This window comes from Taudactylus pleione, unplaced genomic scaffold (assembly GCF_031769625.1).
Source record: "Taudactylus pleione unplaced genomic scaffold, aTauple2 ptg000130l, whole genome shotgun sequence".
Classification (NCBI taxonomy): Eukaryota; Metazoa; Chordata; class Amphibia; order Anura; family Myobatrachidae; genus Taudactylus; species Taudactylus pleione.
The window spans coordinates 1,332,400-1,476,578 of record NW_028284532.1 but is presented as its reverse complement, the minus strand read 5'-3'; the positions used below and the strand labels follow the sequence as shown (position 1 = coordinate 1,476,578).

General features: G+C 43.5%; 1 protein-coding gene across 1 annotated transcript; it reads left to right on the top strand.

Moving 5' to 3' along the window:
- The first annotated feature begins 38,513 nt into the window (after positions 1-38,513).
- ERBB3 (erb-b2 receptor tyrosine kinase 3) lies at positions 38,514-141,743 on the top strand. Its single transcript, XM_088473059.1, has 28 exons — positions 38,514-38,805; positions 88,496-88,647; positions 94,619-94,805; positions 97,858-97,983; positions 103,455-103,517; positions 104,202-104,320; positions 104,412-104,550; positions 105,238-105,351; positions 106,570-106,690; positions 108,374-108,447; positions 108,543-108,633; positions 109,872-110,074; positions 112,692-112,824; positions 113,109-113,199; positions 113,286-113,440; positions 114,393-114,449; positions 119,528-119,669; positions 120,242-120,361; positions 120,460-120,558; positions 122,081-122,272; positions 122,389-122,544; positions 123,702-123,777; positions 123,918-124,064; positions 128,918-129,015; positions 130,396-130,563; positions 134,027-134,098; positions 138,328-138,595; positions 139,613-141,743. Exons 1-28 carry the CDS (start codon positions 38,727-38,729, stop codon positions 140,185-140,187), a joined length of 4,017 nt encoding a protein of 1,338 aa, XP_088329185.1. The 5' UTR covers positions 38,514-38,726; the 3' UTR covers positions 140,188-141,743.
- The last annotated feature ends 2,436 nt before the right edge of the window (positions 141,744-144,179 follow it).

Genomic DNA, 144,179 nt, shown 5'->3' with positions numbered 1-144,179 from the left:
TTATATCAGCTAGGGTGCAGTCTGATTGGTTGGCCATTCAAAAATGGAGGATAAACACAGGACATTTGTTGATTTAATACATCTATAACAACACAACACCTAGCATACATCATGTGACTCACCTCATTCCACAGGTAGGATATGCCTGTGCGGCCAGTAGTACACTCCCAACACAACGCAGCTCCTTGTGAAAGTGTTTGGAATTGTGAGGTGCGCTTTTAAAGGGTGTGTTGGTCGCTTGTGCATTGCGTAGTGCACTCATGGGAGGGCACACAGTAGCAGGTGCGTACACATATTGCTATAAATAGCAACGCCAGGATTTTTAAAATTTGCAGTCATGGATTCTGACGAGTCCAGTGTAGAGGACTGCATGATTGATATACATGATTTTCTGGACGAATTTGGTTTGGGAATAGCATCTGAATTTGAAGTTGTGGACACACTTCCAGATGTGGCTGGGCAAAGTGTGCCTGAACCCACACCAGATGATCCTCCTCCAGCACCTACAAACACATCACCTCCAAATGTGGCTGGCCCATCAAATGGAATTGCTAAAAAGGCATGTATTTACTCTGGAATGGCATGCTGGGATGTGCAGTTCCACAAGAAAAAAACAATTTCACTTTAAAAACAAAAAACTTGTATTTGTGAACTTTAAAAATATAGGGACTATTGTTTGTGAATCAAAAGTTTTTTGGGTTTGGTATCTTTCTTAATATCCAAATAACAAACAAAAAGAGTAAAAAAAAAAAAAAATATGCCAATTTACGCAGCCACTTTGCTATTATACAATGCAATGAGTAACACCTGCTACTCTATTAATTGACTACATACATCGGCAGAGGAAGAAACAATCGGCTACACATGTAGGACCTCATTCAGAGTCGGTCGAAGCGGCCGCACGGTCGTACGCCATCGATGTTCGCTATACTGCGTATGCGTAAAGTTCGCAATGCACGTGCGCAAACTAGCCGCTACGATCAGAAATATCTCTCTCCTTGAACACAGCCAGGTCGGTAGTTTGAGTGACAGATTGAGGCGTTTGTGGGTGGTAACAGGGGAAGGTGCTTGAAACCGGGGGAGTGGAGATCCGAACGCAGGCGTGCCTCATTATGCGAACGGCGTTTTATGGGAGTGCATACGGTTTATGGGAGTGCATAATTAACAAAGTAGCGTCATGGCACATGTGACATGGGAGGCTTTTACACTGACATGATCGTAGAGCTTAAGAGAGGGTATGGTCAACCTTAAGCTCTACGACCAGTTCCGATGGTTCCCGATAGTCTCGATTAATCCTTATATGCCCGGAGATGACATGCAATGCGTACGAGAAGGGGGTGTATTTTTTTTAATTCCGGCCGCTTCCTCCCCTTGGTCGGCCAGCTAACGATCCGAACTTAGGGACACAACTTGCGAGGGAATCATTTGCATATCCGGCCCCTTTTCCCGTACGACCGTGCGGCCGCTTCGACCGACTCTGAATGAGGTCCGTAGTGCTTGTGGTAGACCCTGGGCTACCGAAAGCACTGCAAGTATTTCCATCGTAATAGATGCAAACTGACGTGTACAATGACGCGGCCTTTAAATTATTCACGCCCTCAAAACTCCGTCTTGATGGTTAGACACACCTGCGTTAGCAGCACCACTCCCCCGTTCACAAGCACCTTCCCCTGTTACCATCCAAATGGCACTATCTGTCACTCAAAGTATCGGCAAGTCTGTGTACTATGAGCACATGATTCCCCATCGCTGAAGTTGGCTTGCGCACACGCATTGCAAATTATGCGCATGCGCACTGAGCAAAAATCGCCCAGCAGCGAGCGATCGCCCCTTAGCGAGCGGGTCTGAATCAGGTCCAATGTCCTCTAACAATAACCCGTGAAAAGTGAAGACTTGCTAGATGCCATGATCTCACTGACCCTGAATGCCCCCAAAAACGCAACCACAAAAGCTAAGTGGAACAGAGAAGCTTCGAAAGAATCAGAAGCCACCCTGTCAATGACGCCCAGCAACCTGACGAGAAGCTGCAAATCAATGGGCCTACGGGAATCAGCCCTGGCGGAAAACTCCTTAGCCCAACCTTTAAGGGCTTTAGAGATCAGAAACGACTTAGAAGGGTCCAGAAACCCCGTCAGCACTGAAACCTCGTCAGCGCCGAGGCCATGGAAGCCTTGGAACGGCCCAGCTGGTAATGCCCCCAAACAAACATTGAAAGCATATCCCAGGAAGACTTACCCGCCTGAGAACCCTGCGCACAGAAAACCTGGCAGTCCTGCCAAGCCGCAGAATAAGCCCTCAGAGTTGCTGGAGCCACGACAAATGGAAACAATTCTGACAATAGTAAGATGGGCTGGAACCCGAAAAAGGCAGGAGGTGCTGTGCAGGGGATACCAGAAAAGGCGTGGCAGGATGCTGATGAAAAGAGAGAGGAGGGAGACAAGATTGCCAGGGTACAGAGCTGGTATAAGGTGCAGGCTGCTAATAAGGAAAAGCATAAGGAGACAGGGAAGGGGATGAAAAGGAAGGATAAACAGAGGAAGGGGTACCAGCGGAAACAGAGGAAGAAACAGGGGGAGCAGTGCCAGAGCTCCAAAAAGCCTGAGGCCAGGGGGAAAAAGAAACAGAGGACACCTGGTGAGGGTTGAAAAAAGAACTGTGAGGCAGAGTAGCATGCAGTAAAGGTACAGGCTATGGAGAAGGAGAGGTAAAAACACTACCAGGGCCCTGTTTAGCTCAAAAAACAGCAGAAGACTGTGCACTGGGGCTGGATCCCACTAAGGAAGTGGGAACCAAAATGCCTGCCAAAGTAGTAATGGCCGCCGGGCCGGCTGCATAAGCAGGGCCGTGGGACCACCTAGGGGGAGGCAGGACGGATGCGGTAGGGGTGGGGCTAACGGAAGCAACGGCCGCGGGGGGGACAGGAGCAGAGTGACCAGCGGCAGCCTGCTGGTGCAGAGGAAGCCAAGGAGGCCAAAGGGCCAGACGGCAAAGCCAGGCTCTGGGCAGAGGAAGTAGTGGACTGGGGGTAAAAGGCTGGCACTCAGAAGCGTGGGCAGGAGTGGCCCTAAGCGGCCAGGAGAATTCAAACAGGCGCAGGGAGGGGGGGGAGTGGACCTCCTAGGATGGGCATGTCCAATAGCAGGTAAAAAGCAGAGATGACAGGTAATTAGAAAGCCCCACAGGCCACGATACTTATCGCTGGACTCCAGAAATGAAAAAGAGACTGAACACATATAAATCCACCTCTTTTATACATCCACTTCAAACACACCCACAATCCACTCATTGGTCACATAATCAACCACCTGACCAAAAACTCAGCTAATCTACCTAGCAACAAGGCTGTCAAGCAGTGGCGGATTTACCGCTAGGCAACGCAAGCGGTTGCCTAGGGCCCCAGGGGGTCCGCTGACAGGCTGTAAAAATAGACAGCATTTTTTCTTGCCCATGGCTTGTTAAGTACTTCCGGCCCCGGCAGGCTCTCAGTGCATTGATTTGACAGCTGCTGGGTGTCTGTTCTCACGCCGCTCTTTGGGAGTGAATCCCCCGTTGAAGCAAGGTGTCATTGCTGCCATCAGGCAGTGAAAAAGTGATGTGGGTGGGGCTACCAGCGATGACGGGAATTTGGGGGCTGGTGCAGTGAAGCCCGCCCCCAGAATTGATGCCTGTGCTGTGGAGTTCTCATCAGTCCATCTCTACCCTAACCCGGGCCCCGGCGCTGTGACTGCTGCCTGTGAAAGAAGAGTAATATTGCCTGTCACTGATGCAGTGCTCTGCGGTGGGTGCCGTGCTACTCTGCCATCACAATGGAGTTGACACAACTCATGGTATGTGACCTGCTTCTCTACTGCCCGAGGCGCTCCCCATCCCCCGCCAGCACCATTCCCCCTCCTGTTGTTCATGTACGTTATCCTACCTGGCGCAGTGTGTGAAGCCTCTGTGAAAGAACTGCTGCCAGATGTGTGCAGGAGTCTCTGCCAGTCCTTATACCCATGTGTGCCTCTCACCGTATCCGTCCCCTCACCAACTTTCTTTGCTCCATACTTATTTGCCTCCCTCCACAGCACTATCGGCATATGAGCCTTACTTTAGTTGCCCAACACACCACATATTCGTTTTCCCTGTCTCCCTCCAGAGCTCTCCCTTCCTGACTGACTGCCTCTATGAAGAGAGAGGGGAGCTGACTTCCTAGCTGTTTCTGTCTGGGGACTCAGGGCCTGATTCAAAGCCACTCGCACGATGTATATGCAAATTGCATAGGCAGTGTTACCACACAGCAATGCATTAGCACACCCAGTATTTCTTAGCAGGGGCATATCTATCCATTGGCCAGGATGGCACTCGCCAGGGGTGCTGGCCAAAGGGGGGGCGCCGTCCAGCAGTGCCACCAGCAGCCAATGGGTGGACTACCCCGCTAGTCCCCCAGTGTAGGGCAGACAGCAGTGAGAGCGGTCTTCCCTACACAGTTCACAAGTGCACAGCCACCAGCGGCAGCTGTCTGTCTGTTATAGCAGCCAGCCAATGAGAGTCAGACAGACTCTCATTGGCTGCTGTGTCCACGGAGCCGGCTGGAGCTCCTTCCGGCTCCCCCCCCACAGCGGGTGATGGGAGAGACGTCATGACGTCTCCCATCCCATAGTGCAGAGCGAGAGCGGGCCCAGAGGAGTGGACAGCGGCGGTCGTCGGCGGGATCAGGTAAGTTGCTTTTTTTTCTGGCAGCACAATGGGGGAGTGTGACTACTAGGGGGCACTGTATAGGGGGTGGCCGCTACTGGGGGCACATTATGGGGGGGTGGACGCTACTGGAGGCACTGTATTGTGGGGGCACGTTATAGGGGGGAGGGATGCAACTGGGGGACACTATTGTGGGGGCCGCTACTGGGGGCAATGCATAAGGGGGACTAATACTGGGGGCACTGCATAGGGTGGACTACTACTGTGGGCACTGCATAGGGTGGAGTACTACCAGAGCCGTAGCTTTACTTTTTGGTGCCCTGTGCCAGAAGGAGCATTGGCACCCCCCTCATTTTTCAAAGGGACATAATGCACCCAAAAAAGGGGAAGGGCCAGGGAAGAGAGAGGGGAGGCCAGGAGATGCTGGGGATGAAATTAGAGGAAGCTACAAGTGAGAATGATAATAAACAAATTTGACAGGCCAAACAGCGCCCCCTGACCTGTGGGATGGCACCAGCCGCACTACCCTAGCTATGGCCCTGAGTACTACGGGGGCACTGCATAGGGTGGACTACTACTGTGGGACACTTCCTGAAAATATGGGTGGAGGGGGGGCACCAGTCGATTACCTTGCCAGGGGCGCTTGGATCCCTAGATACACCCCTGTTTCTTAGCGATCACATAGTGTATGCACACACTCACAAGCCACCAGCCTGTTTTAAGAGAGGGAGGAGGAGAGATATGAATGGCGATGAAATGCAATGGCAAAGAGATTATGTTCCGAATTCTTTTTTAGACAAAGGTTACCATCACGGGATGAGATGGTAGCATACAAAACTCTAAGAGGAAAAAGAGAAAGAAGAACAAAATTAGGATTAAGGAAAAGAAGAAGTTAAAAAGAAAGGGTGAATTGAACGATATGACGAAGGAAGTACAACAGGAGGAAGAACAAACATCTGGAATTCCAAAGGATGAGAAAGGAAAAATATATAATTTAAGTAGGAGGATTTTAACAAAAGATGAAAAGAAATTGATATTAAAAGGACTCAAGTTTGCACCGAGCAAACAAATTAATCAATTCAATACTTTTATAGATATAGAGAAATTCGTAAGAAAGTTAACAATTAGAAAATTCTTTGATGGGAAAGAAGTGGGAGAAGAACCTGAGGAGGAAAGAAATGGAGAGAAATTCAAGAAAAAATCCACTTTCTATCCCAAACAAGGGATCTTTGATAGATAGTTTCCAGAGGTCAGTTTTGGATGATATGGAAAAGTTTGAAAAAATCTGTCTGAAAAAAGTGAATTTGACAAGAAAAGAGAGAATGGCTTTGAAAGATCTACAGAAGGATGACACGATTATACTAAACCATGCGACAAAGGGGGAGGTATCACTATTATGAACAAAGAGGATTATATCGCAGAGATTGCAAGACAACTCCAGGAAGGAGATACTTACCAGAGATTACGTTGTGATCCTACAATGAAGATTAAAAACAATCTCTGGAAGTTTTTAGAAGATTCAGAGAGCAAAGGTATTATCACGAAGAAAGAGTTTGCATTTTTAAAGGTGGAAGATCCAACTATTCCCACCATGTACGTTCTACCAAAGGTACATAAAAATCCGATCAAACCACCTGGTAGACCGATAGTGTCAGGAGTCGGGAGCCTCACGACAAATTTATCTGAATATATTGATGCTCATCTCCAACCGATAGTCGGTACAACTAAGTCATATTTAAAAGATACTACAGATACACTCCGAAAAATAGAGGATGTAATCTGGAATGAGAAGATGATTTTAGTGACCGCGGATGTATCAGCTCTCTACACCAATATTCCACATGATAAGGGTATAGAGGCTGTGAAATGGTACCTCAACAAAACTGATCTAACAGAAGAGAAGAAAGAATTTTTATTGAAAAGCATTGAATTCATTTTAAATAATAATTATTTCTATTTTAATGGTGACTACTATATACAGAAGATAGGTACCGCAATGGGGACCAAATTCGCTACCAGTTACGCCAATTTATTCATGGCGTACTGGGAGGAAACACGTATGAAGGAAATCTTTGATGGAATCTTTTTTTAGAGTTCTTAATGATAACAATTTTAACATTAGTTTTAGTTTCCAATTTAGCCAACAGGAGATCAATTTTTTTGGACCTCACATTGTATGTGGAGGATGGGAAATTGGAAACGAAATGTTACAGCAAACCGACGGATGCTAATAATTTTATATCGTATTTTAGTGAACATCATGAGAATTGGCTTAGAAGCGTGCTGAAAAGCCAGTTCTTAAGGTTAAGGTGTAACTGCAGTAAGAAAGAAGTATGTGAAGAACAAATGACCATCATGGAAGGAAGATTTAAAGAAAAGGGTTATGAGGATGATATACTAGATAAATTCAAGAAGGAAGTGATGGACAATGACAGAAAGATGCTTTTACAAAGCAAACGTAAAATGAATAAAAGAAGTGAGACTTTTAAACATGCATTCATTACTGAGTACACAGGACAGTATAAAAAAGTGGAAGGGATTGTATAGAGACACTGGCATTTATTGCTGAAAGATCCAGTACTAAAAAAGACATTACCCTTGAAACCGGTCTTCATCTATAGGCGAGCACCTAATTTGAAAAACCAATTGACAAAGAGTACACTTAATACGGAAAATTTGCATCCCATACGAAGTAAAGGATTTTTTCGCTGTGGTAATTGCATTGCGTGCAGAGAAATTAAAGTTGAAGAAACAAAATATGTCGACTTTACTGTTAAAGGAAATACATATAAATTGAATCAATTTATGACATGCAATACGACAAGCGTAGTATATCTCATTGAATGCGGTTGTCACCTGATATATGTAGGAAGAACCAGTCGAGCCTTGAAAACAAGACTAGGAGAACATCTCCGAAATATTCGGAACGGGTTGACGACACACTCCCTATCAAACCATTTTAAATTAATGCATAACTGCTCCACAAGAGAGATAATACGGTTTTTGGCTATTGAGAATATTAAGAATACGTGGAGAGAAAGGAATGAAGAAAAAAACTAGCAAAAAGTGAAATGCAGTGGAATTTTAAATTAAAGACAATGATACCAAGAGGACTTAACTCAGATTTTGAGTTAAAATGTTTTTTATAAAATATCTTTAACCTTTATCATTTTAGATTTTGCATTACCATATGTTTTATATAGAACTGCATTAGTCTCCCCACTGTGGTTTTATATATATGTAGTCTTTTTACCCATTCTAATATTTTAATATTTTACACTTATTCACCCATTCCCTCTTACTACACATTTAATTCATCAATCTCTCATATTGCACTAGTCACTTTATTATAATTTGTATTTGTTTATTCATCTCTATTTTCATCTTTTTTGCCCTCATGTTAGGGATAAAGGATTATGTGTGTAAATCACCCATAGTTAAGATGGCGCCTGGTTGGAGGAAATATCGGTTTGATTAAGAAAAGTGCCAAACACAAGATGGCCACTCTAAACAAATGATACACATGGGCTGCCAGTTTTGAACACTAAGATAATCATCTCACCAATGATGGCCGCTCAATAACAAGAATAACATATGGAGGAGTTTTGAGCCACAAAAAAATGGCCGCCGAAACCGGAAGTAGAACAGGGAGTATGTGCGTTCCACACACAGGAAGTGGAGACGCAAATAAACTAGGTAGCCGTGACTAGATAGAATACAGGGAAGGAAGATGTACTTATCCTATGTGAAAGTGGACGGGGCTCTTTGCGGGTGAACAGGTGCGCGCCGAAACCGGAAGCAAGGATGACGTACTTCCGGTGATAAATGGATTATAGTGTTGAAAGTTTATTAGACACTTTTAGTAGCTTTGGTTATGTTATATGAATGAAGGACATTGCGACTATAGATATATAATGTTTATATGTTACTCAATTTAAGTCATAAGGGAAACTTAAGTCATATTACATCCCCTGACCTTTGACCAGGAAGTGAATTAAGAAAAGAGTATAAAAAATGATCATTTCTGCACATGTCACTTTACCTTGAGGAAGGGAGCAGCTGACTCCTGAGACGCGTTGGTACACAGTGACAGGATCATCTAGAAGGGAGGAACTACACAAGATTATCCCTTGAATAAGGACCCTGAGACAGAGGTTATCCGGAAGCCTCCATCTTTAAAAACTACGGGCCCTTGTGAGGGGGACTTCTGGTAATTCTCCAATTTTATTAGATGGAGGAGGATTAATCCTCATGTAGGAAGAAACCATCTAGCACATAGTATTTGTGGTATTACTGTTGGTGGCATTGGTGATCATATGCCCTGATTTTATATTTATTTTTATGTTTATTTTTTATTGAGTGTAATAAATTGCATTTTGATTGTATTACACTATGTCTGGCCGATTTTATATTTTTCATGTGTATGGAAACTCCACCACTGCAGCCTGACAACTATATACTGAATCCCGATTGGAGTTGTGGGGAAGTATTGTGGTATTTATTTATTCATATTGTGGTTTGGAAGCTCCGTGCGCACTTAACTAGACGTAATCCCATTATATACGCCCACTTGTGCACGTCATGTCCAGGAAGTGTATGCAACCATGGGCACATCGGATGCTATCGCAGCGCTTGAGGTTGACCATACCCTGCCGCAAGCACTGCGAGCACTTTTTAGTGTAAAAACAAGCCAGGTGACGTGTACTATGATACTGTCTTATAATTACGCACACCTCTAAAATGCCATTGAGATGCTCAGGCACGCCTGCGATTGCACTTCCACTCCCCCATTTTTAATGGCCAGCCCCTGTTACCACCTACAAACTGCTTCCCCTGTCATTCACTGCTGGGCTGTCTATGCGCAGCGAGCGAATGCATTGTGAACTTTCGCTAAGGTATGCGCGTGCGCACTGCGATGCATACGTATGCACACAATGCATACACACTGTATACCATTGGCAGCAGCAAGAGTATGCATCTTAGCGAGCGGGTCTGAATGAGCTCCTCACTTCCTAACTGTTTCTCTAAAGGTTCCATTCCTAGCGGTCTCCGTGGGGTATACCTTCCTAGCTGTCTTAATATGGGGACTCTCTTCCAAGCTGTTTGTCTCTGTGAGGCTCCAATTCTTTCTCTCTTTCTTGGGGCTGCCATCTTCTGCGCTTTCTCACGCAGCCAAAGTATGCAAATCCCGCGATCGCACGGCAAGACATTAGCACTCTCACTATGTCTTGGCATGCAGTCGCGGTAATTATTTAGACGCCCACCAGCCTGGCACAAGACGCCCAACAGCCTGGCACAAGACTCCCACTTTCCCTTAGTAACACACATCATCTCCAGGAAGTGTATGAAACAATCGGTAACATCGAGTAACATTGGACCCATACCCTACTGCAAGCACTGCGAGTGCTGCTGTGTGTAATTTAGCCATGTGACGTGTATGCTGACGCCTGTCTTAATTATGTACACCCTTGAAACAGCGTTCAGACGCACAGACATGCCTGCGTTCCCACCACCACACCCCCATTTCAATCGACCATCCCTTCACCACCCACAAACAGCTTGTCCTGTAACTCATTCTAGCGAGGAGTCTGTGTACAAGGGATGATCGCTTTGTGATCACTGACTGATTCGTACACACGCACTGCGTCTTATATGCATGCACAGATTGCAAATATTGCAGATTGCTATGTGTGAACGCATCCTAGCGAGCGGGTCTGAATCGGGCCCTCACTTCCTTGCTGTCTAAGGGCTTGATTCAGCAAGGACTGCAATTGCAAAGCTGTACACAGGCAGCTTTGCAATTGCGATCCTTGCAATTATGGTACTGCAGCAGGAGGCATCACGTCTCCTGCTGCATTACGTATCTGAGCTGCGTTGTCCAACGCAGTATCGGGTACTCTGCAGACCATTGGGCACAGATTAGTGTAAGAGACAAGGAAATCTCCATCAGCCGACAGAGATCCTGGCCTCATCCCTCCCCCCCAACGGCGGCGAAATGGAGGCCATCGCCGCCCCCTTCTTCCCCACAAACCCCAGCAGACTGTCAATCACTGACAGTCTGTTGGCAGTCTGCATCGGGATCGCAGACCCATTCTACACATGCGCACAGCGGGTCATGTGCCTGCGCAGATTCCCGATCCCCAGGAATCTGCGTTCAGCACTGCACTTACATGCATTGCTGAATTAGGCCCTAAATCCACAAAACTCCCTGCTTAATTCTCCTTCGAATGTAGTGATGGAGAGAGTAGTTTATCATCGGTGGGGGCACAAGTGTGGACACTTAACCTTGGAGGGCTAATCAGAGAAGGAGGTTGGGGCTAAGAGATGAGTAAAGAAAACTTAGCGCGTTACCGTCGGAACTCAGCCACGAATGGTGGAGAAACATTGGAACTCCGCAAATTGATGGCAAAAAAATAGATAATCAGCATCAAACCATCAGCATTTACTAAACAACACTGGCCAATGGGCCTGATTCAGCAAGGAACGCAACCTTGAATTTGCATGCACCCGGTCGGTGTTTTCACTCTGCGCATGCGCGAACCGGCAACTGCAATCCAGAAGTGATCGCAGGCTATACGCAGACCCAGCCCATAGTGATTGACAGGAAGTGACCATTTGTGGGTGGTGACAGGGGGGTGGTTGGCCGAACACAGGCATGCCTGTGCATTTGGACACCATTACAGGGGTGTGCATAAACCCGTGCAGCAGCATACGCAGCCTGAGGTCTACTTGCACTGAGAAAGTGGCCCAAATCCTGAATTAAGTCAGGTCAGCCACTATTGTGCTTATGGGTCCGATGGTTCTCGATGTTACTGATGTTTTCACTATCTTGCTAATTTCTCAAGGTGTGAATACAGGTAAGGGTGCAGCATTATATAGTGCTGGGCGACTGCATCTCGTGCTGTGGCAGCGGTGCGTATGCATTCATTAGCATATTTTCACAGCAGCTGGGAGCGTGCGTGTGCAGACTTGTGATCTGTGCAGAATCTGGCCCAATGTCCCTAGCTGCCTGTATCTGGGAGGCTCCCTCCCTACCTGCTTTCTCTGGGGGGACTCCCACTCTAGCTGTTTATCTCTAGTGGCCCCCTTCCTTGCTGCCTCTCTCTAGGAAGGTGTCACGGCCAGGGTTTTTCAGCATGGTAGTCACCGGGTATTACCTGTGAGGTCGTTATGGCCGGGGTCTCTGATAGCGATGCTGGTGTTTGGCGAGGGGCAATGGCTGCACGTGGTTCTGTGCGGGCACATTATCACTAGGCCTGGTGGGGTCTGGCGGTGTTTCCGTTCCATTGGCATGGGTGCCGCCATCTTGCCTGCGGCCATGTGATTCTCAGCTGCGGGTGAGAGAGAGTACCTGTGCCTTACCTGTCTCCTTGGAAGCGCTCTAGCTTGAACCTTGCCTGCTCCAACCTGCTGGACTTAGGCTGCACCCTCCACCTACCTTCTAACCTGCCTGAGTACCTGAACCTGCTGTTCCATGCACCTTGCCTCCCTTCACTCCCAGCTGGACTTCATTACCTCTGCCTGCATTTGTTACAGCTTCCCATACCTGCATTCTGTTACAGCTCACCATACCTGTATACTGGACTGTTCCTGCCTGTCACTATCTGGACATTCTCCCATTAACCCCACTACAGTTATCAAGTGCACTTTAGTGCTATACCTGGACTTTTTTCGTTTGCCATTCCCATGTCTTCTAAGCCACTTATTAAAAACTCCACTTTTTCATTTAAGTCTGCTTCTGTGTCTGCTCCTATCACCACCCCGGGTCCACAACAAAGTCAACACCTCACAGTTTGCACTGGCCCCATGGATCCGGCCACGGAACAGGAGTTTGTAGTGGATTTATTTCGCTGTATTGCTGGTCGTTTATAAAACCTGGAAGCTATGCAACATCAAATTGCTCAATTTCTACAAGAGATGTCTGCAAACCTCATTAATCACCCCTGGGGTATCAGCAACTACACCTCCTGTGCCTGGTAATACAGGGACCAGGGTATCCCCTCATCGGCATCTACCTATGCCAAGCAAATTTGACGGCAATCCTAAGCTCTGTCGTGGTTTCTTAAATCAGTCTGACATACACTTTACATTGCAGCCTGATAACTGTCCCACCACTAGAACTAAAGTGGCATACATCGTGTCTTTGTTGACTGGCTCGGCTTTGGATTCGGCCTCCCCACTCTGGGAGCATTCAGACTTGCTGCTAGATAACTATACAGACTTTGTATCTTCATTCAGGAGGATTTTCGATGAACCTGGACGCACAGTGTCAGCATCGTCCAGCATCATGACCCTGAGACAAGGAACCCGTCCTGTCAGCCAATATGCCATACAGTTTCAAATCTTGGCATCAGAGCTTAAGTGGAATGAGGAGGCCCTCACCTCAGCATTTTGGCATGGCCTGTCTGACCGATTAAAAGATGATCTGATCACCCGTGAGCTTCCCACTAATTTAAATGATATGATCTCTGCAACAAAATTGACCTACGCTTCAGAGAACATCAGGTTGAAAAACAGAACTGACCGGCAAAGGTCATTTACGCCTCCCCTTCCTACCCGTCCACCCCATCCTCCTATAGATGAGGAGCCTATGCAGGTGAACCAAATCCATCTCTCCAAAGAGGAACGTTAGAGAAGGATGCTAAAAAACCTCTGCCTGTACTGCGGAGATTCGGGTCACCTGGTGGCCTCCTGCTCCCGTAAATCAGGAATCGCCCATTCCTAACTGACCTTGGGGACATCAAGTTAGGAGTTATGAGCCCGTCCCCAAATACTAAAGATTTCAAGATATCCTTAGCTTTGGATATCAAACCCAACCCTTTCTTCGTCTCTGCTCTATTAGACTCTGGAGCAGCTGGAAACTTCATGACTTCTAGCCTAGACGATAAACTACAGATTCCTTGTTCATCTCTCAAGCACGCAATTTCCCTGACTTCTGTAGATGGACGGCCCCTAGCTAAAGGAGTGGTCACCAAGGAAACTCAACCAGTATTAGTTTGTGTTGGGGCACTCCACTCTGAGGGAGTCATTCAGACCCGGTTGTTAGCACCGATGCACTTGGACCGGGTCGATGGCCCCCCACAGAGCATGTGCACGCCGTCGTGCGCATGCGTGAGACCCGCTACGACCGCCAGCGCCGGTCGTAGCGGGTCTCGATCCAAAGGAGGCGAGCTGTCGATGTTGATTGACAGCTCGCCCCGTTTGGAAGGTGGGCCGGGGGGTGGCAGCCCAAACGGAGGCGTTCCCATGGGAACACCTACCGTTTGGGGGCGGCCCCACTGACATCACTAGTGATGTCAGTGGAGAGCTTCCGGCTCAGACAGAGCCAGAAGCTCTCCGGGGCTTACGACAAGGGAGACCCTACCCTAGGGTCTCGTCGTAAGTCACGATGGTCTCTGACCATCGCGACCATCACCGGAGTGGTCGTTAGAGCTGTGGGTGTTAACCCACAGCCTAACGACCGCAACAGAGGCGGGCGGTCAGGATGCAAGTGGCCGCCCAGTTTCTGAGCGACCGCTTGCATCCTCCGACCTCCTCTGAATGAGGCCCTGAGGAGTCTTTAAAGTTCTTAGTGATACCAGAGGCTTCTCAAGAAATAATTTTATGGCTACCCTGGTTACGCCAGCATAATCCCAGGATAGACTGGTGTTCAATGCAGATTCTTTCATGGAGAACTGACTGTCAGAAATCCTGTCTTCCCAAGATACGACCTGTAAGAAAGACAGCTTTGTTAACATCTCCAGCTATTCCCAGGGAGTACCAGATTTTCTCTGATGTTTTTTCTGAACAGGCGAACGTCTTACCTCCCCACAGAGAATGGGACTGTCCTATTGAGCTGCTGCCTGACAAGATGCCACCCCATGGTCGCACCTATCCTCTATCCGTGCCTGAGACTCAAGCCATGTCTGAATACATCCAGGACAACCTAGCGAAAGGGTTTATTCATCCTTCCACCTCCTGCTGGAGCTGGCTTCTTTTTCGTTGGCAAGAAAGACGGTGGCCTAAGACCGTGTATAGATTACCGGGGACTTAATGATTAAGAACCAATATCCTCTTCCCCTGATCACAGAGTTGTTTGACAGAGTTAAAGGGTCCATCATATTCTCAAAGTTGGATCTGAGAGGGGCTTATAATCTCATCCGTATTCGCGTTGGTGATGAATGAAAGACCGCATTTAATACCAGAGATGGACACTTTGAATACCTTGTGATGCCCTTTGGGTTGTGCAATGCCCCTGCCATGTTTCAGGGCTTTGTTAATGAGATTTTCCATGACTTGTAGTATGTCTCGGTTGTAGTTTACCTGGACGATATATTGATTTTTTTCTGTAACAAAACATCATGAACATGCAAAGTATTGTCTCGTCTGAGAAAGCACCACCTTTACTGCAAACTGGAGAAAGGTGTCTTTTGGGTACCCAGTGTGCCCTTCCTTGGTTACGTCGTCTCTGGCTCCAGTCTAGAAATGGATCCCAAGAAGGTGCAGGCGATTTTGGATTGGTCCCGTCCTCAAACTTTGAAAGCCATCCAGAGATTGCTTGGGTTCGCCAACTGCTATAGACGTTTTATTAAAGGATTTTCATCATTATTGGCTCCCATCACCGCGCTGACCCGAAAAGACGCTAATCCTGCCCTATGGTCACCCGAGGCAGAGACTGCCTTCCGACTTTTAAAACAGGTGTTTATTTCTGCTCCAGTCTTACGACAACCAGATCTGGATAGGCCGTTTCTATTGGAAGTGGATGCGTCATCAGAGGCTGTGGGTGCAGTTCTTTCCCAGCGTTATGAAGATAATCGAGTTCATCCCTGTGGGTTTTTCTCCAAGAAGTTTTCTCCTACCGAAAGAAATTATGCCATTGGTGAACAGGAACTCTTGGCAGTGAAGTTAGCATTAAAAGAATGGAGATACCTGCTGGAAGGGGCCAAGTTTCCCTTCACTGTCTTCACAGACCATAGAAATCTTCTCTTCCTCAAGAATCTTCAATGCGTGAGTCCTCGTTTGGACCGATGGGCATTATTTTTGATCGGTTCCAGTTCACCCTGACTGGTGCTCTGTCCAGATCTCTCCTCTGTGATGACAAATATCCCTGTTTTGGAATCAAGAGTGTTCGCCACCTTACAGTTACAGCCTCCTATTGGGAAGTCCTTTGTAGCCCCAGAGTTAAGGAAGCAGCTCCTTAACTGGGCTCATTCCTCTTGCTTTGCAGGTCACAGGTACCCGGAAGACCTTGGAATTTTTAAAGAGAGGCTATTGGTGGCCATCCATGAAAGCGGATGTGTCGAAGTTCATCTTTTCATGTTCTTCGTGTGCCCAGCATAAATCTTCACGCCAGGCACCGGCTGGTGAGTTGCTACCACTACCTATTCCATCACGTCCATGGACGCATCTCTCCATGGACTTTGTCACGGATCTGCCGCATTCTCAAGGGTTCACTACCATCTGGATCGTAGTAGACCGATTCTCCAAAATGGTCCACTACATACCACTAAAGAAATTGCCTTCTGCTCCTGACTTGGGTCACTTGTTTTTCCGTCTCCATGGTCTTCCTGCTGAGATAGTCTCTGACCGTGGTGTTCAGTTCACAGCGAAATTTTGGAGAGCCTTATGTTCTGTATTGCAAGTGAAGCTAAATTTTTCTATGGCTTATCACCCACAAAGCAATGGTTCCACTCAGAAGGTTAATCAAGACCTTGAGACCTTCCTGAGGATTTTTATGACATCTTCCCAAGACAATTGGTCTGTATTGCTGCCATGGGCTGAATTTGCACATAATGCTTCCTACCACTCTTCCACGAACCAAACGCCATTCCAAGTGGTCTACGGACTTCATCCTCGGGTCCCTGAATTTCAAGGCCTGTCCGTCTTTGATGTCCCAGCTGTAGAAGACACTGTATGGAAATTTACATCAATCTGGTCTCAAGTTCGTTCTGACCTGTAGAAGGCGTCCTCCCGTTACAAATTTCAAGCTGATAAGAAGCATAGGAAAGTAGCACGTATGTATTGTAGGAGACCAAGTCTGGTTGTCCACCCGGAACCTACGACTTAGAGTACCATCTATGAAATTTGCTTTGCGCTTCATCGGGCCCTTCTCCATCATAGAAATCATTAACCCTGTGGCTTATCGCCTTCAGCTACCCCTTTATCTGAAAATTCCCAATTCCTTTCATGTCTCCCTGCTAAAACCCCTGGTGCTAAACAAATTCCACAGAGTCCTGCCTGCTTCTCCCCGTGTCCAGACTGAATGGGGCATGGAGGTTGAGGTCTCCCAGGTCTTGGATTCCCATCTCCGTAGAGGACATTTGCAGTACCTGTTGGACTCGAGGGGCTACGGCCCAGAAGAACGTTGTTGGACCGATGCCCAAGATATCCATGCTCCTGCACTCATCAAGAGGTTCCATGCTGCCCATCCAGAGAAACCTGGTGAGTGTCCTGAGGCCACCCATAAGGGGGCACTGTCACGGCCAGGGTTTCTCGGCATGGTAGTCACCGGGTATTACCTGTGAGGTCGTTATGGTGGGGGTTCTCTGGCAGCGGTGCTGGTGTTTGGCGAGGGGCATTGGCTGCGTGTGGTTCTGTGCGGGCACATTGTCACTAGGCCTGGTGGGGTCTGGCGGTGTTTCCGTTTCCGTTGGCATGGGCGCCGCCATCTTGCCTGCGGCCATGTGATTCTCAGCTGCGGCTGAGAGAGAGTACCTGTGCCTTACCTGTCTCCTTGGAAGCGCTCTAGCTTGAACCTTGCCTGCTCCAACCTGCTGGACTTAGCCTGCACCCTCCACCTACCTTCTCACCTGCCTGAGTACCTGAACCTGCTGTTCCCTGCACCTTGCTCCCAGCTGGACTTCATTACCTCTGCCTGCATTTGTTACAGCTCCCCATACCTGCATTCTGTTACAGCTCACCATACCTGTATACTGGACTGTTCCTGCCTGTCACTATCTGGACATTCTCCCATTAACCCCACTACAGTTATCAAGTGCACTTTAGTGCTATACCTGGACTTTTTTCGTTTGCCATTCCCATGTCTTCTAAGCCACTTATTAAAAACTCCACATTTTTCATTTAAGTCTGCTTCTGTGTCTGCTCCTATCACCACCCCGGGTCCACAACAAAATCAGAACCTCACAGAAGGCTTCCTTCCTAGCTGTCTCTTTGGGCAAAAAAACCCTGTTGGCAGTAAAATATGGCAGATTTGGCCAGTGAAGCTTCTCCATATGAACAGCACAGGTATTATGGCGGTACTTATATTGCCACAGTACCTGTTCTTTCAGAAGTTTAACAAGACGCCCACTTTATAAAATGCGCTATTCCATGCAGTATATTTTTAGTTTATGTAGAATTTTTATTTATTTTTTTCTTGTAGGGACAGGTGAGGGGGGCCTCAGACCAGTAACTTGCCTAGGACCCCATGAAGTGTAAATCTGGCTCTGCTGTCAAGCCAGCCAATCAGCAAAAAACCCAGGACTCTTATCTATTCTCAAGTCTTTTCAGCTATCGCCCTGTCAAAATGAATCCAGAATGATATAACCGAGCCAATTAATACCCCAGCTAACAGCTATTCAAACTAAACATCCAAAAAAAACCACAAAGCTAAATACATTCCGGCATATCATCTCATTCAATCCTTTAGGCAGGACTGTGACCAGTCTTAGGATCCATTTTGCTTCAAGTTTCAAAACAATAATGTTTCTGTCACCTCCTCTTAATATCTCAGGCACATGATTGATGATCATGTACCTCAAACAGGATAACGTGTGATTCCTATCGATAAAATGTTTCGCGACTGGCGGATCGATTTCCAGATTAGAAATGGTAACTCAATCACTGACCAGTGCACCGCCATGCGTTATTTAAAGGACCTGGAGGTTTTGCCCACATAGTACAGTCTACATGGTCACCGGATGATATACACTGTCACCACGTGGGTTGTGGTACAAGTAACCACATGGCGGATAATAATATACTTTCCACTGTGTGGATGTCGGAACTTTTGTCCAGTATCCAGGTATCTACAAGTAATGCAGTTTCCTCATGTACGGTCTCAGTGTCCTACGAACAAAGTTGGTAATATCCATTTTTGCAACCATATCCTTTATATTCCTGGCCCTTCAGATGCACTCCATGGGTGTTTTTTTTTTAAACGACCTTAAGTCTTTGTCGGTAGCTACTATAGGCCACAATGCCCTAGTGGCTTTTTGTACTACAGGACTACTAGTTGTAAAGTGGCTCGCCCACATAATTCGATTTTGTTTTTAACGTTATCTTTACTAGAATGCAGCAATTGATCCCTTGAAAATGTAAGCATTTTCTCCTTATGTTTGAGTAGCAGGTTTTCTGGATATCCCCATGTCTTAAATCTTTGTATCATTTCATCCAGTTGTTTGTTCAGAGAATAGCTCTCATTATTGATCCTAGCTACTCGAAGCATCTGGGAGTAGGGTAATCCCGATTTCAACGCTTTAGGATGGAAACTGGAGTATCTCAGCAGTATGTTGCGGTCAGTATCCTTCTTAAACACCATAGTGCGTCATTTTTGGTCTTTAATTTCTATCAACACATCTAGCTATTCAATTTGATGAGGGCTGGTCTTATTCGTATATATTTGATTGAACCCTCCTGCTGGTTCACATGCTCAATTTGTTCTTAAAAACTTGCAATGCTACCCATCCAGAATATGAATATATCATCTATGTAGCGCAAGTATAATAATACATGTTTGCTGAACTCATGATGACCAAGAGAAGTAGCTTCTGTTCTTGTATGAACATGAAGATGTTCGCATATCTTGGTGTGACATTTGAACCCATGGCTCAGCCAGCAACTTGTAGAAAAAAATTCCCATCATCAGGAAAATATTGCAATGTAACACCAGGGACAATAATGTAAGCAAGAAGTCCGAATCCGATCCCTTGTAATGAGGATTGTCCGTAATGAATTCTTTGACTGCTTGTATTCCCTCCTAGTGTGGAATTGACGTGTACAAACTGTGTACATCTAAGGTACACAGTATTGTGTTTTCAGGCAGCGATGTGAATAATTGCTGTAGTTGTAATAGAAAGGAAGTTGTATCCTTCAAGTACGTCTTTTCTGAAACAATACATGGTTGGAGAACCATGTGTTAAGTATTGTGAGACTGGTTGGTATATTGAACACTAGGCAGACACAATTGGATGCCCTGGTGGTCTAGTGGCATTTTTATGTATTTTGGGGACTGTAAATAATAGTGGCACAATAGGATATTCCTGAATCAAAGCTTTCATGATCTTATTAGTAATTATACCATCCACCATTGCCAGAGCCGGCCCTAGGCATAAGCAAACTAGGAAAATGGCTAAGGCATTTAGAATGACTAGGGGCATGCATTCCTAGCCTTGGGCCGGCTCAGCTCGACAGCGGGCAGCAGCGGTACCGGGAGAAAGCGGCTCTGCTCTGGCTGCCCTACTGTGATCGGAGCTCTCAGGTCAGCTCCGATCGGGCGGCAGCTCATACAGCAGGCAGCAGCATGAGTGGGGGCAGTGGACAGTAACGAAAATGGCCACTGGAGGAGGGCTGCTGCTCATGCCCGGCCACAGCAGCATCTCCTCCCATGGGCCTTGTGACTTCAATCTCTGCAGTGTCCAGGCAGGCAGTGATGAGGTCAGTTTTATTGGCCGGGTGAGTGCTGTGCAGGGTGTACGGGAAGGTTGGGGTGTAATAATGTGTGGCATTATGTGTATAATGGCATTACTAATGTGTCGCATAATGTGTAAGGGGCATTACTGTGTGTACATTATATGTATAAGGGGTGCTACTACTGTGTGGCATAATGTGTACAAGGGCACTACTGTGTGGTGTAACGTGTATAAAGGGCACTACATATTGGTGTAACATGTATAAAGGGCACTACAGTGTGGTGTAAAATGCATAAAGGGTACTACAGCGAGGTGTAATGTGAATAAGGAGCAATATGGTGTGGTGTAATGTGAATAAAGGACAGTAGTGTGTGACATAACGTGCATAAGAAACACTATTGTGAGGCTTATGGTGAACAAAGGATACTACTGTGTGACTTCATGTGAATAAGGGACACTATCTTTACGCCACTACTGTGTGGTGTAATTTGAATTGGGGGTACTATTGTGTGGTCACACCACTTTTTTTGGGGGGGGAGTGCCTTTGGCACACGCTGCCTCTATTTAAAGGATGGGGGGTGGGAGCTCCAGTGCTCTTGCTGGCACAGGCCACCAAAATGTCTAGGTAAAGCTCTGTGGATGTTGATTGCTATGGGTGAAGGGTTATGGGTGTTGCTGGCTGCTGCTGTGATCTGTGCTGCTGGGTGATGGGTGCTATGCTGGGAGAGGGGTGCTGGGTCAGAGGTGGAACTAGAGGCGGTGCTAGGGGAAACCAGCCAAAATCTTGCCTAGGGCATCAAATTGGTAAGGGCCGCCTCTAACCATTGCCTTGTGAAGGGTTTGTTCCAATTTAAACCCGGCCTTAGGGTCCCTGTGTAATCTGTTATAAACATCTTGATTGGTAAGTTGACAGATGTGTATAATAATTACAGAGGAGGGCCCCCATGCTGCTGATTCATCATTGGAGACAGAGTGCCGCTCTGATTGGATTATTTTATATTTTTATATAAACAGTACCAATCAAAAGTTTGGACACACCTTCTCATTCAATGGTTTTTGTTTATTTCAATTATTTTCAACATAGTAGATTAATACTGAAGACATCAAAACTATGAAAGAACACATATGGAGTTATGTTGTAAACAAAAAAGTGTTAAACAAATCAAAATATGTTTGATGGTCCCAGTAAGCGCTAACCAGATGGGATGGCATGGCGCTGCAGAATGCTGTGGTAGCCATGCTGGTTAAATGTGCCTTGAATTTTGAATAAATCATCAACAGTGTTACCAGCAAAGCATCCCCACACCATCACACCTCCTCCTCCATGCTTCTCAGTAGGAACCACACATGCAGAAACCATCCGCTCACCTTCTCTGCATCTCACAAAGATACGGCGGTTGGAACCAAAAATCTAAAATTTGGACTCATCAGAACAAAGTACAGATTTCCACTGGTCTAATGTCCATTCCTTGTGTTTCTTGGCCGAAACAATTCTCTTGTTGTTGTTGTTCATCCTCAGTAGTGGCTTCTTCGCAGCAATACGACCATGAAGGCCTGATTCACGTAGTCTCCTCTGAACAGTTGATGTTGAGAATTGTCTGCTACTTCAATTCTGTGAATACTTTATGTGGTCTCTAATCTGAGGTGCTGTTAATTAGCGGTTTCTGAGCCTGGCAACTCTAATGAACTTATCCTCTGCAGCAGAGGTAACTCTTGGTCTTCCTTTCCTGGGGCTGTCCTCATGAGAGCCAGTTTCATCATAGCGTTTGATGGTTTTTGCAACTGCACTTGAGGATACATTCAAAGTTCTTGAAATTTTCCGTATCAACTGACCTTCATGTCTTAAAGTAATGATGGACTGTTGTTTCTCTTTACTGAGTTGAGTGGTTGGTGCCTTAATAAGGATTACAACTGTAGTCAAAAAGTGATGTCAACTGTGTACTAACCCTACCTCTGCACAACACAACTGATGGTCTCAAACACATTAAGAAGGCAAGTAATTCCACAGGTTGACTCTTGACAAGGCACACCTGTTAATTCAAAACCATTCCAGGAGACTACCTCGTCAAGCTGATTGAGAGAATGCCAAGAGTGTGCAAAGCTGTCATCAAAGCAAAAAGGGCTACTTTGAGGAATCTAAAATCTAAAACATATTTTGATTTGTTTAACACTTTTTTGTTTACAACATAACTCCATATGTGTTCTTTCATAGTTTTTTTTTTAAACAATAATTTTTATTGCATTTTTTTGTTTTTTTTGTTTAGGGGTACAGAAATAAAAGAGGTAAAAAAGTGCAGGGGGGGGGGAACAGGCAAATAGCATACAAAAAGATCAAGATGACATATTAAATACAAAACAGTATCAAAATCAGTGTATGACATACAGAAGCAGTAGGGAACATTCTACATCTTCAACTCTTTAATGGCCAAACCCAGACACAAACCATAAAAGGATCCCCAGAGACTCAATGTGTGGTAGCAGAAAGAGCTGGGCCCACCGAGGTGTACACATGCCAGTTCTTTCATAGTTTTGATGTCTTCAGTATTAATCTACTATGTTGAAAATAATTTAAAATAAACAAAAACCATTGAATGAGAAGGTGTGTCCAAACTTTTGACTCTTATTGTGTATGTATATATATATATATATATATATATATATTGTGACACAGTTAGGTTAGGGGGTCCCTCTCCTGGGTAGAGGACTCCTTCCTTTCACACACACACAGCAGCAGGGAAGCAGCACACCAGTCTGGATGCAAGTACAAGATGGTCGGCGCCAGTCTTTATTGTACAATGTCAGAAATAACATAAAGAAAACATAAACATAAATCCTAGCCCTGTCGGGGCACTAACTTCACAGGTAGTTCCCTCACTACCAGAACCTGGCAGGGCCTAATGCCCTCACCAGCAACAAAGCACAGCACAACACTTACAGTTAGGTTTTTCCAGTGTCTCTGAGCAAACTCCCTGTCTGCTCTCCCAGGTGAGACACTCAGCCCTAAACACACTAGGCTTATATTGGCCACTCTCAGGTGGAAAACTAACAAGCCTGTTACCAGGCTGCGAGAACCAAAACCTGGAGTGGCCGTGGGTGGAGCCCTCCCTCTCCTCTCACCCACAACCCCCAGGTCCCAAACGGCTTTTCAAAAAGCCGAGACTCAAGCCTGCTACACTGCAGACTTTCTCCTGGGGATTTTAAACACAGGACAGGAATCTGGGATAAATGTCCCTGTCACAGACCACTTTACCAGTGATCCTATCACAATATATATATGTAAAAGCATACTCCCAAATTGCTTCTAAGCAAAACAAACAGAGGCAAACCAGCACACCTTCCAAGTAGCAAAAAATATCAAAACATTTATTTAGAAACATATAATGCTCTGTAAAATCGTCATAATACTCATCAAGATCATATGGTTAGAATTTCAGGCATAATGATAGCTCCCAGCCCCGACAGCTGTTTCGGTGTGTCCACCTTAATCAAGGGTCAGCCATAATAACTGCGTCAGCAGAGGCTCTATAAGTACTATAATCAATCATGGTGAAGCCACTCACCTGTGCACCACACCTGGTGGATATCAAACCAGGATCCGGTAGCGCCCATCCACGGACGACAGAACACCCGCATCATCCACAGGGAACAGTGGCATGCCGTAGGGTTCCGCCGGACCGGAAGTGACGTCACAGACCGGCCAAGTCCTCCAAACCTCCCCCACATGGTCCAGCGAGTCCGCATCTGGCAGGTGGAATGCACGGTAGCAATCCACAAGGTTCGCAATCCCATTGCACTCTCTAACCGGAAGTGACAACACTGCCCATCATTAGTAAACATTGCACTCAGTGTGGGCAAAAATGCCCAAAATAAGAAGTGAAAACAGAAAAGGAAAATAAAAATAAAACCCAATAAACAACATATAATGAAGAATCAAATAAATAAATATGAAAAAATTAAATGTTAAAAAAAATATTACACAGTAATGTTTGAATAAACTAACTTATCCAATTTAAACTATAAAGCATTATTAAAAAAAAAAAAAAAAATTGGCTATAATTAAATACAATAATAAACTAAACATATTCAATAATCATGCAAAAACTGAATCAGATAAAAGTATTAAATATAAGTGCAGGTGTAAAGATGCACAGTATAGGGATAAATCATGCCAAAATCAGAAATAGTTCATGAAGAACACTTTCTCATATCATGTTCCAAAAACGTATTGGTTAATTGCTCTCGACAGAACCACTCAAGCATCACAAAAAAGATGAAAAATTGAACTCCTCGTTCCAGCCAGATGGTGATAGTGAATCCAGCTTGTAAATCCATTCACATTCGCGTTGTAACAATAATTTGTCTATCCCCCCTCTTCGCAGTGGGGGAATATGGTCAATTGCCATAAATAAAAGATTGTTCATTTTATGACCATGGTTTATAAAGTGTTTCGCTACTGGAGGTGTGCTGTTATCAATAGAGGAAGCTGCTTTTTTAATAGAGGATCTGTGTAATTCGATACGTTCTTTTTACCCATGTAAATTTTCTTGCATGGACAGATAATTATGTAGATGACATATTTAGACTCACATGTCATATGATGTCAGAGCTGGTAGACCACATCAGTAGTAAGATGGCAAAAACTTTCTCCCACTCGCATATATTGGCAGTTTATACAGCCCGTACATTTAAACGCACCCACTTTAGGTTTGAGCCAGTTGGTCTTAGAGTTGACCCTATGACTGATGTCTGAGTAAGTAATACATTCCTTTAAATTGGAGCTACATTTGTATCAAAAAAGTGGATCTTTTTGACAATATGGTCCTAGTACTGGATCTGTGCGTAAAATATACCAGTGTTTCAAAATGACTTTCCTCATAAATGATGATGTTATTGAATAAGTGCTTGAGAAAATCATCCTCTCATTATCTTCATCATTCTTTTTGGGATTCAAAAGATTGTCTCTATTTAGTAACGTAACCCCTTTTGATGAAGTTTGAGCCCATTTTTTGTAGGGCTTCTGGAACTTTGTTGGGATCATAGGTAGTTCTTACAACATGTATCAATTGAGAAATTGGTAAACCTCTCTTTAGAGGTTGTGGATGAAAACTACTAGCCAATAAAAGTGTATTTTTATCAGTGGGTTTTCTGAATATTTTGGTGGGAAATATACTAGTTTCAATTGAAATCAAAAAATCTAAAAAAGACATGCTGAGTGGACTGCTAGAGCAAGTGAATCTAATAGATACAAGTAAAGTGTTTAGAAAATCAACAAATACTTCAAATGCAAGGGCACCACCTGTCCATATCAAAAATTAATCTATATACCGTAAATAAAAACTGTTAAATTTAGAATACAGACGATTAGACATAATATGGTCCTTTTCGTAATCATACATGTAAAGATTGGCGTAAGCTGAAGCTGTATTAGATCCCATAGCAGTACCCTTGCGTTGGATGTAAAACATGTTGTCAAACAAAAAATAATTCTTGTGTAGGATGATTTCCATCAGAAGAAAAAGAAACTCACTTGGTGGACCATTGTAATGGGTGCACGTGCCTATCACTCTTTTCATGGCATCCATTCCTTCCACATTGTCATTATTAGTGTACAGGCTATTGACATCCATTGTGACAAGTTAACACTGTTCCGGTGGCTGTCCAAATGCTTTCAGTTTATTACAAAAATCTGTGGTATCTCTCACATAGTAGGTTGTCTCTTGCACTATCGGCTGTAAATAGTAGTCTACGTATTGTGATAGAGTCTGACTGAGCAAGCCTCTAGAGGAGATAATAGGTCTTCCCAGGGGTTGTACTAAGGATTTGTGTACTTTTGGTAATATATATAGATGGGGTACTTTATGGAAATCCTGTGTAAGAAAATTAGCAGTCTGTTCATTGATCCACCCATTAGACAGTCCCAATTGAATAATAGAATCTATCTCGTGTTTGTACAAGCCTGTGGGATCATAGGTTAATCGCTGATAGCAAGTGATGTCAATTAGCTGTCGTAAAACCTCAGTGACATCATCCAGTCAAATTAAAATTACCACCCCACCCCCCCGTCTTTATCAGCGGGGCGAATTATGATGTTGGGATTATTCCTTAGAGCTTGTATCGCATCTTGAGGTTTTAGATTCTGATAGTATTTATTCTTATGCTTTAATTTGGGTAATGTGTCGGTTTTAACCAATCTAACGAAGGTATCTATTGATGGATTGTTTGATGGGGGATCAAAGGAACTTTTAGATCTAAATGGTAAGACTGAATTACTTTTTGTGGGTTGCTTAGCAAAAAAATCTTTACGTTGCAACTGTGTGTGAAAACGAAAAAAACTCAGTTTCCAAAGTAAATGCATTTTGTTTATGCGTTTGAACAAAAGATAAACTTCTAGATAAAATTGACATCTCTGCTGGTTGTGGTGTATAGTCAGTTAGATTAAAAATTACTATCTCTTCATCCCCCGTTGGGATTTCTCTGGTTTTCTTTCATGCCCCTTTGCCTACAGGGTTTTTTATTTTGTTTCTGCTGCGTGTGTAGACCTTTTCTTTTAAAAAATGACCCTTTTGGGTAGAGGCATTATTTGAATCGCTCATAGATGTATGTGTTTCTATGTCTGTGTATGTATTATCAAATCTCCTATCCACCTGACCCCCTCTCCATGGGTGTCTGGCAGTCTATTTTAGTAACCAAGGGAGGGTACACCCTCAGTTCCTTGTAATCCTCCCTTACTTTTTTATACTTCATTTTTTTTAAAAATGAGTAAATCAGATCTGAAAGCTGAAATGTAATTTTCCAATTTGGACAACCACTCGGTACTAGTGTCACTCTTCAAAATCTCTAAGCCATATGATTCGCATGAAACTATTTCTTTCTTAAGGTTTTCAGTGTTGGAGTTAACCTGCTGGATGACTAAAATCATTAGGTCGAAACTACGTTGGTTTAAAATAAGACACCATTGTCTGCAGAATTCCTTGTTGTTTCTACCTATGGTAGGTTGATTACGAATCCAAATCCCCTGGGAATCCATCTGTCTTTGTGTTATTGTGATCAGAGTAAACATCTGTGGGGCTATCTATATCAAAAGCTAATTGATCAGTCTCTGAAAACAGAATTTTAGAAATGTCTTTCTCCAAGAACCTTTTACTCCCCGTCAGGTCTCCAACAATTGTATCCATCCTCAAAAGTAGGGCTTAATTCAATAACGTTTGTTATGCAAAAACTCTTCAAAAGATCGTGGTGCAATTCTTAGCCAAAAAACATGCTTTGGTAATCCATAAACATATAGAAAATCGCATTCAATACTTCATCAAAACACGGGTGCTCGGTAATGAGCTAAGAGTAAAGCAGCATACTCCCAATTGCTTCTAAGCACCCGGGCTGCTGATTCATCATTGGAGACAGAGTGCCGGTCTGATCGGATTCATATATATATATATATATATATATATACTGACCATTTCTTTAAACTTGGGCTGGTGCACATGCCAGGTTGTAGGGAAAAATGTGCATAAGTGTGTGACATGTGCAGCCTTTCTATAGATATGTTTCACATTCTGGCAGACATAGGGCTACTACAACCTGCAGTGAGGCATGGTACTTGGTATGTTAATAACATAATCTCATTGTACTTCAGGCATTCTCCTAAACTATAAGTACAGAATAAGAATAAATAACGGACATCGACAACCATACATATAACACAGCTGATTTTTTTACTGGGCACATGGTCATTTAGTAAAATGGGGACATTGGGGACAAATATTTCCAGGGAGAAATCCCAACTTGGGTCCATGCCTGGAAATAAAGGCCAGATGTCAACTGTGTAACTGAAACACACATTCACCAACTTGTAATGCCTGTAATCGTACAGCCTAATTCTGTGGCCAACTTTGGAAATGACAAAACAAGCAACTTTGATTTTCTTGCTAGTAAAATACCTAGTATAGGAGGTATGTGACATTTGACATATATTTAATATGTGTACTTTTTCATACATGTGCTTTTCACTAACAGACCAAACATTCGTACAATATTACACAATTCGATCTGACAAATATATTGAACATAGTAATGGCCCTGAACATTATCCATTTTTCTACTTGTCGGAGTTAACACGTAGGTGCACTGTTGGACCGCACACAGGGGCACAGGAAAAATCCATGTAAACCATGGTAGATATATATATATGTATGCTTATATATTTATTTATTTGTGTTAAAGACCAGCCACAAGGAATATATATATATATATATATATATATAATCATGCAGAGTCCGCACTCACTTAAATAATTCAACTTGCTGGGGTGCTTCCATCAATATTCAGTACAGGAAAAGATCCAAGTACCAAAAACATAGACATAATAAAGGGGTGCACTCACCAGTCTGTCAGCATTTTAAAATATATTCTTTATTCCTACATCATTAAACAGACAAAGGTCCAAGCTAGGACCGAAACTGTTCTGTTTTATGATGTTGGAATAAAGAATACATTTTAAAAACAGACAGACTGGTCAGTGCACCCTTTTATTATGTGATATCTTGGGGGTAATTAGCTCGGCAGATGGTGGATTGGTGCAGTGTTTAGGTGCTTAATAAGGGTCCACACACAGCTTTCAAGTAAATAAATGATGCTTCACTTTCCAGCATGGAAAGTAAGGAAACAAACAGAAAATAATAAACAACCTAGCCCCTATTTAGGGCATCTCACTCACTTCTTGAACCCTCTCTAAAAGGGTGCAGCTAATCTGCCAATAAAGTCTCTCACAGGCTCTGTGTCTTCCCTGCATCAGACTTGCCGACATTCAGCTCCCTCCTTCCGGGAGGGAGCTGTCGGGCTTACAGTGCAGGAGGGCGTGGCGCGTCAAAGGGGGCGGGACCCGGCAGCGACTCATCATTGGGGGCGGAGCAGGGGGCGTGACAGCGCGATCGCATCATGGCTCCGCCCCCTCTTCACAATGCCGATATTAATGGCATTGTGGAGCAGGGGGTGGAGCCACGATGACGCGATTCAGCACGAATCGCGCCACCGGCCCCCCCGCTGCCGGGCTTTATACTTACAAGTCCGTGGGTTGCGGACACGTCGCCAGAGGTCGGGAGACTTGTCTGCCTTCCCGGGAGGCCGGGAGCGGCACCCGATTTTCGGGAGGCTCCCGACCAAATCGGAAGGGTAGGCAAGTATGCCCTGTATCCTCCAGGTACAGTAGGTCCTGGCTTCCTCAGCCTGCAGCCCCACTTCTTCAATGTCACACAGTCTGAGAGGTTTATGGTCCCCCTTTGCTTCCTGCAAGGTCCAGACACAGGCCTCCTGGCCCCCAATGGCTCGCTTAGCTTCTCTGGGCTCTCTTGCTGCCACAGTCCCACATAGACTGTTTCCAGAAGCAGCCTGACTGGTCTGCCTTCTCATCAGCCCACACCTGAGCTCTCTCCACAAGGCAGCAATTAGGCATCTTCCCACAATGCTTTTCTACCATGCTGAGACTTTGTAGTACAATGCAGGGAACAAAAATGCAGATGCACACTCTTAAGTCATACATGCCAACTATCTGGCTGCCCCTTCCGGGAGGGAGCAGCCAGATCGGCATTACTGGGGGGCGTGGCCAGCAAACGGGGGCGGGGCCGGCCAGATGACAAGTTTTCCGGGGCGGGGCAGAGCCACGCGAGCACGTCATTTTGGCCCCGCCCCCGCTACACACTGCCGATATTACAGGCAGTGTGAAGCAGGGGGCGGTGCCAAAATTACGCGAATCGCGTCACCGCCCCCCTTCGCTGCCGGGGTTTTTACAAGTTATTGTGGTGGGAAAGGAGGGATCCGCGGCAGCCGGGAGACTTGCCTACCATCCCAGGAGGTCGGGAGTGGCACCCGATTTTCGGGAGGCTCCCGACCAAATCGGGAGGGTAGGCAAGTATGTCTTAAGTACTAAGAACAAATAATCCTGTAAACTCTACAATTAACATGGAGTATAAGTAAGGTTCTTACTACGTTTGGGCAAAGATGTTTGCCCATCCATCACGTCAAGGTGAACCCCATCAGATGGTAGCACCTCTTATGTTTAAAATTAGGGTGTGCATTCCAAGCCACCTCCCCCTTTCCTCTATTATTATGTTGCCCCTCCGTCTCTTTCTCTCCTGCCCCTCAGTCTCTCTCTCCTAAGGGTCTATTTACTAAGCAGTGTTAGGAGACAGAGTGAAAAGTGATAAGAAAGTTATAAGGTGCCAGCCAATCACCTCCCAACTATCATCTCACAGGCTGTGTTTGATAAATTACAGTTGGGAGCTGATTGGCTGGCACCTTATTACTTATCACTTTTCACTCTGTCTCCTAACACTGCTTAGTAAATAGACCCCTTAGTGTCTTTCTTTCCTACCCCCTCAGTGTATTTCTTTCCTGACTGTTAGTGTCTTTCTCATATGCCTCACAGTCTCTTTCTCGCCTGTGCCTTAGTGTCTGCGTCTCCTGCCCCCATTGTCTTTATCTCGTCTTTTGAGCCCATTAGTCTCTTCCTTTCATATCCCTTGTTGCATCTCAGTATCTTTCTCTCCTGCCCCTCAGCTTCTCTCTCTCTTCTGCCCTTTGTCGCTCCTCAGTTTCTCTCTCTCTCATGACCCTAATTTTTTTCTCTAGTTCCCTTTGTTGCCCCTCAGCATCTCTTTCCCTCCTGTCCCTCAGTCTCTTTCTCTTGCCCCTTAGGAGTAAATTTACTAAGATTCGAGATGGTCCCGATTTTCAAAGTGATTTATCTCGCTGGTACTCGCCAAAATTCGGGTGATTTAATCCCTTTTTTTTTTACCAAATTTACCAACAGGCAATTTGAGGCTAAACGAGTTTGCCGATGGTGAAGCAGAACGAGATATGTCTCCCGAGTAACTCGTTTTGCAGAAGATTACTCACCCAAGATTGCAGTGTTTCTCTCTGCAAATCTCTCCCGAGCTAGCAGCCAGCACATATCAGTGAGATATGTGCTTGCTGCTTGTGTGTTAAGACTTGTAAAAAATAGATAAATGTTTTTATTTAAAAATGACGTGGGGTCCCCCCCCAAAACACTAACCAGCCCCGGGCTTGCCAGCCTGTCCTGGTTCTTAATTTACAGGGAAAAAAATGTGTAGGGTTCCACTGTAAATTACGAACCGGCAACAGGCAGCAGGGACAGAGCTGGTTTTAAATATACGGAGAAAAAAATTGACGTGAGGTCCCCCGTATATTTAAAACCAGCCCTGGACCCTTTCTAACGGGGGACTGATGCCACAGCCAGGGGTGCCCTTTCTCCGGGCCCCCCAGCCGCAGCTTCAGCCCTGACCATGTCAGCCCAGGCCAGGGATCCCTGGGGAGCTGGAGACCCCCCTAATAAAGGGGTCACCCTCTCCAGGGCACCCCTGGCCTAGGCTGATAGCCCGGGGCTATCCCTGCCACCCCTGGGTGGTAGGTGGTCGGTTGATAGTGTTAGGTGTAGTGTAAAAAGTACCAGTATGCAGGGCATTAAGGGCCCACTGGTACCTGTAGTTCACCTGTAAAGAAATGGTTAATAAAACACATAACACACCGTGAAAATAAAGCTTTATTGCATCCATAAATATACTTACACATACTCACCTGTTTCCAGATGTTCATGTCCCCTTGTCAACGTAAAGTATCCCATCGAATTACCTGTAAAAAAAGATCCATTACTCACCTTTATGTCCCTCGATGTTCTCCGCAGAAATCCAATACGTGCCCCAGATACAGTGTAACAACATGCTTCTGCATGCTATTACACTGCGCTAATGTCTACCCGTGGGAACGAGTTGACTTCAGTCCCGAGCCGCCGGCCAATCAGCGGCGGCTAACATTAGCGTCCGCTCATTGGCTGGGACCCACATGGGCTTAGCCAATGAGCGGCTCCTCCACGTGGGTCCCAGCCAATGAGCGGCCGCTAATGTTAGCGTTTGAGTTAGAGTTTGAAAAGTGATTTTGACAGAGAGTTTGCTCCTATCTCACCCGAGCTTGTCATCCCGATTTTTGGTAAATTTGAGAGATGTATGTTTTAGGTGAAAAGTACTTCCGATTTGGCCCGATGGTGATTTGATTCGAGATTGCTATCTCACCCGAGTTTTACGAGTGAGATGAGAGAAATCTCTCTCTAACTCACCCAACTTTACCTTTAGTAAATTTGCAAGCAGGAAAAAATCAATAAATCACCTGAGATGGTCATCTTGACTCTTAGTAAATTTACCCCTTAGACTCTTTCTCTCCTGCTCCTCAGTTTCTCTCTCTCTTGCCTCTCAGTCTCTTTCTCTTCTGCCTCCAAGTCTCTTTCCTGCCTCTAAGTCTCTTTCTCTCCTGGCCCACAATCTCTGCCTCTGAGGGGTACATTTACTGAGATGGGAGTTCTATTAAGAAGTGATGTTGCCCATAGCAACCAATCAGATTCCAGGTATTATCTTCTAGAAGGTGCTAGATAAATGAGAAGTAGAATTTGATTGGTTGCTATGGGCAACATCACTTCTTAAGTAGAATCCCATCTTAGTAAATTTACCCCTCTGACTCTTTTCTGCCTCAAAGTCTCTTTCTCTCCTGCCCTTCAACCTCTTTCTCTTTTGCCTCTCAGTTTCTTTCTCTCCTGTTCCTAAGTCTCTTTCTCTCCTGCCACTGAGTCTCTTTCTCTATTACCCTTCAATTTCTTTCTCTAATACTCCTCAGTGTCTTTGGGATCTATTCAAAAAACAAAGCGAATAGTGGCACAAAAAAATCACTGATTTTCTCTTTGTCATTTTCCCTTTATTTATATTTTTGAATTGCCGAGACAGTCCTCGTGGTATACAGCTGTCCAGGCAAGGAGATTTTAAACATCTTTTGCATTTGCAAAAGATATCAGTGACATCGGACCGATGCTGGTCAGGAAGCCGACCGGGGGGAGAGAAGGGTGAGCCGGCCACGAGAGCGGGATTTGGCAGGGGAGCAAAGAAAACATACCCTCTCCACTGTTTTTCTCCAACTTTACAGGTTTTAGAGGTGAGAAGACACATAACCCCATCTAGAGATGGTGTTGTGTTTCTAAAGAAACAGATGAGAGAAGCTGTCTTCTCTCTTACCCCTCATTGTCTTTCTCTCCTGTGCTTCATTTTTTGCTCCCCTGTTTCTTTTTAACTTATTTTACCCCAGTCCTTCTCTGAGGGCCTGTCAGAATCTGCACCACCTCCGTCCAGTCACCAGTGGAGCGTGATCAGATGACTGGATGCACAACGTGCACCATACGTGCATGCCCGTCAAGTGACCAGTGACAACAGTATCTGCACATGCCATGCATGTAAGGGCTGATGTGCACATTCATGCACCAATGAGATGGCCTAAAGTTCAGTGGTCATCTGTATATTATATATACTAGTATAATGGACCCGTCATATGCCGGGTCACCTTATTCTCCACCCACCCCCACAGACTTGGCCTCGTCCCTCGCCCTGGCCCTCTATGCTTTCCCATGACCACCCGCAGCTGCGTCCTGATACCCCCCTTGTGTAGCTCTGTCCCTACCCCCCAACTTTTGTCCCGTCCCCCTCCCCTACTCCCATACTTACCCTGGCGGACATTCCTCCTCAGTCTCGTCTCTCTCGCTTGCAGTGGAACCCATTGGGATGTGCCCAGTCTTCCACTGCACAAGTATTGTGGAGGCTGGACAGCCTTACATAATTATTATATAGAGATCAAGATTGTAAGCTTGCGAGCAGGGCCCTCTTACCTTTATGTATGTCTTTACAACCCAATTGTGTTCTATTAATGTTGATTAATATTGTAAAGCGCAACGGAAGATTGCATACTCACCTATATACTGGCGCTGGTCTCCGTAGCATCCCCGGGACTTGGCAAAAAAAAGACGGCTTTCGCGAGCCAAGGATCCGGTATCAGTATGTGTGTTGCCAGAGAGGCTGCTGATTGGCTCCGGCTACTGACAATTCCCACGAGGAACTGTCGTGATTCGGTTTTTTCTTTTGCCAAGTCCCGGCGATGTTACGGAGACCAGCACCAGGATATAGGTGAGTATGCAATCTTTTTTGCAGGGACATTCATTAAGGACTCTACATGGGTGTGTGTTTTGTCTCTATTTAACCAGGGCCGGATTGAGGGCCACATGGGCCTGGAGCTGAAAATGATCAAGGGCCTATTATGAGACGCAGAGGAGGTGTGACTATTACTATGTAGGTATGACCAATGTCATGTGGGAGCTTACACACCCTACATTATCAGCCCCAATGTCTCCCTAAATATGTAAAAGAAAAAAAAAGCTTCATTTTGTGAGGTAACTAGAAATACAATTTTACTACTTATGATTTATGGATGACCTTGTGGACAGCAGATGGCCAGTCAACATCATGCTGTCATGATGATGGGTCTATTTTTATGTGGAGGCCTGGAGCTGTAGCTCCTTCCACCCCATTGTTAATCTGGCCGTGTATTTAACTATTTATTTTACAGTGGGGGTACAGGTGCCACCCGTCAGCTGGCACTTGTAGTTCCACAAGTGCCAAAGGGTAGGCATGCTGGCACCTGTAGTCCCACTGTAAAATACAATAGTTTACTTATATTTCCCACTTTATTACCCCCATACCCAATGCTCCAGGGGTGCAGGGAAGAGCCCCAGGTTTCAGTCCAAGCCTGGAGTTTCAGGGGGGGAGACCCCTTCTTAGAGGGGTCCCCACTTCCCCTGAGATCCCTGGCTTGGCTTGCCCGGCTTGGGCTGATAATTCTTTGGCCATAAGCCCCGGCAAGAGAGTCTCCGGGCTGTGGCATTACAGCCCAGCCATTTTGGGTACGGTGCTGGTTTTAAATGTAGGGGGTACCCTACGCATTTCCCCCCCCCCCCCCTATATGTAAAACTAGGACCGGCCCTGCAGCCTGGTGTTGGTTTCTAAATTTCAGTGGAACCCTACACTTTTTGTTCCCCGTAATTTTAGAAACCAGGGCTGGCTGGCAAGTCCGAGGCCGGTTAAGCTTTAAAGGGGGGCTAGGTAATTTTTTTTTGTTACTTTTAACCTGTTTTTTTTACAGGCTAGAACACAAGCAGCCTTCACATATCTTACATGTGCAGAGAAGACATTGCAATCTTGGGTGAGTACTCTCCTGCAAAACCTGCTACTCGGGGGAGAAGTCTCGTTCTGCTTCACCATCAGCCATCTCACTTTCAGCTAAACTCACTTCTTGGTAAATTTGAGGATCTCAGGAGCTTCAAATCACCCGAGTTTCGGTGAAGCTAATCGAGTTGAAAAAAAGAGCAAACTCTCTGAGACTCGATTCTTAGTAAATTTACCCCGTAGTGTGTATGTGCATGTACATGTGATAGGGAATATAAGAGTAGATGTACATAGCCTTGGAGAAAGATAAAGTGGAGATAGACTGCTGTCTTCCTGCCTTCTCCCTGTTCTCTCCGTCCCCTTCACTGACAGCAGCCAATCAGAGGACCCCAGGGTATACGCAGATGCAGGGCCGCCAAGAGCCGCGGTGGGCCAGGGTGACAGAGGTCATGGCCTAATCGTGGGAGGTGTGGCCATGCCCCCTTAGGAAATAAACCCCACAGAAAAGAAAACATTTTAGCAGCGCGCTTCGCGCAGGGAGGGGGGCGCTGTGAGCCCCTCAGCCCAGCGCACGGCCAATGGGGGCGTGATCAGCGTGATCGCTCCACCATAGGCATAGGAGACTGCTCCAGCTGCTGCTTAGCAGCTGCGAGCAGTCTCCCACTGCAGCCCAGCACACAGCAGCGTGTGCTGGGCTGCTGTGATGTAGAAGAGAGGGGGGGGGGTGGTGCCGGGCTCGGGTCCCCTGCCGGGCCCTCCAGCAAGTCCGGGTACTTTGTACCCGCTCCCCCCCCACTTGGCGCCCCTGCGCCTATGCCACGTCACCTCCTCCTTCCTGACCCAGTGCCCCCTCGCTCTGCCCATACCATCAGCACCGCTATATTAAGGTGAGATGCGACATATGCATATGCTGGGTCATCTCCTTTTTGCCCGCTGCCCCAGTGCCCCCTCGCTTTGTTCCTACTCCCATTGCTATATATATTTGTAAGGTGACTCAAAATATGCATATGCCAGATCACCTCGGACTGCCTGCTAGCCCAGTGCCTCCTCACTCTGCCCCTACCCCCGCCGCTGAGATTACCTGAAGCATGCGCAATAGGAAGAGCCTTACTGAATCCACTGTAAACCTGAGGACCCATGGAGAAGACTGCATCACCAGAGCCCTGACTAAAACATCTTCTCCAACCCAACAGAAATCCAAGAGAAGGCAATAACCATATCAAGGTTACCATATCAAATCACAGGAAGGGTAAGTATATATGACTTTCATGTAAACAAATATATACATATCAAATATAAGTGATGCGATATATAGTGAATTGTTTTTCATAGTTTTACACGAATAGACCTCAAAGTACTAACCAATCAGCTCCTGTCATTTTTCAATTACTGTAAAGTTAAGAGCTGATTAGTTGATTTATCTCTCTCCACTTTATCTCTCTCCAAGGGGCATATTTATCACAATCTGGATCTCAGATGTGAATGGGATGTGATAATATTGCCCAAATTGGCAATGCATTATTTGAATACATCACAAGAATGTATCAAATATCGCATGCAGGGACAGAGCTTGCTAAAAAGCTCTGTCCCTGCAAATCCTCAACCCTGCACTTCTCAGGGTATTTTTCACAAAAAATACTCCAACTGTGCATGCGCCGCCGGCTACGCCACCTGCAACTGCCTCCCTTCCCCCTCCGCGTCCGACCCCCCACCCTCCCAGTGACCCCCTTCCCATTAGCTAACACTTACCTGCACAGTGATCAGTGATCTCCTCTGTGACTCCGGTCAGCTGAATGCTGGACTCCTGCTCCGTGACCCCAGTCAGCTGCTCTTTCGCATCACCGGCACAGAGCAGCTGACCAGTGTCATGGAGCAGGAGCCCGGCGATCAGCTGACTGGAGTCATAGAGGAGCTCACAAATCACTGATCATCAGGTCCTGGGGCAAGTATGTTTTTTTGCATTTTTATTATTATTACAATTTTGTTTTTGTAATCAGCCTGTGGTCTATCAGACCAAAGGCTGATCACAGAAATCTGCTCCGGGCTCTGCTTTCCCTGTCAGCAGGCAAGGAAGGCTGAGCTGGAGTAGGAGAAATGAAGGAGAGGGGGACCCTGTGTAACGCCGTCTCCAGATAGCGTTATAATTGCAGGGCTTCTTCCCGGCATTCCCATTACAAATATTGGAAATGCAACCTGCTTTCTAACAGAATGCAAATTTAAGGGCTTGGAGAAGTTTTTTTTATGAAAACTGCTCCAAAAGCCCTTTAAAAATTTTAAATATTATAATAATGTGAAAAGGGTGTGAAAACACCCATTTTCACATTATTTTAGTAAAAATAATATTGATAAATATGCCTGCAAGGCTTAGAACATCACCCCCCATAGTTTCTAAATTCCATTGGGGCAGGGACTGATGTGAATGGACAAATATTCTCTGTAAAGCGCTGTGGAATATATGTGCGCTATATAAATGACATGGAAGACGTCGGAGAGGTAAGTATATATGAATGGCTACTAAACATCACTATATATGGCATCGATGTGATGCGATATATAGTGATATTTTTCGTGAACCACTTCATGTTTTTCATGAATAGACCCCTACGTTTTTTAATGCAGGAGATATCACAGATATTTTATTTTATTTTTTTTGCCCTGTAATTTTGCTTGTAGCTCTGACCGACGGTTCTACTTGGAAATGCCAAATTTCAGCTCAGTACACCCAATAACATTTGATGTGTAGCCCCTTGAACACCATGCCCCCACTCTCACAATATTATAATGGTGGAATGCTAATTATTCGATTAATACTTTATATAGTGGCATAACTGTGCCCTTCTAATATATATATATATATGTATATATATACACACGTTTTATATATACTTGTTTTCTATGTATCTATGAGTAAATTAATATATATATATATATATATATATATATATAATGCAAATATACAAACGTGCGCTCACACATACATAATAGAAAACAAAAAATATATATAAATATTTATTAAATGTTTATATACTGTATATTTGTTGTTTTCTAGTGCATGTGATGAATAACTTCGCTATATTGGACATGGGCGGAATGAGCACCTGGTGACGTCACGCAGGTAGTGTAGGCGGCTTGTCTTGGCTTAGTGTACCAGTAAATATGGGCCTGAACCTATCAGGCAGCCTGTGGGCGGAGCCTGAGAGACTTTCTCCTGGTCGAGGAATGTGGCACAGTGCAGCGCTGTCAGATCATGATCCCCGCCGCCGTGTCCGGACTGCTGCTGTGAGTGACATTGTATGACGGCTTCTGCTGGAGTCTCCGGGAAGGACACCTCTACTACGCTCCTTGCCGGGTCATGTCCGCTCTGCGCCTCTGATCCCCAGCAGCGCCGCTGTCACTGGCCGGGATGGAGCACTGGGCAGTAGGAAGATGGACTCTGCTAGTAATCGGGTGTCTCGTTGTGAAGTTTGTGACCGCTCAGAACGGTGAGTGACCGGCGACTGATGAGTGCGGTATGGGTTCAGCGTGTAACCCGCTCTGCAATCTGTGGCTTTTCATTATAGTCTATATACCCGGCTAATAGGCACCTGTATCCTCAATGGTGTTGTGAGTGCAAGTGGCAGCAGCACCTCTGTACAATACTTCTAGCGACTGACTGCAGGGTTAGTGAGTGAGCTCTTTATGTCTAAGCAGCCGCTAAGTGCACCGTAGCCACTGGTAGCTCCAGGCTCTGACACTGCTGGTTACTATAGAACATAGCGGGCACTGCCAGGCAGAGGTCACACACTGCTCTCCCTGCCATGCACTGGGTGCCACTCCGGTCCTGGCTCTTCAGATGCCTTTGAACTTGCCCCGGGGAGCAGTGGAACCTGTTTCCTTACTCCGGGCCTTTTGATGCGATTGTTTTCGCAATTTGCTCATTCTGACTGAGCCGGCGAGGCATTGTGTAAAGCAGTTTCGGGAAGGTGTGTCTTAAAGGTGCAGGCTGGGGACTGACACGCCGGTATACTTGTCACACTTTATTCTAGGCAGTGTATCTGGCCACTATGAAATGTGCAGTATGTCAGCAGATGGTGTGTGTTACCAGACCACAATAAGCTGTAGGGGCAAATGTATATAGGTTTATGTTACTTTTGCTTAGAGCAGTGGTTTTCTAACTTGCTCCTCAGTACCCCACACAGTTCACGTTTTCCAGGTCACCTAGCAGGTGCACAGGTGTAGCCATTACTCACTGACACATTTTAAAAGATTCACAGGGCGGAATTCAATTGATTCCTGCCCCCATCGCGCCCGGCGGAGCTATTCAATTCTTGCTCCTGTCAGGCACGATCAGCTGGCAGCGCTACATTTCAGCTCGCAGCCCCTGGGGGATGAGAGCTGAAATGTGCGAAAAGTGACATGTTTGGGTGCCCAAACATCACTTTTCGCGATCACGCCCAGCACTTTGGTCGGGTTTAGCTGCTTTACGTGGCTAAACCCGACCACTTTGGGCGCGATCAGCACGAAAATCTGGAACAATTGCATAGCGGCCCGCGATCTCCTGTCACTTTAGACAGGAGATGCGGGCCACGAAAACAATGGAATTCCGCCCACAGATGGAACTAATTATTTCACTTGTGATCCTGTGAGGAGACCTGGAAAGCATGCACCGTTTGGGGTCCTGAGGACTGAGGGCCTGATTCAGAGCCGGACGCTATTTGCGCTCGCTCGTCCAGAAAAAGGGGCTGGCTATTTAAATTGACCGTTCGCTCTTTGCGGTCTGTTGACGCCTCTATGTCTGAACGAGCGAACAAAACATGCGGACTTTTTTTGTAAAAAACGCCCCCTGGCCGCTCGCATCCTACGTCATCTCTGCTATTTATTAGATTAATCGAGTACATCGAAAGGCGAATGAACTGCTCGCTATTCATGTGGTTGCATTTTCCTACCGCAATCATGCGAGCAGTTCTGGCTAAAAGACACCCAACTGACGTGGTCGATGACGCTGTTTTGTTAATTATGCACACCCTTAAAACGCCCGTTTTGACCTTTTGGCACGCCTGCATTCGGATCTCCACTCCCCGTTTTCAAGCACCTTCCCCTGTTACCACCCACAAACGCCTCATCCTGTCACTCAAATTAGCAGGCATTCGCTATTTTGCGAGCAAACGATTTTCGGCCGCACTGACTGGTTCGCGCATGCGTACTAAAACCCATATGCATGCGCAGATGTGCGAACATCGCTCGGAGCGAACGAGCGGCCACTTACGAGCGGCTCTGAATCAGGCCCTGAGTTTGAGAACCTGTGGCTTAGATGAAGAGATGTAGTGAACACATTAATTTCATGTCATTGTTAAAATGAACATTTTCACCTGCTTATGTAGGAATTATGGGGTCTATTCATAAAGCAGTGAAAAGTGCTGTTTAGCTGAAAACAGGGCTTTTCACTGCTTTCGTCAATTCATACAGGGGGTTACCGTGAAAAAGGGTATTCCTTCTCCAGTGGCTTTGTGTATGTATCGCATCATCATACTTTTGTATGGTGAGTGCAATTCATAAGGGAACAGAGAGCTCTGCTTTCCGATTCCCTGCTGCGTACAGATTCGCCATCTGAGGATAGCGTAATCTGTACTGCAAGCCGAACAGAGCAGGGAAGTTGCATACTTCCCTGCTGCCTGCCTGGCACCCGATGCTGGCTCTGCCCCCTTTTGCCCAGCATCCTTTGCAGCAGGTCTGACCTGACCTATTGCTCTCAGACGCCCGCGCATGCGCAGTGAGAAGCAGACATATCAGGCACCCGATATCTGTATTCTCACTGCGTTTAGGGATCGCGGAGGGGCCGGATACTGCAGGAAGATGTCGGAGAGGTAAGTCTACATGAATGGCTACTAAACATCACTATATATGACATCGATGTGATGCGATATATAGTCATATTTTTCGTGAGCCACTTCATGTTTTTCATGAATAGACTCCTAAGTCTTGGGGCCATTTATCAAAAAGGTAATTACAGATATTTCCTGCTTACCTTTCTCCCCCGATGTGGCCCGCTGTCCCCATACACTAGTATGGGGACCTAAATTCATCAAGCTCCAAAAATACAATATTTTCTGAGCTTGACTGCAGGAGCATTCGCCATCTTCAGATAGCGCCGGCTCCCGCACATAGCGCTCACCCCACTGCTACCCTATGGGAAGGAGTCCCGGGTTGCGAAGAGGTACGGGTCTTCCGGCGGGCGCAGGGAGACCGGAAACTGTCAGTCACAGATGTATCCTCTGCACAATGTGGAAAGATTGAAGCTTGAACAGTATATCTTGAATATATCTTATAATAATAATAATAATAATAATAATAATAATAATAATGTTGTTTATATAGCGCTTTTCTCCTAAAGGACTGAAAGTGCTTTTTGAATAATCTACATTTTTATTAGGACTATTAAGGCCTTTTTTTCAGAAAATTATGTAGAAACTGCAGTTTCTACATACCTTTATGTATCAGCACTATGTACTAATAGCCTAATGCTATTATTTCACAGAATTCTCCTACAGAATGCTCATTAGCGCTGCAGATCACAGTCCCCATTATTATCAATGGGGACTACTGTCTGTCCCCTATGTACCAAACTATGGCCCTGCGGCATTACACCAGCCTCAGATGGCATAAACCGCTTTTTTATTCCTATGGAGGCATATTTGTAGGAGAGGGTTCTTCCTGTCCATCTCTTGCAGCCACTAGGCTGCTTCCAAATGTGGCCATTGTGCCCATGTGCAGTGTCAGATTCTCCAGAGGAGTATTTCGATTATGTGAAAAACTACTACGAAATGCCAGGGATGTTTCTTGCCGTCACAGGCTCCTATGTATTAATAATTGCAACACTACCGTGACTAACAGTCCGTCTCAGGACAAACTTTTTAATTTTCTACAAAAATGCCCCAGCTATGTACTTACAGTAGATCTCAGGAGCAGCATGGGAGATAGCCGCTGTCCCTGCAAACTACTCCTCCAGGGGAATCTGTCAGTTTTGGGAGCGGGCTGGAGGCTGCGGGAGATGGGTTGGAAGATCCCTCTCCTGGTAATATGCCACCATAGGCCTAAAGCAATTTATGCCAGCTGAGGATGGAGTAAACAAACGGGACCAAACTCCGAAAAGCTTTGCTTGGTCATGGTAAAGATTATGCTAAAGGTCATCAACTGCACACAGTGGACATTGAAGAGTTAAAAATGAGACCTGGTGAAAAATGTCTCATGCAAGTTGCATTGAAGAGCAGTTTCCCAACTCGACCCTGAAGTATGTTTAATTTCCTGAGTGCACTCGGGCAACTCAATTTCAGTTTCAATAAACTACAAATATGCAGCTTCTTTCCACTCACTAACTTATTGCATGTGCTATACTAAACCAGTCTTTTGATTGTGTGACCAGTACAATTGAAAATAAATCCACATTAAGGACAATTTAGCTAGTTTACACACAGGATATGTGGGAATAAGCGCACAGATTTGTGACCATTGTTGCCAATTGCGAAGTGCTAGACTTAGAACTTTCTCAGGAACTCATCCCGATGAAACTCTGTGGAGAGTGGTGTTGTTTGTGTGTAATAATGTGGAGAGTGATGGTGTTTGTGTGTAAAATGTAGAGTTGTGTTTGTGTGGACAAATGTGCAGAGCAGTGATGTTTTATGTGTAACCATGTGGAGTGGTGGTGTGTATGTATAACAATGTGGACAGTGGCAGTGTTTGTGTGTAATAATGTAGAGAGTGGCAGTGTTTGTGTGTAATAATGTAGAGAGTGGCAGTGTTTGTGTGTAATAATGTGGACAGTGGCAGTGTTTGTGTGTTGAAATAGATTACAGAAAGGCATTCCACAGATGTACACATCAGCCACTGTTCACAGTCTGAGCTTTTTGTAATCATCAGTGTGTTTTCCATAACCAAAATATTTATTAAGTATTGTCTAACAACTATCATGTAATACAAATTACCACTTGTCAGTAGCATTATTTCAAACATTTGCTACCTTAGCTATTTTCTCTGTTAAACCTGTGCTTTAAAACACATTGCTGCTAACAGTTTACATTGTAAGGATAGTGAATAGGTATGTAGGATAAACTTTTACAGAAATATGGCAGGGTGTACTGAGAAACCTTTTTTTCACGAGTAGCAAGACCTGTCCCTAAAACTCAAGGACCGTCAGTACAATGCAGTTTATACTTCTCATATATATATATATATATATATGTGTGTGTATATATATATATATATATATATATATATATATATATTTTGTTTTTGGGTTTAATTTCAGTACTCTAAGCTGAAGGACTGTTTACCATATAGTCATTGGACTAGGGAAATAACTATTTACAGTACTCCGTTGGTATGCATCACATATTTAAGCGACAATACCTTTCTCTTAATATTGAAAACTTATGAAATACAGACCTCAGATAAGGTGTTTTGCAGACCTTTGCATTATTAGAAATATTTAGTCACTTTAATTTAGGATGTTGGTTAGAGATTGAAGCTGTAGATAATTACAGCTCTATTAGCTTCTAAGTTCCTTGTGTAATAAATTATAAGGCCAGGGTGACAAGAGTTCCTGTATTTGTCACACAACAGGATTGTTAAGTGATTGCTTTTTTATGTCATTTACTGACCTGTTCTGGTATAGAAGTCTGTAGCAAGTGTAACAGGTTTGAAATCTACTGTATGTTTTCTGTGACCTAGGGCAACGTTCTCTGTTCTGGTAGATGGGATTCCAGAGACTTGAGTCCTGGGATTCAAAGCTTATTCTTGCATTGAATATTAATAGCAGCCACACTGAGGGGCCTATTCATTAAACCTAAAAATTCTCTGGAGATAATTAGCTTTAGAACTCTCATGGAGTTCTAGCTAATTATAGGTGGAATTCATCATTCCACCTCTCCATAAGTATCTATTCCGAAAAGCTGTCATTTTTGCGATGACAGCTTTTCGGGAAATAGATACTTTTCCCTGCCTACACTACCTTATCGCATCTGGTAACAGTGCTGCGCATGCGCTGTTACATCTGTAAAACCAGCGCATGCGCAGCACTGCCTACAGATGCGTTAAGTTTGTGTACCCCTCCCGATCCCCCCCCACCCCCCTCCGCTCACCTTCCCCCCCGACTTACCTGTCCGCGCAGCAGCCTCCGGCTCCGTCCTGCAGGTCTGTCATGTGGTTTCCCAGCAGACCACATGACAGATTAGAAAAAAAAAAAAAAAAAACTTTTTTTTTTTTTTTTTTAAACTTTCTTGTGCTCTGCTGGAGAGCACACATGTCCGACCAGTCTCCGGAGCCTGAGGACGGAGCAGAGCGCCGGAGGGACTCGTCGGGTGACCTGCACACGCGGATACAGTTAAGTTTCACCTGCTATTCGCCACCTCACAGTGGCAAATAGTAACTGCATCAAATTCCGAAAATTGATAATTTTCGGAATTTGATGAATACCACAATTTCCACATCCCCATACTAATGTACTAATGTACTAATGTATGGGGAGTGTGGAAATGAACGCAGGGGAACTTAGCAAGGAGATATCTGTGATATCTCCTGTGCTAAGTGGCTACATGAATACCAAAATAACGTTATTTAAGGAAAATGTCCTTAAAAACGTTATTTTAGTGTTGATGAATAGGCCCCTGAATCAGGAAAGACACTTTGTTTCTTACAACACAGCAGGAGTTTGTGTAGGAATTTGAAACAGTGACACTGATTAAAAAAGCTGTATATCCATGTTTAACGGGTCTATTTCTAAAAAGAAGAAAACACTTTTTTCTGATTTTGTAGCTGGGGAAAGCACTCGTATTCCTTTCTCAATATGTAACAGAGGAAAAATAGTGCATTTTCTTTTCGCTTCATTTTATAGGTCAACCCCCATGGGATGGCATTCTGCTTACCTGACTGCCATGCACAGTCAGATCTGGTGTTCACATCCTTCCAAATGTTTATTGCACAGGCTGTAAAGACACATTGTTTACTGCTCATGGGCAGCATCCTCAGCTCTGTGCATGTGCAGACCCTATAACACGTTACCTTTAGTGTCCATGTGCAGACCCTATAACACATTACCATTAGTGTCCATGTGCAGACCCTATAACACATTACCATTAGTGTGCATGTGCAGACCCTATAACACATTACCATTAGTGTCCATGTGCAGACCCTATAACACATTACCATTAGTGTCCATGTGCAGACCCTATAACACGTTACCTTTAGTGTCCATGTGCAGACCCTATAACACATTACCATTAGTGTGCATGTGCAGACCCTATAACACGTTACCATTAGTGTGCATGTGCAGACCCTATAACACATTACCATTAGTGTGCATGTGCAGACCCTATAACACGTTACCTTTAGTGTGTATGTGCAGACCCTATAACACATTACCATTAGTGTGTATGTGCAGACCCTATAACACATTACCATTAGTGTGCATGTGCAGACCCTATAACACATTACCATTAGTGTGCATGTGCAGACCCTATAACACATTACCATTAGTGTGCATGTGCAGACCCTATAACACATTACCATTAGTGTGCATGTGCAGACCCTATAACACATTACCATTAGTGTGCATGTGCAGACCCTATAACACGTTACCTTTAGTGTGTATGTGCAGACCCTATAACACATTACCTTTAGTGTGCATGTGCAGCTTGAGCCAGCGTCCGGCTGTTGACATTGCATATGCATTACACTTTCATCTGGGAGGGACTCGGCAATGCCTGGAAACTGGAAGGGCTGTTGCTCTGGGGATACAGTCAGGAAGCCAATGGTTGAAATGCCGACCGCCGGCTTCCCGACAGTGCAATCCCGACAGGGGACTAATGATGGGTGTCGAAATCCCGACTCCTATCATTATCCCTACGCCGGGAGCCCGACACCCAGCATAGCAAGCGAAAGTAAGCCGGGCGCGGACAGCCGCGAGGGGGGGAGGCTTAGGGTTAGGCACCCCCCTGGAGGGTTAGGCTAAGGGAAGGTGGGTTAGGGTTTGGAACCCCCGGGGGGAGGTTAGGCTTAGGCTATGGGGAGGGGGGGGTTAGTCAGCCCTAATGGTGGGTTAGGGTTGGGGGGGGGGGGGGAGGTTAGGGATAGTTAATTCTTACCTTTGTCGGGATCTTCACTGCTGTCTTCCGGCATCGGGATTTGAACCAGATTGTGCTGGTTGGCAGCAAATGTGTATCCAAAAAGCAGTGGCGTCACAAGGGGAGTGCGGGCCGCACCCGGTTGTCACCTGCCTAGGGGTGACACCAAAGTGCAGACCCCTCGGCGATCCCGTTGCTGGGTCCCCATTGCCGGAAATGGGAACCATATCGTTATCGCCATCTATAGGTGGCATAAGTAGTACAGTGACAAACAGCTTTAATCTTACCGTTACCGTTGTTTGTTAAATACTGAAAGGACTGGAGGACATATAACTCCTTTAGCGAGTGCTAAAGGTGTTATGTTTTGTTGTTAAATTGAGCCCTAATAACCTTCATTTTCCCATCTCCTTGAATGATCATGTGTTATTTATTAAAGGCATAACTTTAGACTAACTTACTGCAGTGGCGTCCCTCCCTGTGGTGACACCCGGTGCGGGGAGGGCTTCACCGCGTGCCAGATAAAAGGGGTGTGGTCTTGTGGGCAGGGGGCATGGGCTTGCGGCTCGAACCCCCGTTGTGATTACTCCAGGGGTCCCGGAGGTGCGGACTGTCCCCGGACCACTGTGTGTGCAGTGTCGGCTCCCTCACTAAGTCAGGAGCCGAGTACTGAACGTAATACTACAGTGCAGCACCCGGCTCCTGTCACTGAGGGGGAGTCTGCACTTTGGTGTCACCCCTCGGCGGGTGACACCCGGGTGCGGCCCGCACTCCCCTTGTGACGCCACTGCTTTTTGGATACACATTTGCTGCCATTCTGCACAATCTGGAATGGCAAAAGACAAGTAATACCTGATTGAATAGGATGCTAATAACATTTTTTGTAGAACCTGCAGAATATTTTGACCCAATACAAATCTATATCTGTGTGGCCAGAAGTCACTTAGGGTGTCTGTTTACTAAGCAGTGTTAGGAGACAATGTGAAAGGAGATAAGGTGCCAGCCAATCAGCTCCTAACTGTCATTTTTCAAACACAGTCTGTGAGATGGCAGTTAGGAGCTGATTGGCTGGCACCTTATCTCATTTCACTGTCTCCTAACACTGCTTAGTAAATAGTCCCCTTACACTTTCTTCACTGATGTTCGAAGCACTAGACTCCACTAATTGTGTGTTTTCAGTAAAGATGTGCTACGTGTATTGGGCTGTGCTACCAATTGACTTCATTTTTATTTTCACTTTTGTTAGCTTTGGTATTGTTTTCTAAAAATGTCTTTGAGAATATTTAATTGAAAAAAGATAGGCCTCTAAATCTCCTCTTTTCCTATGTATTAATAATCGTTGCACTGCCCCGATTATTAACGGTCAGCATTTTTTTTGCATTTGTAAGGAGGGTGGGGGTTCTAGTATACATATATATTCATACATATCACATACACACTGATCTATATATATATATATATATATATATATAATTACAGTGCACACACATTGTGTGTGTGTATGTATATGTATATATTTACACTGTCACACATATGACACATACACACACACACACACACACACACACACACACCTTGCAGCAGCTGTAGGTCGGAGATGGGACGGGACCAGGCACCATGTCAATAAGCCCCACTCCCTTGCTGCTAGGGGGTGGGGCTTAATAACATGGTGCTTGCTCTCCCTTCTGTCAAGAGGAGTTTCTGGGTACTCAGAAACCCCCCCTGTGTGCGCTACTGGTCTTTTGATTTTGAATGAAAATATCCTTGCTATGTACTAAACTGAACCTGCAGGATCAGCAGTAGCAATAACAGCTGTCCCTGCAAGTTACTTCTGTTGCATTTTGGAGGAGTGTTATAGACTCCACCGGGGGAATCTGACACTGTGCATGCGGATACTATCAGTTTCCGGAACCAGACGGAGGCTGCAGAAGAGGGTTTGGAAAATCTCTCTCTTGTGAGTAAAGCCTCCATAGGCTTTAAATCGGTGTATACCATATGAAGATGGTGTAAACTAGTGTGGCCAAACTCCAAAAGGCTTAATAACAATGGGGATTGTGATCTGCAGCACTAATTGGCCTTCTGCAGGAGATGTCACAGCTATTAGTACATAGCAACAATCCATACAATTATGCAGAAACTGCTGTTTCTACATAATTTTATGAAAAAAACATTTGACAAATAGGCTGCTTAGATGCTGATTATGTTTTTATTTAATTGTAACTTTTGGCAGCAGTATCACAGCTGTGGTGTGAAGGTCTGTTTGACTGCCATCAATCTATACAATGTTATGTTGGAAGTGGCATGCAAACCATTGGACATCTTGATACAAAACCTGTATCAATGATTTCTTCCACTGCAGTAACATATTTCTCTGCCATGTTATTCGCACCTATTTCAATGTGGTTGTCACTCACTGGCTGTCCAGCTTTTACGCTGTATCATTTACGATAAAGAAATAAAGTTCTTTCTTAATGAGAATTTAAAAATTCTTGCCCCAAAAATATTAGAATGTAATTTGGAAATATGTTAGGTAACTGTGTGTACTAGCAAAAAAAAATAAAAAGAAGTAGTGTCTTTATATGGGCAACGACTGGCGTTCCTGCAATCTAAATTACTTGTATATTCATGCATTTCTCCAACAAGTTAAATATTCCTGGGGGAAACCCTTGGTGACCAGCCTGCGAGTAGAAGACATTGTAGAAACATGACTCATTAATTATAATACCATTTTCCACTTGTTTAACTTATTTTTTACCCAGAAAGCTTTTTCAGGCCAGCTTTATAATTTCCCTGGTGATTTTACCATTCCCAATGGGCTGTCAAATACTACAGGATATTGTAGGTAACAAATGTATCTATTGGAGAGAGAGAGATAAAGTGAAGAAAGTACCAACCAATCAGCTCCTAACTGTCATTTTTTCAAACACAGGCTGTGATGTACTGAACGGAAAATGCGGGCAAAAATCTGAAAACCGCCATTTGCGGAATTTGGTCGCATTTTCTATATGTACCAAGTTCCGGAATGCGATACATTCCGGAGTTTGACCCGGTGGACAATGCCATCCTAGTGTTTCCCATGGAGCGCACGTCATACTGTGCATGCGCAGAATGATGCCAGAGGAACTTCTGGGTCATAAACCTGGAAGTCCCTCTATCGCAAAGAACGTCCCTTATCGGGAGAGCTGTCCTTTGCGATTGTAATCAAATTTCTAGGTAGATACCGACATAATTAATGCTGATATGTACCAGATAAGTGGCAGGCTGTACCACACCCACGATGCAATGCTTAGTACATCCCGCCCTCAGCCATGACAGTTAGAAGCTGATTGGTTGGTACGTTATCTCTCTCCACTTTATCATTATTTTTTTTATTAATCTTCAAGTTTGCCCATAAATTCTCTGCAGCAGATTCTCGCTGTGTAATGGCAAATGACACTCCCAGTAATAGAATTGAATGTCAGCCGCTGGGTGCTTTATTTTTCAGACGGACAATATGAGAAGGATTTGATTACATGTATAGATATGAAGTAAACAGTCTCAGTGTTAGAAGGAAATAGTAAAAGCAAGTGGTGCAGCCAGCAGGACAGCATGCAAATGTTATATGGTGAATTGTAAGCACATTCTGTACGACTGATAATAAATGGGATCATGGCAAGATTTTGCTGTGTTCTAAGGTGGATGGCAAAATCAGTGGTGGGAGGCAGGATATAATTAATAATAAAAAGGACTTTGATCCATGAAGGAAGTCCTAAATCACATTTGCAGTGAAGCAAAGGGGTCTTTGCAATAGTATCCCGTGTGCTTTATGTCCCACACTTTCAGTGCATGCTAAAATAAACACACAACCTACACATCATGGTCACGTATGAGAGCAAAGTACTAACATTCACAAGCATCCTTATTTTATTTCATTCTAGATTCTCAACAATCCTAATCCAGAGGTTTATCAATTCTTTTTTTATATACAGGCCGGGATGTACTAAACGGAAATTGCGGTAAAAACCCCGTTTTCGGGGCTTTACCGTATTTTCCGTATGTACCATCACCTGGCCGCCGACTCTCCGATGCAAAAGCTGGCGTTACCCTATAGAAGCCTATGGGCTTCTACCACATCGTGCTGCTATGAGGGATCCCTCCCAGCATGCCCCGCAGTCGCTGCGTCAGTCTGCGCATGCGCAGATGGACTCCTGGGTCATAAACCCGAAAGTCCACGGCGAAGAGCGGCTCGCAGAGGACAGCTCTTATCGGAAAAGCTGTTCTTTGCGGTACTGATCGCATAAGTTAGTACATATGCCATCAGTAGGGATGCGGTAAGTAGCGCAAGTGTTAGTACATCCCGCCCACAAGGTGGTATGCACTATCCTCTATTTTGCGGTCAAACCCCTGAAAATGCAGTTTTTTGGGGGCTTGACTGCATTTCTCATATGTACCAAGCTTGGAGCCGGTGGGCAACGCCATCTTCAGATGACGTTGCCTAATATGAGCCTATAGGTTTCTTATTGCGTTCTGTCTGAGAGGGATCCTGTCGGAAGCCTCCTAGTAGTCCCCCACGGCGCTTGTCATTCTGTCCATGAGCAGAAGGACGCCAGAGGGAATTCTGGGTCATAAACCTGGAAGTCCCTCTATCGCAAAGGACCGCTCTTATCAAGAGAACTGTTCTTTACGATTTTCTTCATGCATATCACGTCACATTTATTAGATACACACAAATAACAAAAGCAGTAATAGCTACAGTGTATCTGAAAAAAGTAATAGCTATTTTAATTAATCTCTATAGAATTTAAATATTCTCATTGTATAAAATATTAATAAAACTACAGAAATGCTTTTAAATTGCAGAAACTAAACTTCAGAAACTCTTAATGCACAAATTTACATGAAAATTGATATATCATGTCCGATGCAAAATGTCTGAGTAGTGTTATTGGTCATTATTTGAAATAACTGATGTAAATGAATATCCATTGTTAGCAGGTTGCCATGGTAAGTATGAGGCGCTTCTCTTTCTTACATTATGCAGAGTCAGTAGAGTGTAGGTGAGTGACAGGCTTGGTGGATTCATACACAAGGACATAACAAATCATTGACACAACAGGACTTCCGAAACGGGAGGCAATCGGGAAGCCGACTGCCTAAATACCGGCAGCTGGCTTCCCGACTGTCTTATCCCGGCAAGGGTGAAATGCCGGGCGTCTAGATGTAGACGCCCGCATTTCCCCGACGCCGGGAGACTGGCGCCCGGCATCACGATTGTAGTGATGCCGGGAGCCGCGAGCGGACAGCCGCGGGGGGGGGGGTTAGGTTTAGGGCTCCCGGAGGGGACTTAGGGTTAGGCACCCCCCCGGGAGGGTTAGGGTTAGGCTAGGGGGAGGGAGGGTTAGCGTTAGACACCCCACGGGGGGACATAGGGTTAGGCACCCCACCGGGGGACTTGGGTTTAGGCAGCGGGGAAGGGGGTGGTTGGGGTTAGGCACTTAGAGGGGGGATTAGGGTTAGGCACTTGGGGGGGAAGTTATGGTTAGGCACCCCTAAGGAGGGTTAGGGTTAGGGGGGTTAGGTTAGTGGATACTTACCTATCCACGATCGGGATTTCCAGCGCTGTCGGGCTTCCGCTGCGTCGTACTCTGCTTCTGTCGGGCTGCCGCTGACGGGAATCGAACCGCCGGCCATACGGCCGACGGTATTTCATACCAATTCCTCTGAAACAGCTGCTTAATAGACCATCATAGAACAGCTGTGTACACCCACCACTAGTGTGCACCGCAAGGAACTGGTGCTTGGAGTACAGTACAAAGCAGCCTAACAATTTTCAGCGCTAAGCATGCTCCCTAAGTGTAGGTACGCCTCTCTGTGATGAAGCCATGCCCCTGTCAGATGTGGTCACCTCCCCCAATGTGTCAGGCCGATTTCCCCTGTCCTGATTAACGGATTAGAAATGTTTGGCAGTTGTAGCAGAGTAAGTAAAAAAATCCACACTGACATATAGGTAGCCTTGCTTTGCAGAAATGCACAGTCACTGCTCTCTTTTTTTTATTTTTTTTAGAGAAGCTCCTCCCACCAAACATGGCAACCTGTTACACAGAAGTGAAAAAAATGGGGATGTCCATTAAATAATCCACCATCAGTGGTGCAATCTGTATTTTAAATCGAAATAAAATACCATTGACCATTTGTGGAAAACCATCCATTGTTGCTAACCGTCATAACTAGAAAGAGAGCATGGTGTCAGTGGCATAAATTCATCCCGATGCCCGAAGGCAAGTTTTATAATTTGGTGCCCCCCCGTCACAGCCGCTGACACTGTAATGTAGCAATTCGCATGCAGACAGGCTATAGAGGAAGGCAGCAGCTGATAGTCTAACATAGAGCTCTCCACTAATGTATGGTGGCTTCTCAGGTGCAAGGAAGAGGTGCCATGTATTGGGTGGCCATGACGGTACACTCCGGGTACATAGTTACAGCCCTAAGTGGGGTGAATATGTTGTGGACAATGGAGGAGGTTCCCCTTCAGTGCTGGAGCCCGGCGGCAGACGCCTCCATTGTCTCCCATAGTTCTGCCCCTACATGGTGTAATTAAAGAGCTGAACATACACACCAGTATTTCATGTGTATTATTCAGCTCTATAATTCACAGCCTTTGATGTAGGCCTACATAGTAATGTCAAAAACTGGATTTACTTGCTTTTTTTAAGTAACTGCAGTAGTAGCTTTTTGACCTGCGTTAAACCCCATGTGACCGATGTCTTTAATGGTGTTTACAGGTTAATACTCTTTTAAACTGTATTTTTAGCATTATTGCTAGAGTACGTACGAAACTCCATAAACGGATGACTGTATACAGGGCCGTAACTAGGGTAGTGCGGCCTGTGCCGTGGCACAGGGCACCGCAGGGCAGGGTGCACTGTTTGGGCCTGTCAATTTTCAGTTTATTATCATTCTCACTTGCAGCTTCCTCTTCTTTTATCCCCAGCATCTCCTGGCCTCCCACTTATCTCTAACCTGGCAATTCCCCATGAGGCCATGGCCCATTTTCAGGTGCGCGTCTTATATAACTATTTGAAAAATAGGGGGGGGGGGCAAAGCGATTTTGGGGACCACAATATTAATGACAGCATATACAGGGAGACTCTGAATATCTGTGTGCCATTCAATCAAGCATTGATTGAATGGCACACAAGCATTTTTTTTTTTTTTTTTTTAAATATATTTATTTATTTATTTAAAGGTGAGGTAATTTATATTTAATATGGGCCTGATTCAGAAATGGGCACAGTTGCAGCCGCTCCTTCGCCTTTGTGCTAATGCCTCGGCCAATGGTCTTCCTACTGAAACACCCACCTGCTGCAAATCCATCGCTGTGCATATTAAGACGCACATCGGTCACCCCATCAGAGATTGCCCCAACCCTATGTAGGTACAGAGGACCTTATTCAGAGGCTTGATGTTTGATGTTTTGCCAGTGCACATGCGCACGAGGGAGCCGGCTCCCTCGTGCGCATGCGTGAGACCCGCTACGACCGACAGCGCCGGTCGTAGCGGGTCTCTTTCCAAAGGGGGCGAGCTGTTGATGTTGATTGACAGCTCGCCCTGTTTGGAAGGCGGGCCGGGGGGGTGGCAGCCCAAACGGAGGTGTTCCCATGGGAACGCCTACCGTTTGGGGGAGGCCCCACTGACATCACTAGTGATGTCAGTGGAGAGCTTCCGGCTCTGACAGAGCCAGAAGCTCTCCGGGGCTTACGACAAGTGAGACCCTACCCTAGGGTCTCGTTGTAAGCCCCGATGGTCGCGATGGTCTCTGACCATCGCGACCATCACCTGAGCGGTCGTTAGGCTGTGGGTTAACACCCACAGCTCTAACGACCGCAACAGAGGCGGGCGGTCAGGATGCAAGTGGCCGCCCAGTTTCTGAGCAACCGCTTGCATCCTCCGACCGCCTCTGAATGAGGCCCAGAATCTCTATCTAAACATGGCCGTCTGTGTCGCAGTCTGCCAGTCAGCGTCTTTAAATGCTGCCGCTGACTGCGACACACCCGCATCTGGCTAGTCACCCACATGTTACCTCCCAGGAACGCTGTCTGAGATCCCCAGCTCTTGCATCCAATGTCATTCGGCAGTCATTCAGCAGCTTAGAATGGTAACCAATGGTGACCATCGTAAGTGGCACCGAGGGGGGAGGGGGGGGGACGAGTACTAATTACCCGGGCCCGTCGGGAGCCCATGTCCGATGCTGCCCCCTCCCTCTTATCTATCAGCAGCCCATCACACACTGCAGTGGGAGACCAGGGAGACTCCTCTCTCCTGCCTATGGGGGAAGCAATCATACTGATCGCGCTCCCTCTGGATTTGCGCTGGCCAGAAGGGCTCCCAGCGCCCCCCTTCCCAGCGCCCAGCGGCCCTGCAAATAGTGTTTTTTTCCTAAGGGGACATGACCACGTCTCCCACAATTAGGCCAAGCCCCCATAATAATGGGACCCAGGCTAACTGTCTACAGCCCTCACCATCGGGACACATGCGCAGTGTGAAAACATTGTCTGCTTGCATGCAGCATGGACACCACATACTGTTAGGAAATGTAATGGAGTTCTGCTGCACGGTAAAGAAGTGCTACACTCTGGCATGATGTTTGATATAAAGCTTTGATATTTTGTGATAAGCCGAGAGGTGGTGAATCCCCTTACCCTATGCTGGGATTAAAGATTTTATTTTAGCTCTGATTAAAAACAGCCACACGTTGCCTCTTAAAGTCACGATCAGCCTCCATCCATAACAGGTGCAGTGAACTGTAAATGTGGAAATCTGACTCTGCTATTGGGGAACCTATCCCTGAGAGGAAGTGGGAGGTTGTAATGTGCATTAAACTGTAAAGTATGGCATTGCTGACACATTAAACAGCAACTGAGTTGGCACAGTTTAAAAGAGTAGTAACAAATCTCCTTTAAGACCTCATATAACCTCCAGCCTTACATTATACTGTTCTGACAGCACGGGAATCGGAGTATAAAAATTAACAGATGACTGGTATTAGTTCCATAGGAGATTTACAGCCATGCCTTAAATAACATCTATGTGAAATAAATTGCACCCACATACACCCCAGTATTGAAATATGTGCTTCTAAGAATAGTGCAGGTCCCAGGCGCTGCGATCAGGCCTGCAGCAGCATTGTAGATGTTAGCACACTGACTGGAACATGTAGGTCAGCATAACAAGTGACAGGATCGGTGTGGAATTCTGTCTACTAGGTCCTGTAGGTTTGGTCTGCTTGCTGACTTTCTTGACATCCTTCATCCTTTATGACTTTGTTTTGCAGCTACTCATGTTTTATTCACTAAAGCTTTACAGCATTTATAATATGTTTGTTTTTGATCTTGTAACAACAACCAAAGGTCAGTATCATCATCAAAAGTAATCATTGTCTTACATAGGAAAGGCAACACCTTCACTGTGGTAAGAGTTTAATGCAGGAAAAGACAGGTAGAAATGATCTCGCTGTGAACGGTTGAACAGTTTGCAAACCCTTAAACTGCAAACTGCCCAGGCCAAGCCGCAAACTGCCCAGGCCAAGCAGCATGATAATAATGGATGTAAAACACACAGTTCTCATTTTAATTTTCTACAAGCCCAGTGCCTCTCAGCATTGGGCCCAGTTCTCTAGGAGCCGGAGGAAGAAGCAGAGAAATTGTTGGTCCCCTCTAATGTCCCTTCCTAATGCTTAATAGCACTATGCACTCCTGTTAACCCTGTCCAGGATAATACGCTCAAAATATAGTGTATGCTCATGTGGCACTGTAGTTGCAAGTACGTACATGGGTGCAAGAGCATACTTGTAGTACCGCAAAGGCATGATGCAGGACAAGTGTTGCCCCATTGTCCTGGTGCAAATATGTACCTATAGCCAGATTTGCTGCTTAAGCTGGGTACACACTGGGCGATATGTCGGGTGTTCAATCAAATGGCCGATATATCGCGAGCGCATCGACTAGTGTGCACCCCCGATATGTCTGAATGCTGTTGTTCACAGACCTATCGCATCTGCTCTGCAGCACAGCAAATGGCCAATATATCTGCAAATATATCTGCGCATCTTGCTGTGTGTATGGGCGTTCAGCCGCCCGCCCGTACACATGCTGCAGGGACCTGCGGTGATGTACATCTCACCCGGGTGGGCAAATTCAAATGGCAATCGGAAAGTGTGTATAGCTTTCCTGACCGGCAGCTCTGGTCAGGTCTCAGATCTCTGCCTGGTGTGTACCCACTTTTTAGGTATAAGATGCCTAAATCCAGCAAAAATGGATTTGGTTAACCTCCCTATTTATCCATCCTTGCAGTCTGCAATCACAGGTTATATAGAAAATCACTATTTTTCTGGGCTATTTGATAAATAGGCCCCCTAGAAACCAAAGTGGTGCAGACGCATGTAATAAATCAGGTTTCCCTGTTCACCAACAAATAAACATCCTTGTCAGACTTTTTCGAGAAAATAACAGCCAAAAAGCACTTTCTCTGTGTGCATTAGTCATTAGCTGACCATCCTGATTGAGCCCCGGCCCCCATATGATCTGGTCATGCAGCCAGAACATTTGGATTGTCCAGTTTGACCATCCACAAACTGGAAACTGATGTTTCTATTTCACAAATCGCACCAGCAGTAGTGTGTCTTTTTTATTATTATTATTATTATTATTATTATTATTATTAATGTATGTATTATTTATATACTGTAAAACAGGAGTGAGCTGCATAATTCTGCATACATTATGGAACTTCAATCTCCAGCTTGAATTCATAAGACTACTCCTCTTATAGAGGACCTGAAGGGAGATGGTGGGTTGTCATCATTAGGAGATAATATGGACGAAGGTATTGAAAGATAGAGAAAAAAATTGTCATGTTTAGGTGCTTGCTAACCACTATTCATTCTCCTAGGCACAAAGGGAAATACTATAGAGAAATGATACATGTTTTTATTAACATTGAGTAGGCCTGTATGAAAAAGATTCTTTTTTTATTCCATCTACTGATAGTTTGTTTGTGACAATTGTTCCATTGAAGTGTTCTGTCAGAGTGAAGGTGCCAAGAACACAAGTCACGTACATAGAGCTGTATTTCCTTATACACTAGTTCCTGCTATCACATGCTGCCACAGTGACTGGGAACCATCAACAACATTATGTTTTTAGAGCAAAGGTATGCAGACCTGTGACCCACCAATTCATATGACACAAAGTGTCTCAACGAGCTTCTAGCTGGAATGCTGGGTCTTCTAGTTCCACAACAACTATAGAGTACTGGGTTGCGTTTCTAGTTATAGACTGTTTTATAATATCATCATCATTATTTAATCGAAACGTGACGCAATTTCTGCAGCACTGATCAGACAGCATTATAGGTCATACAAAATACAATTATCATGCTGCCTCTCTTGTTTGTCGACTTTCTGATTGTAGATAGTGTGTCTACATTCCCAAATGAATTGTAAAAACAGAACAAGTACATCCAAGATAGAGAACGTAGTTGCAGATATGAGACAAAGGTAGTTGGGAAACCCATGATAATGAGATTTATGTATAGGGAGAGGAGATAGATTTCACAGAGTCAAGAACAGATGATTGGAGAGAAAGTGAGTCAGTCAGTTTGATCAATAATAGTGATAGCAACCACAAGGGTTGTGTCTAGATCCCTTTCAGCTAATTGATGCAGACATGAGGACGGAAGTGCAGTTCCATGCCCTGAAAGTGCTGTTATTTTGTCCCAAATGTAGTATCTGGCCACCAACAGTAGAAACTTGTAGTCCAACACTTTTTGGGTAGTAGTTTGCAGTAGTATAATAGCAGAAGTGAGATTAGTCACAAGGGATTGCTTTAGGTTCCATGACTTGCATACAGTGCTTCAGAGAATGGGCGTCCCAAGACAGGGAAAGGGCGATAATAATATTTACTTTTTAATCCACTTTTTAGACAGTGGGACTAACCCTTCAACATGCTCAGGCAGCCCACAAGTAAGGCATATAGTATCTGCATCAATTTCTTTTTTTTGTTAATAGTCTAATATTTGCATATGGATTAAAATTGGCTAATTGTCCAAACGCTTAGCATTTTACCTGCTTACCATATAGATCAAGTCCTACCCTTCCCTATGATTTCAGCACACAATTTGTCATGTATTTCCGGGTGCTTTCACACAGTACTAAATCAACAGAATCCCAATAGTGTTACAATTCCCTTTCCCACGTTTATTCCACCTATTTCTCCGTCAGATAAAAGCTTGTCTCTGTTTAAAATATAATTATTGATTGTAACATAAAAAAATGTAAGATTCTGTTGGGGATTTCGTGGGTTTGCCTTGAAAATTGCATGTATTTTAATTGGAGTATAATTGAAGCAGCATCATTGCCATCCATGATTGTGCGTTTGTTACCATGTTGTCAGTTGGATGTCCAAGCTCTGAGATGCAATGTATCTACCGTATGTGCAATGGGAAGTTGAACATTTTTTGTAACTAATAGGGAATCTGATGAATGAACAGATGTGAGAAGACATAGGCTTCCCAATCAGCTGTGCTGCCTTCCCTGTTTGTAGTCTTTCAAAGTCACCCCAAGGCTGGCCCCCTGTACTCAAAAGCCACTTTGTAGTAGTGACACATTCTGCATCCTCTTGTCTATTTTTACCCTCCCAACTACAATAGATCCCTAACTGTGCTAGTCGCCCTCCCCCTGACTGCTTCTGAATCATTGGTCTTTTATGAAGTCAGAACACAGGCTCAGTTTAAAGAAGCTTCTTACACCCTGCAAGGATCACAATGTAAAAAAACATGTTTATTAGGGGCTGGATTAGCTACAAGGAAGCAATTGATTCCAAGTGACTTTTGAGACAATACTAGACCTCCTGGAAGACTATTGAGATAGCAGGTGTTCCGTTCACCGAAATCCCTTAACCCCTGGTCTACCTGCATCCTAGACACACACTACAGGGCTTCCCCATAAGAGAGCTTTTTTCATGTTCCTTGCATTACAGTCTACACTGATTGCACGGGGCATGGAGCAGAATTCCGACACCGGCATCCCGACAGGGTTAGAATACCAACACTTTGTCGGTCGGTATCCTAATCTTCCCCCTTTCCCTACCCTAACCGTAACCCTCCCTCCCCGGTGCATAACCCGCCAGAATCCCCTCCATCTGCATTTTAACCGCATCCAGGAGCAGGATGGGTACGGGATCCTGGCAGGGATGGAATACTGACACTCTGTCCAAGGCAACATGTTATATATAACTATATGTAGGAATAAATGATTTAACCAGCCCCGAGCTGCTCCCATATTTGTTATTTAAGGCATGCACACACTTTGGTTTGATGCTGTGACTGGCTGCATTAGCCATTGCAGCTTGCTATATTCACTACACACTGTGATACCAGACACTACTGCTTAACATGGGCCGTGGTGAAAAGTTACATAGAAAAGATAGAAAATGTTCTATACAATGGCAGCATTTTGCCTCCACTTCCCTTCCAAATGTGTTGGTGTGTAATGCAAAGAAGGGAGCTTTTAGATGGTACTTGTGTGGACCAGGGCCAGATTGAGGGCCACATGGGCCTGGAGCTGAAAATGATCAAGGGCCTATTATGAAAATCAGAGGAGGTGTGACCATTGCTGCATGGATATGGCCAGTGCCCTGTGGGAGTGACCATTACTGTGTAGGTGTGGCCAGTGCCATGTGGGAGTGACCATTACTGTGTAGGTGTGGCCAGTGTCATGTGGGAGTGACCATTACTGTGTAGGTGTGGCCAGTGCCATGTGGGAGTGACCATTACTGTGTAGGTGTGGCCAGTGTCATGTGGGAGTGACCATTACTGTGTAGGTGTGGCCAGTGTCATGTGGGAGTGACCATTACTGTGTAGGTGTGGCCAGTGCCATGTGGGAGTGACCATTACTGTGTAGGTGTGGCCAGTGCCATGTGGGAGTGTACATACCCTACACTATCATCCCCTATGTTTCCCTAAATATGTAAAAGAAAAAAAAAGCTTAATTTTGTGAGGTAACTAGAAATATAATTTTACTACTTATGATTTATGGCTGACCATGTTGACTGGCCATCTACTGTCCACATGAAGCTGTCATGATGATGGGCCTATTTTTATGTGGAGGCCTGGCGCTGTAGATCCATCCATCCGCCCCATTGTTAATCTGGCCCTGGTGTGGACAAACCCTAAAGCAAAAATACCTCTATGACACTCCTTTTATGGTCAGTGAGTGGAACCACTATGTCCACCTTCTGTATCTGGTTCACCAGTGCTGGAATGTTTGTTTGGCCTCTATATCCATATCCTATGTGTAGTATATTGCAGACCTGCTAACTTTTAGATTTTGTCACAGTGTGATCCGCTTACCGGGCTATGAGCCTGATTCAGAGTTGTATGCTTTTAGCATCACTGTTCTGATCGGAATATGTGCAGTATAGATCTTCCGTATTTGTTCAGGCCCAAAGTGCTAGTAGCCTAACGCGTTAACCCATAAAATCCAGGATAAGTACCTGAAACTATGGTTTAACACGCTTGCGGAACAGCGATAAGGGCACTTACCAAAGATTTTTGTTCGAGCCTCTATCAGGCTTGGACATAGATGTGTGTTAAGTGCAACCTGCGTTGAATAGCCCCAGCCACTGCATTAGCCTGCAGCTAATTGAATCCAGGCCTAAGTGGTGTTAAATGATGACTATGGTTTTGGCAACATTAAGGGGTAAATTTACTTAGATTCACATTGGCCCCAATTTGATCAATTTTTAAACAGGGATAGCATCGATCAAAAACGGCCGTGTGTTTTTTTTGTTTTTTTTTTTATATAAAAAAATCGGGAATTTACCAGCTCCCGTGATTGACAGGATCGTGTTGTCTGATGGTGTATTTGATCGATCCTGTCCATGTTTAATCCCCGAGTTTCCCCTGCACATATCAGATAAATATATGCAGGCTGCTTGTGTGTGTTGAGCTGGGCATCCACTATACAATTTTCTGTCAGATATCTGTCCAATCTGGCTGGTTGGAATGAAAACCTGGTAATGTATGGGAGCAAATGACACTCGTCCATTTGCTCACAAACACTGGAAAATAGCAAAAACTGGATGTTCAGACAAATTGGTTAAACTTAAAACACACAAATTTAACCAATTTGAACAATTTTTTTGTCCTTTTTTCAGTCTTTAAAACCATATGATCGACTGTCATTTGCTCCCATACATTACCAGGTTTTCATTCCAACCAGCCAGATTGGACAGATATCTGACAGGAAATTGTATAGTGGATGCCCAGCTTTAGTGTAATCTAATGGTTAAAATAAAAGACGTAGGGTCCACCTCCCTCCCCTCCTAAATTACATGCTCACCCAGTCCTGGTTCCTAAAAATTAGGGGGGTGGAAAAACCTGTAGGGTCCCCCGTGTTTTAGGAACCAGCACCTGGTTTTAAAAATAGGGGGGAAATTTGTCTGTAGGGGCCCCCCTATATTTAAAACCAGCACGGACTCCAATCTGCCCGTGGTGTAATGCCACAGCCAGGGGACCGTATCACTGGTTTCCCCAGCCAAAGCATTCAGCATTTGCACCCCAAGCCGGTCAGCCCAAACCTGGGATCTCAGGTGAAGTGCGGTCCCAACCAATAAAGGGGTCCCCCCTCTTCCGAGCACCCCAGGCTTAGTCTGAAGCCCGAGGCTCTTCCCCACACCCCTGGAGCATTGGCTGCAGGGGTAATAGTAGTGTAAAAATAGAGAAAGTATTGTATTTTACAGTGGATCTACAGGTGCCAGCATGCCTGTCCTGTGGCACTTGTGGAACTACAAGTGCCAGCAGGCGGGTAGCACCCGTACCACTGCTGTAAAATAAATAGTTAAAAAACCACAACACTCTCACACCATCTAAAGTACAACTTTATTACATACACTTACCTCACTCACACATACCTGCTGCCAGTTGATCTGTCCCCTTCTCCGTGTAGAAATCCAATGGGAGTAGCTGGAAAAAAGATGCTATACTCACCTCTGTCCTTGCGCTGGTCTCCGCAGAATCCCCAGACTTGGCAAAAAATAAAAACTAGTGACCCGATCCTTTACATGTAGCGGCCGCTCATTGGCTATCACATAAAAACTAGTGACCCGATCCTTTACATGTAGCGGCCGCTCATTGGCTATCACATAAAAACTAGTGACCCGATCCTTTACATGTAGCGGCCGCTCATTGGCTATCACATAAAAACTAGTGACCCGATCCTTTACATGTAAAGTGGCCTCTGATTGGCTGTCGGGCCGTGGAATTTCCCATAGAGGCCCGTCTCCTGTCATTCGCGAAGTATTGGTATATGTGACAACATGTATGCCAATACTTGTCCGGCATGGATCGGGTCACGCATTTTTTGGGGGGGGTTTTTTGCGAAGTCCGGGGATTCTGTGGAGACCAGCGCAAGAACAGAGGTGAGTATAGCATCTTTTTTCCAGGTACTCCCATTGGATTTCTACATGGAGAAGGGGACAGATCAACTAGCAGCAGGTAAGTATGTGTGAGTGAGGTGGGTGAATGTAATAAAGATGTACTTTAGACTGTGTGTGAGTGTTGTGGTTTTTAACTATTTATTTTACAGCAGGGGAACGGGTGCCGACCGCCTGCTGGCACTTGTAGTTCCACAAGTGCCAAAGGACATGCATGCTGGCACCTGTAGTTCCACTGTAAAATACAATTCTCTATTTTTACACTACCATTACCCTCGTAACCCATCGCTCCAGGGGTGAGGGGAAGAGCCCCGGGCTTCAGACTAAGCCTGGGGTGCTCGGGAGATGGGGACCCCTTTATTGGGGGGGTTCCCCATCTCCCCTGAGATCCCAGGCTTGGGATGACCGGCTTGGTTGATAATGCTTTGGCTGGGGAGAACCCGTGATAGGGTCCCCTGGCTGAGGCATTACACCCCGGCCGGATTTGAGTCCGGTGCTGGTTTTAAATATAGGGGGAGCCCTTTTCACCCTATCTTTAAAACCAGGACTGGCTCAGCAGCCAGTCGCTAGTTCCTAAAATACGGGGGAACCCTACACGTTTTTTCCCCCGTATTTTTAGGAACCAGGACTGGGTGAGCAGCCTGGGGCTGGTTACGTCTTTTGGGGTGGACCCTACATCCTTTTTTTTTTTTTTTTTAAATTAACCATTTACACACAGTTTTCATGCTGAAACATACACAAATCGCACTGATCTGTGTATGTTTCAGGGAAACTCGCAGCTCAGGTTGTGGTCTATTTGCAACTTCTATTTACTCCCCGATTTGCCTGCAAAAACATCCAAATAGAACAAAACGAATAATGGTAAGTTTCCGTGTTTATGCTGAAGTGAATGACAAGTACTTCTGAATTGAGTCTATGGTGTATTCATTTCTAGGAAAAAAACAGCCGAATTTAAGGGATTAACACTGCCGAATGAACCCCCCCTATATGAAAAAACATCCGATTTTAACAATAGTAAATTTCCGTGTTGGTAAAAAACAATATTTATACCCAAGATTGCAATCTCTGACCAACACGAGTCTTAGTAAATTTACCCCTAAGTGAGAGAGCTTAGAAGAGGGCAGTGCAGCTAGAGGAGTTGATGACATCATGTTTTGTTGTTTGTGAATGACATCATGTAACTAATTATTTTGTTGATTTATAGAGTATGCCACCATTTTTCAGGGACAACTGATGGAAATAAATTCCCCTTTGCTAAAAAAAACAAAAACAAAGCATCCTAAACACATAAACGATAAAAAAACTCCATTATCTTTGCAAAGAGTGAGTAGGCTTTTTTGTAAATTGCTGTTTGGTTTCTAATAATTCACCTTTAAAATAACTTTATTCAGATTTACAATAGTAAAGCATTACCATAAGCATTTATGATAATATACTAGACTGGGCTGCACCTTCCAGGCACATGCAGTAGTTGTGAAATCAGAGTACACCTGGCAGGCTCCTGTGCCGGTGCTGTATTAACCACTCTAGAAATTCCAATCGCTAATATAGATTAAACCATTGAGCAACTTTTATTTATTTTTAAATTGCCTGCTACTAGTGTCACTACTACAGGTCCATCTAACATGAAATTCTACAGTTGTGGAATTACTACTTTCAGCGTGTTGGTTGGTAGAATATCGTGGGATTGCAGTTATTCAGTATCTTGCCACTTTGGCATTAATTATTTATTTTTTTATTATTATTATGGTTACTTCTGTTTTTAGTTTTTTTTTTTATTTAATTTATGAATTTGAAATGGCAGAATCCGTTCCATTCCCATGCTTTAATGAGATAAAAACTCTTCACATCAGGTGTTTTGTAAAGACACACACCATTGTTCACCAATGGTGCATATTAACACCAGGTTTATTGTTTTACTAATATAGTGTATTAACTGCACCACAAATTATAAAATATTTATGCTATAACACCACACAAATCAAGGCAAAAATCCCACTAATGTTCAATGACTCTGGGTGTAGCGGAACAATGACTAATCAGAGTCTGACATACAGTTTGGCCAAATGCCTCAACTGAGGCAAAACCTGTTTTTCTGCACAGGGGAGTCAGGGGAGGGGTATATTTTTCTTATAATATGAAGCGATAGTGCAAAATTCCTGCTGTCATTCCTCATAAACTGTGAACTGAACACACCTCGCCCCCACCCTGCTCTGTGGTTAAGATATACTAGGGAACACAGTTAATAAATTAGATCATTCTTTTTAGCCCTGTGAGAAGAAAGTTTGAAAACAAACATTCATAACTTAAATGCAATATAGTATGTTGTGGGATGTTCTTATAATACACAAGTTGTAACACTCTTTCTTATACTGAAAACAGAATTAGTGATGCAATTACTTAGCATTTCACAAACTATAATCAATCAGTTATGACATCACAACAGTCCAATTATAGCATAATATCATTGGATGTATTAAAAAAATATATTATATCAACAATAAATGGATTTCCATATTGTAAAGGCTCCCATATACTGTGCGATATAGCAGCCGATCCGACAGATTGGAACGATATCGCTGCTATATGGTACCGTGTGTGGGCATGATATCGGCCAGTGCGCGCTCCCGTGGGATAGTACATCGCACCTCCAGATCTCTCTGCATGTTCACTTGATCTGGGAATGCGATGTACAATCCCATGCAGCGCTATGCGGATGGGGGAGGGGGGTGCCACCCGATCGCTCCGTGTGTGGGGACCGCCCAATATATGTCGGCCGTCGGATTGCAAGTCTTATCGCAATGTGCATAACTCACCGTGTACGGGGGCTTTAAGTGTATATAGTTCTTAGGGCCTATTGTAGAATACAAAATGATATGTTATACTGTATGTAGCTTACATATTCCACAACACAAGCTGGGCGACTTCATTGCAAACTTGTTCAAATTTAATTGGTCATCTCTACTTTTGATTGTTTTTATTCTCAGCTCGGAAATTGCATTTAAAACCTGGTTCTCAACTTTGCCTACTATGATGAATTAGTAAATGTCCTGAATGACAGTACTGAACGTTCATTTTTCAGTGCACATTTAGCCAGTGTTTAATGTTAGTGTGCTAAGGGCCCCATTGAACAACGATCCTTATTACCAGCGGTATATTTTGTATGCCATTGGTATTTAATATTACTTACCCCTCCATCGAGGTACAGTGACGTCCCTCTTCACTGAGGCATCCTCCATCCTGTTGATGGCAGCTTATCACTGCCAGCAACGGCACCTGTCATGCTTGAAAACTAGTCTGCGCTTGGCACTTTCACCCGGCGGGGACTGCCTGAAAGGCTTTGCTGAAGCCGGAAACAGGGACCATATCGCTCTCACAATCTATAGATGGTGTAAGTGGTACTGGGACAAACGGCGGTAAGCTAAGATTACTTCTGTTTGTTAAATAGTGAAAGGAGGCCCACTTAGCACTTGCTAAGGGGGTTATGTCTTGTTAAATAAGGCCCTATGTATGCTCCTCTTATCACTATATGATATTTACTTATTTTCTCGTGATATTTTTCTCTAATTTATTGGAACTGGAAGCCTAAGTCCATTCTTTCAGTTCACTGTGCTTGTGTGAACCAGATAAACATGTGCAGGAGCTTCCAAGACTGGTTGACGAAGTGATAAGACTGCTGTTCCCTCTGCCAGTGTGTATCGCCAAGGAGCTGAGGACCGTTTAGCTGCCACGGGAAAATGTGCTTGGTAAATTGGCTCGAAACAAAACTTTCTATTGCTGTTCTAAGTGGTGATATAATTTCTTAGTTACCACAAGAGCACAGTAAATAGAGCCCTACATCTGTGCAACTAAATACAAATATTACTTTATGACGTTAAATAGAAAAGAAGAAAAGTGTTAACATTACGTTCATACTAATCCTTGAGTGACAATATCTGTATTTTTTTTTTTTGTATGTTTATGAAAAATGGTAACAAATATTTAGTACATACATCTGCCTATACAGCCAAAAGGGAAGCACAGGAACGACAGGAAATGGCCCAAGCAGCAAATGAGAACTGTCCATTAATAAAGTATAGTTTGTGGGAAGACGGACAATCCAGACTCCTGCTCTGTAGAAAAAGACACAGAGATGGGACGGTAATACTTCTGCATGCTAAAAAGACATTTTCGGTAATTTTTTTAGAACACAAATAGGCAATCCAGGTGCTCATCACCATCGCACTATGGGCCGGATTCAGATATGTACGCCAATGCAATAGCAGCTGCAATTTTACTCACAACATAAAAAATATGCGAATGTTTCCAAAGCTTACCCGAGCACAGGGATGCCCACTGCTGCCGTCTCCTATCCGTCTGACGTCATGCACCAGCGTAACCATCAGTAACACTGACTCAGATCGGGCAGCCATGCAGCATATGCTGTAAGTCTGACCTGTCTCACACACTGCGGCTCTCCTGACACGCACAGAGCTCTCATGCCGCAAAGGAGATCACAATGGTTGGTTTATTTAGGCCCATAAAACTGCGTTTAAACGGTCAGACATGCCTGCGTTTCCTAGCCACCCTCCGTTACCTCCCCCAAACGCTGACTATCTGTCACTCACATTGCGATTGAATCCTCTGTACGAGCGTAATGGCAAAACAATCTCTGCCCATGTGCAGTGCGGCTCGCACACATGTGCTTTGACAAACCATCGCTCCATCTGCGTGATTATCGGCAATGCGTCCATCCTCTGAATCTGGCCATATACTGTAGGTCTCAGTCATTTTTAGGAATAGATGTATTTACTTCCCATCTACAAACTATTGATATCTTAGATTTAGAGATGTTAGTTTGCTATCATTCAGTTTGGCGTGTACATAAGTCGCCCAGTAATCTCTGGAGCAGAGTCCACGGTGGAGATTAATGAATAACAAGCTTGTCCTCTCTGTCATGTGTGTAGAAAAACTCTTCACCTAAGATTAATTGTTAGTTGCAGGTCCAACATCAATATACACCTCAGGCCGTTGCCATTTCTACCTTCACCAGAACAATACAAGTGCAGTTGGTTAGTACCAACTGGGGATATTCGCTACTCTTTTTACTTCTTTGTCTACTTTGCCCTAAGCATAGAGTACAGAAATGAACCTAGTATGTTCAGCCATTTTAGATGGGATTGTGGTTTCCACATGTGTTTGTCTCATACATTCCAAATGCAAACATGTAAGGCTCACCCCCCCCTATTAAAGCAACTTACCCAATGCACTGTGAACCTAATTCAGACCCGCGAGCGCTGAGCGCTCACAAGCGGGTCGATGTTAGGCCAGTGCGCATGCGCGCGATGAACCCGGCTCCGTCGTGCGCATGCGCGAGACCCGTTTAGCGACGGGCAAGCCGTCGCTATGGGTCTTGCTACAAAGAGGGCGTGCTGTCGATGGTGAGTGACAGCACGCCCCCTTTGGTGGGCATGCCGGGGCGTGGCTGGCCAGACGGAGGCGTTCCCATGGGAACGCCTACTGTCTGGGGCCGGCCCCACTGACATCACAAGTGATGTCAGTGGGAGTGCTTTTGGCTCCCTACCACAAGGGTCTCGTCGCAAGCCCGATGGTCGCGATGGTCAAGACCATCTTTTTGGCCGCTCGCTATAGCTGTGGGTGGTCACCCACAGCTATGCGAGCGGCCAGGAGGCCGCTCTAAAAAAGAGGAGGGCACTGATTCAGAGCGAGCGCTCTGAAGGAGCGTCCGGCTCTGAATCAGGCCCTGTGTTTCAATTGCTCATCTTACTCATCCTCTGCTTTGAAAAAGCTAGAAGAAAAGTGTGATTCAGTGAGTGGTGGTGGGGGGGTGGGGGTTGGGATGGGGGAGACATATGACAACCTGCACCCGTATAAGACTCAGTAACTGTCATATAATTCACCCCTTGAAAAGTCATAAATGGTTCATGGTTGGGGAAACTTTTTATGGCATTTCTTATATATAATATTAGAGACATTATTATAATGTGTGTATAATATGCATGTGTGTAATATGTGTGCATAATATTATTATATACACATGCATATAAAATAAAACCCTAAGCACTAATATAAGAATCTGTGATTAGTGAAGTATCGCATGTGTACTATTTAGGGTGGCATTTCGATGAATTGTCGATTTCAATTGTGTATATCATTAGCAAATATTTATAACTATACTTCCAGTACTGTCAAATAGACCTGGATATAGTGGATCACTGTTAATAGATATAGTGTATCTTACACTATCAATGTTCATATTTGTCTATGCTGTCTTTGTATAATAAGTTGATTTCGAGTGTCTATGTTTCATTTTAAGAATTTAATAAACTTTAGTTTTAATATCAACATCAATACATCTATTTCAGATATATTAAATGGGTAAATATATGGTGGTCTGTCTGCTAATTGAGACATTAATGTAAATTTCACATATGATCATGATCTCACTTAGATGTAATCAGTTTGTCCTATTTCTCCAATACTAATTTTGTAGCCATCAATACAGCACAGGAGTGTGCCCTGATAGGAGTCTTTTCCTTTTTTTTCTCTCCTCTTCTAAACCTTGATAATATTTACTCCTGGGATGCACCTCCAGTTTTTGAAATATACCTAGATACGTGTATCCAATAAATCTATAATTAGATCGTTAGAATTAACTGTTTTCCTGTGCAATCAATCTTCCCCTTTTCCTGTATGGCATTACCATATCTGCAAAGATCGCAATTGCAAAGCTGCGATCCTCACTGAATCAGGCCCTGAATTCAGATGTATGCTGCATGGTTACATAGTACTCAGTTTAGATGTATGCTGTATGGTTACATAATACTCAGTTTAGATGTATGCTGCATGGTTACATAGTACTCAGTTTAGATGTATGCTGTATGGTTACATAATACTCAGTTTAGATGTATGCTGCATGGTTACATAGTACTCAGTTTAGATGTATGCTGCATGGTTACATGGGGCTTGGTTCAGCAAGGATTGCAACTGCGATTATGCATACAATTGGCTGATTGTTGCGTGCTGTGCATACATATGCATTGCAGTGCGCGAACCAGCTACTGTGTTCAGGACTGAGATCGCAGTGTTTACGCAGACCCATTGCAGAGTGATTGACAGGAAGTACCGTTTGGGGGTGGTGACGGGAGGGGGGGTGGTGGTGAAACGCAGGCGTGCCAGTGTGTCTGAACTCCGTTGCATGGGCTTGCATAAATTATCCATTGGATGCCATACGCAGCTTGTGCAATGAGGTTAGCATTTTCTGAGTAAGGTCAGACCTTCTGCAATTGTGCATGTGGCTGCGATGATACCGATGCTTTTGCAGTCTTGCTAAACATTACAGATGTGTGTAAGGTAAAGTGGGCGTCCTTATGTAGTGCTGCGACGGCATGTCGATCGCAGTGGATTAGCATACTATCGCAGAGAGACTGTAATCGCTATTGCAATCGCAGTTGCCTTTCGTAATGAATCAGGCCCCATAATGCTCAGTTCAGATGCATGGTTACATAGAGCCTGATTCGGAGTTTGATGCATCTGCGGCCATTTTTCCATTTGGCTGCGGCATCCTACTTACTTTGTTATGCTAATGCGAGAATCCTCCCGTATATACTGACAATCTGTGCGACTGCATGTGGAAGCCTATCTTGCCCGCTGTTTGCACGTTCACTCCTGTCCTCATTACTTTCTGTGCTTGTACTCAGCGCATGCTGAATGCAAAAGATCTGTCTGAAACAGATGTCTCATCTCCATCCGCATGCTACAGTCGCCGAAGGAAGTTGGCCTAAATGCACATGACACAACTGAAACAGCTCTGTACATTCTATAGGTCGCCGTGCAGTCACTGCACAGAAACATAAGCTGTGCCCATGCAATTTGTTTCCTGTAGTGATGATCTCTGTCAGTAAGCATATGGCTAATTCTGCGCATGTGCAGATGCCCATTACGTTCATTGGTGCATGCGCAGCTTGTTGCAATCTGTGAGATGCGTCCATATCTGCGGATGCGTTTGACTCAGCATCAGGCCCGTAATATTCAGTTCAGAAGAAAGTAGGCAGATCACTGCAAGACAGATAATACTGCACTCAGTATCAGGGTGGTAAAGTCATGGGGACATACCCTTGTGGCCAGGGCTGCCATCAGAAATTGTGGGGCCCAGGACTGACAAAATAGGCAGCCTCCACCGTGTCTCTGCAACTCCAGCCCACAGTGTCTCCCCAGCCAGCCTAAGCATCCATCCCCCTGCAGCCCACAGATACTTACATTCTTCTGTCTCTTCTGGATACTACTCTTCACGCTGCAGCCGGCTCCTCTTTCAGTGTTGTGGCACGCTTGACATCACGCGCGCCTTGTCTCAATAAAAGAAAACTTTATTGTACCTAGCAGCCGCTGGCAAGCAGCTGCCCAAATGGACCCCACAGTAAGGGAAATTATAAGTTCATCTATAACCACTGCCTTTGCCGCTGCAGTGATCAGCAGGGTGCAGGCAGCGGTTATAAATGGATCTTTGTGCCCCCCTGACAGCTAGTGCTCGGAGGCCAATGCTTCCATGGCCTCCTGGAGTTCAGCCACTGTGCAGCTTTCCAGGTATTTGTGGTAGGAGCCAGTGACGGGCCTCCCTCTCTATCCGGGCCCAGGACTCCAGTCCCATCAGTCCCCCCCTGATGGCAGCCCTGCTTGTTGAGAGCCCTTTGTGCAAAGCCAGATGAGGGTGGGTGGGATCACCAGGGACAAGGACAGTTTGACATCCCCCAAACAGTTTACGGTATGTCTGGAACTGGCTTTTGCAGTGCTCTTTTGTTGCCACCATCTTCCTGACTGTTGGTTGGCATAATTGGATTGGGAAAAAGAGGGGGCAACGGCATCATCCATTAGGTGGTTTATCTCATCTGGTCCCATGTGCACGCTCATGAAATAATTAACAGAGAAGAAGGGGAAGGGGGGTGTTCATGTCCTCAGAAGAAGTGGAAGGGGGGTGTTCATGTCCTCAGAAGAAGGGGAAGGGGGGTGTTCATGTCCTCAGAAGAAGTGGAAGGGGGGTGTTCATGTTATGACGGACTTGATTCTGACCTCACAGTATGTAAAAGTTGCAAATAAAGTGGATAGTAGGAGGAAGGCATTACTCACTTGTCTATGCCCAATATGGATCCCTGGCAGATCTTGAACTCTAACATTAAAAGTGAAACGTCCCAACTCCCACAGAACATTCAATAGCCACCATTGTTACTGAGAGCCCTTAATCAATACAGACATGTGAATGATTTATGACCATGTCATTGGCATTTGTGATAAGAGCACCGAGCGCATGGAAATAGAAGAGGCATATTCAGATTTTCATGTGTTCAAAGAAATATAAAAACAGAATGCAGGTGCAATTACATGTCTGGGAACGAGACCGTGGTCTTTGTGCTGCTTGTTTTGTCAGGCTCTAGTATTGTGCATATTTCACTGAACTAAAAGCCTTTGTCAGCCTGTGAATTGCTTTGTCATTACAAGAATATTATCATATTTATCTTTGTATAGACATTATACTTAACATGTATTCTTTTGAAGAATGTAGTAATGTTTTGTAGCACTATTCTCTGAGAACAGAACAAGTGTGTTTGTTGCATTAGAGATGCTTTATTTCCAATGCTTTGCAAATACCAACCAAGTATTTCAGCATTTTTCCATGGAATTTTGGCTACATGGTCACTATTCCACTGACGTTTTGGCTGAGAGTTATCTCTATCTCTATCTCGTGGACACTAATGCCGCCGCGACTGCAACTTTTTACACAGCGCTTCTGCGGCTTTATGCTAATGCCACAGCCAATGGAATTCGTACAGATACGCTCCCTAGTTGCAGTTCTAATCCATCGCTTTTCAAAGACGCACCACATTTTCGTCACTTTGGGGCGTTCCTGGCACTCCCGGAGGTGCTGAGTTGCCCCCACTGCTGGTTTCAGAGACCAGGAGCCAGGCACTGCACAATAACGTCAGTGTAGCACCCGGATCCCCATCACTGAGGAAGAGCAGATATATTTGTGTCACCTCCTAGGATTGGGGACACTTGGTGCCATCCACACCCCTGCACATCACACTGGTGACGCCACTGAAGGAGGCATGGGGAGAAGGATTCTCTATAAAAAAAAATAAAAAAATTGGTAGTTCTAGTCTCTTCTGGATGAGGAACATATGGTGCTGTACAAAATAAAAGGCATAAAAAGTACCAACAAATAACAAAGAGAAACCTAAGATTAAATTTCACATTTTTATTTGTCCTCTTTGTACAAACTAAAAAAAAAGAGCCAGAGAAATTGCTGTCGCAGCTCCAAACTCACAGCTTACTCATGATATTTGCCGAAATTGATGAGAAGGAAGTTGATCTGACTACCAGGACCAGAAATTGCATTCATTACGCAGTTTGCTTGATTCCAGAATGCAACATCACTGGGGGCCTGATTCAGCACAGATCGCAAGTCTGCAATCGCACCCAGCCGCTGCAAAAAAATGCTAATGAATGCATACGCACTGCCACCGCACCATAATATGAAGTCGCCCAGCATTTCATAAAGACGCTCCCTTACTTTCATTTACATCCGTAATAAGCAAGATAGCAAAAATATCTGTACAATCGAGAACCATCGGACCTAGATGCAGAATAGTGGTTGGCCTGACCCTCCCACAGGAATTGCTAAACTTCCTGCACGCTGTGAGTACTCAGCCTGCGTATGTATATGCTGTAGATAACTTATGCATGCCCCTGCAACGGCGTTAGAACGCACTGACATGCCTGCATTTGTACGACCAACCCCCGTCACCACCCTCAAACGGTCACTTCCTGTCAACCACTGAGTGACGGGTCTGCGTACTGCCTGCGATCGCATTGCCGATCTCAGCGCCTGGTTTGCGCAAGCGCACTGTGTCTTATACACATGCAGAGAATGCAAACATTGGCCGGCTGCGTGCGAACGCAGCCTTGCGATCCAACCTGAATCAGGCCCATGATGTATTAAGTTGTCCTTTTAAGACAGCCAAGCTAGAGACCGTTCCTCGAGAGACATTGGCCTTTATATTGATATTGGTACTTTTAAGTGCAGTGCACACTTTTTATTCCAACTTAAAAAAAAAAAAAATTCAGGTCAGTTCAATTTTAACCGAGAGGAAAAATAAACATTTGAAAAGTAATTTTAGGTTTCTCTTAGTTATTAATTTGTTGGCACCTTTTCATGCATTCTATTTTATACAGCGCTATTATTTCCCCTTTCGGCAAATTTTAAAACAACATTTTTGTCACCAAATTCTTTCCCCATGCCTTGAATAGTATACTTACCAAATTTGGTGGCATTCCAACTATTAGAGCGGCAGACAGCACCGAGTAGGGAAACTTTATGGCAACGTGTGTGTGTGTGTGTGTGTGTATATAAATATATATTAGAACTATATAAACCTTATGCCAGTCACCTAGATGGATAGTTTATTAGCAATGATATATATAGTGCCAGTATATTTGGTTCCCTTCTACAATTGGGAACAAATAGTAATAAAACGATAATAGCAGCCAAAGAGGTAGAATAGCCCTGTCTGCAAGTTTACAGTCTATAGGGAAATATATATACCAGGTTTTCATTCTAATTTCCCGCTAGGCCAGAGCAGGGTGTAAGATGGCGGGGCTGGCGGAAACATGGTCAGACATTGAGGTGCGCAGTGTGATCAGATTTTTGCATCTAACGGACACATTAGTAGCTGAAATTCATTGCCAACTTGGCGAGGTGCACGGTGATAACGTCATGTCACGGTAACAGGTTTGGGTTTGGTGCACTGCGTTTGATAACGGCAGGACAGACGTTCAACATGAGCAGCGATCCGGCCGGCCAAGCACGTCCACCACCAAGATGACAATTTGTGCTGCATTGTAGGTCTGATTCAGGAGGATAAACACATTCAAGTTAATGATATTGCTGACGAACTGAACATATCAGTGGGTACTGTGCACAACAACGTTTATGGGCAACTGGGGTGTTGGAAAATGTGTTCATGGTTCACACTAGGTACCGAAGCAACTCACAGATGTTTACAAAACCAATAGGATGATAATGTCTCTCATGCACATGCGTAGTACCATGAGTAGGGAGTTCCTGCAGCGTACTGTTATAGGCAATGATACGTGGGTGCATCATGTGACACCGGAGACTAAGTAAGTATCTATGACATGGAAACACACATCGTCCCCACCTTCAAAAAAAATTCAAAACAACTCGATCAGTAAAGAAGGTCATGGTGACCATGTTTTGACACCACAAGAGCGTGCTTCTTATTGATTTCCTCACCAAGTGAGATACTGTGAATGCTGTCCGCTATTGTGACACATCGAGCCAGTTTCGAAGGGCAATTTGTCGATAACGACCAGGTTGTGCGGTCAGGCATCATGTTACTGCACAGTAACGCCAGGTCACACTCCGACAACCGCACGTGTGAGTTGTATGGCGATACCATGGCACCAAGTGATTTCCATTTCTTTGGACCATTGAAGAAGCACTTGGGTGGAAGGCGATAGCAAGCTGTCATGCCTTGGCATTAGGAGCTTGACACTGATTTCTTCTATGCTGGGACAGATGCCTTGGTGTACCGTTGGAACAAATGCTTAGACAAGTATGGGGACTATGTGGGAAAATAATATGTACCAAGGCCATAGTTTTAATGATACGTATATGTAGAAATTTAATAAATTTACACAATGAGAGGTCTTGTTACCTTATACATTGAACCACCCTCGTAATATATAACTTTTATTTATATAGCTCCAGCTGTTTTTTTGACAGTGGTGTTTGAGATAGAAACAGCACTGCAAACTATCATTCAACTACTCAGTCTATTTACATAGACATGAGCTCAGAACGGGACATATATGTTAGTAGGTGCTAAAGATTATCTGGGTAGCGGATTTCTGTCTTATGGTCATTAATGTTTTCCTCTTACGTCTATCTATTAGGATGGCTTCCACCCAGGAGAGGCTGAATACAGACTGCCCATTGTAGTATAGAGTCCCATTGCTGCAGTTGTGTATGTGTGTGTTTGGCTACTGTGCAGAGAAATTAATTAGATGGTAAACCACATCCTACACTGAGTGAGTAATACAAAGATGAAGGACTTAATCTCTCCTGCTGCTTTTTGCCAGTGTTTAGGAGGCCTGGAAAATACACAAGGTCTGCTCTGTTTCCCTGTCACCTCCATTGGAGGACAAGCGGGGACACTGTACAGAAAACTATTCCTTATCTGTTGACCCAGGAATGCCACCAAGTCCTTAAAGAGATAGACTGTACCTCAGCGCTTAACAACTTTTGTCTGCAGAGAACTTGAAAGACAGAACACTGAGAAACGTCAGTTTGCACATTTGTTAGGATTCTACAGAGGAAAAGTTTAGTTCATTTGTACCAAACATTTGTTGCTGAGTAAAACCAAGACACTTTGGTTACTCAGGACAGGTGTTTAAAAGATTTTACCTTACAAACCTTTTATTTTCACAATGTATGAAAAACGCTCTTGGTCTCCTGCAGTAGCAGATATACAAATTAAATGAGCCAGAAGTTATCACAGCTCTTGTAGGAAGGACTGTACACGATAATACTGCCCAGCATAGGACTGCCAAATGCATGGTAGGGGACTCTGGGTCTGATTCAGTAAGGATCGCAATTGCAATAGCGATTACACACGCAGTCTCACTGCGATAGTATGCTAATCCATTGTGATCACTATGCTGTCGCAGCACTACATAAGGATGCCCACTTTACCTTACACACATCTGTAATGTTTAGCAAGACTGCAAAACCACACCTGCACAAGCTCTGACCTTACTCAGGAATTACTAAGTTCATCGCACGCTATGAGTCCTCAGGCTGTGTATGGCATCGCAGTGGCTAATTTATGCACACGTAGTCACTGCGATTGCAGTCCTGATTGCAGTGGCTGGTTCGCACACTGCAATGCATACGCTTGTGCGGAACGCAACAATCAGCCATTTGCGTACGTAATCGCAGTTGCGAATCTTAGTGAATCAGACCCTCTGTGCCAATGTTTTATTTAGGGTTGAGACAAAACACAGGTAACAAGGCTGATATTTTTTAAGTGGTAGTGACAACCTTAAACTAACATACTGTAATGAATACATTTTTCTAACAATGAGTCACCACTAGGGAGGCCAAAATCGGGTTGTTTTTTCAATCCCGGGATTCGAGATTGAAAAAACGCTCATCCCCGGGATACCTGGGATTGAGTTGGACAAATAGCGCAGGCAGGCATGGCTGAAGGGGCGGACCGGCGTGGGGCTGCACAGCGTGACCTCTGACATCGCGCTGCGCACAGTCGGGGCAGCCAGGCAGCGTCTGAGCAAGTGCTGCAGGTGCTCAGCGCTGCCCAGCATGAAAATTTTTAATGAATAGAACATGCGATCATTAGTCCCGAAATCCTGGGATTGGAAACTCCAATCCTGGGTGAAAAGTATATATACTAATAACAGTTTAAGCTTTAATTATTGCCACCATTTTATAGGTAAATTTCAGAAGAGTGCCCCTAAAAAGGATTTGTTTTGTTCAATTTGCCTGTGCAAAATACAGTGTGTGAAATTAACCCTAAGGGTATGTCTGACAAAATCATGGTGTTGAGGCCAATGAAGCTACGGCCAAGGACGCTGACACTGGCTTCAGAATACCCAGAAAATGGGACAGACAAGCCCCCATTTTCTGGAACACTCCCTGTCGCCACTCCCCAAATGCCAGCAGCATGTCAATTGTGGCTTTGGGGCACTGCCACCGACATTGCAGAAAGAGGTCTGCACATTCGCAGTGCGGCTCCTGCACATGGGCATATCTGCAAACAGTGGAGATTTACATATCAGGCCCACAGACTGGGAACACGATATAGGCTACACCATTATAGGCTGCACCATATAGACAAAGTCCACCAGTTTGGATTTTTTTTTCTGTCTAGTAATCACAATAAACACAAAGGGGCTGATTCAGAGCCTCACGCAATCTGCATGCAATTCTGATGGTCACGTAAATGAGCGATTATTTGTAACTGGGTATGCGCAAACTCCTAGGGCACATGTGTTACCCTGAGTGTAGGCACAAAGGCGCTGTAGTGATCAGTATCAGAAGTATTTTGAAAAAGTGATGGGCGGTGACTGGGAGGTGGTTAGAAATGCAGACAAAATATGTCCATTAAGTGGGTGTGTTATGGGAGTGTCGCAGGCATGTCAATGTAAGTGGCTGCACTCCCAGATGCACAGCCGCAAGCGTAGGAGGCCATGGTCAGACAGAGAAAATGCACCTGCCGTAGAGCTAGTGCACGTTTCAATGGTGCGACTGATGGTGGTGTATAAGGATGTGCCAATCAGTATTACAGTGTGTGTGGATGCTAAAGGTGGGCATCTCACAGCCTGCACAATTGGGCGAGCCATTGTTGTGCTATTTGCATAAAGTCGCAGATGGACGGCTGCCAATAGAAGCTGCTGTTTGTTTTTGTCCAACTCTGAATCAGACCCAAAGGATAGCACAGATGGTGTAATGGTTAGCATTACTGCCTCACAGCACTGAGGTTTTGGGTTCAATTCCCGCTATAGCCCCAACTGTGTGGAGTTTGTGTGTGCCATATAAATAACTGGTAAAAAATAAAGGATACATTTTGTTAATATAACCCCCTCCTGTTGTTCAAGGGGTCAGTGATGACCTTAGAATATGCCTAACCCAGAGAGCACATTATTTTCCCTCACACCATGGGGGGAATGGAACAGGTTCTCGGTTTTGCCAAATTGCAGATTTCTGTGAATTTTGCTGCCCATTTTTAAAATAGCAATGTAATTATAGCCAAATACAGGTTTTGCCTTTCATAACATTGATGTTTTAAACACAAATCTTTGAGTTTGCAATACTTAAATCTATTTAACATTTCTCCCCTGGTTAGGAATAACTTGCAAGTATAATTTTGCGCTTTTGATTTCAAATGACGCATAAGGTGAAGGGCTGGCTTTACTGTGTGCACAGAAACTGGTGCTATTAAATACATTCTAGTAGAGCGTGTATCTTAAGTAATGACACAAAATTGGAATCCAGATTTACTTCTGCAAAGGTGGACTTAGGGCTTAGTTCATTCATTCATTCAAGGATCGCAACTGCAAGAGCGCACGCAGTTGGCCGATTGTTGTGTACTGCGTCTGCATTGCAGTGTGCGAAGTCTACACTGAGATCGCACTGTGATTACGCAGGGCACGGTAAGCCATTGCAGAGTGAGAAACAGGTAGTCAGCGTTTGGTCGTGATGACGTGGGAGTGGTTGGAGAATCGCAGGCGCGCCTGTCCATTTGAATGCTGTTACATGGGCGTTCAGCTTGAGTGCTTACTGCGTGCAACGAGGTTAGCAATTTCTAAGTAAGGTCAGGGCTGCTGTAATTCTGCGTTAGGGGCCGATGGTACTTGATGTTACCGATGTATACACAGGACTGCAAGGTGTTACAAATGTGAGATAGCGGCAGTGGGCGTCTGTATGCTGGCAGTGCGACGACATTGCAATTGCATTCATTAGCATATTTTTGCAGAAGACCTCCGTGCAATTACGGAGCTGCGATCACAATAGTGATCCTTAATGAATCAGGTCCTGCATCCTCAGTAGCAGCGGATCTAATAAGGTATGTAAATGAGGCATGTGTCATCTTTTGAATTGAGACTCCCTTCTGTGCCTTCTCAGATCTGCTGCATACCCCCGAAGACGCAAAGTCAGATCACCATCGGGAACATCGCACTGACCATTGGGTATCTTTGCAACCTTTAGGTTGCTCAGAATGCCCGCGACAACTAAGCTGCTAAGGGCAGTGAATCTGCTTCTGACAACACAGCCACTGGCTTCCGCGGGGCGACTCTTCCCGCTTCAATTGTGACCGTAACCAAATAGTGTGCACCTCTGAATCTGCCCCATTGTCAGCAAATCATGGAGATGTGTTTTAAGTCTGCTTTACATTCCTCAACAATATTTTAGTTCCTGGTGTTCCTAGCTAGGTACACACTAGACGATTTTATGAATGATTTGGCCGATTCCGGAACATCGGACTGCCAAATTGTTCATATCGTCCAGTGTGTATGCACTATGTTACTGACAATGCACCTCCCGCGTGTCGTCGGTGACATCATTCGGCGACACCAAATACAGCATTCAAATGTAAATGAGCCCCAAAGCAGTTAGTAAGATCTACTTGTTGATGAAAATACACTGATACTTCTCAGAAAATACATGTAAGCATTGGGATCATTGTGCCTTATAACCAATGCAGGGAAATTATACTAATGATCCCATTTGAATGTATATATCTCTGTTTTTTCTTTTATATAACAGCTTCATAATGGGGGTAAGGTGAAATGAGGGAGATTGGTAGACTCTTCAGGGAGACAGGGAGATTGCTGCTATTTCAGGGAGTCTCCCTGACAATGAGGGAGAGTCGGCAAGTATGATGCACTTGCCGATGCCGGCACCCCCGCCGGGTCCCATCGCTAGCGACATCGTGCTGGGAACACATCATTTATTGTGTACCCAGCTTAAGGCCGCATTCCATTCTCATCAATATTGGTCCATCTCACAGAATGGCTGCCCCGACAGCATCTGATAGGGACGTCTGCATATGATACCATATTAGCCCTGTTTGGCTACTGGAGAACTTTGAGTCAGATTAATTGACAATATTCATAAAATCTGTCCTGAAGCCACAAAAGATGTCTGCTCACCGGTACTGTGACGGTGCTAAGGACCATGTTTTTCATTTGGATATTGACCTTTTCATATCCTGCCCATTTATTTTCCAGTATGTGACAGTGATTATTTTTATGCTAATACAGTCCTATTATTCTGATGTGTTATTTACTTAGCTATATACTTTTACATATTAAATATCTGTTTATACAAATGATACATCTGCTGATGTGATGAATGAGGGAGTTAAGTGATATCGTCCCCTCTTAGCTGGCATTCCATACCCCAGCTGTCTCCCAGCTCTAGCGCGCAGCAGGGAGGGAGTCGCGTATCTACCCCAACTCCCTGTCTATGCCACTCATCACAGATGCCTATTATATTACTTCTAGTTCTTCAATTAATGCAGTTTACATGAACAGCAGATCTGTCAACTTGAATCGCACCCCCTCAGGATTTACTCAGCCATTTAAAAAAATAAATAAATTCACTGTTATGCTCTTTTATGTCTACTTTCCAGCATATTACACTACCCAATGTTCATACAGCTCAGGGTGGTTATCATAAATCTACAAATTCAATTAAGCAAGATCTGCGGTAGGCAGCATGTGCTGCGCAATTTGTATCAATCTCCATAGGTTGCGAACAGAAATTAGCTTCTGTCAGTGAACATGCATAGCCGTAGTACCGCACTTAGGGCCTGATTCAGAGCCGCTCTTAAGTGGCCGCACGCTTGCATCTGACAGTGGCTGTCTATTCAAATTCCTCGCTCGCACGGCAGACGCGCTTTATGTCTCAGCGAGCGAGAAAAATGTGATCGCATTTTATTGAAATACCGCCCCTTGCCGCTCGCAGCTAACGTCATCTCCAGGAAGTGTTTAAAGCCATCGTTAACATCGAGAGCCATCGGAAGCACACGCACTGCTTGTGGTAGACCTTACCCTACCTCAAGCAGTGCGAGTGCTTCTTGCCAAATTACACCTACTGCCGCGTCATATGACAAACCCATGATAATTATGGACGCCCTTAAAACAGCGTTCACAAGTACCTTCCCCTGTTACCACCCACAAACACCACTATCTGTCACTTAGAGTAGCGCTCACTCATTGTTTTACGAGCGCATGATTTCCCATCGCACAGACTGGTTCACGCATGCGTATTTAGATCCGTACGCATGCGCAAATGGGAGAAAATCGCTCAGTGAGCGAGCGGCCGCTTACGAGTGGCTCTGAATCAGGCCCTTAATTGTATCTGCCCCATACAGTCCAAAGTCAGTTTAACATCTCACCCTATTGGTCAGGTCATGTTGGATAAATGTAGAGTGATACATATATATAGGCTTGCCATATCATTCCTTTAATTAAGGATATACAGTCAGGTGCATAACTATTGGGACATTGGCAGAATTTTCATATTTTGGCCTCTATTCACCACCACAATGGCTTTGAAATGAAACAAACAAGATGTGCTTTAACTGCAGACTTTCAGATTTAATTTGAGGGTAATTACATCCAAATCAGGTGAACGGTGTAAGAATTACAACAGTTAATATACTGTATGTGCCTCCCACTTAGGATTGTTTAGTTTGTCCCATTACTTTAGGCCCCTTAAAAAGTGTGAGGCACATATAGAAACCGTTGTAATTCCTACACCGTTCACCTGATTTGGATGTAATTACCCTCAAATTAAATCTGAAAGTCTGCAGTTAAAGCACATCTTGTTTGTTTCATTTCAAAGCCATTGTGGTGGTGAATAGAAGCCAAAATATGAAAATTCTGTCAATGTCCCAATATTTATGCACCTGACTGTATATAAAATACACAGATTCTGTGGCTAGCTGACTTCAAGTCTTCATTTCATCTGGTTTTAATCAGCCACAGAGCCCTGAATTAAAGGGATGATATGGCAAACCTATAAAGTATAATAGAATTGTATTATTGTCCTACTCCGTGGTCAGGTCATGTAGGGTAATGTCCTATTGGACTGTTTTACACACAGCGATTTGGCAAAGGAAATTATTTTCACATTTTGGCACTTCTGAAATGTGTGTAAACTCTGTTATCATTCCCAACCAAACAGGCACGTTATTTACTCAGAGCGATCTGGATCTGATTTGCTATGGCTGTGAGTACATAATACAGGACTGGAAGGTAAAGATCACGTTAGATATCTTTGTTACATTGTAGCCTTCCAGGGCCCTAGTAACTGTGAGCCTGGTCCTGAGCTGCACGTAATCACTCTGGGCAACCTCTGCAGACAGAATTCCAGTGGATGGCTAATGCCCGTATTCCGAGTCTTGCGCATCTTTGTGGCTGCAGCATCCCACTACTTCGTTCACAAGAGCAGACGTCATCACTATCATCAGCACCTACCCAATGCAATGTGCGGGAGATCCATGTGAATTTGGCATCCACAATACATATGGACTACATGCCCCTGACACACACCAAAACCCACAAAACTGTTTGCTTTGCATGTGTTCGCATTGGTGCCGCCCAATTGCAACCCGGAAATGCCCATTTATCATCCAAAGAGAAATGGCTGAGGTGCAAATGACTGGGATACGAAAGTATGTGCAGCGCGTGATGCATGCGCAGTATATGAACAGCCGCTAGATGTAGCCACGTACAAAGCTGCATGTGATGGAATATTAAGCCCTTGTGTTCTGTGCAATAAATAACCATTTCCACAATATGTATTTCTTTATGCTGTGAATTCCTGGTCAGAATTAGTATTTAAAACATGAGCCCAGGAGCATGGCCCCAACTTTCAATCTGACTAAAATACTTATACCCCTTTCACACCTAAATCCCGGGTGCGACCCAGAATTTTGAACACTGGTCAGTCCCGGATGAGATCCAGATCAGGCCTCGTTTGACCCGCTTTCGACCCATGTTATTCCCGGGTAGGCCCCATTCACACTGAACCAGGGTCTGCCCTGCGAAACTTGTGAGGTCATAAAATGTGGGCGGTGACTGCTCCACAGCCACCAATCAGCTCATTTTAGGAATGAAATTTAAAAATGTATTTATTTTTTTTCCCAAGGATTCTTTCACACTGAGCTGCGAACAGGGTCGACCCGGCAATAACCTGTGTTTTGCCAGTGTGAAAGGGGTATTACTGTATATATAGGATGTCATTATTGTGTATTCAGGGTCCTTAAGCAGACATAGAACCAGTAGAAAGCAGGAGGCTTTATATTTCTACGTCAATTTAGCATCATAATTAAAATACATGCATTTGAATTATGGTTACTGATATTATAGTTATATGAATTTTTAAACCTAGTCAATTTGAACATAAACTTTTATTGGTAGCCGTTTGGCACAGTACCACCTATGCAGGATGGAGAACAGGAGAGATGCACTTTCTGCTTTCAAATACACTGGTGATTATTTGTCCTATGCTACAGCCATTAGATCATATGCTTATATAACCAATAATTACATGTCTTTTTATATGACCTGTATTGCCACACCTAATCATGTCAACACAGGCTCTATTGTGGTCTAGCAGGCAATTATGGCAGCTTAAGTGGTCAAAACTATGAATTTGTTGCATCCACAACATAATCTGCCATGTGGAGAGATATAGGGAACTGCAATTTCACATTTAACAACAACTTTAATGTTCCACTAATCTAAATGTGCAATACATTATACAGTTCTGTATGTCTAAACCTAGGGTTGTGTTGTCTAGAGGAAGGTTTTAGATATAGAAGAGTTATTGCCATGGTTATGACAAACACATACATCTGTACATTTGTAGCATCTGCAGGTTTACACAGTGAATAAAACAATTTACATTGCATGGAGGTTATTTTGGAGAATGGAACTTATGCAGTTACTATATTATTTATATTGCTTTAAGGGCCATATGTGTGTTTTGGGTGTTTTTTTGCTCCCATTCATGATCTAATAGGTGTTGCGAACTGTTACTATGTAAAAGAGTAAGGGGCATATTTATCAAAAAATATTTGCGGGATATCCCCTAAAAATACTCTGATTTATTGTATAAGAAATATTAGTTGCACAGCATAAGGTGTAGATTTGTAGTGATTCTTCTTCCTCATTGTACTGGTGATATAGTGAAAGTCTTACAATACATACATGTACAAAATACACATAATAATACCAGTAATATTTGTAGATATGTTATGCATTGCATCCAGATCTCCCTCCTTCTCAGACCCTGCCCCTAAAGTTCCCTATTAGATTCTTGCCTGGGGCACAATGAGGGGCTGTGTCCAGATAAAGAGAAGGCCGCATTGTGTCCGGCACAGAGAGAAGCCATTCTCTCTGGGACAGGCGGAGGCGGGGGCAGCATTGCTTGGACACTTGTCAATGTTCTTGGGTTTGTTTGGATCCTTTCTAATGTTTGACCTTTCCCATTTCTTCGTCTGGAGGGGAAAATCACCATTATCCGTCACTGAGCTTCTCTCTTATTTTAATTATTAACAACAGCAAGTAAAAAATGAAGAGTTAGTGGGGGCTGAATACGAGGAACCAATTTCCATAATTAGATTGGGTCACTGTATTGTTCAGGAGAGAAGCTTAACATATTTGGAGGTAAAAATGGCACATTTGTGTTACTCTAGGCATAAAATTGAGGAATTTACAATACGCAGCTGTGAAAACACAATGGACCTCATATACAAGTGCACTGTATATGCTCTAGAAATCACTTTGGTTTTGCACAGCTGCTCTTAGATGTTCCATCCAGTGCATTTCAAGGTTCTCCCCTTCTCTCCAATCTCAGTAATAATGCCTCAACCAACTAGAAATGCACAAATGTTTGTGGAGAGGCGGAAAAACGTGAAGATGAGCAACAGTGTAAATGTTACATGAAGTCTACCTTCCTATCACTTAATGACCACTCCTTTCACTAAATGTAACTTTTCAGTCCTTCTCAGTTTACCCAAAATCACGGCTTTAAAATAATTTTAAGTGTAAGTAACATCGAGACGAACACAGGTCACATTTTTGTATTCCGATTTTTTTTTTTCCCTTTTTTTTCCCCTTTTTTTTTAATACATTGGGTAAAGTACACCAAGAAATGTGCTTCCCTAATGAAGTGCAGGTAGAAGGTGCAAAATGTTTCTCACTGAAAGTATACAATGAGTTTAATTTGTTAATATTTATTGTTTGTTGTGTTTTGTATGTACAAAATTGTTCTATAAAAGTTACTCTACTTAGAAGAAGAAACCACAAATATGCCTCCATTATGCAAGACAAGGGACCCCTAGTCTAAAATGAATTGGAATATTTGCACTGCTCTGCAAAACTTGGTGCAACTACTCAGTACTAACACCTTACTCCACACAATTCCTCCTACAAGACGATGCAAACTTCTACTTCCTGCTATTGTACTCCACAAACTAATGCTTTTTGGTAGAAATCTAGGCACTCCATCACAAATCGAGGTCCATGGCATCACCATAGAGGACTTTGCCTTGTCCTAGTATTTTCACATTACCTCCCATATGTTGGAACCATTTTGTGTCAGAATGTTTACCTATATTAAGAGTTTAGCAGCGTAATATTTTTTTTTTTCTATATCCAAAGTAATGATAGGCAACATAGTATTGTATAGCATCTCGCAAGTTGTTCTTGGTACAGATAAAATTACAATCGTACATTGTGAATTCACAGGTTTTATATAACCTTAGCTGTAGGAAAACCTATTGCTTCCTTGTCTTGCTGATAAACAACCCCATACAATCCCTAATCTACAGGATGCAGTCAGGAAGCAGACTGTCGAAATGCAGACCGCCGGCTTCCCGACTGTCTAATCCCGGCAGGGGTCTAATGACAGGCGTCAAAATCCTGACGCCTGTCATTTTACCTACGCCGGGAGTCTGACGCCCGGCATACCAATTGAAGGTAAGCCGGCTGGCAGGCGCAGAGGTTAGGGTTAGGCATCCCCCCCCCCCCGGAGACTTAGGTTTAGGCTGCGGGGAAGGGGGGGGGGGTTAGGTTTGGGCACTTACAGGGGGGATAAGTGTTAGGGACCCCTAAGGGAGGGTTAGGGGAGGGTGATAAGGTTAGTGAATACTTAAAATACTTACCTGTCGGGATCTTCACTGCCGGTCTTCCAGCATCGGGATTTGAACATGCATCCGGCGGTATTTCATACCGATCCCCTAATCAACTATGCAGACATGTTCATTCTTTGACATAAAAAGCACCAGGAAAAGGACTAAAATAAAGAAATGGACCTTAGTCAGGAACACCACATGTAGCTATGTCCCATCACTGATACAAGTCAAAGCATTTCAGATTAAAGAAATAAACCTTCCCAATATTTGCTAATGCATGAATGGGACCTTACTTCTCATTCACTTAATTTGAAAATCTAATAGTAGACTCACAACACTGCTTCCTGTAGCAGGGAATGCTTGATAGTCTAAAATGATCGATAACAGAAAACAATAGCTCTATTTCTCTGCATGGCAAGCACACATTTTTGTCTTGGAATGTATTAGCCTTCCCTCTGAGAAAGATATAGAACCACTTAATGCACTAATTACATTAATATTTACAACTCCTGAAAATGTTTCTAGCAAAGCAGCGTCTGCAGTACAAGTTACAGAGATGTTATCCACAATTGTCTGGGGCAAGCCTGGTATTAGGCTCCCAGCTCCAGGAGACCCCCATGCCCCTGGATTTGCCTCATTCTGCAGTAATATACTGGGTTCCCCTGAGTTGTTATTTTGGAGTCCATAAACCTTTTTCATGCTTATTATGTAAAGTAACTGCATGTTCTTTCATGGGAACACTTGTAACACGTGTAATTATTGTCAGCCATCATTCATAAAAGGATCTATACAGTGTAAACATCCTGTATGTTGCATTTGGTTGAAATAAAATTCCACTATTAATTATATTAGATCAAACAAGTTCAAGTCAATTGATTATTTCTGGTAAGAACTGGGTGAAAATACATAATTATAAGACTTATATGACCAATTGTTGTACAGTCGGATGTAGTATGGTTTGCTGCAGGTGAAGTTAACATTTTTAAAGTGAAATTTAAATGACCTAAACTAAGTATATTTTCTTCTTAACGTTCTGAGCTAGGCAGCTACTGATAGGAATTGTCATGTTTCACTGTTATCCAAATATACAGTATATTGTTGTATGATTATCAGCAAATGTATTCACTATGTGAATGTGATGGATAGCTGTAGTCCTTCTCTTCTACTTGCCCTTTCATTGGTGTCTCCAATAAGACCGTATTACAAGACTTGTGCCATGGCTGTTACTAACCACTTGCACTTAAATCTCAGCACCGTGCTGTAAAAATAGGGGCAGAGGCAAAGTGACTGCTTTTGCGGCTAGCTGCGGAAGTCAGATTTACTACCCTACACTAAGTGAGATTCTGTACAGGTAATGTCAGAATACATGCTTCTTCAAGGGGAAAACCAACTGATTTTACACCAACTGTGGCAATCATCATCATTAGTACAGTCACTTACACCAGCCCCATGCTAGATGCAAGAGATCAGAAACAGGCCTCCCTTGCCAGTACATATGACCCAGAATCACACGGAACTCTAGGGACATCCATGACACTCTCACAAGACAGATCTATCGCGTGTTGATGACCAGTTTCAGCCCTATTCATGTGAAGGGAGATCTGTCTGACTCAGAACCGATCGTAGGTACACAACAATGCGTAAATTCACTTCTGCACATGCGTTGTATGATAAAAATCAATATTTGTGTCCGTGGGTAGAGATCCGTCTCACTCAGCATCAGGTCCAATGTGGCTGAATCAGCTCTTACATGGCAGTGTGGGTATTTTGTGCATTGCAAATACTTTCCTGCATGTATATGTACATGCTACTATTTGGGTTTTCAGAGTTCTATGGACATTACTCTTACTATATATTCTTCTCTTGCAGTGTGTACAGGGACAGTGAATGGTCTCAGTGTAACTGGTGAGGCTGAATACCAGCATCAGACTTTGAAGAACATGTACAACAACTGTCATATCGTCATGGGCAATCTGGAGATCGTTCTTGTTGAGAATAATAAAGATTTGTCTTTCTTGAAGGTAAGATACCGCCAAACAGTGACTGTCTAATCATCATGGCAGCCATCCTAAGATCCTATGCTGTTGTGTCTATCCCCTGCTCTATGCTTATACAATGTGTAGCAGGTGCTAAGCTAGCATGCTGAAACAACACACATCTTGTGATATTCACTGAACACCTACGTTACTGACAGTTGTGAACACATTATTATGTGAAATGTTAGTGAGTGTAGTCAGTTAGTGCTCCTGCAATAGGAATGTGGCTCCAGCCTGTCCTGTATAACTGGCCTTTATGCTGGATTATTACACAACTGGTTTCTCCTCCCTGTTCCGCCCTACAATCTTTAGCAGGTAAAGTCTTTTAGCAGGTAAAGTTCAACTACGGTGTATTCTACCCACACATGTGTAAGCAGGAGTCGCTCTTTTTTTTATTTTTTTTTAATTGCAAACTGTATCTGGTGCATCAAGGTATAAGCAAGCCGTGACAGTATCAGTCATCATTGCAACATAGAATAACCTTCAGCCGCACAGTCCACATTACATTATAGCCAAAGCTTTATTAATGTAACAGAAACACAATCTAAAACATTGTAGCCAGCCCTCTGTACTGTACAGTACAATGACAACAGAAAGCTTTCATACACATGGCTTTCCTCAGTGGATGTTGGCCTGTGCAGGATGGAATGACATCACTTCCTTTCACTGCCACTGTGTTAATGAAATTTATGTTCCTCTTCATGATTAATACTGAAGTCCTCCTACTGTCATGTTCAGAACATGAGAAGTGCATTTCACTAGTTCAACAGCTGTTGTCCAATCAACAACTGATATCCTAATGCCATGCTTTGCATTGCGTGTTTGCATAAATAACTCAAAGTATATGTCATGGAATTTAATATCACTGAAGCTAGTGTCATTGAGGAACATAGTTGCAAGTTTTATATCCAGCTAAAGTACGTAGCTACAGCATCTGAGATGTATTAGGCAGATCACACTAATCATGGTGTTTCCAAACATTGATATTTTGGTTTGTGTCATACAGCACTTTTCCAGCTAGCGCAGTGTAACATAGAAACATAGAATTTGACGGAAGATAAGGACCACTTGGCCCATCTAGTCTGCCCCTTTTCATTTATCCTTTTGGCATCTTCAACCCTATTTGCTCCTTAGGTCTCTCTTAAGGATATTCTTATGATTATCCCAAGCGTGTTTAAATTGTTCAACCGCCTTAGCTTCAACCACCTCTGATGGGAGGCTATTCCACTTATCCACTACCCCTTCTGTGAAGTAAGTTTTTCTCAAATTTCCTCTGAGCCTACCACCCTCCAGTCTCCGTGTATGTCCTCGTGTTCTTGTACATCCCTTCCTTTGAAGAATGTTAAAACCCTTAAGTTTCTATCATTCCTCCCCCCCCTTTACCTTCTCTGCTCCAAACTATACATATCAAGATCTTTTAGTCTTTGTGGGTAAGCTCTGTGCTATAGGCCATGCACCATTTTAGTTGCCCTTCTCTGTACAGTCTCTAATGTATTTATATCCTTCACAGTGGCAAATGCAGGATTTTTAAGGGGGGGAGTTATATATATATAATCGCACCCATAGATAGTATACACACAAAAGCATGTGTAGATACACAGCATTCATACACACATAACTTATAAGCCTACTCACGCACAGCAGACACACACACACACACACGCATACTTACACACAGCAATCATATATACACACACACACAAGCATACTTACACACAGCAATCATATATACACACACACACACAGGAATACTTACACACAAAATACCTACATATATACATACTTACAGCATACAGTCATACATATATACACACACACGCGCATACTTATACACAGCACACACACACAAACATCAGTATACTTACCGTGGGCTGAGGAGGAGGAGCCAGGGTCACCGCCGTAGCCCATGTGAGCGGAACTGCTGCTGCTTCTCCTCATGGGTAGCAGCTCCCTCACGGCGATCTCCTCCTGCAGATGTAAGACTTGCTGTCCATGGATCCGCGGCAGCTCCGACGCACACGCAGCTAGTGCAGAGATGGAGACAGTGCTGTCTCCGACTCTATAAAAAAAAAAACAATTTGGTCCGTTAGGGGGGGGGAACGGGGTTCTGGATACTCAGAAACTCCCCCTGCATGTGTCACTGCTTCTGGAGATATGGCCTCCAGAACTGAACACAGTACCAATGACCTATACAGTGGTATTATCACTTCTTTCTTCCTGCTACTGATTCCTCTCCCTATGCAACCAAGCATTAATCAGCGCTAAATATCTGCCCTAGTGACAATGTAGCAGTATTGTTACAGCTAAAGGGCACAAATGTGACAGGGGTGTTTAGTAGGGCAGTCACTAGACAGGTTCACATCCTTTAGGCAATCTAGACTTCCGTCTAGGGCCCAATGGACCTTAAGAGTTCATAGTATGTTACCTAGTCACCATGACGTCTTAATGAGTCTCTGGTCCATTCAGCATAGGTGTAGCTGCTAAAACTGCATCTGTGGTAGGTCAGCAACCTTCAGCGTTGCTCTACATACTGCCTAGAATGTGAATGCCTTCTTGCTAGGCTGAGAAATAACACATTTAGGAAAGCCACTTTATACAATACATTGTGCCACAGTGGTACAGCTATGGTCAAAAGTATTGAGAATGGAACAAGTATTAGTTTTCACAAAGTTTGCTGCTTCAGTGTTTTTAGACCTTTTTGTCAGATGTTACTCTGGTATACTGAAGTAAAATTACAAGCATGTCATAAGTGTCAAAGGCTTTTATTGACAATTACATTAAGTTTATGTAAAGAGTCCATATTTGCAGTGTTGATCCCTTCTTTTACAAGACCTCTGCAATTCGCCCTGGCATGCTGTCAATCAACTTCTGGGCCACATACTGACTGATGGCCGCCCATTCTTGCCTAATCAATGCTTGGAGTTTGTCAGAATTTGTGGGTTTTTGTTTGTCCACCCGCCTCTTGAGGATTGACCACAAGTTCTCAATGGGATTAAGGTCTGAGGAGTTTCCTGGCCATGGACCCAAAATTTTGTTGATGTTTTGTTCCCCGAGCCACTTAGTTATTACTTTTGCCTTATGGCAAGGTGCTCCATCATGCTGGAAAAGGCATTGTTCATCACCAAACTGTTCTTGGATGGTTGGGAGAAGTTGCTCTTGGAGGATGTTTTGGTACCATTCTTTATTCATGGCTGTGTTCTTAGGCAAAATTGTGAGTGAGCCCACTCCAAACATGAATGGTCTCAGGATGCTGCCTGCATATGTAACCACTTATGGTAAAAGATTGCACTGGTTCACAAAGAAAACAAATAAGGAAATATGATAGTATATATTATATCTGCAATATTTACATTTAAGGAATTATTTATTAACATTTATTTAGATAGTGCCCAGCAAATCCAGGAGACTGAGGAGGGTGGGTTGCTGTGGTGGACTCTACCCCTAGGACATCCTGCCCTGTGCGATGACACCAGTCATACCACCCTCCTTACAGCCCTGGACAACTCCATTTTCGAAGCTTGTTAAATTGCATTACTGTACTACATCATATTGGGACTGTGTTATGCTGTGATTTGTGTCACACACGTGGGAGATATCTTTGATCATTCCTAATTTGACAATAGTAAATATTTACTTGGTGGATATACTTTTGTCTCTACATTATTTATGTGGCTTGATAAATAAGCCCCAAGTCACACAACCATGTTGGTTTGGAGGTCAGAGAGCTTTCACAGTGAAGAAGAAAAATACATGTAAGCCTATGGATGTTGGATGGTAGTCCAGGAAAAGGATAAGCATGTCCAAAGAGTATCGTTTCCAGGGAACACTTTAAAATTCCGATTTGGAAAGCTTAATTCCTTTAAATATAGGCAACTACTGCAGAGACTGACATAGTGGAGCGGATGCTATAAACCTGTTTCTGAGTGGGACGCAGTGGAGTGATGTTTGGTCTGTGCATACCTGAGCTGCACTGTGCATGCTTTCGCGCTTTCTAATTTTGTTCGTAGAGTTGCAGAACAAATATAGATGCACGGTAGTAGAAATGTGAGGGGTGTTCCTGAACGGAGGTTTTGCACCTTATGGAGGTGTTAGCAGCGTGTCGCAGGCGTGATGGGGAAAGTGTTTCCTTACCGAGACGCACAGCCCTGTACATGGGAGGCCATTTTCGGACGGAAAAACTGCACCTTCCATAGTGCTGGTGCAAGTTTCCTTGGTGTGTCTTTTGAAGCGTCAATCGGTATTTCAATGTCTATGTACGCTGACAGTGGGCATCTCAGTCCTTGCACATTCCGGGTGCACGGATCTATAACAGGGAAGGGCTTTGTGGTGGCATTAGCATAAAGATGCAAACACGATTGAGGCAAAAATGCAGCCACATCTGCGTCCATCTCTGAATCAGGCCCAATGTCTTAAATTGCAAATGTGCAAATGTATGGTCAAACCACAGTATGTGCACCATATGTATTAAACAATGAATTGATAAATATAGAGAAATGATTTACCCTTGATGTTATCAGGATACAGTACATACACGATCATTGAGGAAGCTTACAGGCAAAGTTAAACAGGGTGCTAATCCTGGTAAGGTGCCTTCAATTTGCCACACACACTGCATTAAACTGTCTTTGTTTGTACCACTCCTCTGTCACTCAAGTGGGTGGTTTGTATAGTTTTGGTTTCCAGCATGGAATTACTTTTTGTGTGTACATAAGGACACACGGTTAGATTAGGAAACTAGAGTATGTAAGTTTTAGCCTATTTGCAAATTGTGTAGAAAAATGGATGAAGGGATACTGCTGAGAAACCCTGGAACTTCGCAATATTTTACCAGTACCAGGCTGGTTCCATTAGACAAACTCTCAGCTCCAGGAACCCCACTGTGATCCTACTCCAGATACATGTTATACACCTCAAAGCTAATAACAAATGTTGTTTTGGTTTTTGGTTTATTTTTAATTTTCAGTAAATGTAGTGTATTTCATGAGATTGCATAACTAATGTTAATTGGATAGATATATTGGTCTGATTGTACATTATTTTATTTCACAATGGTAAGAAGCAAAAAGAGCAGCAGCTTCAGAAGCTCCAGCTATGTGCTCTGAAGCCCAGCTCCATTCTGATTTCAGCTCTGTCTCGTCCCAAGAGCATATACACTATGTAGACAAGTGATTGGACACTGACAGCAAATAGATTAATGAGATTTTATTGACGTCAGTACTTTGCCAAGAAGAGTGTAGGTCCACCACATGCAGTGATTACTGCAGACAAACTGTCCACAAGTTTCTGGACAACAGCAGGCGGTATGGTCTGCCATTTTGCCTTAAGTACAGTGACCAACTGTGGCACTGAAGAAGGTTGAGTCGGCCTAGAATGCACCCGTCGCTCCAATTAATCCCAGAGGCTCTCAATGGGGTTAAGATCTGGACTCTGAGCTGGCCAGTCCATCCGGGTTACCGAATTCTCTGTCGCTCTGGTAACATGACAGGTGGTATTGTCACCTTGATAAAAACCTTAATTGTTTCCGTAGAACTGCCACAATGTAGGGAGCACAGAGTTATCGAGATCATCTCTATACTTCTCGTTTTATACCTTCACGAACACATGTCTGCTGCAGGAGCACACTATTTTGCTTGTGCGGGGGTGTCCAATCACTTTTTCGTCTATATAGTGTAGCACTTAAAAAAAAAAAAAAAAAAATAGTTCGGTGCCAATCCAGGTCTTGTAGTCATCCCTACAAATGTCCCTCCTATTTTGGTTATGGAATATGACAATGTGCCTAGTGCCTTTTTTCCATTAACATCCAATGAGCATTGGCCTTGTCCAGTCTAAGGCTCCATGTAAGCCCATTGCTGCTGTCTGGGATATAATGCCAAATGTTTAAGTGGTTATTGTAGTAAAAATGTTCAAGTGTTGATCATTGCTAAATGTATCTCTTATTTCCCTGGTTTATTTTCAGTCCATACGAGAAGTCACTGGATACGTCCTGATCGCTTTGAATATTTTTACATATCTGCCACTAGACAACCTGCGTGTGATTCGAGGACAAAATCTTTACGAAGACAAATACTCTCTTTACATGACCCTAAATAACCAGGTTAATGGGACACAAGGCATCCAGAAGCTAAGCTTCCACCAGCTCACAGGTATGAGAAAATGTCCAATATATTTCTAGCACAGGTGTGGATCAGGGTGCATGTCTGTATAGAGATGAACTCCGTGCCACCATTCTGGCTCTACCAAATCTATGCTTCATTCCAGGTACAGATTTGTGGATAACCACGTATTTATTACTTTTCCCATTACTGTATTTTTATAATAATAATAATCATCATAATAATCATTTTACATATTCTACAAGTGTAAATGAGTATGAGCGGAATTACATCCATGTGCATGTTATGTGCGTATGACTCAGTTTGGAATGGAACCGTGATAGTCTGATGTTGGAGGGGGTGTATGCAGCATACAGCAAATGGCAACTACAGCCTGTGCTGCAGAGCTGAGTTCAAGCTTAAGTCCCATCAGCTTACCAATATTTCCTATTAAACCTCATCATATATTACATTATCAATAATTTATTGCTATATACAGTATACCTGATTACATCCTCTATGATCTTATTTAATCTGAGCAGCATTACCCCTATTTATATTGAAAGATGTACCTTAATTCACGCCTATTACAGACATTCCACACGAGGAAAACCTCCACTATCCAGACACTTGATATTTATTATATGCATCTACTTAAATAATTCCATCTAAGGGCCGTATTAAATTCGGAGCAAAAAGCCGTTTCCGCATTTTTTTTGCGAAAATTTTGCCTGTTTTTTTTTTTTTTCCTCCGTATTCATTTCCATTCCGTTTTCCGTTTTCGCTAATGGCACTGAAATAGGCGATACTTTTTCTCCACAGAGTAGCAGGTGAAAAAAGTGTGAAATCTATATTTTGTGGTGCAGATGTTGGGACACCACTCACAATCCTTGGTACACCCCCCCCCCCCCCCCCCCAATGGACAATTCATCAAAAAAAGAATACCCCCAAAAACGCCTTTGAAATTTGTGCCGAAAATGACAAAAGTGGGGGGACAACTGCAAAAACTAGCGAAATAAGGTTCTGGGGGTGCTCTAAGAAGGGGCCAAGTGTTTTTAGGATTGCAGGTACTTGTATGACGGAGGAATTTCACTTTTCTAAAACTTCACTTTAGAGACATTAAAATATGCTAGTACCCATTTTCAAGTACCCCAAATTTGACATGACTACTTATTTTCCCCCCAAAATACTGCTTAATGCCATTCTTCACCACTTTTGCAAGGACAATAATAACAAGGATTTTAAACAACTTCAGTACCCCAATTAGTTTTATTAGGGCTATTAGAACACTTTTACATTGAACCCCAATGTTAGTGCATCTTTTTGGGGGTTTCAGTCTGATTTCCCCAAGTCTGACAGTACTTTCGCCTGTTCTGCATTCTACGCTTGCCGTTTTCGCCTGTTTAGGAATTGAGTATGGCGGAAAGTGGGTACGCGCACGATAAGTTTTCACGTCCAAAACACGCGATGTAGACGAAATGTCGGCCAGGCGGAACTTTTCCGCGGATGCAAAACTAATTGAATACGGCCCTAAATCTGAAGCTTCAGTCTTGGAGGCAGATTATCAGGTTATGTTAATACATTTGGCAGGCCCTGATTCCAATGGCGCAGTAATGGTCTTTTGCCGCTTGTCTGTAGGCAGCAGTATTGCTGCTGATGGTTTATGTTGCTGTTAGTGATGAAGGCATTCTTTAGCCAGAGCATTAATGGACCATTATTATTATCCGTAGTGCTGTACACAAAAAAACAAAAACGCACAACAGAATTACAGGACATACAGTATGTACAATACACATCAGTTAACTCTAGCAGAAGTAAATAGTTCAGATCAAAACAGTACAGTAACGTCATACAGTAGGTGAGAGAGAGGATAAAAATTAATTTATGCGATTTCAACCAAATCGCATGGCAGACAGAAGAATTAAACCTAAGACATGGAAGACAGGTATGACAGACATGAACACTTGTGCTGTTTGACGCACAAGTGGGCGTCTCAGTCCCTGCACAATCAGACGCACGCTATGCACCCGGGAAGGGCTTTGTAGCAGCATTAGTATAAAGTCGCAGACACAACTGCAACAAAACACGCAAGGATGACCACAACTGCATCTAACTTAGAATCGGGCCCATAATTTTAGTAGTATTCAATATTATACTATAATGTATAACCAGTGGACTTATCCAAAGATAGAGACCGGATCATATATTATCTGTTTGTTTGGTCGTGTAGGAAACACAACTTTACCCAAAGCTGAGTTTTCAGATTTGCTTGGTATTCGCCTTTTTGAAGTCCCCTTTCTGCCCCTCCGTTGTTAGGATTTTCATGGACATATCATTCTGTCAATTAGATATTGTCAGTTTTCAAAGAATTGATTCTTCCATTGTGATTTTTTTTGGAAACCACCAAAGTATTGTTCTAAAATAAGGACATTCCCAGGACAGAGTCTCATTGAGTTGCAAGCTGACTGGCCTAATGGGGACATCCCCCTATGGTAACCTCAGCAGTGAGTTATAGGGAGATCTGGCAGCTAGTCTTGTTTGTGATCAGTTTTATTAAGCAGCCAGGCTGCACTCCTCCTTCCTCACTGGTGATACAATACAGGCAGAATGCTGCTTGGTGACTGCAATCCTTACACTGTTTGTGTACAGAAACACCCTGATGGACTTTAGCCATTTGTTTTTGTTCATACCTTTACTACTACTGGAGCTGTGCCAGCATTATTGTGTTTTCTACTCTACCAGACAAACCGATTAAAATATGAACCTGTCTCTATCTTTGGAGAAGTGCACTGGTTATACAGGTTTTAGAGTTCAGCAAATACAACTTGCTCACTAAAGAGCGTACATTTATCCTGTATGTACAGAGAAGTGTCATTAGGTCTGTGTACAAGGTGCTGGAGACCCTCTCTAGAGAACACTGATTTTCCTAATGTAGACTTGCATGAAAATGCAGCCTATCTATTCAGTAGTGACTGAGGCGTGAGTCACTCTATGATTGACTGAATGTTGGTTTAGCGCACAAACTGGCTGCCTTCACAGTGCTAAGGTAATTGGCACACCGTAATAGGTAACCAATTTATTATTTGTCATTTGTTCTTCCCAGAAATCCTTGCTGGTGGTGTTCATATCACTAAGAATGAGCAACTGTGCTTCACTGATACCATTGATTGGAAAGACATCATTCGAGATCCCAAGGCTCAGGTTGAAATTGAAGATAATGCTATAACTTGTAAGTCCTGGCCTTGACTAAAGGCATTCCAGACGTCTAAAGTACCTCATTAAAACTGTCTAAGGGTCATAAAAAAATGCTGTTTTTCTATAACGGAGGCTGCGGAAAAGGGATCACAAGTTCCCTGTACTGCGAGAATGCTCCATAGGCACAAAGCGGTAAAGCTGGTAACCTACAGGACCAAGGGGGTGATGTATCAAACCTCGGAGAGAGAGATAAAGTACCAACCAATCAGCTCCTAACTGTAATGTTTCAAACACAACCTGTAAAATAGCAGTTGGAGCTGATTGGTCAGTACTTTAGCTCTCCAAGGTTTGATACCTCTCCCCCCCCAAGCTTGGTAAAGCTACGCTGTTACATTTCAACTCATTTTAGAAGACAAATGATAGCCACAATGCTAGTAAGAAACAGTGGTAATCTCTCTCTCTCCCTCTCCCTCTCCCTCTCTCTCCTATGTAAAATAGGTTGATTTGTGTTTATGATAATTTGTTGCCCACTGGAATGCTTTACAATTACTAAGAATGAAACCTATATGGATTGAATCAATCATAAAACATGGTCACACTGCTAAATATTTAATTGTAAAAATAAATAAATCCATATCTCATTATTGTTTAAATCACAGTGTGAAACCATCAGAGGTGAATGTCATGGTTTTTTTTTATAGTAAATCCATTTGTTGCTACCACAGTTGCATCAGTTTGAATATAAATAGAAACAATGCAGACTGGGAGGTTAGTTACACTTGAGCACAACACTGAGGCTGTTTCTATGTATCCCCAGAGCGTCTGATTTCAGCTCGCTTGGACCTAGGCCAGATGTCTTATCAATAAGATTAGGACTGGATGGGTAAAGTTCGCTATAGTGAGATGTGAGAACTTTTGAAAACAGAGCTTCTGTATAGGTGTCAGGGGAAATTCCCTCCGTACTAGGTCTCTGGTTTATGGAAAAGGCATATGTGATTTTCATGTCGGAAAGTAAATGTGTGCTGGATGCTGATCTCTGCTATCCGACCATCTGTGTTTACTCTGTATGTGTTACTTTCGCTCAAGTGGACAGATCCCGGCAGCGTACCGTGAGGAAGTAGAGTATAGTACAAAGAGGTAGTGGACCAGCAGAAAAAGTACTGGACATTCAAGAAGCATAATACTGTAATAGAAGCATATTATTGAAATAGACAGGGTAGGTAACACGTGTTGTACAGAACATGCAGTATTAGCCAAGGTAGCCCCAGAGCAGCACTGTTTCTTTCTCTCTCTTTAGTCTAGGTTTAGTCTTTGATATGGCCAATTATGTAAACCCTATGACTGTGTAGGCATTGTGGCCTGAGCGTGCAGAGAGCACCATTACTAGCATATTGTATCTTCAGTTACAGTGACCTAGGGCAATACATACTGTAAGTATAGGGGGACCTGGGAAGTGCCTGACTGATGGAACATGTACAATGTGACAGCTATCACCACTGCCTCCATTGTCCCAACTGTAACACTGTCATTTACTAGTCCCTAATGACATAACCGATTTATTTCTTCCTGTTCCACCCCCCACATCTACTAGCATATATGTTTTCTACTCTCCCAATTAAGCATTTAAATATACTGACACAATATTTTCATACCCAAACATCCATATTTCTTGTGTCTACAGCAGTGGTTCCCAAACTGTGTGCCTAGGCACCCTGGGGTGCCTCGGGAAACTTGCAGAGGTGCCTCAGGTTGGTGGTCTAGAACAAAATCAAACTATTTATGGTCAATGTAATTTAAATATGTGGACAAACAAAAGCGCAAATCTGTTCACCACCACATAACTGACTCTAAAGAGGACAGGTCAACACAATTTACTTCACTACATTTTTTTCTGAATTTCTCAATAACAAACATTTTGGCTTAGTGGTGCCGTGAAAACAATGCTGATACTCTAGGGCGCCGTGATTCAAAAAAGTTTGGGAACCACTGGTCTACGTAATAAGGTAAATATGGAGGAAAGACGGACTCAACGTCACTGTTTCCTCCATATTTGCCTCAGTACATAGGCCCCAATATTGCTCTCTGCTGCATTGCATGGCTATCAACTTGGAGTGCTGTAGAAGGAGTCTAGGGGGTATATTTACTAAAGTGAGACTTTTTAGAAGTGAAGATGTTGCCCACAGCTTCTTCTTCCATGGTTAATTACCTAATAACTGCAGACCAGCAGCTTTATTTCCACATTTATTCTCTTCATCAACCCCTCATTGTGACAATAAATACTGAGATTATGATAACAGCCTGAAAAACCCTCTTATTTTACTTTATTAGGAATGACCTGGTCTCTTTGAACTTGGCAGTGAACAGGTTACATTCCCTTGAGAACCCATATTGTTAATAATGGCCTTTTAAAGTATTTACAATGTTTTAACACAGTCAGCTAACATTATAGTTTGCAGCAGCATTTTAATATATGTTGGATACAAATGTAACTGCAACATTTAATTACCTGTTCTGGATAATGTTACTTTGTGGCTAAGTTGATAATTATTAATATTGTTGATGGCTGTGACTGGGTGTAACATTTATGTGTGATGAGCTCTGCATGTCCTGCGTGTCTGTAGCGACAGTCTCCAGCTCAGGTGCCATACAGTTCAGCTCCGCAAACCCTTTTTAGCAAATATTAGCTCATGCCACCAGGGAGCCAAGATAAACTCTGCTTCGCCAAGCCTCTGCCATCTCTTATCCTATTTCAAGAGGCCAGCCATCATTGTGCTGTAACGCAAACACTTTACATGACACAGAGAAGTTATTTTATTATTAAGACGCAGTAATACCAGTAAAAGAAATGTCATTGTTTTTGACATCCTGTGTGGTAAAATGTTTTTTACTGCATTATGCCCCTTACACAGTTGGTCTTGCTTGTACTGTACCATGCCTGTAGTAGTGATTTTACACACCCATGGGCTGTCAGGGTTTCTTGCAGTAGGAATCACACTTGTAGATACAGAATAAGTCTGTCTTCTTCCTATGATGAGTGACCATCTGACCTATTTGCATTTGCAGCCGACACAAACGTCAGATTGGTACAATTCTAATAATCAGTTATACAGATAAGTTAGTACAGTCATTAGTGCCTCTGCTGACTATATGTAAACACCAGCTGGCATCTAGAACATAAGCACAGATAGGAGGAATTGGATGGAGCCTCATCCTATATACTACGCTAATATGAGGGACCATATACCATCTATAATATAATGTTTGTCATACTCTTCTACATGCATTGGGACCATGGACCTCATTCAGAGTCAGTCGTTGCGGCCGCTCGGTCGTAAGGTAAAAGGGTCCGGATATGCAAATGCAAGTTGCGCCGTTAAGGTGGGATCGTTAGCTGGACGAGCGAGGGGAGGATGCGGCCGTAAGACTAAAAACACGCCCCCTTCTCGTTTGCAATACACGACATCTCCAGACATATAAGGATTAATCGAGACCATCGGGAACCATCGGAGCTGGTCGTAGAGCTTAAGGTTGACCATACCCTCTCTTAAGCACTACGATCAAGTCAGTGTAAAAACCACCCATGTCACGTGTGCCATGACACTACTTAGTTAATTATGCACTCCCATAAAACGCCGTTTGCATAGTCAGGCACGCCTGCGTTCGGATCTCCACTCCCCCGTTCACAAGCACCTTCCCCTGTTACCAGCCACAAACGCCTCATCCTGTCACTCAAACTAACAACCTGGCTGTGTTCAAGGAGAGAGCAATTTCTGATCGTAATAGCTAGTTTGTGCACGCGCATTGCGAATTTTATGCATGCACAGTTTAGCGAACATCGGTGGCGTACGACCGACCGGCCGCAACGACCGACTCTGAATGAGGTCCCATACACCATCTATAATATAATGTTTGTCATACTTTTCTACACGCATAGAGAGCTTTTTGACAAGGCAAGAATTATTCCCACATCATGTTCCCGTTTAGCTTCATCTGTGTCTTTCTCAGGTAGGGAACCATCACAAAGAGTAGACATAAACCCTTTATGGGATGACAGAAGAAGCACAATGTCTCAAGCATGGAGTGGGTCCGTCTGGCATTTGCTAGACCTGCAGAGTGAGAAAAGTGCCTCATCAGTGGGCATTGATTATGGTTTTTACTAGAGAACTGGAATTTTCAGGCAAGTGACCCAATACTGTGAGGAATTTTGGAATCTAATCCTCCTAGATACCCAGGGTGAGAAGGCTGATAGTCCTACTACAAGGGGGATGAAGGTGCCAGCCAGGGGTGGGGAGTAACTTGTATAGCTTAGTGGTATAATAATAATGGAGTGAGCTTTGGAGGTTGCGGGTCTTGGATGTTTAGGTGATCATAGGATGGAAGATACTGATCGCATACGTAAGTCTGAAGATTCAATGTCCACTCAAATTTTAGTACCAACTGAGTGCATTTGAATACACTGGGCGCTGACAATTGCAGAATAACATTTCTTGTGATCAGGGGCTTCTAGACGTCCTTCTTTAGAGTGTCTGTACAGCAGACCTAGCTTGATATGGGGGTTTCTCCCTGACCAGATGCATTTAGAGTTAAATTGAAATACTGACTGGAATTGTAACTGGTAAGACTAGAACTTGCTTAGAAAATTGGTGATTTATACTGAAGATCTATTTGCCTTTACTAGATTTCGTAATTAGAAAATTGATTTGTAACCCACTGAAACAAAATAACTAAAATATGGACCTGATGCACCTCAGTGTATGGTGACAAATTGCCCAGTCCAAGATCATAGTGCCTTGTCTGGTCATCTACAAGTGTACCAGTTCACCTACTTTCTGGTCAAGTGGGGATTGTGATCACATCATTTACTGCTCCCTTCACACTTGCCTTCCCTGTGGGCAGCTTTAACTCTAGCAACAAAAGCTTAAAAATATCCCTTGGTTGGGAGGGCGTGCAGCCATTCCTTTATATCCGTATCATACTCTGAGGCAGCCAAGCTGCCTGGCAGCTGTCCCTACATCCCCGAAGGCGACTGCGTGCTTAGGGAGGGCATCATCATCTTCAGAGTTGTAACTAAGATACCCCATGGGATACTCCTGTTCTACCAAAGTAGCAGGTAATATGCTAATTTTAGGCTTCTGGCTACTGATCTGGAATGAGGATGAGGTTCATGCCCATCACCAAGAAATGGTCAATGGCTTTTCCATACATATTTTTTGTGTGGTTGTATTGTCTCTAAAGCCAAATTATAGGGCACGGGCCTGAAGCCTAACCAAAAGCTGTGTTCACTTGGCCATGCCAAGCCATACCACCCAACAGTTTGCTTTTATTTGTCTAGGGCAAGTTATACAATGAAAGTGTCCGAATAGTTCAAACGTTTCTAAATAAACCCTTGCGTGTCCAAAAATATGTTTTAATTGTCTATGTAATTAACGTTACAATCCTCTACAGTGGCGTGACACTTATTTCTAAACTGCTGCACATGAATGATTGCTTTATTCTTTCATGCAGGTAAGCCATGCCATGACTCCTGCAATAAGTGCTGGGGACCGGAAGAGGAAGACTGTCAGAAGTGTAAGCATTTGGGTTTTCCCTTTAGCACCAATAAGTTTGTCACAACTTATAGATGTCATCAATAAAACACACACATCACTCCAAAACAACAGGGTGACACACTAGGAAAATCACTGAACTCACTGCACATAGTAATGCTGTGTATGTGCTATGCTACAGCTTTCCTAACACCGTAGTGACAACTCAGATATAATAACTGCTGTATTCAGTTATTTGTACCAAAGCATACCGAAACATAAATCACCACTGTATCGTTCTGCATGTACAATAACACACTGGGCCTCATGTAGTGCTAGGAGCAAGCCCAGCTAAATGGTACAAATTTGCACATGGACAGAGCAGGTTGCAATGCACAAGGTGCTAATACATATATTTATTTGTTTATTGTGCATGCAGATAAAAAATAAATACTGTACTTTGTGGATCTTTATTTTAACACTGCAATCTATAGTACCACCTGAAAATCTATCCGTACAGTATAAATTTACCCCCTCCCTTCAGTGCAACATGCATGCATTGCACTTTCTAGCAGGATTGATCCCTACCTCTAAATGAGGCGTATTTATAGTGAAGGTGATTGATGTCATGTCTATTGGGTAGTATTAATTATTGTCGCAATAAAAATGTGTCCTGTAGTAGCCATGATTAGAGCTTACATTTTAAGGAATGTATCTCTCCACACAGTGACAAAGAACATTTGTGCGGCACAGTGCAATGGACGTTGCTATGGACAGACTCCCGCTGAATGCTGCCATGACGAGTGTGCGGGGGGCTGCACAGGTTCCTTAAACACTCAGTGCTTTGTGAGTACTTCTCATTGAAATGCATCAGAAGCCTCCTTTACATCCCAAGTTCCACACTCTCTCATACCTAACTGTCTCTGTTCTCATACAGTCATGTCGGAACTTTAATGATAATGGAACTTGTGTCCCACGATGTTCTCAGCTGATTTACAACCCTCTGACCAGTCAAATGGAACATGGCCCTGATGCAAAATTCCAGTATGGAGGATCATGTGTCAAGAACTGCCCCCGTATGTATAGGCAGTCAGGGAACTGATGTCTGACTCTCCTTGTATACTGTACATATGCAGTGTTTTATTATATTCCTTAAAGTATAACACAATCTAAGATGAGAGCTAGTCAGTTTCCAACAACTTAGGTGGCTGAGGCATTATCTGTAGTGAGAAAGCTATGGGCAGCAGTAATGATTCTGGAACAGCTACTAAGTGGGAAAGTTTATGAGAATATAACATTGGGGGGTTTTCAGTTATCGGTAACTATGTACAACTGCTCACATAAACTATAATTATGGCACAGTAACACAGGTTCTCCTGCAATTCTATATGGGGTGCAGGAAAGATCTGTGATGTTGGTGGTAGCGAAACGCCAGAGAAATGGTCGGAACGCTGGCACATCATGGTCATCACCAATAAATTTGCACCCCACTTTTACTGTAAACTTGTACTGTGCAGGGGATGCAAACAGATGGTTCATCGTCCAGTTGTCGGCAGTCAGTATGTCCACAGCATGATATTGACGGGATAATGATAATGTTATTTAAAGCATTGTAACAGTGTCTGCATTATAACGTGAAACATTCTGCTTTACGTACATGTTAAAGTTATAATGGTGACACTGTTACAATGCAGACTATAAATAAAATAGATTTGAATGTGACATATTAAGATAGTGACATTTATCTGGTTTGTTCTCTTCAGATAACTTTGTGGTGGACCAGAACTCCTGTGTTCGTGCCTGTCCCAGCAGCAAGATGGAAGTGAATAAGAACGGGGTCAAGATGTGTGAACCATGTGCCGGGCTGTGCCCCAAAGGTAGGCATCAGTTATTGGGAACATCACAACAATTTCATCATACAGTCTATTGCTGACCTCTACATTCCACATCATCACGTATTTTTGGGCTGATCGTGATGAAAGTTATAACTCAAAAATACAGTGTTAGGAATTGTCAGCAACTCTAGTTTGGCTCTTGGAACTAATATAAATGGTAGAAATATTTGTGTCTAAGTCCATTCTAGGAAGCCTGGTGGCACTCCATTATAGGCCCATATTCAATTAGAGGCGAAAAGCTGCGCTCGGCAAAAGGTTTTCGCCGATGCGTGGTTTTCGTCTGTTTCCGAAGTATCGCCTTATTCAATTCCAGGACGTTTTCGTCTTGGCGAAAACTCCATAGGCAAAAACAGGCAAAAGTTTCTCCACCCAAAGGCAGGAGAAAAGAAGTGCAAAAATCCATATTTTGGGATACAAATTAACCCTTTGGACATCCCCCCCCCTAATGACTAATTAGGCAAAAAAAATATTATCTTAATTCACCCCTAAAAAACGTCATTTTAGGGGCCAAAATGCAATAAGAGTTGAAAAATGGGCATAAAGTACTGGGACAGGTATTTTGGGGTGCTGTATGGATGGGACAAGTGTTTTGGGGTGCTGTATGGATGGGACAGGTGTTTTGGGGTGCTGTATGGATGGGACAGGTGTTTTGGGGTGCTGTATGGATGGGACAGGTGTTTTTAGGATTGCAGTTGGCTGCAGCAGGTGTATTTAACATGTTTTTAAATCTGCACTTTATAGACACAAAAATATACTAGTACCCATTGTAATGTACCCCCAATTTAACTACAGCAATTATTTTTCCCAAAAGAAATTGCTTTCCATCATTTTTCCACACTTATGCAAATATGCATGTAACAGCCCTTTGACTTAAGTACCCTAATAACTTTTATTAGGGTTATTAATACACTTCTTTATGGACTTCCCGTGTCAGTTATGCGTTTTAGGGGGTACAGACTGATTTCCACAAAAAAAACTGTCCTTTTCGCTATTCGCTGCATTCGCACATATGCATATTAATATTCACCTGTTTTGCAATTGAATAGGGTGAAAAGCGGGTGTTCGCATTGTGAAAGTACGCGAAAACTTTGTTTTAAAACAGGCAAATGAGGCGAAAACATTGCGCTTTTTGCCGATCTGAATTCTTCATTATGGTCATTAATATGAAATGTTCTGTTTTTTCCTTTCCCTTATATCCAGCTTGCGAAGGAACAGGACTTGGTAGTAAATATCAGACAGTGGATTCCAGTAACATTTACAAATTTGTTAACTGCACCAAGATACTGGGCAATTTGGATTTCCTTACCATTGGCCTCGATGGGTAAGATGGAAACCTGTGATTTTATATACACACGATATGTAATATCAATTTGTAATCTTAGTCATTTTAACATGCTCGTAGCATATTCTGATTCTTTTTTGTTGGCTGACAGTGAAAAATCAGAGCGTCTTGCAAGAATATTAGGGGCCTATTTATCATTAAATATTTGCAGCACATTCCCTGAAAACATCTGTTTTTGGGGATACTCGGAAATATTTAGTATCCCCCAGATGTATTATAGCGGGATCACAGCAGATATCTGCGGACCCTTCATTTCTGACAGCAGCCTCTTTTCGGAGCCCCAGTCCTTGTATGTGCAATTTTATACATGCTGGCGCTGTTATCGGATACTGCAATGCATTCATGGGTATTGCTCCCAGATCGTCTTGCCAATGTGATTATTGATAATGGGTCCCTTAGTCTACCCCCACATGGAAATAGTTTGTAATTTGAATTGCTCATATATTACACAATGTGGGCTCAAGACAATAAGCAATTTAAATCAAAATCCAGTTAGGATTCAGATGGTTTTTGATTGGGAACACTGGAGAATTCTGTCTGCCATAGTTCCGGAGTTGCTGCTGACGAGTCTGACGATCTCCTGCAGCGCTGATGATCTCCTGCAGCAAACTTCTTTCTAGTGACAGGCTGAAGTGTGCCTGTGACTAAGAGGCTGTTCACAGGAGGGATCAGTGGTCACTTCTCTCGCTGTAATGCCACTGAGGTGAGCTGGGTGCAGGGGGAGGCTGAAGTGTGCCTGTGACTAAGAGGCTGTTCACAGGAGGGATCAGTGGTCACTTCTCTCGCTGTAATGCCGCTGAGGTGAGCTGGGTGCAGGGGGAGGCAGGCGTTAAACATGTACCTTCCAGTTAAAAATGCATGGAAAATAAAATCAGGTAACAATTGACCTTTGTTACTTGCACTATAGCCAAGAAACTGTGCAATGTGTGATGGATAATGGTTTCTGAATTCAGGCCCTGATTTAGAGCCGGACGCTCTGACAGAGCGCTCGCTCTGAATCAGGGCCGTCCCTCTGTTTTTTTTGAGCGGCCTCCTGGCTGCTCGCATAGCTGTGAGTGACCACCCACAGCTATTGCGAGCGGCCAAAAAGATGGTCGCGATGGTCAAGAACATCGCAACCATTTGGCTTGCGATGAGACCCTTGTGGTAGGGTCTCGTCTGCCGCAAGCCCTGGAGGGCTTTCGGCTCTATCAGAGTGGGGCCGGACCCAGACGGTAGGCGTTCCCATGGGAACGCCTCTGTCTGGCCAGCCATGCCCCCAGCATACCCACCAAAGGGGGCGTGCTGTCACTCACCATCGACAGCACGCCCCCTTTGTAGCGAGACCCGGAGCGACGGGTTTGCCGTCGCTATCCGGGTCTCGCGCATGCGCACAACGGAACCGGCTCCCTCATGCGCATGCGCACTGGGCCAACATCGACCCGCTTGCGAAGGCTCATCGCTCGCGAGCGGGTCTGAATCAGGCCCTCAGTTCCCATGTCTATTAACATTGTACATATTCACAATATACTGAAACTCTTCATTCATGGGAGTTGATCTGACCAGTTATCAAAACTAATGGTTGTAGCAGAGAATTCTAATCTCTAGGCAACACAACGTGAGCAAGAAATATATTGAAAAGTAGATTAAGTCTTTGTAGGTTAATATTGTGTATGATTTTAGGGATGAATGGATGAATATCACTGCACTAGACCCTAACAAACTGAATATCTTCAAAACGGTGCAAGAGATCACAGGTAGGAGAAACTCCATTGAGACCTTGAATAAGTTTTATAAAATCATCCACAAACCATTCAGAATGTCTGTCTTCTCATGTACATCTCAACTACAGGATATCTAAACATCCAGTCTTGGCCAAAACATATGAATGACTTCAGTGTCTTCTCCAGCCTCACTACCATAGGAGGTCGTACGCTCTACAAGTGAGTCTCTATTGTCCCTGTGTTATAAGAAGAAAATATTTCTATGTATAATGTGACATAAGAGCTGTAAATTCCAAAAAAATATCATTGCGTTAACTACAGTACATCTGTAACCATGACTCCAACATGTGTATGAAAGTGTGACCGGGCCACAGAATCTGAAAAGGAGGTTGACAGAAAATAGCTCTTTTTACAAAATGATATTTTAGGCTAATCTTTATGTGTATGTGATATTTACAGATGTGTCCTTATACATCTAGCCTCAATACGCCACGCAGCGTGACTTGTCTGGTGTGAGTGACCTGCCAGGTACCATGCTACTGTGCTAACGTTGAGCCTCTTATTTTTATTTTTTTGCCGAAAATGCGTCTAAGTCACAATGCAATGCGACTAGGACAGCCGACTCTGCTGATTAACTTGATACTTGGATATCTGTGTGTAACGGAGTTGGTATATGAACCGCAACGGAACTTGGAATGAAAGTGTTGCGTCCGTTACATTGCAGCACTTCGGATACAGATTCAGGGACACGTATACAAGTGTCACAAATCAAATTAACCTGCACAGTCTGCTGGTGCATCCTAGTCGCATCGCATTTCGAATTATATGCATTTTCGGCAAAAAATAACGCCCAACGCTAGCAGAGATTTGCAGGACCTGGCGCGCTGAGAAGGGATTTTTAGCGCGACTGCAGAAAAGACGTGTAAGAACACATCTGTACTGATTTGCTCTGACATTGTGCAGTGTGTTCTAGACTACAAATAAACATCCAGTGGAATTCCAGGCTGCCAGAATGGATGATCAAACATAATACAAACCTACAGAATAGCATTATGACAGAAAAGGATATAAACAGCTGCATTTTTCCTAAGAAAAAAAATAAATATTTTTTAAAAGTTCATTAAATATAGTGTTACACTACATATTAAAGTGAGTTTTCTTTGTCTGGTAATATATTTCCATCTTCTGTCAATTCCTTAATAGTTATTCAGTAACCTAATATTTTATATTATTATATAATTGAACAGATAATAGTACTTGTTTTCACATTTGTTGTCTCACTTTCATTTAAACTTTTTATTGAAGATTTAAAACAACACATTTGGAAACTTTCAATTAATGACTTTTTTTATGCAAAATTTCCTCTGAGCCTTTATAATACGATGCACTACTGTACTTTCTCTCCTGCCTCCCCATGTACTCCAAAGGAGCGCTAACCTCTCACTTACCTATTGCAGCCGCGGGGTCTCACTTCTTGTGATGAAAAACAGCAACGTGACGTCTCTGGGTTTCCGCTCACTGCGTGATATAAGCGCCGGGAAAGTTTATATCACAGAGAATGAGAACCTTTGCTTTTATCACACCATTAACTGGACAAGTTTATTTACGACAAAACGACAGAATTTTGAAGTAAAGAATAACAGGCTTAAAGATTCCTGTGGTAAATCTTACAATGGTTCTGACAGATTTATGTTGCTTTTGATGTGTGTATGTGTGTAATAAATTATATATATATATATATATATATATATATATATATATATAATATATATAATATATTTTCACTGTATATGTTGCAATACTGGGGCAGGCGATAGAGAGTTCATATTTTTTCCAACAAAATTTTTTTATTGAAGCAAAATAAGCATATGACAGAAAGTCAAACATAAGCACATACATTTGTAAATAAAATGTTTTACAGAGGAGTAACCATTGTCTGGTATTCAGACATAGTCAATTACCAACATTTTATACAATGGTAAACAGATAAAAATAAAATATAATAAAATAAGATAAAACAAAACAGTGCGAGCCCGGGTCTGTAACACCAACTCCCGTATCCAATTTATATGGCATTAAGGGAAATCGGGGGGTCTTGTTCACTAACACGTGTCTCACACCAAAGTGTGTGTCTGAAACATTTCCACACCTGGTCTTTAAGTGACTGAGACAATGTGTCCATGTAGCTTTCCCAAGTTTCAAAAAACTTCTCTGTGAATTTTTCTTTTTGTAACGAGGCTTCCAGCCATTCCATTCGGAAAATGTTGAAAAGTTTTCCTAAGAATAAGGCTAGTGTAGGAGCCGTGGGTTGCAGCCAGACTTGTAAAATACATTTTTTTGCTACTGCCGATAGAATAATTAGTAGTTTTCTAACCCCTTGTGCCATTCTAGTGCCCATAGGCATAATACCGAATATTGCCTATTCAGGTGTTAGGGGCAAATAACTCACTAAGTGTCTGGTAATATATTCCCTATCAGGGTCCAAAACCTCCGTATTATTGGGCATTCCCATAGACAATGCATCAACTCAGCCCTCTGCGCTCCACAACGAAGACACGCAGAATTTTCCAACAGTCCCATGGCATGTCTGCGATGGGGAGATAAATATGTTCTATGTAGTATGTTCATGAAAAGTTCTGTATATGATGTTGCTGGCACCAATTTGATGGATAATTCAAAGGATCGTAATAGTGTTTCTGTAGTTAGAGAAGGAAAGTACTCACTACATTGCGCCAGACGAACTTTCTGGGTATCGTATTGTATGGGGGTGTGTAAGAATGAATAATGCACTGAAATGGCCTTATATTGGGGATTTTCTCCCATTAACAAATAGTTTAGTCGATTACTATGATCATCTGGAGAGAGTTTCCTAGAAAGACTGGCTACATAGTGTTGGGCTTGTAAGTACGCCAGAGGTGAAGATCCGAGTATTGGATATTTTTCTACCGCTTTTACAAATGTCAGCGTTTTTTTTGAATTGTAGTCTATAAGTTGTCTAACTGAAGTGAGTCCCTGTCTGTGCCATACAGTAAAAGGTTGTCCTGCAACCCCATTTTGAAAATTCGGGTTGCGTGTGAGTGGGAGATGTAGGGATAAATATGAGTTTAGTGAATGTTTGTGGCGTAATATGTGCCACGTTCTTCTAGTGGACATCAACAATAAGGGATTAGCTTTTATTGTCACAGGTATTTCGTCATCGTGTAGGTGTAAAAAATAGATGATGCCAATATTCTCTAGGAAAGCCCCTTCCAACCTAGTATTTGCATATTGATCTTTATTGTGTATCCAGTCTGTCAAGTAGCGTAGATGAGCGGCATGGCTATATGCACTAATATTGGGTAGATTAATGCCACCGGAGTTGTTGAAGTTTTACCAGTCCAATTCTTGCTCTCCTACCATTCCAAATAAATGTGCGCATTATCCTCTCAATCTCCATTGTGTCTTTTTTAGTTAATAAAATAGGGAGTGACTGAAGAGGGTATAAGAGTCTAGGGAACAGAATCATTTTAACCAAGTTTGCTCTGCCTAAATATGAAATATTAAGGTGTCGCCATTTCTCAGTGTCCTACCTAATACTGCGTAGAATGCGCCTTATATTAATCTTGTATAGATTATCAAGGTGTTTGGGCAATTGTATTCCTAGATATGAGATTGATTTAGTCGTCCATTAAATGGTGATCTCCCTAAACCAGGCCGGGCGCGCAAATCCTTTTTTCAAATATAATGCTGTGGATTTCTCAAAATTAACTTCAAACCCCGAAACTGATCCTATTTCTTTTATACGTGTCATCAATGGTCCAAGAGTCCTCCTGGGGTCCGATATGAACAAAAGAACATCGTCTGCAAAAGCCGATATTGAGTTCATATTTTGCCATTGAGGCATGTTATACACAGTATTTAGTGAGTATTATCAAGATGAATCCTTTGATTTGCTATCTGGAAATAGTATATTAACTTTGCCACACAAAGGGTCAGTCCAACCCCTCAGAACAACTGTGAGTTAGTGCACACAACAGAGACCCACCTTTGCTGGGTACTTGCTCACCATGGTGATGGTCCCAATAACCTCCTACTTTCCTGTATGTACTGACTAGCACAACGGTGGGATATATACCTCAAAATTGGGACTGGTGGGTGGAATAATACATGCTAGTATAGTGTTAGAGTTCTTATTATATCTGAATATGAACATGGATAAAGTTATTGTATTCATATGACAAAAATATGTTTGGAATGTAGCTTATTACGTGTACATTTATGTTTTTATTTTTACACAGTAAAGGAAGGAAAACTCTGTGACCCTCTCTGCTCTATTGCTGGGTGCTGGGGTCCTGGGCCTGGACAGTGCCTGTCATGCAGGAACTTTAGTCGAGATGCGGTCTGTGTGCCATCCTGCAACCTCTTACATGGGTAAGTCTATAAAGTGATCATTAAATAGTTATTTGCATTTCAATATAATAGTCTGAGGGGTAAATTTACTAAGATGGGAGTTCTATTAAGAAGTGATGTTGCCCATAGCAACCAATCAGATTCTACTTCTCATTTATCTTGCACCTTTTTGAAGATAATACCTGGAATCTGATTGGTTGCTATGGGCAACATCACTTCTTAATAGAACTCCCATCTTAGTAAATTTACCCCACAGACTCTTTGGTGGGTTTTTTTGATCGTTCATATCCCTTTGCTTTGTGCAGTGACAAGAGGGAGTTTACTAGGAATAAAGTTTGTCTCCAGTGCCACACAGAGTGTCAGAAGATGGAGGGAAGTCTGACTTGCAATGGGACCGTAAGTACTGATTTTGAATCTAATAACTTTACCTATTGCTAAATGTCAATTTACTTGTTCTACATAGTTCTTCTTAATTCTGGCAGGGTGCAGACTCCTGTATGCAGTGTGCACACTACCGCGATGGGCTGCACTGTGTGGCCATATGTCCTCATGGAGTCATGGGGGAAAAAGGACCAATTTACAAGTACCCCAGTGGGACTAACATCTGCCTACCCTGTCATGAGAACTGTACCGAGGGGTGAGTTCTCATTCTGTGGCCTCATTGGAACACTGTATACATAATTTACAGTACACCTATTGCCTGCAAACCGAGGAGGCAGCCATCTTGTGGTCTTCCATACTCAGATTATTAACTAGAAACTGCTAAAATCACTGATCATGAGTTGTTTTGTGCTTGTAAAATGTCATCCACCTGCCAGGAAGCCTTTATACTAGTTACCCCAATCCCCACACCAAACAGGTCACTCATTGAGTGTTTCTTCCACTGGTGCCCCAACCATTAATGTGTGTTAGCATTGCAGATTGCCAGAACCTGTACTGCAGTCTAGAGCCCAGAATGTTTTTCAAACTGAGAATTCTAGCCATATTTAGAATACAACAGTAAGCTGCCGTTTCACTGTGGACAGCCGGAGCTCAGATTTACCACACTGTGACTGTAGCAGCAGCTGTCCTTTGAGAAGCAGCAGATTACTTTTACATTCCCCAGGTACTTTTGCTGTCACCAGAATTGTAATATTACATTGGAGGGAAAGTTGAGTGTTGCATTGGCATCTTCATTACCTGGCATATAACTGCTTCAGGAACCTGACCTTTATCCTCTCCTTATTCCTACACGTAGCAGGATGAGTAAATACCTTTTTTTCTTTAACACTATAATGCTAGGAATATGACAGGAACACTGTTTATACACTGCCTGCCATGTGCAGTTATACTGACTGGTGGGCAGAGAGTGCCCATCTGAGACCAACCTTACTGTAATATAGTGGGGGAAAACTATGGTAGTAGCGCCCAGTAGGTGAAGAACCTCTTTAACACACCTGTGGTAAAGCATATGTATGGTTTAAAGTGTCCACTAAGACAGTGCAGCGACATGAGGATTCCTTGTATATAACCATATTACCCAGATTCCTGCTTAATGTTTGTAATTTTGAGAATGATGTATATTATAATGAATCCTTTCTGTGTGACAGGTGTGATGGGCCTGGCCTACAAAACTGCAATAACTTGGTCCTACATCTAGCTGAAAGGTAAAGCTGTCTTATTGAGTTTGCCACTTACTGTATGTTTGATTAAACACTCTAATCACGCTCATTTGTAAAACACTGTACATACCGGAACACACAGGCAAAAGCGCACGCAGCATGGTCTATTGGCGGTCTCCTGTCTGCGGGTATAGGCAAATACCACTACAGATTCCTTCTCTTGTGTCCATCCGTGCAGGCAGAGTGTGCAAGGAGTGAGGCCCAATTCTAATGACATTGCACGCCGTAATACCGATTGGTACGTTCTTATACACCACCATCGGTCACACCATGGAAATTTGCGCCAGCCCTATGGCAGATACATTTTTGCCCCCTATGCCTGCGGCTGTGCATCTGGGACCACAGCCGTTTGCATTGACACGCCCACTGAACGGCCCATTTTTGCCTGCACTACTAGCCACCACCCAGCCACTGCCCATCACTTTTCCTCCACATTTCTGTCCCAAATGCAACAGGACCTTTGGGCGCACACTCTGTGTAACGCATACGCCGCAGGGATTTACAGAAATATGAGGTTAAAGAAAGAAGTCTCTTCATCCTTGTTAAAAATGGTGACGAGAAAGGATAATGCAGAGTTCCTGTATGTTAAAGGAGCTCATGTAAAGCACGCTTCAGTGAATTGCCGCAGCACTGGTAAGCAGATGCTCACAGAAATATGGTTTTGTGAAGTCAGCAACTTCAATGGGCTTTTTTTGAGTAGATGGACAGTACATTTACATTAGTGCTAATTGTTAGTGAGATTATCATTTAAAATTATAGATCTCTAATATAAAATGGACATAAACACACACAGGCGCCGAGAGGGTAGGGTGTATTTACCAATTGCCAGTGCCCGGCTTGTTTGAGGGACCCATGTCTGCCGCCCCCCTCCTTCTCACCAGCAGCCTCTCTCCCCAGCCCAGATCACGCTGCTGTGTGCTGGGCTGCGGTGGTTCTAGGGAGGCTACAGTCTCCTCTACCTGCATAGTGTGTGGGGGTGAGCGAGTGCACTGATCACCCTCCTCCCCTGGATCTGCCCCTGGCTGAGGGGCACATGGGACACCCTGTGCAGTGCCCGGCACCCATACTGTTTTTTTCAGTGTTTTTTTTGCAAGAGATGTGGCAATGACTCCACGATTGGACCCCCTATAGTACCTGGGCCCTGCTCTGTCTCTATGGCCCTACACTCATACACACGCTAACATATTACAAGTGAATACATATTACTACCTGTTATATAGATAGTAGACAAAAATTGAAAAGTTATAAAAAAAAGATGCTGTACTGCCAGGTGTAATATTTCTACATATCTTAGTAGTTAATCAAAGGACAGTTACAGTGTTCACAATGTTAGAATGTCCCCTATAGTAGGAGTCAAAATCTTTGGCTTTGGTTTCTTGGCTCCCATAATAACTGGCACTATGCAGAGAGAGGAACTGTGATGATAGTGAGCTTATGTTCCCCATACATGATGTGAGCTACAGAATGTCCAGAACAATTAGACTACTTTAGTATGTAAAGTAGGGCATTATAAAATGTGCTCTGCTCATCCAAGAAAAATAACACTATTAGCATTTAGTAATAAGGTTGAGCAAAGTTCTGCAGCACAATAATGATCCGTAATACAAACAACGTATATACAAAAGCGTACCAGCATACATACTCAAATTACATATGCACACATTGAATAAGTACAAAACCTATAGCATACTACTATAGTGTAGAACAAATTAAATGACTAAAACCGTAACAAGGAAAACTACAAGTAAAACTAGAAGTGAGACCAAAAGGAATAAAGCAAGAGGAGGGAGTCGTCCTGAGATCTTACAGTCTAAGTCAAGATGAGGTGGAAATACTTTGAGCTGGCTCTAAGGGGGGTAAGAGGGTGGGGATCAGTGGGTAGGGATCAGGCAGTACGTTTTTGTGAATAATTGAGTTTTGAGGGATCGATTCAAGCATGGGATGCTGGGAGAAAGCCAACACAATGGTGGGACAGGAAACTTGAAAAAGTGGTCAGCTTATACAGTCATATAGATCAATATATTGAAATTATGACCTGCACTTGTCTTTGGCACTCTTAAGTAATATATTGCAACTAATACGCAAATGTCTTAAAAGATTTACATTTAATGATATATTAAAAATTCCGGTAAAATATCTATAGTAATACTATAGATCACAAAAATATATAAAGTTAATAGGCTTCAAAAGGATTAAAGGTCCTGTGACTGAACATAATAAATATATATATATATATATATATATATATATAAATATATATATATATATGTGTGTGTGTATATGTATGTATGTTCAGTCACAGGACCTTTAATCCTTTGAAGCCTATTAACTATATATAAGAAAGATATTTGACGTATATAAGGATATGACTTATTTAACATCCACCTAAAGCAGACTTTCCTTGTATAACAATAACTGCTAGAGCAAATACAAAGTAGCAAAGTACAAAGTTTAATACACTGTGACATGAAAACAACTTTGTACTTTGCTACTTTGTATTTTCTCTAGCATTCATAGTGATGAGACAAATGTGCTATTCAGGAATCTGATTATAATTCTCGCACTCTTGGGAGGTGTGAAACGGGGAAATAGTCAGCTATATGGAGATGGTAAAATAAGTCAAATCATTTCTAAGAATTTGAAATAAAATGTCTATTTAGATTTTTATATATCATATATGTATAGTCATTACAGGCAATGGCTGTGAACTGCGCTCATATAATGTTTGTGTAGATGGTGGGAGGGAATAAGAGATAAGAGTGGGACAGAGGTCAGAGAGACAGACTGGGGTGGAGAGGGGGCAGACGGATCAGGAGGGACTTGTTGTTTCCAAGATGTATATCTCCTTCTGAATGTCTGCATATCAGACACTGGGTCTGATTCATAGGTGGATGCATTTAAAACATGGAGTACAAGCACCCAATGCTTTAAATCTGCGCATGCATCTGATACGGTGTGATAGTTACCGCCAGGATAAGCAGGTCGGAATTGTATGGAGTGTTCCAGGGCGGGTGACTGGAGGGTGGCTTTCGCTGGCGGGCCGGTGTCATGGACTGCGTTGGAAGAAGCAGTTCCCCTGCTACTGCCGGCCATGTACCGTTGGACATTCTGAGCAATTATAGGGTTGCTCAAATGACCGATGGTATGGCCGATGTCTGCTCGATGGTGCAACTATTTGTGCCCCACAGCGGAGCACAGCAGCAGCCTGGTGGGCATCTCGGCAGCTGCTGCATTACCATCTACCTCTAAATCAGGACCACTGTGTCACATTGTGTCGCACGGATCTCTCTTCGCAGGACTATAGTGATCTGACTCTTACTGCTGACGATTCACTGTCATTATCTGTAGACTGCTTGAGGCACCACAATATCTGTAGAAAATGAAGAGGGGGGTTAATTAAAATGCTATTCTGGTAGTGCTATCCACACCCCCTTTGGCAGTTCACTTCCCTGTACAAAGTTCAAAAGTCCTAATTGTGTCCTTAAATATAAAAGTCTGAAAATTGGCAAAAATAATAATAATTTATTAACGTACTATTTAGTAGACAATTTGTTTTTCATATTTTGTGTGCCACAATTTAACTTAACGTTGCATTTTTCTTTCATTGACAATATTTATAAATTTCTCTTGTTCTAGGATTATGCATAATTTTTTCATGGCCTGTTAAAGAGCAAAATTCAATTATATTAGGTACATATTGGTTTGAGAAATAAGCAATAACATTAGTTTGACTGCCCTCTAGTGTTCCATTATGCACACTGCATACAATGTACCGTATAGTCTCAAAACTAAGTAATGCCAGTGACCAACTGATTATGAGGGATACAGTATTTATCAAACATTCTTAAGACAGCAGTTGGAGGGATTGCTATGGGCAATCCCTTCACTTATGCTCTTTAGAAGGTTTGATAAATATCCCATTATGGCCCGTAATTCAATTTGAAGCGTTAAGTCCAGATCCACGTTAAGTTACCGCCCATGACGTCCTTATCGCCTGTTTTGGTTTTACCCCATATTCAATTTGAAAGACTTTTCGCCTAGGCAGAAAGTCAATGCAATGTAATAGGCGGTAAAGTATCGCCTATGAATGGCAGGTAGAAAAAAGTGCAGAATTGGGGTTTTGGGGTGCAACGTTTCGGGAACCCCCGTGCAGCCTTCAGACAGTCCCCCAAAGGTAATCTGTGTCATAATTTAAAAAAAAAAAAAAAAAAACTTAAGGACACCCCAAATATTTACTTTGAAAGAGGGGACAAAAAAAAAAATGTTGGGGTAGAAAGTTAAAAACTAGCGAACTTGACTCTGGGGGGGGGGTCCCCAAGTATGCCCCAGGTGTTTATTTCATTGCAGGTGTTTGCAGCAGGTGGATTTTTCATGATTTTTTCAAGTTCACTTTTTCAACTTTAAAATATGCTGACCCCCATTTTCAAGTACCCCAAATTTGCTGGGATAACTTTTTTTCTGGAAAAAATACTCCTAAATACTATTCTGCATCAGGTATAGAAAAATGCTATTTAGCAGCTATTGAGCCCATTTAAAAAACACCAATTACCTTCAGCAAGCCAAATCGGGGGGTACCATAGTGAACCCCCATGTCAGAGCATCAATTGGGGGGTGACGGGCTGATTTCCCCAAAAATGACAGTACTTTCCGCTAGTTAGAGTATCGCCGCATGCCATTTACGCGTACTTTGAAATTGAATATGGGGATATGCGGGCACGCGCGCGATACTCTAACGCCTACAAAACAGGCGAAGTCTGCGTTAAGTCCGGGCCGCGTTAACTCAAATTGAATATGGGCCTATGTCGGTTAGGTCACCACAACATCCTTAACCCATTAGTGGTAAATGACTATAGGGGCATGTCTGTATTTGCTAGAATTGCAGGACTTAGGCAAGTCATTGGTAATGTTCCTCTCCCTCATACAGAGGAATTCAACTAGCAGTGGAAATGTTCTGATCACTTAGGGTCGAAATAAGGCCAAAGTATTAAATGACAGAGTTTGCTTGGCAATGACATATAGTGTTTATCTCAGAATGAATAAAGTATTGTTTGCTCTGTTTGCAGTAAGACCCAAACAATGGTGGCAGTTGCAGTGGTGGTCTCCATATTTGTTCTGCTTAGCTCAACCCTCCTAGTTCTTCTGTACTGGAGAGGATTGAAAATCCGAAAGAAGCGAGCTATGAGACGCTATCTGGAGAAGGGAGAGGTAAGTGCCATAGTCTGATCCAACAGTAACAGTGTTCTTCTCATACTGAACCTACTTTGTCACTGATCAGAAACATATAAAGAGACAACCTCCCTAAAGAGACTGAAATCTGTAATTGGATAGGAAAGTTTTAAAACTCCCTTATTTTGTGCATAGCAAACGTGTATTCGCCAGACAAAGCCTGGATTTCAGTTCTGTTACTTGCTGCATGCTATCGCTAGTGTGTTTATTGCTGAGGATTAGGTGGCTAAATTAGCGACTTACAGTAAGCTGGATACACATCTGGCTGACAGATCAACCAACGTAATGATTGGTAAGTGAATATACACTTAACAATCATCCGCCCGATATAACTGCCAGCCGAGCCATTTGAATATGAATGGCATTGTACAGACATATCTGTACACACCTGCCGATGCACCTTCGATATATCGTTCGGCACTCGATGGAACAATATATTGTTAAAGTGTGTACCCAGCTCTAGTTAGAGGAAGGTGTGGCTGAAGTGGGCCTAAGGAGTTGCATTATATGTAAGTTATTTATTAAAGTGTCATCTTGTTACCTCTTCCCAGGGCAGTGATATGATGAACACATCAGAAAAGGCCAACACTGTGCAGGCTCGAATATTCAAAAGCACTGAGCTAAAGAAACTGAAGATTTTAGGCACTGGTGTGTTTGGCATAGTGCACAAGGTACAATGCCTGTCACAGAAATATTATCTCATTTAAATGCACCATCGTGTATTCCTCCTTCTCCCTCGTCCCTTACTATTCTACTCTCTTCTGTACAGGGTCTTTGGATTCCAGAAGGAGATTCAGTTAAGATTCCAGTCAGCATCAAAGTGATACAAGACCGCAACGGTTCTCAGACATTCCATTCTGTAACTGATGTAAGTCCACAGGCAGGAGGCAGTGATTAAAACGTGTGTCAGCACAGTTACATCTTAACACATTAGAAAAATAGCATTGTTTTGCTATGGTCTAGATGTTAAGTTCCTCATGTGTAATACACTGTATCATCATAGCTTTAACATCTTCATGGTGAACAATAGATCGTAAAAGTGACATGCAGAATATGAAGCAGTATAACGCTACGTACCAAAAGGCCAAATGTAAACAAAATTCTGTATTTCTTTTGTAAGAAAATATATATGAAATGCAATTATATGTCTATGTGATAGTGAACATGTGTATAGATCTGTGATGAGTTCACTATTTATTTTTTAGTTTCTTTTACTTTATATTTCTTCTGTCTGTTACATTTTGGTCGTTTGGAAACAAACACTGCAATGTGCAGCAATCCCCGTAGTGGTGTAAATTCATTCTTGAAACTGGAGTCATAAGTGAAAATGCACGCAATGAAAATTGATTTATTTTATTATTAAATATTTGAGTCCCAAAACTGTTTCAAATTGCTGTAAAATGGGCGGTCTTTCCATACGTTGCCTAAATACATCCTCTTCATATCCACATCCCAAAACTGCCAGCATTCACTTCCACTGCTCTCATGCCATTAGCTGACTCTGACAGCTACATATAGGATTACTCAGGTCTCCAACCATGTTACAAGCTGTCCACATCTACAATTAAATCCTGCTCCAATAGTACTATACTATAAATGTCCAGCCTGAGCTTAATATCATTTTTTTTTTTACGTGCAAAACCGCTATATGGCATAAAATAAAAAAATGTTTGTTTATATCGAAAAAGCTCTAATCAAACAGTATTGTGCTGTGACTATTTGTAATCTAGTGAGACCTTTATTATACAGTATTTCAGTACTACCCCTTTTACACCAGAATCCTGGGTCTGAACAGGGATTTGGAACACGGTTGTTACCCAGGACAGACCTGGGACAGACTCCGTTCACACTGTGGTTACACCCTGGGTTATTATCGGGTCGGCCCATTTACACTGCACACGGGTATAATAAGTTTTCTGCCGGCGCTTGAGGATACATCATCTCGAAGCACTGGTGAGCCAGCTATTCCTATGCTGTAAAGCGGATGACCCGGGTCACCAGTTTACACTGCCCCATGACCTGGGTCCCACTCCGCTCGCTACCTGGGTCACTGGACTCGGGTTATTTTTCTGTTATTTGCCCAGTGTAAAAGGGGTATAATATATGGTAAGCAATACCTCCTAAATACGTGCCCTTCCCACCTATGCATATTGTGAGTTTCTATTCATAAACATCCTTTTGTATTTGGTGTCTTTCTTTCACATGTACCCATGAAGAGGCTCCACCTACTTGTGTCACATGTCTCATTTTTTATGTACTCCATAATGCAATATATAACTGTAATTAAAGGCAAAACATAACTAGATACAAACAGTGCCTCAGATAAGTGGCACCTAGTTCTCGGTGCCATATCATGGTCGTGATTTATAGTTATGACTTTGTTTCCATAGCACATGCTGGCAATGGGGAGCCTGGACCATCCCTGTATTGTGCGATTACTGGGTATTTGCCCAGGAACAGAGTTACAGCTGGTCACACAGCTTCTGCATATGGGCTCATTACTCCAACATGTTCGTGAGAACAAGTACAGCGATGCCATTTGCTCCCAAATGCTGCTTAACTGGTGTGTGCAGATTGCTAAGGTGAGTCTGTCTATGGAGAAGCTCTTCACATGCTAGATGTATATTTCTACACCTATGTTTCCTCTCTAACCTGTGTGCTCCTCTGTGTTTATGACCGTCTGTACTTCTTTCTCTAGGGCATGTATTACTTGGAGGAACATCGCATGGTTCACAGAAACCTCTCTGCTCGCAACATCCTCATGAAATCTTCCAATCACGTGCAAGTGTCAGACTTTGGTGTGGCAGATCTTCTGTACCCAGATGACAAGAAGTATTGCTACAATGAGATCAAGGTGGCATTCTACATTCTTACGTTCTAAAATACAGTGTGCTATAGACTTATTATCAAAGTCATTAGCCTTTTTATGTTTCTCTAGATAAGACTCTAACATATATGGCGCACAGACCGACCATCAGTAAAGATATGGTATACAGAAATTTGTTATCTAAAAGTATTAGATATTGTTACATTTACTGATGTACTTTACATTATTGTACATAGAAGAGGACATTTAGTAACAAAGTGCAAATGTGTAATACCCATTAGTAACCATTCAACAATACAACAATATACAATAAAAGTTGTATAATGAAAGCAAAACTGTGCTTGCTATGGATTATTGCAGATTTGCTTTAAAATTATAAATAACCTCACAGTTTTTACATGAGTTGACTTAAGGTATTCCTAATATCTATAGTAGTTGGTGAGTTATACTTTATAACACTGAGGCACAGTGAAGTGACATATCTACCTTGGACATCATTTTTCACTTTTTCTACCAATATAATATACAGTAAATGAACACTGGACCAGTGCTACCTATGTTCTAGGTATAAAATGGTCACTTGATATCCCTGTGTCCGACACTATCGTATCTCCAGTGGTGGCACTAAGGGGTGCAGATAGCACCGAGTGACACCATCTAAGGGGGCGACACCAAAATAGCAGAGCTGCTCTGTTATTCTGGTGTCATCTTCTCGTGTAACCAAGCAGCAGTGATAGCGGTGATGGATGACAGGAGCATGCATCCACACAGTGCCAAGAGAGACTTGGGGCTGCCCAGCATGACAAGAACATCATACAACAGGGGGCGTGGTGTTGCAGGCATGTGTCCATGCCCTCTTGCAAGAGATGGGGCTGACACCAACACTAGTGACGCCACTGCGTATCTCCTAGTATCTCAGCAAAGCAGCGCTCTATAGGGCTTCGTGGTTTGTATAAATACGTTATCACTTGGTAATGCCAGTCACTATGTCTTGATGATTGTTTATAGTGTTGTGACTTTAATAAATATGAAATCACTTTGTGATATGAAAAACAGTCAATAACAATTGTTTGTAATAATAATAATTTGTTCAATTGAAATACATTTCAGAGATCTGCCATGTTTATTTTTATAAAGTGCTTATTTTTTTATTAATGCACCTTTTCCCCTCTGACTATACGCAGACCCCTATTAAATGGATGGCCCTGGAAAGTATACACTTTGGCAAATACACCCATCAAAGTGATGTATGGAGCTATGGTAAGTGTGATGGCTCATAGCATTACATTTCACTACAGCTATAGCTAGTGCTATTCATTCTTTCCTTTCCATAGCCAAACATTGTGATAGGATTTTTATTTTACACAACCAATAACCTCTGTTGTTTGTGTTTCAATCAGGTGTGACATTGTGGGAAATGATGACATTTGGAGACGAACCGTATCCAGATATCCGTCTGTCTGAGGTGCCAGACCTCCTTGAGAAAGGAGAGCGGCTCTCCCAGCCTCCTATCTGTACCATTGATGTCTACATGGTCATGGTGAAATGTGAGTCGTTGGCCTCTCCTCAGCTACATAACCAGGGCTTTCATTATTGAACTCCCTGTCAGGTGGCTGCATAAACCTGGTGCCTCCCTTGCTACTATTGCTGCTGGCTCTGTGCTTTACATATAATCCTAATGCATACTTATCTGTGTTATGTCAGTTTTCCTCTATAATAATGTACTTTTACCTTAGCTCTTTTTCTAAGTCTTATATCTAGCTCCTACCACTGTATATTTTACTATTTAATTTCTGCTCCCACCAAGTCTCCACATTTTTATACTCAATAATTAACTTTTGCAGTACAGACTCTTTTCCCACACTGCACTATTACTTGCGTTTCTGGAAATCTGCTCTCTACTACATTCTGTCTTCATTCCTACTTTTAACTTTTCTTCCCCTATTTACATCATCCTTACTATTACCATGTTTTCTTCAAATCCCACCTTCACTCAGTGTCTACCTAATCTTTTGTTCTGCCCCTTGCTTCCATCTTTATCCTTTCCCCCTTGTCTCTTCCATTTCCTCTTCCCCTTATCTCCTCTCCTCTGTTTACCTTCCTCGGCATCTTCTCCCATTACTCCACTTTCATTTCTCTTATACTCCACAGGGGTCCTACAACCTCACTGCTAATCGCTCCTCCCACTCCCCTCTTCATGTCACTTTACCCCACATCCATCCACACATCATTAATTTCCCTTCCTGCCCACCTTCTACTGGCTCCCCTTCTAGCACTGGAGTCCGCACCATCGCTACACTCTATTCAGCTCGGTCCCCCAAATTAATCTCACCCCCACGCTATAGCAACCCTGATAATCTCATTCAAATCTCTCCAACAAACTCTGTCCCTCTATCCTGTGCCCTCTGGAATGCCAGGTCAGTCTGTAATAAACTGGTCCGAACCCATGACCTTTTCATCTCCAACTCCCTGAATCTCCTAGCTATTACTGAAACCTGGATTTCACCCTCTGACACCGCTTCTCCTGCAGCTCTCTCCTCTGGGGTCCTCACCTTTTCCCACACCCCACGACCTGGGGGTCGCCATGGTGGTGGTGTTGGGGTCCTTCTATCCCCTGGTTACTCATACCAACCCATTCCCTCTGAACCATCCCTCACATTCTCTTCATTTGAAGTCCATGCTATTCGCCTCTTCCACCCAGTACACCTCCAAGTAGCTGTCATTTACCGTCCCCCTGGCCCTCCCTCCAAGTTCCTTGACAACTTTGCTTCCTGGCTCCCTCACTTTCTCTCCTCAGACCTTCCCTCCATTATCCTAGGTGACTTCAATATTCCAATTGATATCCCCACAGAATCCTCTGCCTCCAAACTCCTCTCCCTCACATCGTCACTTGGTCTCTCCCAATGGACCTCCTCACCCTCCCATGTGAGTGGCCATGTGCTTGATCTGGTATTCACACACCATTGTGCTATTTCTGACCACCTCAATTCCCCATTCCCTCTTTCTGACCATCACCTTCTCTCTTTTAACCTGTCCCTCTCTCCTTCCCCTCCTCTACCTTCAAAAGCCTCCATTACTAAGCGTAACATTGACACTATCGACACAGGTTCCTTTTCTTCCCTGCTTGACTCACTTCTCTCCCCTATCCTCTCTCTCTCCTGCCCTGAACAAGCCGCCTCCCTATACAATGCCTCCCTTACTTCTGCTCTGGACTCTGTTGCCCCAGCGATCACTATTCACACTCGCAGATCTACTCCTCAACCCTGGCATTCCAAATGCACCAGATACCTGCAAAAGTGTTCTCGAACTGCCGAGCGACAGTGGAGAAGATCACGCTCTAAGGCAGATTTTCTCCATTTCAAATTTATGCTCTCATCCTATAGTGCTGCGCTCTCCCTCTCTAAACAGTCATACTTTAAGAACCTCATCTCCTCTCAGTCCTCTAATCCCCAGCGTCTCTTCACTACTTTCAAATCCCTCCTTCGCCCACCCCCTCCTCGTCTCCCCTCCTTGCTCACTGCCCTTGACTTTGCTACCTACTTTACATCTAAAATTGATTCCATACGTCAGGACATCATATCCAATCAGTCCCCCAGCTCTCCACCTCCTCCTTTCCCTAGTCACCCCTCCCCATCAACTTTACCAACTCTAACATCCTTCTCCCCTGTATCTGGAGAGGAAGTCATGGCCCTCATCCGGTCCTCCCCCCCCTTCCACCTCCCCCCTTGATCCCATCCCCTCCCGCCTCCTCCGCTTCCTCTCTCTCTCAGCCTGCTCCCATCTTGCCCACCTCATTAACCTCTCCCTCTCATCAGGCACTGTTCCTTCTGCATTCAAACATGCCCTTGTCTCCCCCATTCTTAAAAAACCTACCCTTGATCCTAACCTTCTTTCTAACTACGGTCCCATCTCTCTCCTCCCCTTTGCCTCCAAACTCCTTGAGCGGATTGTCTACAACCGCCTTACCACTTTTCTTTCCTCCCACTCCCTCCTTGACCCTTTTCAGTCTGGCTTCCGTTCTCTCCACTCCACTGAAACTGCCCTCACAAAAGTCAGCAATGACCTCCTTGCTGCCAAATCCCAAGGCCACTACTCTCTTCTCATTCTCCTTGATCTCTCTGCTGCTTTTGACACTGTGGACCACCCTCTCCTGCTGAATATCCTTCACTCCCTTGGTCTATGTGAAACTGCCCTCTCCTGGCTGTCATCCTACCTCTCTGACCGATCTTTTGCAGTTTCCTCTCACGACTCCTCTTCCCCTCCACAGCCTCTTACAGTAGGTGTTCCCCAAGGTTCTGTTCTTGGTCCTCTCCTATTCTCTCCTATTCTCCCTCTATACTTCCTCTCTAGGTGAACTCATCAGCTCTTTTGACCTCCATTATCATCTCTATGCTGATGATACTCAAATCTACCTTTCCTCCCCTGATCTCTCCCCCTCTCTTCTGACTCGTATCTCCAACTGTCTCTCTACTGTCTCTTCCTGGATGTCCCAGTGATTTCTTAAACTTAATATGTCTAAGACAGAGCTAATCATCTTCCCACCCTCCCACATCACCTCACTTCCCACTATTTCTTTATCAATTGATGGAATAACTATCTCATCTAGTCCCAAGGTGCGCTGTCTTGGAGTTATCCTGGACTCATCCCTCTCCTTCAAACCACATATCCAGAACCTTTCACAGTCCTGTCGTTTCCATCTCAAAAATATTTCTAAGATCAGACCCTATCTCACCCAGGATGCTACTAAAACCCTCATACACTCACTGGTCCTCCTATCTGGCCTCCCCAAATCCCATCTCTCTCCTCTCCAGTCTGTCCTCAATGCTGCTGCACGGCTTATCTTCCTCTCCAAACATTCTGTATCTGCCTCCCCTCTCCTACAAGCCCTACACTGGCTCCCCTTCCCTTTCAGAGTCCAATTTAAGGTTCTCACGCTCGCTCACAAAGCCCTCACCCAATCTTCTCCCATATACATCTCTGATCTAATTTCCCTTCATGCTCCTCTCCGCCCTCTTCGCTCAACTAATGCACGCCGCCTTTCATGCCAGCTGATTACTTCCTCCCACTCCCGCCTCCAAGATTTTGCCCGCACTGCTCCCCACCTCTGGAACTCTCTCCCACTCCGCATCAGACTCTCCACCTGTTTGCTATCCTTCAAACGGGCTCTCAAGACCCACTACTTCATCAAAGCCTTCCAGCTATCATTCTAACTCCTGGCTACATGCTCATTCGTCCCCATCTACCCCATCTGTGTCAACCCAGTTTGTCTTCCCCCACCTTTTTAGAATGTAAGCTCTCACGAGCAGGGCCATCTACCCTCTTGTGCTTCTCCTTACTATAGTGTCATTTACTTCTTACTCACCACTAGGGCACCTAACACTTGGTTGCTTATGCTCTGTTGCTTATCTGGGTGATATGGTCACTAATGTAGCAATATATATTATCCATGTCCTGTATTGTATTGTTCTGTAAGTCACTTGTATACAATTTGTTTTTGTACTTTGTAAGGCGCTGCGGAACACTTGTGGCGCCATATAAATAAATGCTAATAATAATAATAATAATAATAATATTGTCCCTATGTCTCTCTCATCAGCTATGGTCCCTTTGCCTCTCTCTCCAGCTATTGTCCCTGTGCCTCTTTCCTCAGCTATTGTGCCTGTGCCTTTCTCAGCTATTGTCCCTATGCCTCTCTCATCAGTTATGGTCCCTTTGCCTCTCTCTCCAGCTATTGTCCCTGTGCCTCTCTCCTCAGCTATTGTGCCTGTGCCTCTCTCAGCTACTGTACCTGTGCCTCTCTCCTCAGCTATTGTGCCTGTGCCTCTCTCCACAGCTATTGTGCCTGTGCCTATCTCCAGCTATTGTCCCTGTGCCTTTCTCCTCAGCTATTGTCCCAGTGCATCTCTCCTCAGCTATCGTGCCTGTGCCTCTCTCCTCAGCTATTGTGCCTGTGCCTCTCTCCTCAGCTGTTGTCCTTGTGCCTCTCTCCTCAGCTGTTGTCCTTGTGCCTCTCTCCTCAGCTGTTTTCCCAGTGCCTCTCTCCTCAGCTATTGTCCTTGTGCCTCTCTCCTCAGCTATTGTCCATGTGCCTCTCTCCTCAGCTATTGCCCATGTGCCTCTCTCCTCAGCTATTGTCACTGTGCCTCTCTCCTCAGCTATTGTCCCTGTGCTTCTCTCCTCAGCTATTGTCCCCGTGCCTCTCTCCTCAGCTATTGTCCCCGTGCCTCTCTCCTCAGCTATTGTCCCCGTGCCTCTCTCCTCAGCTATTGTCCCCGTGCCTCTCTCCTCAGCTATTGTCCCCGTGCCTCTCTCCTCAGCTAATGTCCCTGTGCCTCTTTTGGGTTTCCTTACAAAAGTAGCTGAACCCTGACATATGCCCCCTCTCAATTACTCTTCATAGGTTGGATGATCGATGAGAATGTTCGACCTACATTTAAGGAGATGGGCAATGAGTTTACCCGCATGGCCCGAGACCCTCCTCGCTACCTGGTCGTAAAAGTAAGATGTGCTTCCTTCATCTACTACATAACTAACTGCTTTAACCGCCTGTGTAGTCTCTCATTACACTACAATATGTTAATCTATCACCTCCAAGCACTTTTCACTGTTTTCATTGTTACAAAATAATAATGTAAAAACATAATCAATTGGTTAATTGGTAAATATAATCTCACCTATTACACCTACGTCAGGAACACTTTTAGGACGGGATGTATCAAGCATCGCATTTTGCATGCAATGCATCCCGCCACTCATCGCATGCATGCCATCATAAATAACGTCTTAAGCTTGGTGCATATGAGAGAGCTGTCAAAACCAGCATTTTCGGGGGTTTGACCACATTATAGATCATAGTGCATCCCGCCCTTAGACTGATTTAATATAATGCAGCGATGTGCTGTTATCCGTAACAGCCAATCAGATTGTAGCAGTTACTAACCAAAGCAAACCTCAGGTTGGCTACAGTACCTGGTGCATATAGCATTAGGTTTATAAATAAGCTATTTACACCTTACAATTTTGCTTTCCCCAACGTTTCTCTCATTAATTTATTCCTGGTTTTGTAATTGTTACATACTGTACATATGCTGTTCATGTACATTCACAAACATACAGTAGTTGGTGATCTGCACAGAATTTCAACCATGTAAGAGCCCAGTCCCGATGTACAATACAGGGGCGTATCTATAATGGGTGCAGGGGGGAGCACACAGGCCCACACCGCACACGCTGCACCCATATTATTTAATACTTACCTCTCCGAGGTCCCGCATCGGGTGTCTCAACCCTGCAAAAAATGGCCGCCGCGGCCATTTTTCCAGCGTTTTGCGCATGCGCAGAGGAAATCGCTGGGAAATGGCGCGGTCGCCATTTTCCTGGCATGCGCACTCTAGTACCCACAGTCCACTGATGCTGCTGCCGGCGGTCAGACACCTCAGTCTGCTGCCGGCCGCTGGAGAGAGAGAGGAGGGGGCCCTGGACGGGGAATGAACACGGGCCCTCTCCTCTCTTAATATGCCCCTGGTACAATATCTAAATCTGCTGTACTTGTACAAGACACTGATAAGATGTTCTGATTTGTGTGCAGAGACTGAGAGAATGGCTTTGCTGCCCCCTATGGTTAGTTTGCATTCCTACCTATAGTTCAGATTTGACAAAGCACTCAATTCTATTGGGGCAACAAAGTCAGCCAACTGATGTAAGATAAAGCCACACGTTTTATATGAACTAATTTAAAACTGGGATAATATTCTCTATATTGTAAAGAAAATAAAAGTAAATATAATGTGCCCCCCACTCCCCTTCCCTGCATCGCACAATATACATGATATTAGGAAGTATTGAGAGGTAATTACTGTACTCTTCTTTCTTGTACAGCGGGACAGTTATATAAGGCAGTCACCTCTTCCTGAAGATCCACCACAATTGTGTGAGAAAGTGGAGGAGACAGATACTGATCTAGACACAGAAGATGACAGTATAGGGCCACAGCCCAAGACGCCTAACACTGTCTACGCATCACGCCAGAGAATAGACTATTCCAGGGTAAGTGTTTTCTAAATTACATCGAATGTTATGACTACTAGGCAATTTACTATGAATCATATGGACACTGTGATTGTGGATAAAGGGCCTGATTCAGACCCACTCGCGAGCGGCTGTCCGCTCGCAAGTGGGTCGATGTTCTGGACTGAGCATGCGCACGACGGAGGGAGCTCCGTCGTGCGCATGCGCCAGACGCGACGAGCGAAGGAAAGTCCTTCGCTCGTTGTGTCTGATCAAAGGGGGCGTGCTGTCGATGTTGATTGACAGCACGCCCCCTTTGGTAGGCGTGCCGGGGGCGTGCCTCCCTGACGGGGGCGTTCCCACGGGAACACCTCCCGTCAGAAGCCGGCCCACTGACATCACTAGTGATGTCAGTGGGAGTGATTTTGGCTCTGATAGAGCCAAAATCACTCCGGAGCTTGCGGTTGAAAAACTCAACCGCAGGCTCCGGCTCGCAGTTTCGATGGTCGCGATGGTCACGACCATCGCGGCCATCAAAATGCACGCTCGTATAGCCTGTGGGTGGTGACCCACAGCTATATGAGCGTCCAGGAGGACGCTCCATTTTCATGGAGGCCGGCCCTCATTCAGAGAGTGCGCTCTGCTCAGAGCGTACGGCTCTGAATGAGGGCCAAAGTTTTTAATTTAATCCTTCTAAACTGTAAAATAGGTAATAAGGAGTCGCTTTCATTAACTGCAGCTGTGGTTATGAGAACTATACTGTTACCTCTTTATCTGCTTGTTAGTACCCAGTCTGTTCCCAGCTGCAAAGTTAGGCTTACCATACTATCCCTTTAAACCGGGACATATGAATTACACAGATTCTGTGACTGGCTGACTTCATGCCTGGATTTCACCTGGTTTTGATCAGCCACAGAACCTGTGTAATACTTAAAGGGATAGTATGGTAAGCCTATGTAAAGTGCTGCAGAGCATGCTGGCGTTATATAAAGAATATTACATATCCAACCTGTTGGCACCTGGGAAAGCTTATTGTACTGAAGGGCTCGCCACCTAAGTTTACCAAATCAGCTCCGGCCATACACCCCAATACACTTTATTGACTGTGACAATTGCTTAATTAAGATGCATTACAATTATTAACTTATAATAGCAATTTGTATATAAGACGATATGGTTAGAGGAATTGTATCCTAAGTGTTATTATGGAAGTTCCACTCCAGCAGTGTTTTCCTATACACTCCAAGACTGTTAGGTTTGACTATTCAGATGTTATTATTATTATTATTATTATTATCCTTTATTTATATAGCGCCACAAAGGTTCCGCAGTGCCTTACACAGTACATAAATGAGCACACAAGAAAAACAGTTAATAGTAATACAAAACAATGCAGGACAAGGACAAGGTTATAAACTCAGCTGCAAAACACAAGCAGCAGGACATGAGCAACCAGGTGGTAGGTGCCATTGTAGGGAGTTAGGAGTAAATTATACTATAAGTAGGGGGAGGAGAAGCACGTGAGGATGAGGGCCCTGCTCGTGAGAGCTTACATTCTAAAGGGGAAGGGCAGACAGACAGGGGCGACACAGAGGGGTAGATAGTGAAGAAGGAGCATGGAGCAGTGGGTTAGGATATGTGCTGCGGAATGTGTGTGTATAAGACGACCTGATGTTATGTAAAAATTAAGTCCTTCATACATCTATCTCTATGATAGAAAACAGATTGTTTGTGTTATTTACATGAGAGATGTACAAAGTAAAGTAGAAGCACTTTAATTTGTGTGTTACATTTTAGCATCTATATACAGCCTGACAAGAAATGCAGCTATTATGGGACTGTCCCGCCATCCTAATACAGTAGTGACTACTTTAGTTCCAGCTGCTGGGTGCTATGCCATGCTCCTGTGAGTGGGTGCATCTCACATGCTAGACCCACTCACAAATGGGTGCAGCCATACATGATGTGGTCCCACAGGATGTTGCAGTACCCGGGCCCAGAATTTCTCTTGGCAGCCCTGGAGGTGACAGACAGAACGAGGAGGGAATGGGGCTTAGTAGTGGGGTAACAAGACCATGGAGGGAGGTGGTTGAGAGTGGAGGTATAGGAGAGGTGGGGGAAAGAAGCAGAGGGTTGGAAGCAGACTGATGAGAGAAAAAAAGGAAGAACAGCAAGTGGAGGAAACAGGAGGGGGAAGAGAGGGATGGATAAAGTAGAGGATTATGTGGACATAGAATATGGGGGTTGTGTGAAGTAAGGGTGTTCATGCTGTGGACAAGGTAATAATTGAGATGTAAACTGGAGTGGAGGCTGTGAGATATAGAGTCAGTGTGGATTAAAGTTGTTAAATGTTCAAAAATACATGTAAAGAACAGTGCTGCTAATGTATGAGCGCAGCTCCAAAAGTGATATATAAAGGAGAGGTATGTGAGTAGTGGGTGCAGGAATTAGTTTATAAACAAATGATTAAAGTGGATAGATGTGACACAATTGGAAAAGGCAATACAAAATGAATGAGGACAAAATTACAATGTACCCGAGCTGATCCAGTCCAAAGTGTTCTGATCAACAAAGATCAATCTACAAGAGCAGTACACAGACAGGGGAGCACTTGCAGTGTCCAAGCAGTGAGTGCAGTAAGTAGTTGCCTGGATATGCATACAGCAGAAGATGTTGATTTTGTTCATTCTCATAAGTATGTTGCTTCTTGTTGTTCAGAAAGTGTTTTGGTTGTGAGTTTCTTTTCCCTCAGTTTTCCTCCAGCGTAACTCCGACTTAGTTATCAAATTGTATTTACACTTATAATCAGAACACTTTAAATCTTAACACAGACTATGGCAGCCACCGGCTATGCAGCCTGTGGGAGCAGTAATATCTAAAGTTACAAACATGTGTCTCTGTGCTCACTGATTGGGACCCCACCCCGAAAGCTCTAACACACACTAAATTGGGATGCAATAAAGTCTAAGATAAACAATTTGTGAGAAGGGGGAGGCCAACACAGATTCACAATACATTCCTAACTTCCTTTAGATAAATTGCTCTTAGTATAGCAGTAGTTGTAATTTACCCAGTATAAATTTTCAAAACTGTGCTGAGGCAATCACTAAAACAGCATCTGATGGGAGCAGTAGTTGTAATTTACCCAGTATAAATAGATGTATTTTATTACCTCCTATTAACCTAGGGACCACCACAATACACCTAAGGGTATATTTGCTAAAGTTCATTTTTAATCTATTTAAATTGATGTAATCAATCAACATCGATTTTGTGTTTCTAGGGATAAATCACACATTTACAAATCAAAATGTGTCTGTTAGTGAATGTGTAATTTAGCCCCTGAAACACAACATCGAAAGTTGATCAAATTTCAGCGATTTTAAATAGATTAAAATCAACCTTCAGTAAATATACCCCTTACCGTATAGTAAAGCAATAACATTTTTGTGAGCAACATAAAAATAATAATTTTTTTTTTTATGTATTTTTTTTATTTCAGAGTCACAGTGTGCAGAGTTCTCATACAGGGTATCTCCCTATGACCCAGAGCAGCGGCACAATCACAAGAAAGGTAACCACAACATTCAGGAGGAAAGAGACTGAGAAACTAGCTCTGTAAAGGCCCCCATACATCAGAGATTGATTGCAGCAATCGTGCAATTTGCAATCGATTGTGTATAAAAATGTTTCCCTTTTTTCAATCGATTGTGGCAATTCTGCAATCTGCAATCGATTGAAAAAGGTAAACATTTTTATACACAATCTGTCTCTGAACATAGCTTAGTACAGAGATTCCCAATCACAGTCCTCAATGCTCCCCAACAGTTCAGGTTTCAGAGATATCCATGGTTGGGCACAGGTGGTTAAATCAAATTGACTGAGGTAATAATTAAGTCACCTGTGCTGAACCATGGATATCTCTAAAACCTGGACTGTTGAGTAGGCTTGAGGACCGTGTTTTGGAACCTCTGGCTTAAGCTGGGTACACACAAAAAGATATATTGGCCGATCAATTGATCGGCCAATATATCTGGTGACCGTCGGCCAGTGTGTACCAGCGATATGTCTGAATGACGTCATTTACTGTGCTGCACAGCCGATTGATAGATATATCTGCAGATATATCTGTCCATCGGCAAGTGTGTACAGGCGATCAGCCGATCGCCTGTACACATGCAGCGGCAGCCGCGGGGAGGGGGGCAGACCCGCCCCCCGGCCAGCGGGAACCGTGGCTGCCTGGAAGATGATGGTCGTTCAGTGTATATGAACGACCATCATCTACAGATATATCTGCAGATCACCTTTATTATCTAATGCTGGGCATACACTATACAATTATCTGTCCAATCTGGCTATCATATGGTCTTAAACACTGGAAGACAGACAAAAACAATTGTTCAAATTGGTTAAATCCGTGTGTTTTAACCAATTTGTCTGAATGACCATTTTTGTCTGTTTTCCAGTGTTTGTGAGCAAATGGTCGATTGTCATTTGCTCCTATACATTACCAGGTTTTCATTTCAACCAGCCAGATTGGACAGATAATTGTATAGTGTATGCCCAGCATAAAGCTGGCTATGCACCAGACCAACTTTCCTCCAACTAGTTGGTTGGAATGAAAATCCGGTATTACATGGGAACAAATGACAATGAAGTGGACGAAAGCTGCTGTTCAGACAAGTTGTTTAAATCAAACAGATTTAACCAACTTGCCTGAATGACCTTTTTCATGTTTTCTGGTGTTTGGAAGCAATTTGCAGAGTGTCATTTGCTTCCATGCAGTACCGGATTTTCATTCCAACCAACCAACCAACTAATAGTTGGATGGTTGGAGGAAAGTTGGTCTGATGTATGGCCAGCTTAAGTGTGTATATTGTTTTGAAAAGCTTTCTTATATATTGCAGTTTTTGATAGCATACAAGTGGTGGTGGCATATACTAGAGCTTCCCAAACTTCACCTTTACAGTCACGGTGCTAAGGATATCCATGCTTGAGCATAGGTGACTTAATTGGTACCTCAGTCAATTTAATTTTACCATCTGGGCTCAAACATACATATCCTTAAAACCTGGACTGTAATGGCGGAGCTTGGAATTTCTGGCATATATAGTAATGTGCAAAAATTTTAGGCAGGTGTGGAAAAAAAGCTGCAAACACACAACGATTATTTGAACGATTATCGTTAAACGATATCTTTTAATGATAATAAAAAATCGTTCACTTTCTGAGTCAAAGAACGATTATCGTTCATGCGCGTTCACGTTTCTCAGACTTCAGTCAGTTCAGTCAGACTTGTCAACTCAACGATTTTCATTAAGGGAATATGTAAAAATCGTTTGTAGTTCAAAACAGTCGTTCATTACAGTTTAAAAAATCTGACAGAAAATCGTTCATAAAATCGTTCATAAAATCATTGGTAACAAAATCGTTGTGTGTGTATGCAGCTTAAGAATGCTTTCAAAAATAGAAGTGTAAAGTTGCATACACACACAACGATTTTCTATAAGTGTAATGAACGATTTTTTTTAACTACAAACGATTTTTGCATATTCCCTTAATGAAAATTATTCAGTTGACAAGTCTGACTAAACTACAAACGTGAATGCGCATGAACGACAATCGTTCATCGTTTGACTCAGAAAGTGAACGATTTTTTCAAACTATATCGTTTAACGATAATTGTTAAAAAAATCGTTGTGTGTGTATGCAGCTTTAATTTTTTTTTTTTTATCAATTAACAAAATGCAAAGTGAATGAACAGAAGAGAAATCTAAATCAAATCAATATTTGGTGTGACCAACCTTTTGTCTTCAAAACAGCATCAATTCCTCAATTATTCTAGGTACACTTGCACTCAGTTTTTGAAGGAACTCCACACTGAGGTTGCTCCAAACATCTTTGAGAACTAACCACAGATCTTCTGTGGATGTAGGCTTGCTCAAATCCTTCTGTCTCTTCATGTAATCCCAGTCACACTCAATAATCTTGAGATCAGAGCTCTGTGGGGGCCATTTTAATACTTCCAGGACTCCTTGTTCTTTACACTGATGATAGTTCAATATTACATTGGCTGTATGTTTGGGGTCGTTGTCCTGCTGCAGAATAAATTTGGAGCCAATCAGACGCCCCCCTGATGGTATTGCATGATAAGTACCTGCCTCTATTTTCAGCATTGGGGGCACCATTAATCCTGACCAAATCCCCAACTCCATTTGCTGAAATGCAGCCCCAAACTTGCAAGGAACCTCCACCATGCTTCACTGTTACCTGCAGGTACTTATTATTGTACCGCTCTCTAGCCCTTTGGCTCAGAACTGGCAGAAACCAGTGGGACCCAGGTACACCCATCTGTTGTTCAGAGAAGTCTGGCCAGAAGTGGTCTTCATGGAAGAATTGGGAACAAAAGCAATACCTTCAGCGTGGAAACCATGCCAAGTGAATCAACTATGCACGAAAGTATATGAACTAGAGTGCAGAAAAATGGCAGCAGGTGCTCTGGACTGATGACTCAAAATGTGAATTTTTGGCTGTAACAAAAAGCAGTTTATTTGCCGTAGGGCTGGAGAGTGGTACAATGAGTGTTCACAGGGAACAGTGAAGCATGGTGGAGGTCCCTTGTAAATTTGGGGCTGCATTTCAGCAAATGGAGATGGGGATTTGGTCAATATTTATGGTGTCCTCAATGCTGAGCAATACAGGCAGGTACTTATCCATCATGCAATACCATCAGGGAGGCGTCTGATTGGCTCCAAATTTACTCTGCAGCAGGACAATGACCCCAAACATACAGCCAATGGCAGTAAGTACTATCTTCAGCTTAAAGAAGAACAAGGAGTCCTGGAAGTGATGATATGGCCCCCACAGAGCCCTGATCTCAACATCATCGGGTCTGTCTGGGATTACATGAAGAGAAAAAAGGATTTGAGCAAGCCGACATCCAGATCTGTGGTTAGTTCTCCAAGATATTCGGATCAAACTTCCATGTCGGGTTACTTCAAAAACTGTGTGCAAGTGTAACTAGAAGAATTAATGCTGTTTTGAAGGAAATGGGTGGTCACACCAAATATTGATTTGATTTTTGATTTCTCTTCTGTTCATTCACTATGCATTTTGTGAATTGATAAAAATAAACTATTAACACTTCTATTTTTAAAAGCATTCTTCCCCACCTGCCTATAACTTTTGCACAGTACTGTTACCTTTTAGTAAATACAGACAGCTTAGCCAAGAAACACTTAAACACAACTTGCAAGGTTATAGTAAACCTGTGATGATGAGAACCATGAATATAATGCTTTGCAATGCATTGCTTAAACCTGTGCCCACTCCTGACCAGCAGTCCATTATCCTGCCCAGTGCACATTTTGCATCTCTGAGAAATGTCAGTAATTGAGCCCTAATATGTTTTTATATTTTTTTTATGCACCTTAACATTTATCATTATGCCTTATTTATATATTGCTGTGCAGGGCTGTTCACTGGAATGTTTATTCATTCACATCAGTCTCCGTCCCAATGGAGCTTACAATCTAATTTCCAATTTAGTTAATAGCCAGTAAACCTAACCTTATGTTTTTTGTATTTTGGGAGGAAATCTGAGCAAATTTACATGGACATGAAGAGAACATGTAACAGCTAACCCCATGTCTAGACGGTCACATTCGGATAAAACACCAGTACTTTATTTAATCTCATTTGCTTTCTGTATCCCATTGAAATGACATTTTCCATAGCTGTAAAGTAATAATGGAGGCCATTGTGGTATGCAGTGTAATAGCCGTGGTTTGTCTTCTCTCATAGGGTACATTGTATCTTGCCGAGCCAAGTCCCAGACGTGTGACCAGGAGAAGGGAGGATTCCTTAGGCCGCACAGTGTCAGAATCATCCGAGGGCTGCTGTACTTCTTCTGACATGGAGACAGGGGAGGAAGTGTCATATGGTGGGGGCAGTGTGAGTCGGAGCCCTCGCTCACGTTTAGACAGTGCCTATCGCTCCCAGAGGGAAAGTCTCCTTGCTGGAACGCCAGATGCGGACTGCGAATACATTATGCCAGAACTTAGCCAGGGAGGTATGTATACATCTGTTTTACCAAACCCAGTTAGGGCTAAGAAATGTCTGTCTTTAAGGTTACATGAAATGAGACAGGTCATGTGTATGAAAGGCTCATTTTTTTATTTTTACGTTTCCTACTTTGCAGAGGCTTAAATGATGGCGTGGCTCTGTCAAGCCAGGGGATTGCTTTTATTTTATTATTTTTTTTAAAATAAGTAATCTGTCTACAGGAGACCAGATAATAAAACACACACAGTTATTGCAGAACCACTGCAAACTAATCTTTCCTTGGTAGTACCTGGCGCTGACCCCAGCACCTGACACATTGCTCAGGCTACAAAGCATTACAGGTTGGATGTAAGCTGTGGGCCAATGACAACTGCTGCTCCTGGTCCTTTTAGTTCTCCGTTCATAGATGCGAGTCAGACACTAGGGCTTATTCAGAGTTGCACATCGCAGGTGTGGCTGCATTGCAGGCTTGGAAATAATTTACCTATCTTCGCCTGTATTCCAAATTGACCAAATCTATGCAGCCGCATTGCCCTATCCATCCGCTTGTGAATGTAGCCCGTCATTACTAGCAGGGCGTGTGTGCATTAGACTGTTCTTGAGCTGGAAGTTGCAGGGTATGGCAACATTAAAACTAATATCTGTTTAATAAAGCGTCCTCTGCCAGCATACCCCTTCCAGGTGTTATGTAATACCAGATAACAGGAGACAGCACATTGGTAGCCTGTGTGCCTTCTATATAGCTCTGACTTGTTAGGCCAGCAGTGACCAGCTTAACATATATTGTATTATGAAATGGAAATCTGGTCCTAAATTAAAGTCTGGTTGTAGGATACCAGCCTCACACATACATACTGCTAGTAATCATCTATCAGGAGATTGAGCAAATCACATAACCAATGCATAACCATTATTTTCCTGGTTTAGTGTATTTAAAAAGTCTAGCTACTTGCTTCCTGTAAATAGAGAATAGCTTACTCCATCCACAAACCCAGAAGTCACATCTTCTCATATTCTGTTACAGACCTATCACAGAGTGGTACAATGACATCCCATGGATCCAGATCTGTGACTCCGTGCTTGCCCATTGCTGGTGAAGAGGATGAGGAGGAGGAGTATGAGTACATGAACAGGAAAAGGCAGCTCTCAGAGAGTCTGGAGTATGAGTACATGGACATCCGAGGGACAAGGGATGCGAGCAGGGAACGTGTACCATCTACGCACGAGGGCAATAAGGACAGTGATTATGAATATGGGAACAAGGAGGAATATGAGTATATGAATGAACAGGGAAGGTGCAGCTGCAGTCAAGAGCTGGGGGAAGAGGACACAGAGTACACGTACATGAACCGAAGCGGCAAAATGAGAAAAGACAGCACATCAGGTGACAAACAGGGATACGAGGACATGAACTTAATTGCCATCCGGCCAAAGTCCTCAGACACCCCCCCAGTAATCCCACAGACATGCCACAGAGAGGCGCTACAGAAAGGGTACATTCAGCCCCTACGAGAGCTGGAGGTGAAAGACTGTGCATTCGATAATCCGGATTACTGGCATAGCCGTCTGTTTGTGAAGAGTGACCTACAACGAACATAAAGACCGATGCAATAAATCCGCAGGACAATCTCTCTCCTCCACTACTTCTGTCCTCTTCTGAAGTCATATGCAGGACGTAGGCATTGATTTCGGAGGTGTCTGGAGGAAGGAACCATTAATGGAGCTCTATGGTATTACCATCGGTGCCTTACTATTATCCGCTTCTGTGAGTGGCATGGACATACTGTATATACATGTCACTGCAGAGAGAGGCCTTGGTTCAGGTGGGGACCGGTCATAAAGACTAGTCTATGGGGAATCCATAGTGACCACTTATTTCACGGCATTCCCTTCTTCACTCTGCACAGCTCTTGTAGTACATGTGAATTTTATTCATACAGTTTATAAACATAGATGTGAGAGAAATAGCATTTCATTCTTCCATTCATATGAAGCGTAATCTATATGCCCATAGCGGGCCTGATTCAGAGCCGCACGCAATGCCGATATTCACGTAGTTGAGCAATTATTTGAAAGTGCGTATGTGCAAACATTTTTGGAAACCCCCTATGGCGCATGCGTTACACAGAGTGTTTGCACAAAGGTGGCTATTGCCATATATTCACAAAGGTGGCGAAAAAGTGATGGGCATTCCAGGGCACTGACTAGGGGGCGACTACTAGTGCACCAAAAAATGGGGCGTTCAGTGGGCGTGTTATGGGGTGTCACGGATGTGTCAGGGCAAGCTGCTGCGTTCACAGCCGTGAGCATGGGAGGCCATGGTCAGACAGAGAAACTGCACCTGCCTTTGAGCTGGTACAAGTTTTGATGGTGGCGTGTAAGGCGGCACCAATCAGTATTACAGCGGGCAGGGGCATCTCAGTCCTTGCACATTTGGCCTCACGGATGTACACAGGGGAAGGAGTTTGTTGTCCGTTTGCATAAACTCGCAGATGAGCGACCACCAATAGACGCTGCTGTGTGCGACTCAGAATCAGGCCCATTGTGTCCTATTATATAGGCTCATATTGCACACTTTTCTAAACAACAGACCATGAGCTGCAACAAATGCTAAGTTTGGGCATTTTATTGCCAAATAACACTGTACAGTTAGAGATTACATAGCGAATAATCAAATATTGTCATATTCTGAATATTTCTACCATTTGTACATGGATCTGCCCTGCTCTATAGCCAGTCAGACAGGAATCTTATGCAAGAGGGTGTTACATTGCCAGTGCCTTTAGTGGGCAGAGAACGCAGTCACTAAAGAGCACAATGCAATATTCTACAGTGGTGTTAATGACATGTATACATGGAGTATATGCACGAGACCGCAGTAACAGCACATACTTTTAATGGCTATGCATCTTTTCGGCAAGGATCGCACAGGGCTCCAACATATACAGAATATATTGCAGCAATGGGGGACCTTCAGCCTCTGAAGTGTCCTGCACAGGATGTAGTCAGCATCCTAGCTGGTGGAACGCCAACAGTCTAAATAACGGCACCGGAATCCCGACAGCAGTCGGGATCCCGGCTTCAGAATACCGGCATCCCGAAGGTAAGTTTAGGGGGTTAGATTTTGGGGTTAGGCACTAGGGGGATGGTGAGGGTTAGACACTAAGGGGGGAGGGTTAGGACTATGGTACGGGTAAGCGGGGGGTTAGGTTCAGGCAATAGGGTGGGAGGTTAGGGTTAGGCACCAGGAAGGGAGAGTAAGGGTAGGAAGAGGGGGAGGGTTAGCATACCGACCAACAAGAGTCGGTATGTTAATCCTGTCGTCTGGATTCTGACCGCCGGGATCCCAACTGCTGGCAACCCATACCCGACCCGTCCTGGACATCTTTCTTAGCACTTAGTCTTGGGATATTCAATTTGATGGATATTTAAAAAAAAATTCCTGTCAAAAAAAACACTTAAGTATAATACTTCACTGCCATAATTTGATCTTTCATAATTAAAGAGTTTTTAACAAGAGTGCAAGCTTGTCACTATATATGTATGCGTGTGTATATGTGTATGTGTGTGTATGTATATATATATATATATATATATATATATTTTTTTTTTTTTATATTTCACTGCCAGGTGCCAGCCAAGATTGAAATGTAGTTGTTTCTGATCAAATCCACTGTACACCCTGCAGTTCTCATTGTCCTGCGTTTGTGAAATGTATCTACATACATACATACCATGGAAGATGCCAGACAGGGTCAGCACGTCTGATTGGAGGGTGAGGGCCTGAGAATGTGATCTCAAATACTCGCTGGGCCTTTTGTATTCTCTCATGTGCTAACTCTTAGGGGTATAGTTACTAAAGTGCGGGTTTTTATAAGTGGAGATGAAGCCCATAGCAACCAATCAGATTCTATTTAACGTTTATCTAGCACCTTCTAAAAGATAATAGCTAGAATCTGGTTGCTATGGGCAACATCTCCATTTCTAAAAAACACACTTTGTAAACATACTCCTTACTATTACTGGTCATGATAAAACTCAGGATCACTTAGCCAGGAAATTTTTAAATTTTTTTTGTCCTAACAGGGCATAATATGTGTTTTTGTTGGATTGTATAACTTCTCTATATAAATCTGTTGTAATATAATGATCACATGTAGTAATAAGAAAAATAAATTAAAAAAATAATTTTCAAATAAACTATTGAAATAAAGAAGGATAAACATGGACAGAGAGAAGGCGCTGATCTGTCCGAAAAAAAATTTTTTTTAAATAATATTTTTATAACGACAATGATTTGTATGTGATCTGTACATTAACTGAGGACGACTTTCTGATAGTTCAGTTTGCTTCTTGGCCAATACATGAACAAATAGGAAACTAAATAAATATGTTACATATGTGAATGAGAAAATATATATTTTGTATTGTTCAGGTACCTGTTGTTGTAGAAATAATGAACTCACCATATTCATTCAATTATGTTCTACAATTCTTCACTGCACGTAGACCAGAGAAAAGGACCTTCTGGCCTATGGTATGTCCATGTGCCCTATGGTCCTACCACAGTCACTTCCTTGCTCCTCAGGGTGTTGGGAGACCATGAGTAGTAGGCTGAAGGTATGGAGTTTAAAATATAGACAGACTCCAGGATTGCACTAGCAGATGACCATTATCAGTACAGTCTATATTTCTCACATTGGCCATATGCAGAAGCCCTATTAATTTGAGGACGATGTGGATATTCCACTGAGTTGTAGAAGGCCATGTACAGGCAGGCATTAGGCATGTTCTTAATAAATGTGCTATGATGCGAATAGTCAAAAAATATTGGACTGACAAGTGTCACTTTCATGCTGTAGAGATGCACTAATGACAAAATGTGCTTCTGCTGCCTGTACTCCAACAATAGTTTTTCTAACTCCTACTGTATATGTACAAACCCTTGTCTGATAATTGTAAGCTCAATAATGTGTGACAAGTTTATATGAAAAGTTTTGTTTTCTACGCAGTAAAAAGTTTGTTTTTTACACAAGAATGCTTATATATTAAATATATATCTGACACTCCCTCTACAATTGAGTCCTGATGAAAGTGCTATGACATGAAAGCACTGAAACGTTGACGTAATCCAGATGTTGGAGTGAATTTTGTTTATATGCTTGGAGTGCTGCACCAATCTGGAGTATATGTATATAATATATATATATATATATATTATAAATACTATGGATTACACTACGATGTAGTGGTATTGCATGGCCTCACAGTGTGACGGTTACCTACACACAGTACAGGTGACTATTTTGAGGGCAGAGCCAACATTCATACTAAAACATGGTGTCACACGAGTAATTTCAATATCACACCATGTGTGACACCATGAATGAGCCTTCCTGATTCATGGCAGCATGGGATAAGCGCTAGTGTCCAATGCATCATTATGATACCACCCAAAAAGTCACTAGGAACAGATAGAGGTAACACAATGAGAATTCATTTGAATTCCCTTATGTGCAGGTAACCATACTGGGGAGATTAATGCCTACTGCTTGCACCTCTGTGTTTATACAATCTAACAGCAGTGTCAC

Excerpts from the sequence above, each read along its gene's own strand:
- ERBB3 (XM_088473059.1), top strand. The coding sequence starts at position 38,727 with ATGGAGCACTGGGCAGTAGGAAGATGGACTCTGCTAGTAATCGGGTGT. Across the intron at positions 112,825-113,108 it reads TCCTGCAACCTCTTACATGG|TGACAAGAGGGAGTTTACTA; the intron begins GTAAGTCTATAA and ends TGCTTTGTGCAG. Across the intron at positions 129,016-130,395 it reads CTCGCTACCTGGTCGTAAAA|CGGGACAGTTATATAAGGCA; the intron begins GTAAGATGTGCT and ends TTTCTTGTACAG.